General features: G+C 36.2%; 1 protein-coding gene across 3 annotated transcripts; it reads right to left on the bottom strand.

Annotated features, from left to right (window-relative positions):
* Positions 1–13040: 13040 nt before the first annotated feature.
* AFTPH (aftiphilin) lies at positions 13041–114679 on the bottom strand. 3 transcript variants are annotated; one of them, XM_044663385.1, is made up of 11 exons: positions 114502–114679; positions 79779–81718; positions 46445–46596; positions 44113–44239; positions 43440–43496; positions 39581–39703; positions 29721–29781; positions 28074–28157; positions 24627–24750; positions 24436–24438; positions 13041–14210 (listed from the first exon to the last, which is right to left on the bottom strand). In XM_044663385.1, exons 2-11 carry the CDS (start codon positions 81684–81686, stop codon positions 14066–14068), a joined length of 2784 nt encoding a protein of 927 aa, XP_044519320.1. In that variant the 5' UTR covers positions 81687–81718; positions 114502–114679; the 3' UTR covers positions 13041–14065. The 3 variants fall into 3 exon arrangements, with proteins under 3 accessions (XP_044519320.1, XP_044519319.1, XP_044519321.1); XM_044663384.1 differs by lacking the exon at positions 24436–24438; XM_044663386.1 differs by lacking the exons at positions 24436–24438; positions 28074–28157.
* Positions 114680–134724: the final 20045 nt, after the last annotated feature.

Here is a 134724-nt window from a genome sequence, read left to right as displayed (position 1 = left end):
TCTGTGTATTGGCTCCTACGTGGAAGAGTGGTAAGGGTGGGCAATGGGGGTCAAGTGACTTGCCCAGGGTCACACAGCTGGGAAGTGTCTGAGGCCAGATTTGAACCCAGGACCTCCCGTCTCTAGGCCTGACTCCCAATCCACTGAGCTACACAGCTGCCCCCTCAGTTTTTACTTTTGATGCAACTTTTTCCAAATTCCTTTTCCACTGTTCTCTGACCAAGTTTAAAAAGCGACACTTTTGTATAGATTTTGTTGTTGTTATTGAAAATGTGTTTTGAAACAAATGAACAAAAATATTTTCTGAAATAACTGAATAAAAGGCATAGAATTAGCAATCCTTAAAAAAAAAAAGTCCACACTCTTCTCAGGCCTGACTGAAGCTCTCCTTTCTGTCATTTCTCATGGAACAATAATAATCCATTACATTCTCATATCATAATTTGTTGTATCCTTCCATGAATGATGAGCATCACCTTAGTTTCAATCTTTGTTCTTATAAAACGCTGCTATAAATATTTTTGTACATATAAACTTTCTCCTTTTTCTTTGATCTATTTGGGAATAGAAGCAGGAGTGTGTGGGACAGCTCAGCCTGATGGTTAAATTTTCCCTGTGAGTGTTTATACTTCCGTAATGAGAATACAACAAAACAAAGTTTGATTGATTTAATATTTTGTTGATTGTGTAGAATTAAGAACATATTAGTAAGGGGCAACTGGGTAGCTCAGTTGCTACCTAGGAGACCTTTCTAGGAGAAACCCGCTGCCCGGATCCCCATTTCGGACCGTGTTTTCTTCTCTTTCCCCGGATGTTCTAAGACGGGCCACGCCTGCCCACGGTCTCTTGCTTTGACCCACCGTGTCTTGCCACAGTTGCAACCTGCGAGGGTTTCATGTAGTCACTTGACTTTGAGTTGCTTTAAAAAGAAAAAGAACAGTTTGGGGCGAGTCCCAGAGAAGGCAGGAGAGGAAGAGATGGAAATGGAGCTTTCTGGATCATCTGCCTGAAGATTTTTCTTTCCAAACGTCTGAAATGGCCAACAGCTTATACAATAAAGAGGGCTCGGCGAGAGCGCGTTAGGGAGGCGGCCACGGCCCTCCTCCCAGGCCCACGCAGCGTGGAACCCACGTCTGTGCCGCCTCTCCGGGAAGGCCGGACAGAAGGATGCCGGAAGGGGCTTGGGAAAGAGGATCTACGCCAGCCTTCTCGATTCGGAATCTCGGAGGGCGGACGGACTTGTCCAAGGCCACAGGGGCCGTCGGAAACAGCCGGGATCCCAAAGGAGCCTTTTTTTTGGACCCTTTTTCACTCTCCCACATTGAGCCCCCAAATGGGATTAAATATCGTGGATGATGGAGCAAACAAGGAAGAGGGCGGCCTCCCGCTGGCCATTCCGGGGGTGATGGGGAAACGGGTTCGATGTGTTTTTGGAAAAGGTTTTATTTTGAAAAGATCCTCAACGTTGGCCTGCGATGTTCTTTTGAGCAAATTAATGAACAATTCCCACCCATATCAATGTTCCGGTTGCCAGGGAAACTCGGGGAAAATGGCAAGGAAACATCCTAAGGGCTCAAAAAGATGGTTTCTGTGACAGAATCCTTAACCAGGGGGGCGAGATGGCTCTCCTGCCTCCTCCCACGAGGCCAAAATATCCATGACAGCAAAAGCTGCCTGGCCGGGGAGCCCGATTCTGTTGTTGCTGAACATTTTCAGTAAATAAGAAGCAGGCAGTGCCTGTGCAAGATTTGGGCGGCATACTTGCTCAGTAAATTGACCAGATTTATGGTCCTGGGCCCAGGAAGGGGAGTTTGGCCACAGACAGGAAAAATTCCGCCAAGATTTCAATGCTTAGAGAAACACTACCCCAACACAGGCTGAGTAGAATTGGAGAAATACACATCTTTTGACATGCAAAAAAGGGTAAAAGCAAAGAAATTCTGCTGGGAAAAAAGCAAGCCAGTGGCCAGGAAGAAAGCTGATCCCTGGCTGGGCGGCTTTCTCCCCAGGGTACACCCGTGGGTCACTTTCCATCTTAGTCCCTGAAACTGGGGACTGTCCATCTGACAACATCAGCCAGGCAGCTTTCCGAGCAGCTGTGGCCATTCCACAGAACACGTGGTCACCCAACCTCTTCTAGCCTATTTAAGAGATCAATGACAACACAGTAAACTTTGGACCTCCCGGACCTCCACAGCTACAGTCTTCATGAACATTCTTTGGCTGTCTGATGGGCGTCGGAGCCATGCTAGGAGAAGTGGACGGGAATCTAGAACCTGCAAGCCAAGAAGCATCTGAGAAATCCTGAAAGCACGTTTTCTTCCTCTGGGTCTAGTCCAGAGAAAGTCCTTCTCCAAAGTGCTTCCCGGTCAGGCCAGACGTGGTGTCCTGGCTGCTCTGATGATGGATTGAGTTCAGGAGCTCTGAGCTGCAGTGGCTAAGGTCAATTGAGTATTGCCTGTTCTAGATCTAGTTGCAAAATGGCGAGCTTCTAGGAGTAGAGGCCCATTGGATCTCTGAGGAGGGTGAATGGGCCCTGGTTGGAAAAACAGAGCACGTTAAAGTTTCCATGCCAGTCAGTAAAGAAATGGAGCTTGTGAGCTGCTGCCACACTTCCAGCCTGGATGAAATAAGGAGCCAGGCTCTCCTTTGCCTTCCCCCCGAAAATGGTCTTCTTGGGTCTTCTTGGCTCTCATACTACGTCAGAACTGAACCAGAATTGGGACCGAGAGCTCTCCTGTGATACATTGTTTTGAAAAATAGCCATTTTTCACAAACGTGTCATGTTAATGTGTTTATTGTTATTTTAAAATGAATTGAAAAATATCTTCTATGGGCGTTGGGAGAACCAACAGTTTAACACTTTGAGAAATGTTTCAGTGAAAGGGAAACCAGTATAGTGTTTTAGGGTTTCTTCAGAGGGATAACTGAGTCTGTTGTGGTCAATGATTGGATGGGAAATCCAATGGGAAATCTCAATGGGAAAATAGAGATAATCAACAGCTTTAGTTAAGCTCCTTGAAGGTCTGGAACTGAATGGGACCTCAGGGATTACTGAATCCAGTGGTTCTCAAGGTATGGTCCTTTGGGGATCCTCTAGGGGGTCTTTGAGGTCAAAATTATTTTCATAATAATACTAAGATGTTATTTACCTATTAAAATATTCTTCCTTTTTCCAACTACATGTCTGTATCAGGCTATATTTTCTTCAATACTTCAACCAAAAACAACATATCACAATAGATTGAATTCCGAAGTAGATATGAGTCCACCTGTCTTCTATTAAACCAGATATTAAAGACATTTGCAAAAAAGATATTTTTAAAACAGGTCACTTTTCACTACTAGGTGGCCCTTGAGTCTTAATTAAAAAATAAAAAGACAAAAGAAAATGAAGTTTTATATACTGGCTAACTTAGTTTGTGGAATTCATTATCTCTGCTGGTGGGACAGATTATTAACAAATAGATTCCCCAAAAGTTTAGATAAATTTGTGGAAGACAAACATCCATTTGGGTAATTTCTAGTTTGAGAAAGAAAGGCATATATATATGTTATATATATACATATATAATATATATGTATATATATATATATATATCCCATTTAACTAAAATTTCTCTGGGTTCTACACCACCAGAGAGAGAATATCAATTAATCACTTCAATTGTCTCAGACTAACAATGGACCTTAAAGGAGTTTAGGTGGAGGTGGCTAATCCCATCAGATGTTAAGTGTCTCTTTTGTCCCAATGGTTTCTCCCCTTAGGCCAGAGCCCAGCCCTTGGCTGGGTCTTTCCCTTTTGTGCCCATAGTAAAGCATCAACCCCTCACTGTTATTCCTGCCTGGAACTCCTCATTTTCCTTTGTTGCCATTGTAAAGTCAATCAACTGTCCCTCCCATCCTCAGTCCCCATGTTCCCCTTGAAAGGTAAGCTTCCTACTTTAATGGCTCCTAGGAATTGCCCAATCTAGCATGGTTGCCTTTCCCAGGGATCAGGGACCAGAGCATCCAGAGTTCAATCCTCAGAGTCTGTGTAGGCATGTGGCACGCAGCCTAATTCAGCCATGTACTCCTTTCCTTAATTAAAGAGTGGCTTTTCTCACTTTTAAGAGTTCTGTATTTTTTTCCAAGTCAACACTGTGTGCCAGGGACTATGCTTGTGGATTAAAGTACAAAGAACAAAACAGTCCCTTACAAGGAAGAAGCTTACATTCTAATAGAGGAGAGAAGGATGTATAAGAATATATATGTATAAGAATGTATATTCACTATGAAGCAAATACATATAGATATATACAAAATTAGATATAGAATAATTTTGGAGGGATCAGAAAGGGTTTCTATGTATAAATTGGCATTTGAGCTATATTGTAAAGGAAGAGGAGAGAAAGATTTTGAGAGGGAGAGAGAGGAAAGAGGAGAGGAAAGGAGAGAAGAAAGAGACAAAGAGAAGAGGGAGGGAGGGAGAGAGAGAGAGAGAGGAAAGAGTAGAGAGAGGAAGAGATAAGAGACAGAGGAGAAAAGAGACAAAGAGAAGAGGGAGAGAGAAGAGAGAGGAGAGCCGACAAAGACGAGGGAGGGAGAGAGGAAGGCAAGAGATTGACAAAGATAGAGAAGAAGGAAGAGGGAGGGAAGGAGTTAGGGGGGAGACAGAGACTGTGAGGTGGTGGTGAGAAGGGAGAGCATTCCCAGCATTTGCAAAATCAAAGGAATGGGGGAGATGGAGTTTAGTGTGAAAGAAACAGAGGGAAAGGCCAATTTGGCTGAAGCATAGTGTCAGAAGGGGAGTAATAGATCTGACTGGGCTGGAGAGACAGGTTGGGGCCATGTGAAAAGCTTTAAAAGTAAAACAGTTTACATTTTTTACTAGAGTAGGAGTTCTGGGATCCATGGATGGATTTCAGGGAATCTGTGATCTTAGATGGGAAAAACAATTATATCTTTATTGCAATGTGCTTGGGTTTCCTTTTGAATCCTGAATGTTTTCTCTTCTGCATTTAAATACATCATTGTGAGGAGTCCATAGGCTTCATTGGAGGCCCGAAAGGATTCAGGCCTACACAAAAGGGAAGAACCCTTGTCCCAGAGAAAAGAGAAAGCAACTGGAGTTGATTGTGTAGGGAAGTCCCATGGTCAGGTTTTTGATCCAGGAGAATGACTTTGGCAGGAGTCTGTAAGAGAAGCCAGAGGGATGAGAAACTTGTGGTAAGGAGACCAACTAAGTTATTGCAATAATCAGGATGACTGGCTTCGATGGTCTGAACTTAAGTGGTAGTTGTGTGAATGGAAAGAAGTAATGTGAGAATAGTTGTGATTCTAGAAATAGCAAGATTTGGCAACTGATTAGATATGTGGGGCTGATGGAGGGGGAGGAATCCAGGAAAATCTTGAAATGACTAATCTGAAACACTTGAAGGATGGTGGATGCCTTCCTTTGACAAAATAAGGAAGTCTGGAAGAAAGGAGGGTTTGGGGGGAAATGAGTTCACTTTTAGATATGTGGTCTTCAAGAAGTCTCAGGGAGAGCTCAATAACAGAAAAATGTATTGAGAGTATCCTCTGCCCCGGAAAAATCCTCCAAACAGATCCAAAACTCTTAGCAGACCACATTCTGGTGGAGAAACCCCACCTAATTGACAGTGTGTTATTTGCCCAGCTCAGGTCAGAATAGGGAGACAGAGAGATCTTTGGACACTGGGCAAAGAGTTTGGCCAGAAGTGCACAGAGAATAATACTCCGGCATTCAGGAAGAGATGTGCACCAGGGCAAGAGGAAGTCTCAGATCCACACGGGACAACTTTGTGCAGGGTGCAGAAACAGGTGCCAACTGGCAGCTTTGTTTCCCACTACATGGTTCTGGGTCACAGATCCAGGGCACACTGAGAAGAGGGAATGTTCTGTGGAAAGGACCAGTCATAGGGAGCTCAGAAGCAGGTAGAAGAGATGTCCAGTTTCTAGCCCAGAGAAATAATCAGGGCAGGCAGGGAAGACCAAAAGGGAGCTCACAATTCTGCCACTCTGAACCAAAAGTTTTTGAGCTGGCTGATAGGGGTGGAGTCCAGCAGCAGCCTACTGATGCTCAGATGCAGACCCAGGTCAGAGCCTTGGCCTTGCAAGAGCTCAGATCAAGGGGGGTGGTGGGTGGGTGTAACATCAGACTTTGAACTGAATCAGATCACTTTGGAGGAACTGAAAGCTTACAATTCCCCAGCCTGGACTGTCCCTCTGATCATGAAATAACATAATACATGATACCTCAAGAAAGCGGCAACAGGACTAGCCTAGCCCTAACATCAAGTCTCTAGTCAGGAAGTAGACTGAAAGAATAAGCAAACAAACAAAAAATAATCTCACTATAATGGGCTATTATGGTGACAGGGACACTCAAGACACAAAACCAGAAGAAAATGACTTCAAACATCTACAAGCAAAACATAAGGGAAAAATATGGCTTGGAACAAATTCAACTAGAATTCCTGGTAGAAATGAAGCAAGAATTAAAGAAAAGAATAAAAAATATTTCTGAATATAAAATGAGAACACGAGAAAAAACTGGAAAAGAAATGAGAGGTATGGAAGAAAGTTTGGAAAGGGAATTAACACCAGAGGTACAAAACCTTGCCCAAGCAACAAATTCCCTGAAAATAAGAATGGATCAAATACATAAAAAAGCCAGTCACTTCATGAGGCAACACAAGTACTATTAAAAATAAAAAAAAAAAAAGATATAGCATCTCAAAGGAAAAACAACTGACTTGGAAAACAGATCAAAGAGAAGAAAATTAAGAATTTTTGGACTACCTAAATGCCAAAAAAGAAAACCTAGACCGATTTTGAGAAATTCTTAAAGAAAACTGCCCAGATTTCATAGAAACAAGAGACAAAGTGGAAATAGATAGAAAGAATCTACTAGTCATCTCCTAAAAGAAACCTCAAAATGGAAACTCCTAGGAACATCACAGCCAAAATCCAGAGCTCCCAGGTAGAGAAAAAAAATATTGCAAGCAGCCAAAAAGAATGAATTCATGTACCAAGGAGCCATAGTCGGAATCAAATAAACATAATTTAGCAGCTTCCATTCTTAAGGAGAGGAGAACCTAGAATACAATATTCCAGAAGGTAAAGGATATGGACTTATAGCCGAGAATAACTTGCCCAGCCAAACTGAGTATAATGATACAAGGGGAAAAAATGAGTATTTAACAAAATAGAGGATTTCCAAATATTCCTGATAAAAAGACTAGTGCTGCATAGAAATGTTAAAAGTTCAAACCTACGAGTTAAAAGAACTATACAAAGGTCAACAGGAATGAGTAATCATAAGTGACTAAATAAGGATTAACTGCTTGTACACCAATATGCGATGATACCTATGTCCCCATCATCATCAGGGGTCAGAGAGGGAGTCCAATTGGACTAGTGGTTCTATTTTATGATTCTATTTTGTATTGATGCTCTTAAGAGAATGGAAGGAAAGAGGAATATGTTACCAAAGGTGGGAGGAAAGGAAGGTTAGGAAAACTTTTCTCAAATAATTAGGGTACGCAAGTGGACATCTATACAGACAAGGAGAAGGGGATGGGGAGGGAGCAGTTGACATTTTTACCCCACTCTTATCTGGTCAGGTCAGAGGAAAAAATAAGCACAATTACACAATTTAGTACAGAAATACATGTCTTCGACTGGGAAATAGGAGGGAAAAGGGAGAAAGAGGAAGAGGAGAATTAGAGAGAATGTAGTTTAAGGAAGGAACTGGAAGCAAATTCTAATGAAGGATGTACAAAATTATACATAGCTTTAATGTGAGGTGGCAAAGAATGGGAATCTGAGAGGGTGCTTATAAATTGGGGAATAATTGAACAAGTTATGGCACATAAATGTGATGGAAAACTATTGTGCTGTAAGAAACGAAGGGGGTACTTTCAGAGGAACCTGTGAAGACCTGTATGAACTGATTCGATGCAAAATAAATAGAACCAGGAGGACAATTTATACATGAAAACAACATGGTAAAGATAAACAGCTTCAGTGTAATGACTAACCACAATTCTAGTGGAATAATGATGAAATATGCTACTCACCTCCAGGCAGAGGTGGACTCCAACTGCAAAATGAGACATATCTTTTTGGACATGGACAATATGGAAATCTGTTTTGCTAGACTTCATATCGTTTCAGGGGTCTTATTTTCTTTTTGTTCTAAATTGGGGGTGTGTGTAGAGGGGTTAGGTAGGAAGATGAGGTTTTTTGCTTAATAAAAAAATGTATATACAAATTTTAAAAAATAACATTTTTGTTAAAAAAGACTCCAGGACATCCATTTTGAAATGTCCAATAGGAGATTAATAATGTGAGATTGAAGCTAGCTAAATGAGTCAACAATGTGATGTGGCTGTCAAAGAAGCCAATGATATCATAGGCTCCTTTAAAAAACATCCAAAATGTCCAGAACGAGAGAAGTGATTCTCCTATCGTACTCCACGCTCATTGAAAAAATGTGGTGCAGGGGGGGATATTCCTGAATTTGGAGTTGGAGAGTCTGGGTTTGAACATCCATATTAGCTGGGGGTCCGCTGGCAGATTATAATCTCACTAGGCTTAAAAATGAGCAGTTTAGACAAGATGGAAAAGTCTCTAATCCTATGAATATAAAGGCTAACTTGGAAAGTTAGCCTTTGAAAGATATTTTGAGGGTTATTGATAGAAGGTGAAGGAGGGAGGGTGACTGGCTGGGAAACCATATATGGGTGTTCAGGCAGGAAGACAAGTCAGCAGGGATGTGATTCTGTCTTCCAATAGTTAAAGGACAGACCCAGGCACTGAGGATAAGATTGGATTTATCCAGTGTGGATATACAGCAGAATGAGGTCCAATGGTTCAGTTCTGTATCAGAGACACAGAAGATGCCACCCAACCAAAGAAGGAATTGCCTAAAAATGAGAGCTGTTAGAAATAAGGTAGGGTCCCTTGCTGGGTGTTGAGCTCTGCATTATTGGGTAGCCTTTCAAGTAGTGGCTTGATGATCAGATGCCCGGTAGAAAAATTGTACTGACTGGAAGCCTGGACTAGGTAATGACTGAGGTTTCTTCCGAAGCTGAGATTCTATGATTCTCTTTAATCTAATTCCTCCATGAGAAAGGGAAAAGAAACTAGTATTTATTGTGTCTTCTCCTGGCCCCAAGTGTTTTTATCTCATTTGATCTTCATAACAAGTGTGGGAAGTAGGTACTATTACCATTCTGCTTTAGCTGGGGAAACTGTGGCAGATTATGTGACTTACCCAGAGTCACAAAGCTAATAAGCGCCTTGAGGGTAGATTTGCAGTCAGGACTTCCTCTTAGGTCCAGTATTCAATCTAATGCCCCACTTGGGTCCCTAAATTTTACAGATGAATAGCAGCAGCCCAAGAAAATGGAAGTTCCACTATACTACATATAGGACCCTATCATCAGCTTTTTTAACGGTATTTCTCCAAGTGTTGCTTCAGTCAATGAACACGTATTTATGAAGCCTCTAATATGTCGAAGCAGCTCCGTGGCACCCAGAGCGCTGGCTCTAGAGTCAGGAAGACTCCTTCTGGAGTTCAAACGTGACCTCAGATACTTAGTGGCCATGGGATCCCAGGCAGGTCCCTCAACCCTGTTGCACCACTCCAATCTCTGCCAAGAAAATCCCAAAGGGAGTCAGGAATTCAAGGAAAGAGAACCGCGTCTTGCTTATGTTCTCACGGAGGAGACGAGAGCTGGGGAGATGGAGAGAGACTTCATGTCCAAGATGGTGCCTGAGCTGCATCTTCTCTTCTTAAATGATGTATCTACGAGTAGGATTTCAGTCGTGTCAGAAAGGTGTCCTGCCTCGAATATACACCCACGGGTGGGCGGTGGCCATCCGAGGAGCACCTTACAAGGAGAGAGGGCTCGGCGGAGGCGTATGCCACGCTGCCATGCTCGTGGGAGGGAGGGCTGGGACGAAGGCAGGGGGAGGGGGAAACACAGGATGGGGCCAGGTTGTGTTGGATTTTAAAAGCTAAATAGCATGTATAAGCCAGATCAAATGACTCATCATCAAGGGGAGGGGGAGTGGGGGAGATCATTTGGATCCTATAATCTCAGATAATGTATGCTGAAAATGGCTATTACATGTAATTGGGAAAATAAAATATCAAAAAAAAAAAAAGGCAATAAAGCTAAGTAGATGAGTATCTTTTATCCTAAAGGCAACAGGAAGCCACCAGAATTGACTGAGTAGGGAAGCCTCTTGGTTAGATCTTTGCTGAAGTAAACTGAATGGGCTACAGTAGGGTGGAGAAGGAACTGGAGTGATCACCAGAAGGCTGCTGCAACAATCTAGGAAGAGGGGATAAAAGTCTGGGCCCAAGTAGTTAGGTGAGTGGAAACACAGCATGATTTTCTCCCAAAGTCTCAAAAAATCTGAGGGCATTTGGCGGGGAATATGGTGTTTTAAGTTATGAAATTCTACAAAATAACTCGTGAAAAAATATACCAAAAGAGTGAAAATTCTGCCTGGACCACTGTAGCCTACTTCGCTGATCACCTACCATTTACTTCCCTCTGCCGTGTAATTAATTCTGGCCGGCAGGGCCATGAACAGGAGACACTGAAGGTGTCATAAATAGCATAGAGAACTCCTACGGAGAACTGTCCAGGGAGAGGCCGTACTTGGGGGGCCGAGGACTATGGCGGAAAGAAGGCTGGATCTGGGCTCAGGGTGAGACCCGGGTCCAACTGTACCTGTGTGTCCCGGACAAGTCACCGCAGGATCTGTAAAGCAGAGACAGCTGTAGCTGGCACCTATCCCCGAGAAAAGCCATCTAAAATGTGTTGCCAACATGAAGCCACCATCATGACCTGTCAGAGGCAGAGACCGAAGCACGGAATCCAATGACCTGGGCGGTTGGAATCCCAACTTCTCATCATGACCGGAATTGCCCCAAACCATTCTAGCGGTGGAGCACCAGTGGTAAAGGGGTGGGCCTCGGGGCACCTGCTTGGCCGCTTCTCTAGTGCTGAATCCAGGCCTTCTGGCTGGCTGGGATGGCTCCCTGCCCCCACTGCCGGGTCCTCTGGTTGTGCTAAGGAAACAAACGAGTAGCTGCCACTGCGGGCAGTTGTGAGGCTGGCTATGGAGATCAGCATGCAGCTGGCAGCCTCTCCCTCCCCTCCCCACGAGCTTCCTGGGTGCCAGGATGATGAAAAGAGCCTAATATGTCAAGTCTCCAAACATACTTTCCTAGACAACAGACGGTGCTCTTTAACACAATTATACCCCTAATGTGGCTCAGGGATACACATTTTCAGTTGTGCAAACTAAAAGCACGGCGATGACTAAATGTTAAGGTGCTTCATTTAAAAAGGAAAGAAAGAAAAAGCAGACACAGTCAGAAAGTCCTGAGATAAAGCACGCATTGTAGGAACCATCACAGTGGTGGCCATTCCACATCAAAGGAGGCACATTTAACCTTTCCTAATTGGCAGAAGCAATGTAATGTGGTGGAAGTCACAATAATGACAAGTATAGCACTTTGAAGGGTTAGGAAGTACCTTTTCCAGCATAACCTGTGCATTAGGTAGCGAGGCAAGCAGCAGACTTGGGTATAAGAAAGATCTTGGGTTCAAATTCTGCCTTGGCTATTTCTTAGCTGTCACTTATGTCTGAGCTAGGTTTTTCATCTATAAAAATGGACTAATTATATCTGTAGTGCCTATACCATGGGGTTGTTGTGACATCCAATGATCATTTTGCTTTATATAAATGGCCAATGTCCCGCATAAATGTTAATTAAGTGACAGAATTATGATTCCCATTTAACAGGTGAAGAAGCCAATGCCAAGAGGGGCTCAGTGACCTTCCTGTGGTCTTATCGTTAGTAAAAGGCTAAACTGAGCCTTGCTTAGGGATCTTCTAAGTTCAACATTTTGAATTATACTCTATGGCTTTGGATTTGAATCCAGAAGGCGCAGAGTCAAGCCTCACAGGCACCCCCCTTCTCACTATGATCCCTCCATGTCCCACCACCTCTCAGATTCCAGTCGCTTTATAGAATGGAGGTGACAAATGTTGACATTACTTACCTCACAGGTTCCCCTGGGGATGAAAGATGATATTATATACCAGAATAAAGTGTTACAGAAATGTCAATTCCCAGAACACAATCATAGAACTCTAGAGCTGAAAGAGATTCACTCCTCTTACCAACTCAGCTTTCCACTGCTGACTTCTGCTTTTCACAAAGCTCTCCAAAGAGACCAGGATTATGGTAGAGCTGGTTATCTTTAGTCTGGGTAGGAGAGACCCTAAATTTGAAAGGATACTACTTATCAACTGGTACTTATCAAAGGGCTGTGGAAACAGGAAAAAAAGTATGTGGAAGTCTAAGCTTATGACCCTTTTCATGGAAGAGATATATAAAGTAAAGCAGTCATGCCACCAAGAGATTCTCATTAATTATAACTTTATCACATAGTAGGAGCAACAAAAGTGGGCGATACACCATAGTTAAATAATTACAAATTTATTTTCTGATTGAACTATTAGATGTGAATATATGACCCAAGTCATAAGGCTCAGACCAAGTCTTATTTATGGTAATCAGATGGAAGATGGTTTGGTTGCTTCTTCCGCAAAAGAGCCATTTCATAAGATTTTTCAAGTTTTGCTACAGTTCAGTGTGGCATTTTAACACATTAAATTTTAAAATATTCCTTTTTTTTTTAATAGTTAAGAATAGGTTCCTACTACATAGCTACAACATGAACAGGCTTTGATGAATAAATGATCTGTTAGTGTTCTGTCATATGGTCACATGCCAGCACAGGTCAGCTGGGATCTAATTCTCATGGGCCAGAATCAATTCTTTTCTAGCCTTTAGATAGTAGAGGAATCACCATTTCTGAAGGCTGCTTGGTACAGAAACTAAACAACTTTATCAAAGCATCCCTTGAAGTTCCTTATTCTTCTTCTTAATCACAAAATAGAACTGATAGCGACCTTCTCTCTACAAAGAACACCAGACTACACATCTTTTAAATTATTTTATTTCTTTATAAGCTAAAAGGAAATTTACACACTTAAATTTCAAAAGACCTGGGGCATGCATATTAACCTTGTTAGAGGTTCTTCTACATCTCTCTTTTTTTCCATAGGAATTTCCCCAAACATTTACAACCCATAGTCTTTACTGTATATACAGCCTAAACCATAGCAATCTATGATTATGTCATTTTACACTGTGCAAAATCCTCAAACAAAATAGTGGTATAATAGAACAAAAAAAAATCAGTAACAGGTAAGTTTCATTGCAAGACATTCATGTAATTTTGGTCCTTCTCCAAATCAAACTGATTAAAGCAGACACAATATTTTTCTAATCCAATCCCTCCCAATCAAGTTTTGACAATGATCCATCCCTATTAACAGAATACCAACTGATGAAAGTACCTTATAAAAGGCTGTACAGCTATATGCCAGATGGGAAAGGTGAAAAAAACATAGCTTCAAATCTTCAGCAACAGCCTTAAAAAAAAAAAAAAGATCTGAACCAAACCCACCACATACAAAAAAAATAAAATAAAACCTTTTAAAGCTCATTTGTAATAGCAAAAGTAATTCAATGTGTTAGGCAAATTAAGAAGACATTCAATGCAATCTGAAAAACACCTGAAGGGGATTTCACAGACAGTGAAGATTTGAGTTTTTAATTTTTTTTTTCATTTTAAAAGTTTTGTAAGAAGGACACCACCAGTGTATTTCACAAAGACATAAATGTATACACCCCAGCAACACAAAAAGAATAGATCTTCAAAAATGTTCACCCCCGATTATTTACATTTTTCTAATATAAATTTAGGACTTCAGTATGTAAATAAATATACATTACTATGTATATCTTTCTAGTGCTGCTTACCAACAAATCAGCTGAACTTGAAATCTGTTTTTTTGTTTTTGTTTTTATTTTTTAAATTAAAGCCAGTATGCTTTTGGCGGTGGGAAGGGAAAGGAAGGAAGCAAAAATCAATAGAAACCGTCCCATTCACATTCCTCATCAGTCAGCCTTCTCGTGGCAGCTTGCTGAAGGTGTTAACGTAGCTGGGAACATCAACACCTTGGCGTGCATGAAGGTCAAGTCGGGAAGGCCAGCAATCACCTTGGCAGCCTCTTCACTCAGACGCTCTTCTCTTTTAGGCTTCCTGTTGACAGAAGAAGAAGGGCATGTTAATCATTTCTTTGTCAATGGGGAAAATCTATTCCATATTATGAACCAGCAACCCACCAAGGACCTAAGTATTTGCTACTCCCACTAGTCACTGATGTTCTCTTTTCATCTCTAACTCTGACTTGTATTTGCTCAATACAAGGCAGCTTTTCAAGATATTTCCTTTGTCAAATGCTACTGCAAGGACAATTATGTTTCTACCTAAGTACACATTTTTTTCATTTTTGAAAACAGTTAACAACTTTGCTTAGTTGTCTCTACAATTCAAAAATGTTACTAAAGGAGGACAATAAACCCATGGTCACAGGTCCACTTTGCCTAACACAGGGCTTTCTTTACTCTCTAAGAAGTAGGGGCAGGTAGGTGGCTCTGTAGATAGCCAGATCTAGAGATAAAGAATTCCTAGGTTCAAATCTGGTCTCAAGATGCTTTGCGAGCTGTGTGACCCTGGGCAAGTCACAACTCTAATTGCCTAGTCCATACCACTCCTCTGCCTTGGAACCAATATTTAGTAAGGGTTTAAAAAAAAAAAAGAAGGAAAAAAAGAAAATGTAAAAATTAAAATAACAGTATAAAATGTATCTGGCCTGAATCCTAGCAAGAAATTTCAACCTTGGGCTCTATTGGTTCTCATCAGGGAATTCCAGAAAAAGAGAAAGCCCTTTATGTAAAAACACCCAGACTTTGCCCCTCTGGGATTCAGATAGAGAGCCCATTAGCAGCAGCACAGAGGATGAATTCTCCTGTTGAGGATGCTCAGAGAGAGGGGGAGAAAGAGCAGAGGGAGAGAGTTAGTCTCTAAGGTAACTGGGGATGAAACCATACAGAGTTTCAAAGGTTATGATCAACAGTACCAACTGCTCCAGGAGATTGTGGGGTGGGGTGGGGCTGGGGGAGGCAGTGGAGGCATATAGACAAAGGACTGCTGCTTCCCCAGCACCACTGGAAATGCTATGTAATCTTTAAAAGTAACTCAGGAAGAGTCCATTATTGTAATCCAATCTGTAGGGTATTTCAAGATACTATTAAAAAATATTTACAGGGGCAGCTGGGTAGCTCAGTGGATTGAGAGCCAGGCCTAGAGACAGGAGGTCCTGGGTTCAAATCCGGCCTCAGACACTTCCCAGCTGTGTGACCCTGGGCAAGTCACTTGACCCCCATTGCCTACCCTTACCACTCTTCCACCTATAAGTCAAATACACAGAAGTTAAGGGTTTAAAAAAAAAATGTAAAAAAAAATATTTACAGCCAAATCCTCATTTTTCTACTTACAAAGTTTCTGATTTTAATTAAATGATAATTTTTCTTTGGGTGAAAAAGAAGTTTGGGAGCCAAGCTAATAATTAGTTAATGTCTAACCTATTTCTTTTTACCAAGTAATTTCTTTTATTATTTCTTCCTTGAACCTAGGGAAGAGGAAGAGATGAGGGTAGAAGTAGATATAAAACAAAACTACTGTAGGCCACTACTTTACTCCTAAACCGTATTCTCCTTAATCCAAGATGCAATCAAAAGGCTGGTAGGGTGCCAAGAAAAGTCAACACCAGATTATTAGGGCCAAGAGGTGAAACAAAAGTTCAAGGTTTCTATTTGAACTGCCATCAGACACTGGAAATTCTATCGGTAGATAAACTACTGAACCAAGTGTCTACAGCAGTGTGAAAAGAACGAGACATAGCCAAGGCTTTGCAGATTAAAATATAATTGAATAGACTGCTTCATCTGGAGGGAGAGAAAGAGGAAAAGGGGCTGAGGGGAAGGAGAAAGGATATTTTTGCTTCAGAATCACCACCCACGATGGCTGGAGATTACCCTAGGGTTTTCTTAAAATGACTTCACTTTTTAACAATTATCTAGGGGTGACTGGAAGTATTTTAAGAGACTAAATAAAAGCAAATGGCTTATAGTGTGTGTATTTAATTTGTAATCATTTTTCACACTGACATGATACAAGGATATGTGGAGACTGAAAGAAAAGAACATTTGAAACTTGAAAACAAAGTTGCATTGTTGACTTTTTTCAGTCTTTGGCACTATGCGGGTGCTGACCTAATTCTGGTCTTATCAATTCAGGTTCTCCAGGTACGACACTTCTAAAATCTCTAGCTAAGATCTATCCTCAGGTTTTATTTTATTTTACTTTTTGAGGATAGAAGTCTTTTTTGTTATTTGAAACTTTAAAAGTTTTCTTAATAATAAAAATTTTAAGTATTTTATTCTAAAGTAATTTAATCATAAACTCTTGGGTTTTGTTATTTTTCTGTCCTTAAAAGGTACACCTGTGGAAAATAATAAATGGAAGATCATTATGCCAATGAAAAAATATAAATTAACACATATTTTGTTGCTCTCAAAGTGAGGAAAACAAGGCGTTTATGTGAAACAAACACCCTGTAGACAATGCAATAAATCTTTTCACCTAAAATTAATGCCATGTATGCTTAATCTCACTGTAGTCCTCTCAAGGAGTTGATATTTAATAAATGATAGTTGCCAATGATAGTTATGATATACTGTTATAATTCTAAAACCATTATACCTCTTCTGGAATAACTTCTGACTCAAAACATAAAATGAGAAGTATGTGTATGTGTACACACACACACACACACACACACACACACACACAGTTATCCCTTCCACATGGTGACTTTCCCCATTGTGGCTTCACTCTACTGTGGGTCAGCATAAGAAATTAAATGGGAATTTTTTGCAAGTTTTATGGGAGCCATAGTTGACATGCAAAGTCCTGAAGAAGATACAGAAAAAGTTTAGAAACTCAGAAATGCATAAAATATATGTATACTACTGGATAATATCAACACACTTTATCTTTTAATACCATAGTTATACACAATTTCTTTTTAAAAATTAAAACAGGTAAAAGTTAAAGGTTTTGAAAAGAATGTGAATGTCAGCACACAACAAAGGTTAGAAATATAGATATCTTGAAAGGTTTAGTGGTTTAGTAACTACTAAATGTATATAAGGGACCTTAAAACACCCCATAAAAGGAAAAGAAAAAATTCATACTTCTCTAGTACATAGGGAGGGCCAATAAATTTTATGCAGTTTTTCCAGATTGCAAGGGTGACGTGTCCTTGACCGCCATGAGGTGGAGGGGATATCTGTATTAATTCCACAGCTAAACTATAATGCAAATAGACTACTAAAACCAAGACCAGAGAATAATAAAGCCACTTAATTTTTAGATATTTAAAATAAAAAAACTAGTTGACTCAAAAGAGGAAAAACTCTTTAAATATAAGTTACTCTCTACAACAAATGCAACATTTAGTTTAAAAGTCTAGTTAAGTGGGTATGAGATGGAAGAATTCCAATAGTGTGGGGCAAGAATGTACAGTGAAATGAACCCAATCAGTTATCCTTTTTAAGTCACTGACTAATCACCAATATTTCATCAACACAAGTAAGGGAAGAAAGGTTTAAAGATTTTTGGGGACCCCCTAACCCCAAATATAAGATAGGATGGCATTCTACATCTTTCAGGTCAGTAGTAGCCTTTGAATGATGGTTCCTGCTCAACAAACTGTGGCTGATAATCTTGCTCTCAAGTGAACAGAAACAGAAAATCAGAATAATCAACACTATGCCAATGAGAACATTTTTCCTGTAAAAAAGGCATTTACCTGATCTCCATTAAATAACTATTTCTTGCTTAGTACCATGGGATTGTAAAGAATCTGAGTGATAAGAAAGCAGGCTATATTGTGAGCGTTTGGGTACAGTGCCCTTACAATCTGGAAAATCCATGTAAAACTTGAGACATAAAGAACAATAGAATCAAGAAAAGAACAGGGTAAAACAAGTTTCTATCTCAAGACAAATTAAGAGTTGGCAGGAAAGGTCTCTCTCACTGAAGTGAGAGGCGTACAGTCCAGCATAGGCTGCATCCAAGAGCTCTCACTTCACAGATGATAAGGAGTAAGAAAACTGGTAGGGATATTATAAGGGACCTTTTGTAGGTACTGGGAGCATTACTCTCTTGTATTGCTCATATGTAGTGCCAGGGCAAGGAGGATCCCTAAAACAAAACAGTAGAGCATGTGGCTGCAGGGGCTTATGGATCCTGGTTGCAATACCAGGAAGAAAGAGAGTGCTTGTGGTCATTCACAGACCACTGGCCAGGAGAGCAGTGACCACAGCCCTCCTTAGGTCTTACCAACTTGAAAGTATTGAAAACTTATAGATCCCAAAAACTAGCTGTGAAAGCAGCCACACACACTAAAAATACGTGAAGCTTGAGACAATGTTCCATCCATCCTAGGAACAGAGCCCAACTTTAACATAGTTACAAGTCAAGAAATAAGCTGGAAAAATAAGCAAACAGAAAAAGAACATGACCCTAAAAGTTCCTATTGCTATCAAGGGCAGATCATAACAAACTCAAAAGGAGACAACGAATCAAAGCAGTTACGTGAAAAGTCTCAAAGAAAAATGGGAATTGGTTTCAGGTTCTGTAAAAGCAAAAAAAGGATTTATAAAATCAAATAAGAGGAGTAGAGGAAAAATTGGGAAAAGAAATGAGAGTGATGCATGAAAATCATGAAAAAAGAGTCAAGAACTTGGTAAAGGAAGCCCCAAAGCTTAAGAGGTGTGAAAGAACTTTTACAGTGGAAGGGAAAATAAGGGGAGGGCAGGCAAAACATGAATCTTACTCTAATAGAGTGGCTCAAAGAAGGACTATAATCCACACTCAGCTGGGTATAGAAATCTATTTTATCCTACAAGTAGAAAGGAAGTATGGTAAGACAAGAGGTAGAGGGGATGCTGGCTGATAGAAAGGAGGGTAGATCAGAAGCAAAACATTTTTTTTTTTTTAACCCTTGTACTTCGGTGTATTGTCTCATAGGTGGAACGAAGCAAAACATTTTTGAGGAGGGTTAGTAAAAGAAAAGAGAGAAAAGGATAAATAGGGGGAAAAAGTAAGATGGAAGGAAAAACACAGTAATTATCAGTGTAATTATGAAGGGGATGAACTTACTTATAAAATGGAAGTAAATAGCAGAGAGGATTAAAAACCAGAATCCTATAGTTTGTGGTTTACAAGAAACATGCTTTCAACAAAGATACATACACAGAGAGTAACATAAAGGGGTGGAGCAGAATCTAATGTGCTTTAACAGAAATAAAAAGGGAGGGGTAGCATTCATGATATGAGACAAAAACAAAAGAAAAAATAGATCTAATTAAAATAAATAAGTGTAGGAAACTACATTTTGCTAAAAGGTACAACAGACAATGAAGTAATGTCAATACTAAACATGTAAGCACCAAATAATATAACATCCATTTTTAAAAATAAAAGTTAAATGAAATATAGGAGGAAATGTGAGTAAAACTATACTAATGGGGGAACTCAACTTCCCCCTTCAGAACTAGAGAAATCTAAATAAAAGAGAATTTAAGGAGATGAATAGAATTTTAGAAAAGTTAGCTGTGATAAGACCTCTGGAGAAAACTGAATGGGAATAGAAAGGAATATACCTTTTTCTTAGTGGTATATGGCACCCACACAAAAACCAAACATATATATTATGGCACAAAAATTTCACAACCAAATGTAGAAAAATTAAATGCATCCTTTTCAAATCATAATGCAATAAAAATCACATTCAATAAAGGCTCTGAAAACAGATTAAAAATTATTTAGAAATTTAAAAATCTAAGCTTAAAGAATGAGTGGGTCAAAGAAACAATATTTTCATTAGAGAATAACAATGTGGTTACATACCAAAATTTATAGGATACAGCCAAAGCAGTATTTAGAGAAAAATATATATGTGTAAACTCTTAAATCAAAAAAATTCAGTAAGGGAAGATCAATAAATTGGGCATGCTACTAAAAAAACTAACAGAAAATCCAGAAAAAGAACAGATTAAAAATGCCCAAACAAACATCAAATTGGAAATCCTGAAAATCAAAGGAGAAATTAATAAAAATGAAAGAAAGAAAACCACTGACTCTCAATCCACTGAGCTACCCAGCTGCCCCACTCCATATCATTCTTGATGAAAAAATGCAAATGAAAACAATTCTTAGACACCACCCCCATATACCTAGCAAATTGGCTACTATGACAGAAAAGCAAAATGACAAACGTTGCAGGAGACATATTAAAAATTAGAGTTCTGAACTAGTCCAATCATTCTGGAAAACAATTTGGAACTATACTCAAAGTGCTACCTTTGACACAGCTATACCACTACTAGATCTGTATCCCAGAGATAAAAAAAAAAAAGAATGAAAGCAAAAGAAAAGAATCTAAATGTACAAAAATATTTAGAGCAGTTCTTTTTGTGATGGTAAAGAACTTGGAAATTGAGGGGATGCCCATCAATTAGAGAATGATTGGACAAACTATGGTATATAATTGTGATGGAATACTATGTGCTATAAGAAACGAAGAGCAAGATGCTTTCAGGAAAATCCGGAAAGACTTACATGGACTGATGCAAAGTGAAATGAGCATTATCAAGAAACACGGTACATAGTACCAGGAATACTGTACAATGATCAACTGTGAATGACCTAGTTATTCAAAGCAACAAAGTGATCTAAGTCAATCCCAAAGGACTCATGATGAAATATGAGAAAGAACAGATGGAGTCTGAATGAAGATAGGAGCAAACTTAAAAAAAAAAAAAACAAAAAACCAAAAACCTTTCTTTTTTGTGTGCATGTGTCTATTTTTTTGGTCTTCATTTTCTTTCATGTGACTAGCATGGAAATGTTTTGCATGACTGCACATGTATCAAGTTGCTTGCCTTCTCAAGGAAGGAGGAAGAGATGGAAGGAGACAATTTGAAACTCAAAATTAAAAAAATGCTAAACTTGTTTTACATGTAATTTGAAAGAAATAAAGTGAAAAAAAATGATAAAGTTCTTGAGAGTTCCAATTTTCTTTTCATATCAAATGGATATTATGTATAGCATAATTCATTATTTTCTCTAACAACTTGTTTAAGCTGATGCTACTAAGACAAAACATTAAATGCTTTATAAATATTCTTTAAATGCCTAACAGGGATCTTGCTAGTAATTGTACACGAAAACTTTAAAAACTTTTAAGCACTCTACTGTGAGTTTTTGAAAATGTATTAAAAAAAAAAAAGATACACTTACAAAGTAATTCCTAGCAATAACATCGAAATATTCATACTTCCTCCTTTTTCAGAAAAATAAATTGAATTAAACTATAAAAACTCCCAAAGTAGTGTTTTCTTCTTTTTCTTTCTTCAAAAATATTTCAAAACCATTAGGTGCAGTTGCTGAGTCAATCTGTGGATCATTTGTAATTTTAAAAATTATAGGAAAAAAATAGGAGCTATCTTTGATGAAGGTTGAGAATTTTGGTCAATTTTTTCATAACAAGAACACTAGAATAAATGAACTCTGCCTTCTTTTCCATTACATATGAAAAAAGAATTGACTTGCCCATACATATACACCATGGACTATAGAAGCATGCTCACAATCACTTTCTCCTTTTAGTTTAGAGTTAAGGCTTAGGCTATTCCTTCTAAAAATCTTAACTAGGTGAAGATAGTCTATTTTATAGGAAAATTGATTCTGTGTGGAATAAAAGTTTGCATATAGACTTTGGAGTCATGTATCTAATGTCTCTTTAGGAATAAGGTCTCTAATATTCATTTGTAATTTCTGAATGTCATTTTAATTGAGGCCAATGAAACCTTTCAAAATCTCTAAGCTTATTGTCAATGAATCTCTCATTAATATTTTTCCCTCTTTTCCAAATCCACCCTACTTACTGAAGTAGTCCTCTAGGCGTACTTAATTAAATCTGACACTTAATTGTAGGATTTAATAGTAGAAGTCTGTGGGAGGCTGTAAAGAAAATTTAAATTCCCTACTTGGCTTCTGAATAAAAATGACTATATTTACATAATTAAAGTTTCTAATGCTATTTCATTAAAGTTAGTTATTTTTTCTTTCTGTCTTTCAATCTCAAGGATGACCAATAACCAGAGGAGGGTTTGTGTATAAGTAAAAATTTAAGGTGTAAAATTACACAAGAACCTTTCCTTAATGACCAAACAGGCTATTTTTTCATTATTGACTTAAAACAAAAATGTCTTCTTGTAAGCATCATTTGTTCTAGTCAATATATAAAACTACCCGTGTACCTGAAGGTAGGCTGTCTTTGCTGTATGAGAGACACAGTGTTTATGGAGCTGGACTTGAAAGTAGGAAGACTAAGGTTCAAATCTTGCCTTAGGAACTTTTGAGCTGTGTGATGCTTGGGAAAGTCACCTAAACTTTCTGCTTGAGTTTCCTCATTGTAAAATGAAGGGGTTGAATTTTATGTACTCTAATGTCAATTTCAATCTTTTAAGCCTATAATTCTGTTTTTTAAACTTAAAAGAGGGATGATATAACACCTCTAATAGCTATGTTACAAGGTTGTACTAAGGCTCAAATGTGAAGAAATTTATTATTTTGCAACACTTAAAATACTATAAAAATGTCAGTTATTATTATTAATTTAATCTACCTTTAGAAAATGAGGAAGTTGGATACTGTCACTTTGCATTCTGTTGCTATAGTGGGCACGAATTTACCCTGAACAATCTACATTTTCTTGCCCAGTTTCTCCCTAGGCATAGTGGCTTGAGGGTACTTACATTTACTTTTGCTGGACATTTACATTTTCAACTTTCGGTTACTTATAAAATTTGCAACCAATAATTTAATTCTTCAAAACTAAAAATACTGGGCTTCCAAGGTTTGGGAGTTTTTTGTTTTTAAAAGCAAGAAATAAAAGACACACTAAAGAACTCAATGCAGCTGTAAAAATTACTATAGGAAACACCATAAAACTTTTTGTCAATTCAATCCTAAAACATCTTAAAAAAAAGGGGGAAAATATGAGAAGAAGTTCTTAAAGTGATACGGTTTGGAAAGTTTTCTAGTATATGATATTGTTCAACAGTTATTTTGAAGAGCTAAAATTAGGCAAGTCAACCATGAGGTTTAGAGCTCCTCCTAATGGTTCAAAGAATAAACTGTCATTGCTGGCAATTTCACAACTTTCCAAAGTCATATCATAATAGGACAAAATAATATCAAACTAAATTTCCAATAATAGAAGGAATTATTTGGACAAAATGGAACTTAAAAAATATTCTAAAAGCCTTAAAAAATCCAACTTAATTTATAGTTTCACTTAATATAGAGCTTTATTAATTCTATATGTTACCTTAAAGATTCTGCCAAAGAACACAAGTATGACAAAAATGGTTGCTAGTTTAATAGCAGAGAATCTGAGGGAAAACAATGTGTAGATGAAAAATTTAACCTGGCCAGAGTTATAAGTGAGTCTTTGGTAGATATTGACAGCCATGCCTATAAACTTAAAATGATTATATATATTATAAGTGGAGTTCTGATTGGCACTGTGATATTTCATGCAAAAATTTGGAGACAAGGAAGAAAGTTCTGGGGGCAATTTTGTGATGAATTAAAAGTCAAATGAAAAAAGTTTGCTGTAAATGATAAATCTGGGATTTGATATGCAGGTAGAGGGTGTTCCTTCAAAAATGAGCACTGATACTTGATAAGAAGGTTACATAGGAAATGAAAGGTAAACATTTCCCTTTTAATAATATTGAGGAATCACTAATCTTTTGTAGCACAGTCAATATAAGAATTAAACATGATTAATCCTAAAGTAGTACTTTAATGTCTTTTAGCAAATACTCTTCTAGTATCCTACTTTTTCTAAAACCCATGACCTTCAGAGTTTTCATGAAGTCAACTGACAAAAGATTCCTTTCCCAAAACCAAATGGGTTTCAAAATAGCTTATTATAGAAGTATCTAGGAAAGCTGGCTATTACTTGTTACAGTCTGGTAAAAGGGATATAAGGGCAAAGTTCTGGTGAATTTGGAAGCAGGTAAATAGTTATGGAAAAGTATAGTTTAACATACGTTATTTTGTTAGATGGGTATAGGAGATGAAAGGGTACTTAATACCAAAATCAGGAGATTTCAATACTGAAAAATCTAAAAGAAGCCTACAAATATTAGTCAGATAAACACCTGATTATAATCTTTCATTCTCTTATGAAAAGATAAATATTATAATTTAACTAGAATACAAGCTACTTGAAGGGATTTATTCAATATTCCTAACTCAGAATTTGGTACAGTATCACCTGCTAGATAGCCTCCATACAAAGTGGATCTTAAAACAGTAATTTGGTTTATTAAGACAATGGACACCTAACAAGTCTTTTCATTACAGGGTTGCTTTGTTTAACATGGAATCTAAATAAGTGGTTAATACTTAGGATTTGAAATTAACAATCTTTATCTTCAAGAAGCTTAGGTTGTTATTGCAGTTTACCTGGTAGATGTGCTTGTCTTCTCTACTGTGGACATGAGTCTTGCAAATGCATCAGTCACTTTTATGCTTGAGTTGGCGGTTTCCAATTTTGAAGTTGTCAACTCATACAACTCTGGATCCACACCTTATAGTATAAAATGACAGTCAGTGATGGTAGGATGCAAATGTGTCAATCAGCCACAATCCAAGATGCAAAAGGATTAATTCTGTAAACATCTGAGTAATTTAAAGTCACCACATATTATTTTCAAAATAAGGTACTATTACATTCTCATTATAACTTTCATTCTTAATGCAAGAAAATATGCTTTTGTATAGATTTGGGTGAAAAAGATTTTATTAGAATAGTTTAAAAATACAGACTGGTAAGGTAAGTGAAAAACTGCAAATTCTGATTTAATTAAAATCATAAAAAGATGTTCCCAAATTTTAAATGTCCTATATGTGATTTAAGATACACAATCCTAGCTTTAGCTAGGATTCTCTTAAATTTTTTTTTTGGGGGGGATGGGGAGAGGTGGGGAAGGACAGAAAGAAGTCAAACCCCAACAGCACTGGATCTAGGAACTAAAAATTCATTTAGATCATAGTAAGCTGAAATGAAGCTCAGGGAGACTTTTTTTTTAGTTGTTTTACAGAGCTATTCCATATTTTCTCTCCCAAAAGAATGTGAGCTCCTTGAGGACAAGAGTATAGTGCCCTGGCATTGCCTCAGCTGTAAATTGTGCTAATAATATTTGAAACTATGATTAAATGATAATAAAAGATATCTTTTTCTTGAGACAATCTGAAGATGTTTTTCACCTTCTTACTCATAAACCTCTGTGTTAATATGACATGCATTTTGTATTCTCAGATTCTAAGTAAAACTCTTCTTACTGGAAAATATAATGGAAAACCAGAAATTAGATTGTAGTAAGTCTACTTTTTAATAGACTGGCAGAATTTTAGAAATAGATCTCAGATGTTCACAGAATCCAAACAAGCAAAAGCAGCAAGCCCCACAATTTCCACTTCCAATAGGGGAGGAAGGTATAGAAAATGCAAGAACTCTCACAAGTTCTTGGGAATCCCATTAAGGTATATGGCATATTATTTCAAAATACATTAATAGACCTATTATTTTTAGAGTTCTGTATTTACTTAGTGTGACAGAATGTTAAAATTATGGATTTAAGAGACAAGTTGGAAAGAGAAATTTTTTTCTTTTTAAAGGTTAAATTCTGAGGTTACTTTGGAATCTAAGTTAATGTCTGTTCTATGGAAAAATTATATCCCAACTGGCAAGATAAAGGTGCGAAAAGAAAGCTTGGCTAGTTTTGACAAGTAACACTGGCTGTTTTACTTTCAAAACAGTAAAACGGGAGATTAAAAAAAAATAGTAATGGTTACTTCTTAAAACACAGCAGAACTATAGTATAGATGTAAAAGGAGAATAATTTGTGGTTTCAACAGAACCTTAATGAGGTTTGGTTATACAACCCAAGTTAGCCAACCAAATTCTATGCCAACCTCCTAAATAAGTTTTACACACAAAATAATAATTGCAAGCTAAGACAAAATGACTTTCCCAGAAACAAGTCAGAAAAAAATGCAAGCAAGTGGTGAAATGACCTACCAAGGAAGGTATAACTATTGCTTGATGACAAGTTTTGAAAAAATTCCAACAGAAATAAGCCAAAATAATACTTGGAGTAATCAAATTCATATAGTAGCTAGCATAGTTATAAGAATACTGTAAGAAGTATAAAAAACAGGTAAAAAGTAATATATACTATGGTTAACAGTGCTAAAATGCACTTGCCTCTCCAGCTTGTTCTTTTGGCTCAGAGCACTTGACATTAAGCTGGGTTATCAGGGCAATTCTTCGTCTCTTTATGAATTCCTGTAATTTGTGCTCTTATGGAGGACTGGATGATTTTTAAATGAGAGTTTGGGTTATAATTAAATTTAAAAGAGATTGTTAGGAATTCAAAAGAAAAAAGTAGTGAGCTAATTTAAATTATAACATGAAATTGTGAGAAAATGAAGCTAATGGAACTAATTTCATCCCAGGGAAGTTGGTGCAGCTTTCCCTGGTAATCAGCAAAACTAAATGCATTGGTGTCAGTTCATCAGATGTCCTCCGTGACTAACTTACTCATATTGGCAAGTCTACTGAACCAATGCATTTAGAAGGAATTCAAATGAATGACAAATCATTTGGAAACAAACACTGTATTCATTTTCACAAGCTTGCAAAATCTTAAAATGAAAACAGTAATCAATCACCTGGATTCCAGGGTATGGTCATTGTACCAATTGGCAGCAAAAAGGTTCCATTAAAGAGTGAGCAGATTTTGGAGGAAATCCCCTGGGAAAAACCATAGGGTCACACCTCAGCCACTCCTCTCAGGACCTCCCTGATTCCTAGAACTTTACCTTGACTGGGGAGACGGGGGACGGGAGACATGGGAGTTATCAATTCTTAAGAATCTCTTGCAAAGCAGGACAAAATAATATGCCTAGGGGCATATTATAGTAACTAAGAAAGAAAGGGGTATCTACTAAAGGATCAATGGTAACTCTTTACTGACATATATGGATATATATCACCCCAACAGCTGCCCTGTTGACCAGTTGACAGGACAGCTAGATCACAAGTTGAGGTAACAAGAACTCAATGAAAATTATCTTAAAGAAAATGTAAACATAAAAATCTAATTACAATGTTCATCTTTTATTTGGTTAGAAAATGACAAGATACATTAGTCCTTTGGTCAATGGACTGAACTTCAGCAGGGCTGAACATTCCTTTTACAGGCATTTTGCAGGATATTTTCTTGGTTTTTAGCTTTTCATGTCTTTCTACTATTTTGTGACAACTTTTCTTCAGAGGTAATAGAATACCTACTCCTTAAGAAATAACTACATAAAAACTATAATAGAGATGTATGTGTCATCTATATGATTAAACAATGAGCTCCAATATTTTGGAACCTAATTCTATAATAGCAGCACCAAAGTATATGTAATTATCTGAATGCCAGAATTTACAATAATACTGTAATCACAGGCACTACAATGTAAAAGATACATATGTGATTGTGCTTGGATTCTTTAAAAATGGTTTTATAGAATGTGCTTTTAAATTAACAAAGTTTCACATCTTTCATAAGTGAGGTTGGAAAAATCTTTAACATACTGAGTCACTATGATTAATTTTTCATTCCTAAAAGCTACCTTCAGCCTTATAACAATATTTTGCCCTTAAAACATACTTCAAATTAAGTTACTAGCTTAGTACTGCAAAATAACTAACAGCAGACAGATGAAAGAAAAAAAGTATTAAGACACCACAGAAGAATATGATAAAATTATTTTCCTTGCTTATAGGAAAGTCAAGTGCCATGATCATGCTATTAGTAACGAGTTAGATCACAGTTGTGGTTTTAACACTCTGCTGACCTGGGATGGTGGTGCTGCTGCTAGAGCTACTGTCATCCACGGGCCCAAAGAAATCAAGGTTCAGGAGAGTGGAACCTCCACTAGCTTGGAATTCAGTGACCATGGTGGTAGGCAGCCATACAGAAGGTAAGCCAAGGGAGGAGGGGTTATGTGTAAAAAGGGGTAAGACACACACTTGAACATGCAAGTTATAATTAGTACTCATTATACAATTTAAAAATCAACATTAAAACAATGCTTACAGAATTAGTTTGTTATATCTAAAGACAGTAACAACTTAATAACTCAATATATTTTTTCTCATGTACAATGCAAGTAATTAAACACTAGTAATTTTGTAGTTAGAAAGAAAAGATTTATTTCAATTTAAAAAAGTGGAACCATATCAGAAAGATCTGGATAAGTCTGCCTGTTAAAGGGAAACAATACTGTAATTTCAGTCCATCAGAAATTCATCATTGTACACGCCCAAACCAGCCTTCCAAGTTAGTAATGCTGGTTTATAATTAGTGACTTAAAAAATCTGACAATTTTATTTGCCAGTTTCAGGTTATGGATCAATAACAGTGGCTTAATTTAAATATTCTAAGTGGTCCTAGATGCCACAAATTGCCCTACCTTGTTAATATACAACTTCATTGTTGTACTGTTCCCCTTTAACTCTGAAACAGTAATCAGAAATGAGATACATTTTTAAAGAAGTTGTTTGTTAAAAGAAAGCATGATAATTTGACTGAAGTAATAAGACACTAGACAAGAGCAAAAAGGTCCATCCAGGCTTTCCTTCATCACTAAGGTATCCAATCTCCTATAGTGGAAATATCCTTGAATCACTACTATCCTATCAAAAGGGACCATGAAAGAGTGATACAAAAAAGGTTTTGTCTAATGTTCAAACAATTATAATGAGGAATCATATTTTTACTGGAACCTAAGTTTTTCTCAAATGAACAAACAAACAAACAATTCAACCAACTTTTTATGTTTTTACCTACTTTCAACCCTCTAAATTTCAGGGCTAACTTGCTTTACTTGCCAGCATTTTTAAAAGTCATAAGTGATCGTTGACAAAATTTGAGCACTGGCATCCATTACCTACTAAGAATTCTGAACACTGAAATGAACTGAATTTAGAAAACAACCATTAAATAACATTTTTCATTTTTAACATTGGTGTTCTATAAAATATGAATATATCTGAAAACTTGAGTCAAAAAATATGTATCTTTTGCAAACTGCTTTTGGCTAAACAATTGTGCTTTGAAACACCTTTTTTCACTGTATTTTGCATCCAACCCCTCCCCACCAATAAAATGATGCTTGTCAGGAAAATATTTTTCCCAACTCATATTTCAAGCTAAAATACTATTTAGCTACTTAAGAGAATGTCCAGAATCATCTAAGCTTTAAAGTTCTATTGAAAGTAAAATTTTATCTAGTTCTTACTAAGTACATTTTGAATTATGTAATGAATATTAATGGCTGCTTTTCTAGGGGGAACTACCAATCAGAAGGAAAGCCTGAATTTCCAAAGATAAGAATAAGAAATTATGTCTTTAAAAAAAAATCAGCAGAGAGAAGTTTGTCTGAACTTTGTAGCTTTCTTAACTCTAGCTCTTGTGCTAGAGGCTCTACGGAGAGACGTACCATCTAAAGGGTTAGTAAGGCCACTGCTACTCCAGTCAAACTGGACAGGTGGTAGAGATTCCTAGAGTTGGAAACCAAAAAATAAAAATTTGTCAATCCAGATTATAGCAATGTAAGATTTTGAAAATAAAGTTTGTTTTATCAAAATAATAAGGTAATAGCGTAAAAAAGATTAGAATACTTCATAAAACTTCATTTTACTAAATGGTGAATTATGGATTGATCTTAAGTCATATTATAATCTTCTAAACCAAGCTTTAAACTTCTTTTTAACGAGCAACAAAAGGATAAAAATTTCTAGTAAAGGATTTCTTTTCATTAAATGTTAAATTTAGTCAGTACCTATGAATGATGCTTAACAAATATATGCTGTAAAATCTTAAAACATTGTCCAAGAATCAGTTACTAAAAACTTTTTACATATTGGGAGTCAAGAGATCAAGGCCATAGTCCCATTCTACTAGTAAGGAGCTGTATGACCCATGTAAGCCATTCAACCTCTACCACCCCTTGTTTCTTCACCTTTTGAATGAGTTGTTTAAAAGATAATTTTTCTACTTCAAGTTTCATATTTTCATTTTTCCCAAAGGGAAGAGAATTTTGATAATTGACAAAAACTATAAGATAAAGGTTTAAAACCATGGAACTACAAAGTTTTTTAAAAAGTACTTAAATTTTTATTCATCTTTTTTCATCCCTTTTAGTGGGAGAAAGAAACCTAAAAGGGTTACTTATTGTACAATCATCTTTCCTTCTCAAAAATGTGGGGCATCAGTCAAACTAATTCTAATATGTGATTTTAAGGAAGCTAAATTTACTTTGTGAATTTAGAACATTCTTACTCTATAAAAATTAAATAAGATTCTGCCCCCCAAACAGAAAAAGTTAAGTATCAAATTTTGGCATTTATAGTTTTAAGTGACGTATATCAAAGACAACAACATTTAGAACTAAAGGTTTCCCCCCAAAATTTCCTTAATAATCTATGTTTTAAAATTTTTCAACTTCCCCAAAAATACCCCTAACTAAATTGTGAGAATGTAACAACGAGAAAGCAGAGAAATATAAACAGAAATGAGACACAAACAACAAAAAGGTACTATGAAAATAAACCTGAAATAAAAAAAAAATTTGGAGGTTAATTGAGTCTGAAGTTTATAATGAGTTATTCCACCAGGTTTCTCACTTAAGTGAGAACAAATTTCTTAGTGAGAGAAAATTTTCTAGTAATGTTTTAATAACAACACCTATCGTTTATATAGTACTTTAAAGGTCTGTAAAGCACTTTAAAAACATCCTATTTGATCATTATAACAATCAGGAGGTGAGGTACTAATATCATCTCCATTTAACAGATGAGAAAATTGAGGCAGACAGAGGTTAAATAAGTTACTTAGGGTCACATGACTAGTAAGTGTTTGAGACTGGATCTAAATTTAGGTGTTCCTAACTTCAGGTTAACACTCTATCCACTGGACCACTTAGCTGCCTCATAGAATAAATACTGAGACTCTAAAGTTCTTCTAGGACAGGGGCCAGGCACTGTAATTAGTAGTATATACTACTGCAGTGTATATATATGGGAGTGTGTGTGTACATGTATGTATGTGCACACATGTACATAATTAAGGACTTTTTCATAACGTTTTGCTAACAAATATCAAATCTGTGTTCCCAGTTATTATTATATTACTATACAATTTCTTATTATATATGTCAATCAACAGTGCTTAAAAAAATCACTAGGCAACAACGTTAAATAAAATGAAAAAAGTATTGCCACTGAAAATTCTGTAATTTTGTAAAGCTTACTTTTCTATTATGTTATTAGTTTTTACAATATCTTTAAGTATTCTAAAAACAAAATTAAAACATTCAACAAACTTCCTATTATTTGGACATGGAATTTAGACTTGTTACATGCATCTCATTCAATTTAAAGATTAGTTTTTAAAATTAATAGTCACATTCAGTATTGTATAGTGGGTCAAACACATCATCTAGAGAGTTGGGATGGTGTAGTGCAAAGGCCACTGGATTTGGCAGGAGTTATAATGAAGGCCAAGTCCTAGGTACTTGCTTCTGACATTTATTAGCAGCATGAATACAAGTAAATTTTAAAACTTCCTGAGCTTCAATTTCCTCATCTGCAAAATGGGGACATAAATACTTGCACGATTTACAGAACTTTTGAAAGGAAAGCATTCTGCTTAAAATACCATTGTGTTACTATCGGAATTAAAAGTTTAAAAAGTCATGAGTAATCAGCAAAGGGATTCCTTAGCAATTATTTTGATAGTAAAGTGCTGGAGAAATTATAGTTAAAGCAACAGAAGAAGGAAGCACTAGGGAAAAAAATTTAAGGAATGTAGCACAGTTAATGCTCTGAATCATTTGTAAGAATGATGTATTTGTTTATAGTCAAAGTATTCATAAGATGGTGGTCAGGAGACATGGATTTCAGCCATAGTTTTATCACTAACAATCTATAATCTCTTGTATGAATTAGGGTAACAATGTGATAGAGACTTAAAGGCAAAAACAGTTGACTGTAAAAATGGGTTTTATAAAAATAGGGCAGACTATAACTTATCACTGTATGAAATGTGGGTTTCACCATAATCTTCAATCTTATTTACAGTAAGAGGTACGTGGGTAATAGGACTACCAGTGCTGTCCTTAATGTAAAGTATCATAATTTTTAAAAACCAAAGAAAACACGAGAAATCATTCCTAGCTTGTATGTACACACTGTCTTCTCAAATGCAATTGATTAGGCACCAAAAAGTTATGTCTTAGAAAAAAAATTGACTGAAAAACTGTTGTTGATTTTTATTAGATTCAGTCTAAGATTGGTTGTGAGTTATAGGGATTTAAGCCAATATGGAATGTCTCAGTGGAGGAAATAAATAAAGCTACCAAAATCTGAATGAAAAAGATGCTTCATCTCAGAAGATTAAGATGATTATGGATACAGCTGAAAAGACCTAAAGTTCATTGAGGCAAACATTTTAATTCATTTTATAAATAAGAAACCTGAAGCCTAGAGAGGTAATGCCCAGGATCACATAGTTTGTTTTTAAGTGTGACCCATGGCACATTGAGGTAGGATCCAAACCTATGACTTCTTGACTCAACACCCAGTACTCTCTTCATTAAACCATACTGCCTCCCCAAATCAGATTCATTCATGCTGATAGAAACCAAAACATGAATGGGAAGGTCTAGTGTCTATAGATCATACATATTTCTTTATGTGTATGGAGGAAAGCAGTTCCTTCCTTAAAATTCTTCAGGTCTAGTATGGTATTTTGTCAGACTGAAAACCAGGTGGGCTAATGTTCATATGCAAGAAACCTTATTAGTGTGTTCATTATCTAGGATTACATTTATACTAGTCAATCATTACAACTTGTTTAAAATGTGATATTCCTAGTTGATAAAATTCACTTTGGAATAGAAATAATGTATTTGAATTTCTCAGGTAAGTCTGAATTTTACATCTATATTTTCTACAAATCCTAGTCATTTCTCTCCACACAAAAACAGTTTGAAATTCAAGACTCTTATAAATGATCGTATTCCTCATTAGTTCCCAAAGTCCTTAATTAATGGATTTGTTAATTCCATACTTACATATCAAAGTATATAAAAAAGAAAATACACTGTATGATATAAGTCTTGGAAAAACATCTAAGTTATATATGTCCATATGTAAAAATGAAATAACTTTTGGACGAATAGGAAAAGAAAAAATTTCCCAAGGTTTTTACAAAGCACAGTAGGATTTTTTAAAATTAAAGTTCATTTCCTAAATACCAAATTTGACCCAGACTATTCAAAATGAACCAGGAAATCAAAAGAACAAAAAATCTGCAAGTCTAGGCTGAAAATGGATGAGGAAGAAAATGTGACATTACTGGAGAAACTAGCACCAACTGCTATGCTAAAAAGAGCCTTAAAAAATCCCCAAGAAAACAAAGGTTCTCTAATTAGGAAAGTAGCAGATGAATACTTACATCCTACCTCAAAAGATCAGTTACTGAATGAATGTTGAGAATCGATAGGTCATTTACTCCACATTTCCACTTCCAGTTAGATCACAGCTGCATCAGTGACTATAAAGTAATGAGACTGATCCTGCACGCAAACACCAGTCTCATTACTTTATAGTGACATCCTGTATCTTAGAGAACTCCAGCCATGAAAAGCTCATCATTTCTTTTGGAAGTCTTTTCTACTGTTTTTAAGGGCCTGTGGAGGAAGGCTTCCTGATGTCTAGTTGTTTAGGTATAATTTTTTGTGAATTTAAAAGATAGGATTAAATGTCTCAGTTTTATCTTTAATAGGCATATTATTTTAAGTTTTATTTATAGGAATTATTTGCTAATTCTTTACTTATTTTTATTTTTCATCTTTACATCTCTTAAATTTATATCATATATAGAGTAGCAGCAATATTTTATAATCTTATAACTTAAAAAAATGCTTTTGATCCATACTAGTCCCCAGTTTTTTTTCCCCAACCATGTTTGGATAAGCACTGAAGAGTAAGAAGACTTGCTGTTCAGGTAATATCTGGTTCTACCACATATTTACTTATTAGCCTTGTAGCTATAGGTAAAGCACCTGATCATCCTAGCTCTAATATTACTCTTAATCTCTACCTCATTGGATTTCTTGTGAGAATTGAGCAAATCTAAGATGCTTCATAGCCATAAATGCAAGACATCAAAGCTATAATTTATTGTTAGTTGTCCTTGCTTCATGACTTACTACTACTTCTGTGACTCTGGAAAGCCATTTAATTTTTCGGAGTTCACATCCTCATCTATTTAGAATTAGCTCTCTGTCTTTGACAAGGCTGCTGTGATAATTAGATAATGCTAAATATAAACATCTTTATAAAACCATAAAGTTCTATATATTTGTTAAATATTATCAATCAGCTGAATTAAGAAACATAATCTATCTTTATGTAATCTTTCTACCTATACAGATTCCTGAGTTTTATCTCATTTATTTCTGCTTAAGTTGCTATAAAATATATTAATTTGATAGGATTAAAAATTCTTTTATGATGTTTATATAGTACTTTTTAATTTATGAGGCCCTTTTGTATACATTACTTTCTTTATTCCTTATAGTTACCCCATGAGGCTGGTAATCACAAGTAATACTATCTCCATTTTACAGATGAAGAAACTGAGGCTTAAAGAAATTTAAAAGCTTGTTCAAAGTTATATAAGAAAAAAAAAATTCAGAGCTGTTTCTGAATCCAGTGAGTGTTTTTGAAATATTGGATATTGTATTAGGTTGATAATTTATACTTACTATGAAAAAGGTTTTTTTTTCACTATATTGTTTCTCAAAATAGCAGACTGCAGACAAGACACTTAGGTCATGAAAATGAATATAATATACGATTCTTTCATAGATAAAAACATTCCCTAAGTGAGATTTATGATCACTTAAAACAGTTTGGGTAAAAGCAAGGTTCCCTCTGCTCCCCATTATTTGACAAAGTTCTAGAAACACTATTTGTGGGGGAAAAAGACATGAGGAAAAACCCTAAGCATAAATATTGACAATAAGATGACAAAAATGATCCCTATCTGTAAATAATATGGATTAGATAGCTCCAGATTCAGTGATAAGATTGAGATGATTACAAAATTCAATAAAGTAGTAGGATAGAAAATAAATTAAAAAAAAAATTGGCACTACTAACAAATACCGAGAGAAAAAAATAAGAGAAATTTCATCCAAAATAACTACAAAATGCATAAATTATCTGTGAAGTAATCTACAAAGGTACACATGAGGTGCAAAACACTTTTTGCCAAAATAAAGGAAAACAAATAATTGCAAAGATATTCAGTGCTCATGGCTTGGTCATGCTCATCTAAAAAAATTTTAAACTAAATTAAAAGATTCATACTAAAAGACAAAACAACAATAAAATTAATTATGAACAACAAAAGGTCTAAAATCTCAAGGAAAATAATGAAAAAAATATGAATGAAAGTAGCACAGCATTACCAGAGTTTAAATTATTAAAATTACAAAACAGAAATCATCAAAAACTCTTTAGTATTGTTTTAAAAACAGATAAGCAGATCTTGTCTAAAGAACTAACTAGGAGTAGCTAGAAATTAAAAAAAAAAAAAAATCCAGTAGCCTAAGGTTTGCTAAATCCAAGGAAAAAAGAGATTGAGGGAAGATTCTCTATTTGACAAGAACTCTTGAGAAAATTGTGATCAATTTCAGAGAAAATTAGGTTTCTTTAAGCTAGTATATGTATATGTACTAAAACTCTGGGAAATTGTATATAAGACCCAATGCCATTCCTCATAGATAAGTAAAGGATATGTAAAGAGCTATCAACAACCATGTGAAAACATGTTCCAAATCACTAATAATAAAAGAAATGTGAATTAAATCAACTCTGCCTTGGAAAAAGTGACAAAAAAATGGCAATAAGTATATGTTGGAGGGTTGTGGATTGAAAGGCTTACTAATAGGTAGTGGAACTGTGAATTTGTCTAACCACTCTGCAAAACAATTCAGTATTATGTGAATAAACTAAATAAAACACTCATATCCTTTGACTTGGTGATCCTATCAGTGGGCATATAACCCAAAAAGGACAGTAAACAAATGTACTAGTATATATACAACAAAATATTCATAACAGCATTTTTTTATGTGTTAGTAAAGAACTAGAAACAAACTGGGTGACAGTTAAATGAAGAGTGGCCTGTCAAATGACCACCTATGATATGGGAATATGGTGATATTATGCATTAAGAATTACAAATATGAGGAATTTAAGAGAAATATGGTAAGATATGTATGAAATGAAGCAGAACTAAAAGAATAGGTACAATGATGACGATACCATAAATAAAAGGTACAAATTAAAGGCAGCCAAGCTAAGTTACAATCTTGGCCACAGAGAACCTTCTTTTTTTGGTAAAGAAGTGGGGGAACTATAGAAAAGGAGAGAATGTTGCTTTCATATTTGATGCAATTACTGTATTTGCTATTTTTGCTTAACCATTCTTTGTTACAAAGTAGGATTCGATGAAAGTGGGGAATTCTATATCTAGAAACAACTATGATAAATATAAAAAAAGTAAACTCATAAATATATATACATATATATATATAAAATCTACACCATCCCACTAAAAAAAGATTCAGTATTAACTATCTACAAAGGAAAAGTCAAGTGGATGAAGAAATGTCTATTGTTTAGATTATGATATGCCGTTGTACAGAAAATCCCCTCAAAACGAGGGAACCCATCAATAAATACACCTTGGAGACTCATAACACATGGACAATGAACCAAGACCAGAACTGAATAGGAGGAGAGAGGGCTAAACTGCTCTGGGGAAATGGCACAGTACTTTTAAGGTCCCAAGTTTAATCTCAATATCCTTCCAATAATGCTGTATCACTATAAATCATAGAATAACATTATCAGAAAGATTAAAGTTGCAGGTTACTTAAGGGGCAACACTGATACATAATATGGATACACAGTAGGTATCAGTAGATGGCAATATGTTACCATTGCAAAACTGTACTGAAGAAATGGCATAAAGCATATCCTCAGAAATATGAATAACAAGAAAAAAGAGGTAGGTTTGTCATATAGTAAGTATGAAGCTTAGTGGATAGAGAAGGTGCATGGTCCAAGTGATAGTCTTGAAATATGAAAAGATCTAGAGAAAAAGCATCCAGTATGATGGGTGGATCCCCTGTGGAGGAAATGAACATGACAATGATTTTACATTATGATGAGAAAACATGGATGGGTTTCGTTTTGCACAGTTGAAGAGAGCTTCCACATTGATGATATAGTTCCAGTATTAATGTGTTCTTCTTCTAGCTTTTTAAGTTTAGAGCAGTCAGTCATGCTGTTTAAGCAAAATAGTACAAAGACTGAATATGTGTATGTACATATGCATGCATACAGACTAGATTTCACACAAGGGCAGAAGGGTATCTTTAATAAATATTTACCCAGTTATCACTGTACGAGATGCTGAGAGTCAGAAAATTCTGATGAGAATTTAAAGTTGATGAAAAATGTAAATCACTTCTCTGAGTTACATGTGAACAAAGATAATTTTGTTTTTATGTATTCCTGATACCTAGCATAGTTCACTGCATACAGCTAACATTTAGGATTAAAAACTCAGTATGTAGCAAAGTCAATCTGTATTTAATAATATGCATCATAGTTATTGTAGTTCAAGATAATTAAGCATATCTATCATTAAATAAGAAAGTAGACAAAACAAGCATTTCTAGGGTCAGCTAGAGGAAGAGATGGTTGTGAGAAGAAATAAAATCGTGGTCCCCAGCGCCCTTTTCTGTCAAAGGGTAAATCGGTCTTGCTTCCCTCTCCCTCAGCATTTCTGCTCTGAGGAATGGGTAATGCCCTGCCTTAAAGCTAAGACAGTCTCAGACCCCTAGTCTCATTTTCAAGGACTGGTCAGCTGCTAGGGCTCCCCTCTCCTCCCCCTGCCAGCTATCTCTCTTCAATTTAGCTCTCTGGGAAGAAAAGAAAATGAACGATACTGAGGAGCTGATTTAGAGACTCAGCAAAAGAAAAGTTTCTAGAGACTTTTGTGTTATATTTTCACCCTAGGGAAATAGGATGGGGTAGTGGAGAGCAAGAAGGCCAAAAGGGGGTACTGACCCCTGGGGAGAAGACAAAGAAGGCATTACAGACAAATCAGTCCTGCTCTCAAGTTCTGCCCAGTCAGGCTTCACTTTTGCCTTGTTGCCTCAAGTGCTAAGACAAGTGAGAAGGAGAAGCTGGGAACACAAGATGGCCTAAATAGTTTTGCTTAGACAGTTCCCATACTACCAACCAGGAGCTATGGATCTATTGTGGTGGATGCCCTGAGTTACATACAACATACATGCACATGCATCACAGGGAACCCCACCTACTGTAAAAGTGAAATTTGGGAGATACATATGTAAAACTAATTTAGCCTTCATAACTCTCAATGCCTATGAGGCTAAGAGATGGCAAAGACAAGATGTGGTTTTCCAAACCAGGAAGTGAAAGCTGGGAACATATCAGAATCTTAAAACCATAACAGGAATTAGAAAAAAACAAACTGCGTCAATCTGGATCCTTGGAGAGAAACTAACATACACAGAAAGGCTTACCCTATGCTCTCCTCTCTAATGGGACATGGTATTGTAATATTATTTATAAAGAAAGTAAATTTAGGTGTGTTGATACAAAGAACAGAAAAAAACAAGCCAGATAAAATTTTGCTATGAAAGTCCATGTGTAAAACAATTTCAATAAGCTGTTTGGCTTAGTTTAGGAAATAAGCTTAGCTTAAAAAAGATAACATTTAAAAGAGTTTTTAATTCAAAAAGAATACCAAAACCATGGCTTATGTAAATGTAAATAATATAATAGCTTTGTAAACCTTAAATGAATTATTTCTGATACTTTTAATGCTCCCTAAAATATAATATTTCACACTACTCAGAAAAAGTACTTTGAGTATGTCAGGATTTAGGATCATAGAACTTTAGAGTGAAACAGATCTTAGAAAGGATCACACGTTTCACTATATAAATTAGGAAACTGAGGTTAGGAGCGCAAATCACTACTTTTCAATTACAACCTTACTTTAGAAAACAAAATACTCCACCTCCCTCTCCCCAAGCCTCTTTGGTTTTTCACTGAATTACACAAAATAAAATTCCTAAATAAATATTAACAAATAAAGCCTTTAAAAATGATACAAACTCACTTATACATATAATAAAGAAGAAAAAGGTCAAAGTACAGTGCTCCTCCCCTCCCTTTTTACCTGTAATTGATCAGATGTACATCCACTCATTTCTGGTGATATAAGGGGAGCTTGGCCAATTGAAGCTATTTTCTCTGCAGCAGATAGTGGTTTCAATGGTTCCTTTGTGGGTTCTAACATACCCTAAAAAAATTATTGTAGTAATCAGCAAAAACTATGTAAAAGGCTAGAAGATGCTAAATACAGGATTAAACAATAAAACACAGAAGGGAAAACAGGACAATCAGAGAATACTTCCACAAAAAGGAAATTGTACTAATAAAAATTGTTTTTAGAAATCCTTTTTAGCAACTATATCCACAAATTTTGCTTTTGTCTTACATAGACATATTTTCAAAGCATCATCATCGATTAGGATAAATCATTTCACAGGCACTTAATATTTTCCCCTTCTGTCAATATCTACAAGAAATAATGATGGAATAAATGATATCACTGTAAGCTAAAAACAGAGCAAAACCAGAATAGGAGGGCTCACAATGATATACTCTATTTGGGTTCTCAGGAATTCAACACACAATATTCTCAAAGTATAATGTTCTACACTTTAAAGTTCTTTTAGGATATAATAATTTCCCCCAATGTTCTTAGAACAAGCTTCTCAATAAGAATGTTTAAAATATTCAAGGGTGAATTAATCAATCCATCTTCTATTACCACAACTTTTGCACAGGCTATCCCTCAATTCCTGGAATGTATTCCCTTCAATACCTCCAGCTCCTAGAATCCCTACCTTCTTTTCAAAGCTAGCTTGAGTGTCATATCCTAGATAAAAAGCCTTTCCTGACTCTTCCTTCACAACTTCCTATATTTATTTTATATGTTATATATATGTAGTTGTCTTCTCCATTAGCATGGAAACTCCTTGAGGACAAGGGATGTTTCATTCTTGTCTTTGTGTCCAGAAGACCTGGCACAAAGTGGCATTAATAAATTACTATTAATTGATATAGTGAATGTGCTAGTTAGAGACCTTAGACCTTCAATACAGCTATGTGGGAAAAGTGGATGTACATATAGAATTCATATGCAAATAGTATGTTGTATAAGCATCTACATACCACCAAAAATGTAGTTTAATTAAAGATCCTGAGAATTTAAACATATTGCATAAGTCATAAAATAAGAACTAGATTAGAGCCAAGTCCTAATTAAAGCAAATAATGAATCTCATTAAGTGGCTGCATTCCTTAAATTCATACAACATATTTCTAATAGGTCAGAATCAATTGCCATATTTTACATAATTATAACTTTAAATAGTGTGAAAAAGAATGCATGTGACCACTTCACGATGCATAATTCACACTAATCCAGATCTAAGCTGTATATTTGGAGATTAGGCATAGAATAGGCATGGCAACTGGCAGCCAACCTGCTCTCTGGTGATGAACCTCTCTCTTTAGTAGTCCAGAATAGACCCAAGACAGGCACACGGTTCATTTTCTAGGCCCATGTATAAAGCCTTTCTAAATCAGAAGATTCACCAGACCTTTTGCTATTCCTTTTAGAACCCAGAGCCATTTCCACAGAGAGGCAAAATAATAGTAACTTAGGAAAATGCCAGTTCAAACTGTCTCTAACATAAAAACCTCAAGCTACTAAACCACTAATAAAAGATACTGTACATTTCCATATAAGCTATCAGGAAGGTTTATCCCTTAAGTGTGGCATAAGGAAAGGCAACTAATAAAGATTTAGAAGTTTAATCCTTGTCAAAAGTGGCTATGGAATTAACAGCCAGGGATATTTTAAAAGAAAGTTTATGCCTTATATGATTATGTGCTACTTGTTCTTTAAAAGACTATTTAAATTACCAATTATATCTCCTAATGAACTACTACAGCCTTAAAAACCCAATGTTCATTTATTAAATAACATTTAAGTTCTATTTTCCCATTTGATTAATACTCTCAAAGAGCAAATCAATAAATATTTAGGGGAGTGGCCTATCATATTTAAGGTCCCTGGCAAGGTGCTCTGAAACTGAAATTCAGAAATAAGTCTTCTTTTCCCCTCCTAGCATCAGGACTTCACATAGAAATTGGAAGAGACTGAGAAATGGCACAGAGAAATGTTGATACTGAATTCTGCTATGTGTTTTACTTTGTACAGAAAAAGAGTATGTCATTACATAAAAAATACTACTACTATTAAGCTTTCTATTAATTCCTGGGAGGAAAAAAGAGAAGCAGATAAATCTTACTAAAACCAGAACTCCTCTATGCCTCTTTCCATTCAAAATAAAACACCTGAGAAAACTAATAAAGCTATGCATAAGCATTAAAATGCTTTCACAAATATACACAAATTAAAACCTCTCATATAGTAAGTTCACAGTTCCTAAAATCAGAGTAATGATAGATTCAGTGTTCTTAAGAAAATTTAAATGTATCATAAGCATCTATATTGAAACAACTGAAAATAAAAACAATCAAATTTGCCAGGAATAACAAGTTTGACTATATTATTTGATCTTCTCTTAAGGCAATATAATATTCCTTCAGGAGAAGAAAAAAACTTAAGTATAATAAAATTCATATGACATCAACAGTGATACCAAATGTAAAAAATATCAGATTGTTCCATCCTCTAATATTAATTCATTTCAGGAAGATCTTTAAAGTGTAGTACCTACAAAAAGATATATTGAGTTTCCTTAGTCTTTGTTCATTAGCAAAATTATCTACATTTGTGTGTATATATGTAAACACACTATACATACACACATGCACACACACATATAAATAAAATAGCAAGCCAATGTCTATTGTGAACTCATATAATCATGGTTTTAAGGATTGTCATTTAAGTTTTATAATTCTATGAATAAGTTCAATTCAGAACACCTTAAAGGATTCCCTTGCCCTTTCTTTAAGCAGACCACAGAATTTTTCCTCTAGTTTAAGTTATTGGTGAGAGGGTTTACAAAACATTTTGTGTTTTACACACAGAATTGTTTTGGTCACCAATAATTCACAGGCACATCAATAAACACAGCAAACTTAAAAGTATTATTTCACAAAAAAAGAATTCCTCCTGAATTTTCCTGGACTACCTGGCATATCTGGAAAAAACAAAAAAACACAAAATTCAACCAATTTAAAGAAACTGATCAATTTATAAACGTGTTTAATAAGAAATCCATTATAACTATAACTTCACTACAAAATAGTTGTGGTTCCTTTATATAATTTTAATAAGAACACTAGTTTCTTAATGCTAGGCTTTTACGTTACTGTAAAGATTCAATGGTAAATTAACTAAATGCAGCATTGTATAAGATTTAAACCCAAAGTTGTTTTATTTAAACTTTCGGGTGCACTTTATTAATTCAGTCTTTTGAAGGAATAAATACTCCTTCAAATAAGAAGTACATTATAAAATAATATGCATTTATAAAAAAAACCACATGTTTATATTAAAAAAGATATCCCAAGTGCCATCTTAATAAAGAGACCGGAATGGACTTTAAGATTAAAAGTGTCTACCAGGAGCAGCCAGGTAACATCGTGGATAGAGTGCCAAGCTTGGAATCAAGAGAACCTGAGTTTAAATCTGGTCTCAAGAGACTCCTTAGCTCTGTGACCCTAGGCAAGTCACTTAACCCCCAATTACCTTGCCTCTCTTCTGTCTTAGGATTCTAAGACAGAAAATAAAGAGTTTAAAAGAAAAAATAAATGTGTCTGCCATTTGCTTCATGAAAGAAAGGAACTGTTAAAGATACTTCTGAATTTAGCAGAAAGGATTTTTTTTCATATTTCCCCAATTTCCACTATTAATTTATTTCAAAAATTGGGGATACCCAAGTTAAGTATAGTAAAGACTGAAGATCCTATGAGGACATTCCTATACTCACCAGTCCTGCTGCATACATGGGCACTATAACAGGTTGCTTCTTATTGCCTGTGAAGAGCTACATGTGGGAGAGAAATAACACACATTTAGAGACTACTCTACCATACCCTTAAAAAATCCCTCTAATTTTCCAAAGTATTCAGTTGTCACCTATATGTTATACATTTTGAATTATAGTAATAAATTTTAATGTGATTAAAAAACTGTTTTAAATAATAGAATTTTAATATGCTAATGTCTAAATTGAAAAAAGTAACAGTTCCTTAGTTAAAAAAAAAAAAAAAAAAGCAAAAACCCTCCCAAAACAATAGTCACAATTTAAACTGTAAATATTTATTATATATTAATGTGTCTTCTTGAGAAACTACTTCCTTACAACTTACAAAAAATATCCGGGGCAGCCTAGATGGCTCACTGGATAGAGTGCCAGACCTAGAGGGAGGTCCTAGGTTTAAATCTGGCCTTAGACACATCTTAGTTGTGTTACAGGGCAAATTGCTTAATCCCAGCTTCCTAGTCCTTACTATTCTTCTGCCTTGGAACTGATACTCAAGTTATTGATTGTAAGACAGAAGATAAAGTGGGGGGGGGGGGGACGGGGAGAAAGGGAAGAGAAGAATCAAGAGTAAGGGTTTAAAAATACATTCAACAGATAAGGCACTTTTCAAACTCACAATATTTCGTGTGTCGATTCCCAAGGAGCATAAAAGTTTCTTGTTACTATGGGAGCCACCCCACTGGTATCTCAGGCCATATGCATCATGGATATCCTGTAGCTCTGTCCACACATCCAGCAGTTCCCTATAATAGTCATGACCATTTGAAAATCATCAGGATGAAGATGAGTTGACTCAGCAACTTTTACCATATATAGTTTGGTGGATACACTATAAATTTCCTTTAAACTTGTGCCTATACATGAGTATTCTAGGGAACTAAAATCACTAGTGTTCTTAAAACAATTATTAATCAGACTTAAAATTGGGAAATAGTGCCCACAACAGACAGAATACAATCTACTTACACTTCATCAATTTATAGAATTTTATAGAAAGTATAATACAATACTTGAAATAAAACTCTTATTTAGGCATTGCCTAAAGTATGTGAAACCATTATATGAATGAAGAGGAAAGTTAACAACTGTTTGTTGGTTACAAATGTAGTCATTATTAACTTGAGCTGGTTAATATGCAAATATATCATATGTATGTATCAAATTTTGTTTAGTGGAAGAGACTAATAATAAGTCTTGGAGTTAGAAAGACTTGGGATCAAATCCTACTTCTGACACCTATGTGACCCTGGAAAAGTCTCTTAATCTCTGAGTGCCTCCTGGCAACTCTTTAAGATTGAAAGGTATAGAAAAGCGGGGTGGGGAAATGGCACACAGTTTCCATCCAGAGAATTTTCTGCACTTATAAAATTACAAGTCCAGATCTGAACATCTTTAACATGGCTGAGATAGAAATTTAGCAAAAATGTTAAAAAAAATTATGACCCTCCCCCCTTACAATCTTACTTTTCTAACCCTATCTTGACTGAAACTGCTCTCCAATAATCTGCTAACAGGGAAATCCAATGACTGTTTACCACTTTTGACTCCTTCGACTCTCCTCTTCAAGTATTCGCTACCCTGCCCTGCCACTTTTGGAGCCCCTTCCTGGTTAACTTCATACCTCATTCCTTTGTTATTTATCATTCGTATTCTTCACATGTCCTCTAATTGTGTGGGTACATCCAAGATTTAAAAACCAGGTTGCTTCTCTCCTCTGGTCAATAGCTCATCAGTTCCTATGGGTTCTATAATTTCTGTACAGATAATTCTTAAATCTAAATACCAATTCTCTCTCTCTACTATATTTCAGTTCTATATTTCCAACTACCTACTAGATATCTACATTTGGGATATTCCATAGGCATCTCATTCAAATTTCCCAATTTATCCAGGACATATACATCCTTCCCATCAACCCACACTCATAATCTGAGTCATCCTTGTCCTTTTGCTCTCCCTCACTTTCTTTATCCATCTAGATACTAAGTTTTTCATATCCTGCTTCCACAATTTTCCTACCTTTTCCCTAGGGGTATTTGGTGATATAGAGGGCAGTGTGCTAAGTCTGGAGTCATGAAGTCTAGGGTTTGACTCTAGCATCAGACACTAGTTGGGTGACACTGGGCAAGTCACTTTGCCTTAAGTTGCCTCAACCATAAAATGAAGATAATGATAGCATCTACTAAGAGTTGTTGTGAAGAACAAATAAGAAAATATTTATAAAATTGCTTAGCATGGTGCCTGCCATATAGTAGATATAGATAGTACAAAAGTGCTTATTCCTTTCTCTTCCCTTTCTCAACTTTCCGACTCTACCCTAACTCAAATCCTGATTGATTTTTTTCTTGGAATACTACAGATTCCTGATTGGCATCCTTCCCCTTTCTAATTCATCCTCTAGCCAACAGCCAAAATTATCTTTCTAAAACTCAAGTCTGACGGTGTTTCTCCTCTGCTCAAGAATTTTCTGAACTTCCCTACTCCCTTTAGGAAAAAAACAAAACAAAACTCCTTGACACCTAAGGCTAGGTTTAGCCTATTTTTCCTATTTGTTTTACATTACTCCTCTTCATGCACTCCAACAAACTAAGTTACTTTTTCTTTCCCATCAATGTTTTTGTCTCCTAGCTCTATGCCCTTGTTTCCTATGCTCCAGGACTGTAACACACTTCCTCACTTCTCTTAGAATTCTAGTTGAGCCACTACCTCCTCTATAAAGGTTTTCCTGATGGGCTCAGTTGGTAGCATTTTCTTTCTCCTTAAATTACTATTTCCTTTGTATATAGTTTGTATTTACTTAGATGTGTACATACTGTATCACACTAGGAGAATGTATGTTTTTTGAGGACGGGGACTATTTCTGTTTGTCTTTCTTTTGTATCACTAGCACAGTTTCTTTGCATGTAGTAAATACTTGTTGAAGTGAATTAAAATTGTAAGCTACTCACCAATTTTCACCCAAAGTCTCTCTTGTTCTGATCTGCGTACTGCTTGCTTCTAGCAAATGTTCTAAGGAAGTAACTCCTTCTTTAGTTTCAGGGACAGGTAAGGAAGGAAAACAGGCTTCAAATATTCTTTCAAGGCGGTTTAGCAATGCTATCTGCATCAAAACAAAATTCCCACCCCCCCAAAAAAATTACTTTCATTTTTCTGAAGTATTTATCTCAGTTTCAGAGTGAGGGAGAGGGAAAGGGAGAAGGGGGGTAGAGAGGGAAGGAGGGAGGGAGGGGGAGAGAGAAAGAAAGGGAAATGGAGAGGGAGAGGGAGAGGGAGAGAGGAGAGATGACAGGCAATTTTCAGCACAAGAAATTTCAAATGATAGGAACACAATTCCCAATCACGCAAGCAAAAAACAGCAATAGAATTTGTATATGCTTTGTCTAAATGAATGTTGGCTAAAAGGGACCTTGGGTCAATTCAGTTCAATTTACTCATTTTGCCCATAAGGAAACTGAGAGCTGTCCAAAGTCATACAGGTAGCAGAATTGGGATCTGAATTCAGGTTCTCTGACTCCAGATCCAAGGAGAGCTCTTTCCTCTATACTGTACTTTGAAAAAGTGTTGGGAATTTTTTATAGCTGAAATAAGAGCCAGTAGGCACTAAAGAGTCTTCCATTTCAATTTTGATGACCTAGTTCCAAACTTGGCTCTGCTTATTAGTTATATGACCTTTAGAAAGTAACTTACATTCTCTGGGACCCAGTTTTATGAGTAAAACGAGGGGGTTGAATATGATGATCTTTAAGATCCCTTATGGTTCTGGCACCCATTAAATAATATCAAAATAATTTGGAACTTTTTCATCTAATATATGCTCCTTCAAAGCCAGAGCCTGGGGCATGCTGCTGATTTCCAATCATGACCAGAATTTGGCTTTCACCCTTGTGAAACTGTGCGCTGATTGGGGAGTATTCACTTTATCATGCCTGGTCTCAAGTTTGGGCAACTTCCTAACCTCTCAAGTCTTGCTCTAAGAACAGCAATCAAATCAATACTACAAAATTCCTGGAAAGTACATGTTGATTATTCATCCTATGATTCTGATCACCACACAAGATATCCCTGTCCAAAACACTACTTGAAGGTCTATCTTTGCTATTTTTTACTTATTAGAATATGAGCTCCTTGATGTTGGTAATTGTCTTTCTTGCTTGTATTTGTATTCCTAGTCAATCAATAAATATTTATTGAGCACCTTCTAGGTATCAAGCAATCCCTGTGTTGAGTGCCAAGAATTAAAAAAAAAACAGCAAAAGTAGTTCCTGCATCTCAAGGAACTCACAGTCTAATGGGTGAGATAATATATAAATACCCATGTACAAATAAGACATATACAGAATAAAAAGGAAATAATTAACAAAAGGAAATCACCAGAATTAAGGGGAAGGGCAAAAGATTTTCTGTAGAAGATGGGATTTCAGGGAGAACATGAAGGAATTCAGGTGATAAAGATGAGAAGAGCATTCCAGGCTTGGCAAAATGGCTAGTGAAATTGCTGTTAGGAGATGGATTATCTTGTGTAAGCAACAATAAGAGTACAGGTGATAAGAACTCAATGGAATTTATCTAATGGTGGTGGTGGTGGGGTGACATGGTCAGATTTACACTTTAGGAAGATCATTTTGAGAGCTAGGTGGAAGACAACTGGAATAGAGAGACTTGTGGCAGGTATATGATCCAGCAGGCTATTACAACAGTCCAGGCATGAGATGATAAGGGCTTGCATCAATTTAGCTCAGAGGATAGAAAAGACTATATATAGGATACATAACAACAAGGTAAACTTGATGGGCCTTGGTAAAAGATTAGATATGGGGAGAAGAGGAGGAGGTTAGAGAATAAGGAGTCAAGGATGACACAGAGATAGCAAACCAGCACCCTAATCATTAACAGAGAAATCAGGAAGAGGATAGAGTTAGTGGGGGGAAAATAGTGAGTTTAATTTTAGATGTAATGAATTTAAGATGCCTACAGGGCATCCACTTTGAGATGTCTAACATGCAGTTGGAAATGTGCAACTGGAGGTTAGCAGAGAGGTTAAGTGTAGGTAAGTTGGTTTGAGAATCTTTGGCACATAGTTGCTAATTGATTGCATGAGAACTGATGAGATCATCAAGTGAGGTAGTATGAGGGGAAGGGTGGTCAATTGGGGGAACTAAGCAGAGCCCCATAATGCACCTGTGATTAGTAGGCATGACCTGAATGAAGATCCAGCAAATAAGGAGATAGGCAAGAGAACCAGGAGACTGTAGGATATTAAAAACCTATGGAAAGCAAAGAAATGAGTATGTTTTACAAAACTGTCAAAAGCTGCAAAGAGGTTGAGAAGGATGGGGACTGAGAAACATCAATTCAATATATATGGAGAGAGGGAGAGAAAGAAAAGAAGAGAGAGAGAATAAATGCCATTCAAGAGATTGTCAGTAACTTTGAGGAGGGCAATTTTTATTGAATAAGAAATTTAGAAGCCAGACTGTAGAGAATTTAAAAATGAGTGAGAGAAAAGGAAGTGGAAGTAGCTATTATAAGATGGTTTTCTCAAGGAATTCACAAAAGAGAGGAGAAATATGGAACAATAAATAGCAGGGATGGATGAATCAAGTGAGGCTGTTTTTTTTTTTTTTTTTTTTTTTTTAAAGGAAGGCAGACTGCCACGTGCAGCGCCTCATTTGGATGTGTCTGGAGTCTTGGAAGCTTGACTACCCTACGTTCTCCTACAAATGGACCTTGGGAGCTTGTTCTAGCAGGGGAGCGCAGCTACTCGTATACCCTTGACCGAAGAACGGTACGCCTCTATCGGGGAAGGTCGTCCTCTTCGACCGAGCGCGCAGCTTCGGGAGGGACGCACATGGAGCGGTGAGGGAGGAAGGGGACACCCGCCTAGCCAGCCAGATCAGCCGAATCAACCCTGGCGATCAATGGGGTGACAGATGTCGCAGCCAGATCGCCCTCACATCCATGGTTTTTTTTTTTTTTAATGAGGAAGACATGGGTATGTTTTGTAGGCAGTCAACAGACAGGGATAAATTGAAGATAAAATGAGAAATCAGGAATGATAATACAGGGGGCCATTGGGGATGGGATGGAGTGGGATTGTAACAACTTTTAATAAGAGCTTTTTTATTCATTCATTCATTCATATGCATGAGGTCTGTAAATGTTAAGGATACATCCAATACCAGGAGAAGAGATAGTAGTAGAAATTGAAGAAAATGCTTTAATCTTCCAAAACAGAAGTATCTGCAGGCCATGGTATAAAACTGAAAGTATTCTGAGCCACATTAAAATGTAATTGGAAAACGTTTGACAAAATAAAAAAAGATACAGTATAATGTTATTTATAGTTTTCTAAGTCAATATGCAGGATCCATTTTGATTTCACTTTGACACCACTGCTCCTTATACATGCTAATTATATGAAAGCTCTTGTAATATAATCTACTAGATGATTTTTAAAGTCCTTTATAGCTCTAAATCTTCTACTCTTATGATCCCTTAAAAACAAAAGATTCATGCATTATTCTAGTTGCCTATATTTACCTTCAATATTATTTATCTTACTGTACAGTTGTAATGGAATAGAGAGAATATAGATAATACCAAAAAATCTAAATTATAGTTTAGAAACCATTATGTATTAATGGGTGACCTCAAGCAAGTTCATTTGATTTCTTTGCCTAAAGAGCCTTCTGGGAATATTTTTTGCATTATCTATCATATAGGTTATTTTAAAGAAATAATATACAAAGAGTACTTTGTGAACCATAGAGAGTGATGTAAATGTCAACTAATAGTACTATTCTTCTGCCATGGCAAATTCCTAAGTAGATAACTACATTTCTTCCCTAATGAAACTGACTCATGTTCTCTAGTACCTATTTACTAAGATTAATTGGGTAAATTTCCTAGCATCTTACCTAAATTTATTAGTCAATTTAAATATCTATTTAGTTTCAGATGATTAACACAGATTATTTTAATGCTACTAGTTTTAGCTTACATGTAACTGCTTTGATCTCAATTGTACATAATAATATACTCAGCTCCAAATTAGAATTATTTTGTCTGAAAATAGTAGTCATGAACTTCTATGTAATATTACTTCATAATGAATCTGAGCATTACCTTATGCTATGTCTTCAATAGTTCTGTTAAGAGTGACTTTTTCATGGCTTTATCCTTTAAGATAATATCTTTAATATTTCAATAGGGGAAATAATCTTCCTTCAAATGGAGAAAACTAAAATAAAGAATGGGCTCAAGATCCCAGGACTCGTACAACTTGAGTATGTCAAGAGGGATAGGCATTTACTCTCTTCAACAGAGGGACATGATGCTACCTCTAAAGGGATCAAATAACCTGTCTAATTGGAAATATGATGCAACCTTTACTTCTCCTGGGCAAAATAAAGTAAACAAAAATCATATACATATGGCTCCCCAAATTATATTTTTGCAAATTAGAACTAGATCTCTTTCTACTATTCTAATATGTTAGTTCCCTCTTCAAACCAAGTGGAATGGAAAGCTGAGCATTAGTAGAATAAATGTTAGAATATATGGCTCAAGATTAAGAAACAAAAAAGTCCAATAGCTTAGAGATAACTCAGAAACGGTTTGCCTGTACATAAACATTTATTATAAGTACATTAAGTACCTCCTGTGTGCCAGGTATTGTGGTAGGTAATGGGGATACAAGTATTAAGAATTTTAAAAATCTCTCTCACAAAGAGATAGCATGCATATAAAATTAGTAAAAAAAAAACCACATGAAATACTAAAATACAAGGTAGCTAGGGAGGGAAGCACTAGCAGAGTTGGGGTGGGGGGAGAATAAGAATTAAGGAAAGTTAATTTGGCAGCAATATGCAGGATGGACTAAAATGGTGAGAGATTTAAGACAGGAAGCCTTATGAGAGGAAGGGCTAAGGTGTTGGAAAGAAGAGGTCTGACACAAGAACTGTAAAGTTCTTGAACATCAAATGACATCACTGAGAAAATGAAACATTAAATGTTGACATGTCAGTGATGGAAGAAATTTGAAAATGAATTATTTATATGAACACAGGCCACTGATTTGTTAGAACAAAAGTAAAAAACACCAAATGAATGTCATAAAAATGACACTATGGACAATTATAAAAACTCAAGCCTAACCAATACAATCAAGTTTTAGATATTAAAAAAAGGAATGGATAAAGGAAAAGTTAATCTGTCAGAAAACTTTTAGAAATCTCAACTAAGCCAGATTGTCCTACATGTATTTATACATAAAAGGAGAACAAAAGATAAAAATTGTAATTTTGTTTATATAACCTCTTTCCATGATCTATAACAGTGTAGTTACTCCATTTGTAATCTTAACACTTCAATCCCTAATGTGCTAAATGAAAAAATGGAGATGGCTTAAAAGTAGAGAGGAGCAGTTGTATTGGACCAAGTACAAGAAAGAAATATGAGATAAAGCTAGCAATTTGGAATGCAATGAGACATCCTAACAAATTATCATTCAACTTTTGCTAAAAACTTCAAATAAGAGTAAACTCTTTAACTCCAAAAAAACTATATTCCGCTTTTGAGAACAGGTCTAATTATTAGAAAAGTTTTCCCTCATGTTGAACTGAAATCTGTCTGGCTGCAATTTTAATATGTTAGTCTTAATTCTGCCCTTCAGTGCCAAACGGAATAAATAAAATCCATTATCTACATAACAGCTATTCAAATATTTGAAGGCAATAATTACGTGTGCTTTAAGTCTTCTCTTTTCCAGGTAAAACACATCTTTCTCCTTCAAATGATTCTCTATGACATAGTTTCTATGCTTTTTACAATCCTTGATGAGCCTTTTTTTTTTTTAAAATCAGTGCCTTTCTTAAAATTCATTATTTCCTATTCCAGTGGCTAGAGAAAAAATAAGCCGGGACTCTTTTCTTTTTATAGACCGAAGTGATTCAAAAGGTAATAGAAGCAAGAGGGACTTAAAGTAGGTTGCAATGTATTATCAAGAATGACTGTATACAAGAACTAGCACAAAAGAGAACACTTAGGAAATGTATTATAGAAAAAAAAGTGCTTTGCAAAACAAGAGAACAACATTGGGAACCATGCAATGTTAAAAGAACTAACAGCCTCTAGCACAGCAGGTAGGTTCTTTTGGGTAAACCTACTGGAGATAGTAAATGAGTTGAAAAAATATATGAATGAATTATGATTGGCACTGTTGGAAGAATTAACAACACCAGTAATATCAAAGATGAGTTGAAGAGTTTACTAAATAAATACCATGTGCATCACACATAGCCAAGTTAGCACCCACAACAGGTTTTTTTGGGTATTAATTACCATTAGCAGGCCTTTCTCCTCTGAAATGCCTTTAGCCAAAAACTGGAGAGACAAGCTATAAAGACCTTAGAATAATCTTTTCCGTATGAAGATTCCTCTCCCCTTCAGATTTAAAACACACACACACACACACACACACACACACACACACACACACATATGGTCTTAGCAGCAGAGTTTGCTTTTTAATGATCAGTATAGCTAAGTACTGAGAAGTTCATCACCAGAAGGATGTCCATTTAGTGATAATTTCTTGGATAATCTGTGAAACAAAGAAAAACTACAAAATCATTCTTAGTTCTATGAAGCCCTTTTCTACAGTGATAGTAAAAATGTGGATTAAAAATGTGGGGTAGGAGGCTTCTTTAATCCTGAACATCTTTCACAAAGGATGATGAAGATTACAGAGAAAGCTTCTTACTAGTATAAGGAAATTCTGAGTGAGGAATCTGTTTATCAATGAATCTTTGCAATTTCACTAATGCCTAAATTGCCTAGAGCACTGAGAGAAAAAGTTTTTTGCCACCCAACTTATTCTGTGTTACGTTTTCTTAACTATAAGATTGGCTCTTTATCCACTCTTACCACGGTGCCCTCCTTTACACACTGTGTGTACGTACACACACACACACACACACACACACACACACACGCACGCATCCACTCTTACCACGGTGCCCTCCTTTACACACTGTGTGTACGTACACACACACACACACACACACACACACACACACACACGCACGCACACGCACGCACACATGCACGCACATCTTTTACCACACCAAAGCCTTCAGCATAGATGTGGTTTGAGGGGAGAATTTTCTTGGTAGGTTTAGGGATTTTGGGGGTGGGGCATGGGAACATGAAAATTATTAAATAATTTAAAATAAATAAAACCTGCAAAGTATGGAAAGTAGTCATAAGACAAATTTGTATAGAGATTTGAAAACAAGTCATAAAGATAAAGTAAAAGTTATGTAAAAAACCTCAGAGAATCTCTTATAGTAGAGTAACATTCAATTTGGATTTACTCTGTATTTTTTAAAAGTGTAATTTGTAAACTTTTGCCAAAATAGCTTCCAGAACAGAGTCAGGCAACCTAGCTGCCATATACTTACTCTCAACAAAAACCTAAAGATAATACTAGAACAAATACCAATCAAGAAATCTAATGAGAAATGACTTCTTCCACCCCAAAAATGCATAAAAAATCAACCAGAAGTCCAGAGGAAGCAGGAACGGCCATGGCAGAAAGCAACCAACATGGCAGCCTCTCAGTATGAACAAAGTTGTGAGAGATACTTGTCTCCTGAAACAAAAGGTTCCCTAAAAAGAAAGCTCCAGCAGGGTCAGAAACCCACAGCCTGAAACTGGTCAGAAACCCTGGAAACTATCAGGAGCAACAATACAGTATTAACAGGACACCTCAGGCCCAGGGATTCCAAGGCCCTAGTACTTTAAACATTTAGACATTACATTGACCTGAAGACCTAGTGTTTTTAACCTCAAAAATTCAGGGGGAACCAACCAATCCTGAGATGTAGTGGTTGGCATAGAAAACCAGGTAACTCAGGTTAGGATCAAACATCCTACTCAAAAGTATAGCAGTGGTTGTTGAAGCTTGGCCCTGGCAGAAAGCCTTAATTCAGAACTAAGGAAAGACAAATAAATAGAAGAGAGCAATCACTATAAAAATTTAAAATAAAAAGTCAAAAAATCCAGCTGAAAAGAAGAATATACATGAATGCAAGCAGAGACTAAAAAAAAGTTTTTTCCCCACAAAGACTATATAAATACCTAGAAAAAATGGGACAAGATTTAAAGTTGGAATAAAAGCTCTACAGGAAAGAGAATAAATTGCTTGAAACATAAAGCCATAAGCCATCGCCAAATAACAGATTCTTTGAAAATCTAAACAGGACCTCCCCCCCTCCCCCAGCAATAATTCCATGAGGCAGCAACAAATATTAGGGGAAAAAAATTTGATTTTTTTTAAATATAAGAAAATGAAAGGTCTCTGATATAAAAAAATAACTAACCTAAAAATAGGCCAAGAAGAGATTGTGTAAGAATCAGGTTCCTAAAAACAATCATTTTTTCAAAGATTGATATTATATTTCTAGAAATCATAAATGAAAACTATCCAGTGAAGATGGAAAAAACCCACATATCAACTTCTAAAAGAAATTCCAAAAGGACAAGTCTCAAAAATGCATTAATTTGCTTTAAAAAGGGCCTTTAACAAAATGGACAAAAGGAAGGATACTTCAGATGGAAACACTGCCAGCACATACACAAAGAGGTTTGTTAGGAAAAAAAATGATATAATTGAATAGCATGAACATAGTTATGTTAAATATAAAATAGGATGAGATGTCAGAATGCCTAAATCTATGGTAAAGAATACTGTTACTAAACATGCAAGCAAAATAAAACGAAAAGGCAATTTGCATCAGCTTTTTGTAGTCTACAAACAATTGCAAGGAAGTATTACAACAGAAATGAAACATCTTTTAGCTGCATAAGTAGAAGACTGCAATAAAAAATGCACTCCTCTTAGCAGAGAAGCCATTCAGACAAAAGTTTCAAGTTTATTTAAAGCTGTGAAAGGAAATGGAAATGAAGTAGATAGTGTAAAAAACTTTTTGTGAGCACTGGTTGGTTCTGTTGCTTTAAAAATTGAGTTCAAATGATCCATGTGGAATTGCTTGTCAGCTCAGGGAGGGGGAAGGGAAAGAGGGAAAGGAAAGAGCATAAATCACGTATCCATGGAAAAATATTCTAAATAAATAATTTTTTTTAAACCCTTGTACTTTGGTGTATTGTCTCATAGGTGGAAGATTGGTAAGGGTGGGCAATGGGGGTCAAGTGACTTGCCCAGGGTCACACAGTTGGGAAGTGGCTGAAGCCGGGTTTGAACCTAGGGCCTCCTGTCTCTAGGCCTGACTCACTCCACTGAGCTACCCAGCTGCCCCTAAATAAGTAATTTTTTAAGAGTTGCGTTCAATTCTGTAATGTTAAAATTACCGAAGTCCCAGGGCAGATGAGGATATGGCAACTAAATATCCTGATGTTCTGAAGAAAATAAATGAACACTGATTAACAAAATTTGAAGGTGGATGAAACAAGCTTTTTCTGGAAAAGGATTTCTACTGGAATTTATATTTCTTATACTTTGCATTTCAACCTGGTATTAAAGAGTCTAAGAAGCACCTATTACTTTTACTAGTGGTTAATACAGAAGGTGATTTAAAATTAAAACCAAAACTTATTTATCAGTCTCAAAATCCTGCTGGCCTGAAAGGCTCCAATCATGAATTACTTATAGTTCTCTGGTGATCAAATAAGAAAGTATGGGTATCTAAAGCTACTTTCAGAGATGGATATTCAATTATTTTAACTCAACAGTTGAAATATTTCAAGGACAACAATGTCACATTTAAAAGTATTACTGATTTTAAGATAATGCCCAACTCAAAAACTATACTTGGTTCACTGTGTGAGAAAGCAAGCATGCAAACATACCGAGATGTGGATAAAGCTCTCTGCACCCACCAGTATATAAATGATTTAAAGAAAGCAAAAATAGTTCAGTTTATATTGCTAAAAATTTTAAGAACAATGATAGTTTTCTCATATTGTTAGCATAGGCTTATCTTTAAGGGGGATAATCAGTAATGTTTTAATTTTGCTTTCTATAACTACTCTATTAGTTTGGAATAGATTTTAATTAAATTTTTTAGATTCTTTGCTATATTACATTAATAAATGGATTTTAAAACTGAGTTTAAATTTTTTTAATTGCATATTTCCATTAGGCTGGAATCAATGACCACACTTTACATAATGATAACTGTGAATATTATAAATTTGAATAATGTGATCATTTCATGGGGTTCCATTCACATTAATTTGGATTTTGCAGTAATGACTAGAATTCTAGAGCAAAAAGCTATATATAATATAGATGGATATTATACACACACACACACACACACACACACACACACACACACACATAGATAGATAGATAGATAGCTTAGTTGTGTTAGATAGATAGTTATAGGTTCAGTACACATGATCATCAGATGTTCTTAGCAAGATAACACAGAGTATATGCACTGGTTAAGAGCCAAGCACAGTGCTCTGCAAGTGCCAGACTCTCTTTTGTTTCTATCAGTATCAAATATCTATAAAGCCTAAGTGGATGATCTGTGCTTACATAGAAAATAGGATGGTTGTCAGTAGGGTTCCCATTTGTCTAACTATTCTGAGAAAGGGGACTAGCTAAAAGTGGCAGTTTTTGCTCTCAGAATAGCTCATGAGGCAAGTATACTGCCAAGAGGTAGCTCAAAGTGCATTTCCACATATATTTATCAGTTACTTTCTCTGGCTACCAAGGAATCTGGCCAGTATCACAGTTTCCTTTAAGATTTTGAGGATTATCTTTACTCATTCATCATTTGTTAAAAGTAGCAAAGCACTCTACAAGGTGTTGAGTAGATACAAAGATAACTGGGCCTGCCCTATAGATCTTAAAATCTTGTAGTGGGATGTACATAACATGTACACAACAGTAATGGTACTGAATAAAATGAGAGAAGATAAAAGTGTACAAAGTGTTAAATGATAAGAAAAAAAGATCATTTGTGACTAGGGAGGAAAAAATGAGGGAAGATTTTATTAGTAGAAGGACCAGTGGGTTGATCCTTCCAAGTATGTTGTTGTTTTTCAGGGTTTGTGACCCGCTCCTGGACAGTATGATTCATGGGGTTTTCTAGACAAAGACACGGGAGTGGTTTGACAATTCTTCCTCCAATGGATTAAGACAAATAGAGGTTAAATGACTTGTCCAGAATAATAAACTAAAAAGTGTTTGAAGCCACATTTGAACTCAGGGCTTCCTGACTCCAGGCTCAGTGTCCTATTCTCTGAGTTATCTACTTGTCCCTTCCAGGTTTAGAAAAATTAACAATGGCATACATGCACAAGGTGCAGCTAATAGCTGAGTTTGGCTACGATGTGACATACATGTGGATGAGAGAAGAGAAAAGAAGAGAATCCAGCTTAAGAACGGTTTGGAATGCCAATGTTGTAATCTAAATCATTTAGTTGTAATAAGAAGAGTAAATTTTTGAGACAAGAAACTCTTTCTTTTACACTATTTTTAAAATCATTATTGTCTTAGTTATAGTACACTATGGTATATGCATGGTATTAGACAGGTACTATGTGGCATTTATCTGGCCAAAGTCCACTCCTGACTCTCTGGATTTCTCTGTCATGCCATAGCAGCCTTCTCATCCTGGACATTCACTCTGCCCTTGAGGTCCCTTATTCTAATTGGCTGGTTCTTCCTACCACCTCCTTTTTGGCCTCCACTCCTGATTCTCTATACTATTCTCCACCAGTCTCCTGTGTGGGTACCTTCTCTCTCTTCTTCTCCTTTTCAGTTTCCATATATTGCCTTTCTCCATTAAATGTAAGTTCTTTGATGGCAAGGACTATCAGCTTATATTAACATTAAGTGGGTGGACATTCCTACTTCTTAGCACAGTATCTGGGCATAGAGTAAAAGCTTAATAAATGCTTGATTTGATATCTAGTCTATAGTAAATTACTTTAGTAATAAACTTATTATTTTCTCTACTATTTTTTCCTTGTCTTTCACATTGTCTTCCTTTAATTGGAGTGAATGCTGATTTTTAATTTATAAAATTATATTGTTTTTATCTTCCTGAGATTTCACTGTTGCCTGCTGTTGCAAAAACTGCCTGCAAATGCAAAAGAGCACTTAAATGCAACAAGGAATAGTGCCTGAATGTACCAATCCTGGTCCAATTTGCCAGCTCCCTATCTCTTTTTATTATTTGATCTTTGTCAGGTCTAATTCTTAAGGTGAAGGGAGTCCCCACTGTTTCATATTATCTCATCCTTCTTTCCACTAATAACACTTGAATGTAACTTTGATCTCTACAATGTACATATTGCCTCCAGTAACAATCTGCCTGACTCCAAGCTCAGCATTCTATGCAATAAGCCACACTGTTGCTCAAGATCTCAAATGGCATATCTTGCAATTTAGCCACATCTCATTCTTCAATTGTTGTCCATTTCCTCTCATAATTTACCAAGGGTTCACACAGCATGTGAAAGGTTTTACTCTATAAGGTTGTCCACTAACTTCATCAACTTCTATAACTGAGAATAAAATCTTCTGTTTATAGATATAGAAATTCTGTGAGGCATATATGTACAAATGGCACTTCCATTTTGTGGATTAACAACATTGAAGGAAAGATTCAGTGTCACACTCATGATGATACATCTTTACATGTAAGCATGGGAATAAATTATACCCAGGTCTCCAGATTCATGATCTTGTGTTTCTGTATTATAGTCCTTTTTATTTACATTATCTTAAAGAGACCCTTAAAATTCTTTTGACAAGCTTCAAGCTACTCTTCCAAACTTCTTAAGTACAAAGTGAATAACTCTTACCAGCCTTTGTTGATATTACAAGGTCCTGCACATAAGTTGAAGCCTAAAAAGCAATCTAAAAGCAAAAATAATTTCATCTTCCATTTAAGATGATACCATACATATACCTCAATACTGTGAAATATTGAGTAGTTTCCGGTAGAAATCCACAACTGTATTTTTATCAGTCCTCAATTGATAATGAAGGATAGCCAACTAATCTAAAGTAAAAGTAATCACAGATATTGACTGTTCTTTTGAGGAATATTTTTTTTTATCCTTTGATTTATTTTTCCTTAATATTTATCCTTAAATCCTTTGAATGTAAATCTTTTTTAAAAGTGCTACTGCAGGGACAGCTAGGTAGTACAGGGTAGAGTTCCAGGCCTGGAGTTGGGAATACTAAGGTTCAAATCTGGCCTCAGACACTTCCTAGCTGTGTGACCGTAGGCGAATCATATAATCGCCTTTTGTCTTAATGCTCTTTTGTCTTAAAATCAATACTTAGCAACAATATTTAATATTGCTTCTAAGACAGAAGAAAAGGGTTTTTGATTTTTTTAAAGTGCTATTGCATTGACTGCTTGAAATATAATAAAAGTAATCATGATCAAATTCTGAAAATATATTTCAAAAGGCATATATCATCCTTAAATGATTTGTAAATACCTAAAGAGGGCAAAAAGTCTTGCTTTGAGTGGTGAACTTTCAATCTCAAAAGCTGTCAATGTGTAAGTTAGGAAGTAGTAGGACAAATACTAAGAACCATGTTGTTTTTTTTCCCACGTCAGGCTCAAAGGAACTTGTCCAAACTTCCAAGTGTTAAGAAAGTTAGTTTTACTTTCTATACAGTTTCTCCCCTATGCTTCAACTAACTGAAGAGAAGAATTCTCAGTTTTCTATTGTAGGTTCCCTCTTAGGGCCTCAGGCCCTCAACCTAAGACCATGGAAAGGACATAAGTCGATGTTCCTTTGATTACAAAAGTAGAGATTTCAGTTTTTTAAGAAATTTAAGGTCTACACACACTTAAAATACAACCACAAGTCAGTTTTAAATCACGAAAGTTATACTTCAAATATGAAAGGTTTCTTCTTAGATTTTTCTTCCCATTAAAGTGAATTTTTTAAATCAATGGTTTCCCAAGTAAGTACCACACCATGACCACAAGGTGCATCTGATTTAGAGTGGGACTACAGGATGCATTCTACCCTCCACACAGGCTATCAGTAGGACTGTCTTCAACCTACCTATCTCACATATACTTCATCTATTATCCCTCACAACTTCCTTACTCTGACCAATGACACTCCATAGATGACCCATATTAGCATTCTGAGGAGCCAATAAGCTAGCTAGTTATAAGGCAATTTGCTGTAGTTGTGAAGGCAAAATTTCCTTCCCTCACCCCTATCAGTATCCTTATTCCCACTCCCACCACCCCCTCACCTTGGGATACAGTAAGTGACCTTCAGATTTTAGATTCTGTATTCTGGGACTCTTTTCCATTTTAGATGAAGCAGAATGAATTATGACCTGCATTACAATTCTCTTTATGTTCTCTTTTCCCCAAAACTCAACCTTCTTTTCAATCTGATTTCAAGGGCACCATCATGCTTTCAACCTCAGTGTCCACCTCAACATTTTACTCATCTTTCATATCTAATTAGTTGCTAAAATCTGTCTGTCTATCCAGACAATAACTCTTGCATCCATAACCATCTCTCTACTTATAGAACCACTAAATTAATTCAGACCCTCACTACTCTTCTCCTAAACTAGTAGTTCCCAAACTTTTTTGGCCTACCACCCCCTTTCCAGAAAAAATATTACTTAGCCCTCTGGAAATTAATTTTTTAAAAATTTTAATAGCAATTAATAGGAAAGATAAATGCACCTGTGGCCATCACCACCCCCCTGGATCGCTGCAGCACACACCAGGGGGCGGTAGCACCCATTTTGGGAATTACTGTCCTAAACTATTGTAATAGATCTCCCAGTTGGTCTGCTTAAGTCTTTTCTTTTTCTAATCCATCCTCTCCTCAGCTGTTGAAGTGATATTCTTAAAAGTGCAAGTCTAATAATAGCTGTCATTCAAATTCCAGTGACTTCCTATTTGGAATTACTTTTAAATTCTTTTGAACTTTTCATTTTTTATAAATTTTATAATGTGTATTATTTTTAGTATATCAGTATATATATTTTATAAGAAATAAACATATTGAAAGATTCTCAAAAATTTTTACCATCAAAGACGTTTGTAGACCACTGATCTAAATAATTACAAGGCAGGCTAATGCTTAAGTGATAGAAGTGATAGTTGTCAAGTAACTATACCAAAGTTCTTTGAAGAAATTTAAAAAATAGTGTGTTGAAAAACAGGAGCTTAGAGAAAATGCTTGATGTGCTGCCTTCAAATTTTAAAACACTGAAACATTAGAATGAAATTACAAGTAATTTTTTAAAAATGGAAACGACAGCTATATTTCACAAACACTTGTTTCCCACACTATATTCTCAAGGGGTATATTCAAAAAGATGAATGAATTTTTAATTCTGAGAGGCTCTCACTTTTCAAAACAATCATTTGAAGGTTATTATCATGGTACTAGTTGCATTCAAATGAGAATGAATGGGAATTTCTTCAAGTAAATCTTTTCAGGTTGAATATAGGCCAAGCAAAGACTGTTTTGTAGCCTGAGGACAATCCTACTTGGTTACAAAGTGATTAAATTTTTTTTTTGGCGGTGGGAATCCATAAGGACAGAATTTCAAAGCATATCTTCCCTTTCTGCAGAGACAGTGGTAAAGGAAGCTAAGATTCATATTTCTTAGTCTGCAGATCTAAATTTTAAAAATAACAGCTTTTAATTATTATAATTATAATATAAATATTATAAAATATTAATAAATAAGAATGTTTTTTAAAGTTTGCAAAGCACTTTACAAATGTTATTTCATTCATGAAACCCTGGGAGGTAGGTTCTATTATTTTCACCATTTTATAGGTAAGGAAATTGAGGCAGAGAGAAGTTTAGGAAATTGTCCAGTGTCTCGCAGCTAATAAGGGTCTGAGACCAGACTAAGCCTAGTGCTCTATCCACCATACTACTTAACTGCTTCATATATTTAACTGTTGGTACTCTATACATACATAATCTTGTGGATCAAATGAGGTAATACATGTAAAGCACATTGCAAACTGTAAAGAATTTAAGCTATTAAAGGTAAAAAACTGCACTCTTAACACTTTTGGAATGTCCTGTATGTTAGCTATCATCCCTATCATCATCATCATCATCATCATCATCATCATCATCATCATCATCATCATCATCATCATCATCATTTAAACTTTATCTAACAGCCAATAAGTTGATATAGTACTGGAGAAACTGCCTCAGGTTCTCCTCAGTGAGACAAATAAGTTGTAGAGTTGGTTTCATCTTGCATCCAAAAGGAACAAGAAACGTTTTATGAGACATGGTCATTTTGCTTTGAGATTTTTCAAGTTGAATTTCGACAAAGGCCATCATGAACATAGATAATTACTCCAGCCTACAACACTAACATTTCATACAGAGGAGGAATTTTTGAGCAGACATTCCAAATTAAATCATCTTATACCTCAATATGAGAGGCTGCATGGCATAGTGGACAGAGATGGCCTCAGAGCTAGGAAACTTTGGGCTTAAGTCCCTGAACTGACACATTGACTATTCGACTTTGGGCCAAATCACATTTTTGGTGCTTTAATTTGCAAAGAAGTTTCAGAACTGGATTGGTAGAAAGAATGTGGTTACTCGGAATTTCCCTGTACCAGTGAAATTGAATCTAGTGTCCTAACAGAGATAGAGGATAGTATCCCTTGATACTAATTTCAATGCAAATGTGGGTCTAGGGAAGGACAATGAAAATTCTGTTGAACAACCTGGGCTTCTTTACTACTCAGAAACCTCATTTCTATACATTAGAATTTTTTTCTTTTCTAAAAATAGTCAGATGGTACTATGTGTAGTTGGTAAGTGCTAAACAACTTGGGGAGAAGTGAAATTGACTATCTAAATAGATATGAATGACTTAGTAATCATTTAAGTCTTGAGTACATTCAGATTACTGACTGGTTAGAGTAAAGGTCCAAGAGAATTCCAACTTGGAAAAAAAGGACAAAGAGAAGATGATATTACATGTACCTTCCCACAGTTACATAGAGTAGCTTCAATGTAAGGGGGTAGTAAGAAGGAGGAGTGGACAAAAGGAAAGATTTTTATCATTATTTTTCAGGGAAGTTCAACTGATGCAAAAATCTCAACTCTGTCATGTAGAGAGGTATAGTGATGAAGGGCAACACCAATTTAGAGTATGAGTACATACATATATTATGGAGGAGGAAGATGAAAGTTTATAAATAGTTTCTGAATCACAAAACCCTGAAAAGCAACTGAGAGAAAAATAAGTCTGCCAAAACTTGGGATACAATCTGGTTAAGTCAAATAATTATATTTGAAGATGAAAAACAGAAGGAAGATACAAACAGACTTAAAATGGAACAGATCTGCCAATGTTTTTAAAGTGATACATTCTCATCAGAAGCTCTAGTACAATAACATTTCGCACCTACTCCAGGTACCTGATGTACTCTGTGAATGAATAGCACTAGTATATGCTAAGATTAAGTAAAGAACAGCAGGCCATGCCAAAATATATTTAAAAGAAATCTTGGAGAAGAAAATTTTTTACTTAAAAAATTTTCAATTAGTAATTATTAATTTTTCTTCCTTTTATTCTCCTCTCTTCATTGAGGTAAGAAAAGTCTCATTTTGTACTCATTTTAACCTCCGTTAGGAGGTAGGTAGGTAGCATGCATCAATATCTATTCTCTGTCATTACTATTGTAAAAGAAAATTCTGAATTCCTTTCTTCTAATTTAACTGGGGACTTGGAGGTCCTTTTACCATAGAGATGTGTAAAGATATACCAGCCCACAGAAAAAGGAAGTAGAAACCAGAGAGACAGGAAGTGAGGTAAGAAGGGGATATAAAAGAGCGAGGACTGAGAGAAGCTTTTTGGGTTGGGAGATAGTTGGTAGTTGGGAGATTTAATATGTGAGAGAGAGTGAGAGAGAGAGAAAAAGAGAGAGAGAGAGAGAGAGAGAAAGAGAGAGAGAGAGAGAGAGTGTGTGTGTGTGTGTATTGATTCTGCCCCATAAGCTGAGCTGAAGGGTAATCAGCTGAACTTTCTCTAATGGCAGTTATAGGGTAGCTAGTTAGGTATTAGGGAATTTCTTTCTCTACCTCTTTCCTATATTTCTTTTTTTTTTTTTTTTACTATATTCTTTTACTGTCTCTATTTTAATAAAACTAAATTGTTAAATGTTAAAAATTGCTGGAAGTTTTCTTTTCTCTGGCTTAAAGGGATAATATTAATTTGCAATTCTACTAGATTCTCATTAAAACTTAAGTTATTAAAAGCTGCTCTCTTATTTTGTCAAAACTCCCAATTTAACCCTTATACTATGTTAAAGTTCTTGTCGAAGAGTTTTGTAAGCATTCTTTTAAAAAAAGTTAATTGTATTTTTCTCAACTAACAAAAATCTATCTTTTCCCCTTCCCATTACCTTATCCCACCCCCATCTCCCACTGAAAAAGAAAAAAATTTTGTGACAAATATACACAGTTTTGCAAAACAAATTTCTGCATTCGAAAAATGTGATTTATCAACATGTACCCTGAGGGAGGTGCCAATTTTAAAGGCAATCAGAAACTAACCTTTAAGTTATCAAAGAAGAAAAGAGTACATTGACTGGAAGAGAGGAGGAAACCTTCATTCTCAACAGCTCAGCCTTTACAAAACATCAAAAGAATCACTAACACTAGAGATGGACCTGATCAATGGAAATGAATTCTTCCTTCCTCCACCCTAAATTTCATATAGCAATGGATAGGAGAAATCTTGATTGTATAATTTAAGAGAGGTGTTCTTACCTCTTTTTTGTATCATTTACCACCCCACCAGCCCTACCTTTGGTAGTTCAGATGAAGCCCATGGATCCCTTCTGAAGGGTTCCAGGTATGAGTGAATTATGAAAGTATTAAAAATGTATTCAAAAGCTGACTCTAATGAGCAAAGTGCTCATGTACCAGACTTATGGATATATTTCTAATATTTCACATGACTGATTTCCAGATCCTTGAATTGAACTGGGGCTCAAATCCTGTGGTATTCAAAGCCCTCCCCAGGTCTGCAGAGAAGGCTGGCTAGCAATTTCTATAGCTTCTTTGTAATGACAAAGGCACTCACTTAGCATTTGTATGAGATGGGGCCAGTGTACAGAAGAAAGAAGGACTTTCAAATGAACTTCTGGTCTGGCCATTGGCAACTCCACAGTCTTAGGAAGAAGGTCTTTTATCTTGTGGTAGATTTACCAATAAGATGCTGATTTTTCTGCTAGGTCCCCAGTTTGATTAACAATCCCACATCCCCCATTCCTAGAAACCTCAATAAAATCCAGTTCACCTGTCTGACTCCAGAGAGACAACATCAGAGCAGGGCTGGACAAGCTGGACATTATTCTGAAGAATCCTGTGTCTCTGTGTCTCTTTTCTCTCTTTATGTCTTCCCTACCTTAATCTTTAAACCCTTCCACCCATATTCCCTCAGTCCCCAGCTTCCCTTTCAGGTGCTCAATCCATGCAAGAATATCTTGTAGCTGCTGGTCGGTTACACCTTCTCAGAATAATGTTTCTATATGCAAAAATAAAATGCATAATATTACACGCCAATCATATTTAAATACAGTTGTCAAAATACTAAAAAACAAATCTAGTTCCTGAACTCCCTGAAATATATCCCAAGGAATCTATGAACCCTATGTTAAGAATTACTGGTCTAAGGCTAACTTATCTGATGCAATATACTATGCTACTTTTTCTCCAAAGAAACTAACTTTTTAAACTTCTAATTCTTTTTTTTTTTTTTTAAACCCTTACCTTCCATCTTGGAGTCAATACTGTGTATTGGCTCCAAGGCAGAAGAGTGGTAAGAGTAGGCAATGGGAGTCAAGTGACTTGCCCAGGGTCACACAGCTAGGAAGTGTCTGAGGTCAGATTTGAACCTAGGACCTCCAGTCTCTAGGCCTGGCTCTCAATCCACTGAGCTACCCAGCTGCCCCCCTTCTAATTCTTTTTTAATACAACCTATTTCATAGCTCTCAAATAATTTATAATTTACTAATATTTGTTATTAAATGTTATTAAATAATTAGTTACATATTAGGTAGCTGAAGGGTGGGCAATTTACAAATGACCTAAATTACTTCTTAAAGGAAACAATGCTATTAAATTTAATTTTCTTAAAATGTATATGGATAATGATAAACATTTCTAAGACTACAAGTCCACCTCCAAAATGGATAAGGCATTTGCTAGGATAACATAACAAGTGAGGAGCAGAGTCAAGATTAGGATCCAAGTCTCTCAGTACAGTACTCTTTCTATAATCTGATAAAATTACCAAATACACTAAGAATGGTACCCAGAACATTATCACTTTATTCTTCTACTCCATAAAGACAGTTTAGTGCTAGGGTTAGGACTGAACCTATTCAATGACAACAACCCCAGGGTTTGAAGGTACCTCTTTCTAGGATGTAAGATGATTATAGGATATTTTGGCCTGAAAATGGATAATCTGGGTAACAGACTAAATAAACTAGATCAGTGGTGGTGAACCGTTATCAGTTTGAGTGCCAGAGGGCAAATTCAAGCTGTCTGTGAGCCCCTGCATTACCAGAGAGAGCAGATGGAGGAAGTGCTTGCTTTGGGTGGCTAGACAGAGTGGTGAGACATGCAAAAATGTCCTCTGGGGCTCGGAAGAGGGGGACCAAAGCAGCTCCCAAGTGCCAAGAAGCACCCTGAGTGCCAACTCTGCAAATGTGCCACGTCTTCACCAATGCTGAACTAGGTTATTCTAGAACTTTTCAAGTTCTCGCAGACCCTTCTCACAAAGATCTGTACAAAAACAGGCCTGGATCCAGAATAAAAGAGGTAGGAACCAACTGTTGTATATACTTAGTGCTACAGAGAAAAAATGAGTTACCTAAACATCATTTTATAAATATTAAATATAATAAAACCAGAAGAAATCAACTCATGATTCTTTTTTCTTATAGGTCTATGTGAATTGGCAGTGGCAAGCCACTTGAATTTAAGTGTTCTAAGGTGCTGAAATACTTTTTTTACTTGTGTGATACATGAACTTTAGTGTTGTTTAAAAGTGAACTTTAACTATACTTTTTTGACTGATGCGTTTTATCTAAAATGTCCTTAAGCTAGCATTAATTTTTATTTAGTCCTTGGGTAACTGAAATATTAGAAAAAAACATATTTACTTGATAGGATTATAGATTTAGAACTAGAAATAACCCTAGAGGAGATCTAGTTTCATATTGTTATTTTAAAGCTAAGTACATTAAATCTAACCAAAACGTTCTCTCTTTTATGGTCTTTCTTCTTTTCCTCACCTGCATTTATTGTTTGTTTTAAATTCCGGGAAGTGCTATTTGGAAGTGTCTAGCAGACTCCCTATGGGCACATGGCGGCTTTGAGACTATATTACCCATGATTCCAATGGGTCTTAGGGCGTGGGGATGTCAAAGGTTCCCACAATTCAGAGGAAGGCCTAGAGAAAGCCCTTTTGGTCTTCCTGAAGAGCTGGCTGGTGAGTGGGAGAGAGAATGGGCTCCGGCGGCAAAATTAAAAGATAGGTGCGGTCATGTATATATATTTTACCAACATGGCCATGGTTTTAATTAAACTACTAATTTCTCTTATTATATCAGTCTTTATCTTTTTTTTTTTTTTTTTTTTTAATTTTAAACCCTTAACTTCTGTGTATTGACTTATAGGTGGAAGATTGGTAAGGGTAGGCAATGGGGGTCAAGTGACTTGCCCAGGGTCACACAGCTGGGAAGTGTCTGAGGCCGGGTTTGAACCTAGGACCTCCTGTCTCTAGGCCTGGCTCTCAATCCACTGAGCTACCCAGCTGCCCCAGTCTTTATCATTTTTAATCTTAACAATTTATAGAGGAGGTTTACTCAACAGGAAGGCTCCACATTCCAATGAAATCAAAGATATATATATATATACACACACACATACACACACACACACACACACACACATTTACAAGCACACACATCTATATGTGCTTCTATGTGAATAGATACATTCTATATATTCATGTAGCTGGGGAGGGAAAATTAAAGAAATCTACATGAATGAGTTGGCATATGAGTTGGGCATGTAATGGAAGAATTTCACAAGTTGAATCAGGGTTAATAGGGATAGCGTGAGGTAGAAAAGAAGGCTATTCCAAGCCTAAGAGATAGTAGTCCTAAGGTGCTGAGTATATGAGAAGAAATAGGGGAATGGTGGGTAGTTCAATTTATAATCACCTAGAGCAATATTGGTTGCCGACTTTGGTTTCAAAACATTGTGTATTCAATTATCTCAAGAGCTGGGAATCATAATAAAATTTGGACTTAAAAAAAACCCAAAACATTAATATAAGATTTGTCTGACTTCATATAAGCAGATGGCTTCATACTGGGCTTAGGGAGTCTCTTTCCTTAAGAGTCCTAAAGAAGAAGTTCTTACCACCAAGATTTGGTTGGCTGGGTAGGAAAGATTCCATTTTTTTTCCCTGAAAGAAATGATTTTATGTGTTTCTAACATCTCTGGGTTAGAATATATTTTTCCCATGGAATTTCAGTTATACAGTTTAATAGGCTTTTGTGGGCTAATTTAGGAACCTAACCAACATATAGGATATTTTTTAGTATTCTATTCTTATTCCCAAAGAACTGACCTTTAAGACGTAAGTTATTTGTAAATTAAGGATCTTCCTGAATATGCCACAACTTTGCTTTCTTAAAAGTGGAAAAATACCATTGGGAAGTTAGGAATCATGTTTATGTTCAATACAATGCTCCTTATACTGTTAAGTGTGTATGGAAATATGTGCTGATTTAAGATTAAGATTTCATACTATTGTAAGATAAATTAATAAGATGAATACTTGGGGGCAGCTGAGTAGCTCAGTAAATTGAGAGCCAGGCCTAGAGACAGGAAGGAGATCCTAGGTTCAAATCTAGCCTCAGACACTTCCTAGCTGTGTGACCCTGGGCAAGTCATGTAACCCCCATTGCTTAAGCCCTTACCCCTTGTCTGTCTTGGAACCAATACATAGTATTGATTCTAAGATGGAAGGTAAGGGTTTAAAAAAAAAAAAAGATTTCATACCTGAAAGTACAAGTTTACATTATAATAATGGGCATGTGCCAAAGCTTTTTTAAAGCAGAGATCTTTTTTAAGCAGTAAATTCAACAAAGGCAGCTGCTGCTTCTTCCCATCTGGCTTCATTCTGGGAAAATAATTACTCTCTCTCAAGTTAAGATGAGGTTTTTAACACTAAGTTGTAAAGTCTTTGAGATAATAAAAATGCCCTTTAATTTAAACAAATACATACAAATATTAAAATATGTATTGAATATTAAATTATAAGACAAAGTGCAAGACTAAAGACATTTTAGGTAAAACATATTAGTCAAAAAAGTATAATAGAAGTTAACTTTTAAGCAAAAGTAGAGCCTATGTATCTCATATAAATAAAAAGAGAAGAAAAGTATTTTAGAACCTCAGGACACTTAAATTCAAGTGCCCTGCCACTGTTAATTCATATAGAGATGGCAATTAAAAATATATCTACATATTTATCTGAACACTATAGTTACAACAATGGAAGCCTGATAGAGAAAGTATAAGGATAATTAGGGACAGTCTGAAAGGATGGTGGAGGACAACTAACACTAAAAATTAATTTGGGAAAAGAAAAGTATGTAAGTGAACAGAATGACAAGTTCAGGGAAAAGGAAAAATTGTACAGAAGTCCAATTAGATTGCAACAGAGATTTGTCAAGGACAATAATTTAATATAAAATAACTAAGATTGGAAAGTGTGATAATGAGATTAAATCTACCTTGCCCATTCTCAAACTTAATCACCAAAAGTGTAAACAACTCCGCTTAACTCACAAGTTGGGAGGTCTATGACTCAAGAGTGCTAGAGTGAGTGACGATCAGAATTTACTGACTGCCTCCTGGGCAGTCCTAAGAAAAACATCTGTTGTGATTGGACACGTAAACTAAGAGGAAGGCACAGGAAGTGATGCAAAAGAAGCCCCTTTAAAAGAGAGTTCATACCCCAAAGAGATCATAGATAAACAGACTTGTACAAAAATATTTATAGCCACACTTTTTGTGGTGACAAAAAACTGGAAAACAAGGGTATGCCCTTCATTTGGGGAATGGCTGAACAAATTGTGGTATATGCTGGTGATGGAATACTACTGTGCTCAAAGGAATAATAAACTGGAGGAATTCCATGTGAACTGGAAAGACCTCCAGGAATTGATGCAGAGTGAAAGGAGCAGAGCCAGAAGAACATTGTACACAGAGACTGATACACTGGGGTAAAATTGAATGAAATAGACTTCTGTATTGGCAGCAATGCAATGACCCAGGACAATTCTAAGGGATTTATGGAAAAGAACGCTACGCACATTCAAAGAACTGCAGGAGTGGAAACACAGAAGTAAAACAACTGCTTGAACACAAGGGCTGATGTGGACATGGTTGGGGATGTAGACACTAAATGACCACACCAATGCAACTATCAATAATATGTAAATAAGTCTTGACTGATAACACATGTTAAAACCAGTGGAAATGTGCATTGGATATGGGGGGGGGTTTGAAGTGGGGGGTGAAGGGGAAAGTAAAAACAGGAATCATGTAACCATGGAAAATTTTTCTAAAAAAATAAAATATTTAAATTAAAAAAAAAAAAAAAAAAAGAGTTCAGTGAGTTCAGTTGAGTCTCTTCTCCTTCATGTCTTGGACCTGAAGGAACTCTTCTTGTTTGTGACTTGGACCCGGAGGAGCACTGGACCTGGGACCCTGAGACCTTGGTAAAACTGTTCTTAAAGCTTTCCCTTAGAATTACAAGCAGTGAGTGTAAAGACTAAATCTTCTTGGACTTCTCTAAAGGAACTACTCTTTAAAAAGAGATTCTGAGACTGAAGCTTTTGTTTCATTCATCCCCCCTCTTCAGGCATTGGCCTGAAGACTAGTTAGATCTGCTTGGGCTAAAGGAGGGACTGGAGCAAATTATTTAGTATGTCAGATTAATTATCTTACCTTATCCTCTCTCTATTTTCTTACTTTCTCTCTCTCTTTTCATTTGTAAATAAACTTCCATAAAAGTCATTTTGATTTGAGGTTATTCTTTAATTGGGGATTGATAATTATTCAATTCCCTTGCTATCAAACCTTTTAATATTCACCCAACCCAAACCCCTTTTTACCCCTTACAAAAAGGAGGTGAGAAACACTGTGGATAGCTTTAAATGCAGAGGAAATCATATTTTATCTTAGAGTCCATGGGGAGTCTATTCAAGGTTTTGAGTAGAGGGAGAGGGTGAAAGAAGATAAGAGAGACAGTTCTCTAGTTTAGGAATATCAATTTAGAAGCTGAATTTGAGAACAATTAAAATATTACTATAGAATGTATTGGACAAGATGGCAGAGAAGGAACAGGGATCCATGTGATTTCTACCAAACTGCCCACTAAAAAGCTATGATAATACCTCAAAATGAATTCTGGAGCAGCATAACCAAAACAACTTGGAAGGCCAGCATGATGCATCTCGTGCACTAGGATGGAGGTGGCTCACAGGGTATCAGGGGAGGCCCCATTGAGGCAATTGGCCTTGGGCACAACTGAAGCAGCAACCAAAGCTTCCTGAACTCTAATTCACAGATGGTAAGGAGGGTTGGAGAACTGCTCAGAAGGAGATTGCAGGGATCCTTGTGCTTGCTGGCTTTGGGTGCAAGACTCTCACTGCACTGTCCATATGTATAACCAGGTTATAGTCCTGGGACCCAAAAGCAGGGTGAGGAGGAGCATACACCAGCACCTGCTCCCCCCTGGGCACAGTTCCAAGGGATCAAAAGATTGCTTGGGGTTACTCACAGACCAGAACACAGGCTAGGAGAATATTAAACACATCTCTCCTTACATCATATCACCTTGGAAGAACTGAAAGCAGATAAGATTCCCCAGAATCAGCTCTGAAGGCAACTGACTTGGAAATAAATCCAGGAGAGATATTCTAAAAATTATTGGACTACATGAAAGCCATGATTAAAAAAAAAACCTTAGATCGCAACTTTCAAGAAATTATCAAAGGTCATTTTTATTATATTGGATTGGTCTACTCATGAGCAATGAATGTTTCTCCAGTTGTTTAGATCTGTCTTTATTTGTGTGAAAAGTGATCTGTAATTGTGTTCTGAGTTTGTCTCTGCAGGTAGACTCACAAGTATTTTATACTGTCTCTGTTACTTTCAATGTAATTTCTTTTACTGTTTCTGCTGTGTTTTGGTGGCATTATATAGAAATATTTATGATTAATGTGGGTTTGTTATATATCCTCTAACTTTGCTAAAGTTGTTGATTGTGTAAACTAATTTTTTAGCTGATTCTCTAAGATTTTCAAAATACATCATGTTATCTGTAAAGTGTGATAGTTTTGCTTCCTCATTACCTAATTTCTTCATCTTATTTTTCTTGTTAGATTGTGAATTGCTAGTATTTCTAGTAAAATGTTGAATAAAAGAAATTATCAAAGGAAGTTGCTCTGAAATTCTAGAACCAAAGAGAACAAAATGGAAATTGAAAGAATACACTGATAACCTCCTGAAAGAGATCCCAGAAAGGATAATTTCCATGAATATTATAGTCAAATTCCAAAACTTCCAGGTCAAAGAGAAAATATTGCAAGCAGCTAAAAAAAAAGTAACAACTAAAATTTCATGGAGCCAGAGTCAGAATAACACAAGACTTAGAAGCTTCTTCATTAAAGGATCAGAGGAACTAGAATATGGTATTTCAGAGAGCAAGCGAGCTAGGACTTCAACCAAGAATGACTTACCCAGCAAAATGGAGCATAATCTTTCAGGGGAAAAAATGGGTATTCAATGAAACAGAGTAATTTCAAGCATTAATGATGAAAAGACCAGAGCTGAATGGAAAATCTGACTCTCAAATACAAGAACCAAGAGAAACATATAAGGGTAAACAGGAAAGAGGAATCAAAAGATATTTAATTAAGGTTAAATTGTGTACATCACTATATGTGGAGATGATTCTTTATAACACCAAAAAACTTTGTCATTATTAGGATAGTTAGGAGTATGTATAGACAGAGGGCAAGGGTGCGAGTTGAATATGATGGGATGCTATAAAAAATAAAAAAAGATTAAGGTATGATAAAGAGGAATGCATTAGGAGGAGGAAGGGAAAAATAGAATGGAATTAATTATTGCACATAAAAGAGGCATGACAATGGGGGAGATGGGGAGGAGAGTATGGGAACCTTACTCTCATTAGAACTGGTTCAGTGAGGGAAGAACATACATATTAATTGGATATAGAGAAAGCTATCTTACCCTTCAGGAAAGTAGGAGGCAAAGAGGAATAGGACTAACAGAAAAGAAGGCAAACTGTGGGACGGGGAGGTCAGAAACTAAACAGGGATAAACAGGATGGAAAGTAATACACAGTAATCATCATGGTGTAAAAAAATTTTTAAAGTCTTTCTAATAAAGGCCTCATTTCTCAAATACACAGAAAAATGAAATGAAAATATAAGAATACAAATCATTCCCCAATTGATAAATGGTCAAAAGATACAAAAACAGACCGTTTTTTGATGAAGTAATTAAAGGTCTCTATAACAAAAATCCTCTAAATCACTATTAATTAGAGGGATAAAAATTAAAACAACTCTGAGGTACCACCCCACACCTATCAGACTGGCTATTATGACAGAAAAGGAAAATGACAAAACTTGGAAGGGATATAGGAAAGGTTGGTCAAGAATGCCCTTCTGGGAGAGCTATAAAATGATTTCAATTATTCAAGAGAGCAATCTGGCCCTATGCTCAAAGGGCTATAAAACAGTACATACCCTTTGACCAAGCAATACCTTTAACAAGGTTTGTATTCCAAAGAGATTTTTAAAAAGGGAGGAAGAACTTATATGAACAAAAATGTTTAAAGCAGCTGTTTTTTAGGGGGGCAAAGAATTAGAAGGTGAGGAGATGCCCATCAAGTGGGGAAATGGCTGAATAAGTTATAATATCTGATTGTAATGGAATACTATTGTGTTGTAAGAAATGACAAGCAGGAGGAGCTCAGAAAAACCTGGAAAGACATGAATTTAAGTAGAGTGAAATAAGCAGAACCAGGAGAACATTGTACAATGACAGGAATACATTATAATGAACAATTGTGAATAATAGCTCTTCTCAGCAATACAATCCAAAACTATCCCAAAGAGACTCATGATTTAAAAAAAAAAAAAAAAGCTATCTACTCCCAGGAAAAAAAAAGAACTGAATCTGAAACCAGACCAAAGCAAATTTTTTTTACTTTCTTAATTTTTTTTCTATCTGAATTTCCTTCCATTAAAGGACTAATATGGAAAAATGTTTTACATGATTGCACATGTATTATACGAAATTGCTTACCATCTCGAGGTGGGAGGGGGAAGGGAGGATAGGAGTCTGAGAATTTGAGACTCAATATTCTTTGAAAAATGTTGGAAATTGTTTTTTTTTAAATAACCCTTACCTTCTGTCTTGGAGTCAATACAGTGTATTGGCTCCAAGGAAGAAGAGTGGTAAGGGCTAGGCAATGGGGGTGACTTGCCTACAGTCACCCAGCTGGGAAGTGTCTGAGGCCAGATTTGAACCTAGGACCTCCTGGCTCTCAATCCAGGCCTCTCAAAGCCAGGCCTGGCTCTCAATCCACTGAGCTACCCAGCTGCCCCTGGAAATTGTTTTTACATATAATTGGTGAAAAAATAAAATAAAATTTAATACCTTAAAAAATTAAAATCAGCAGCACCATTATGAGATAGTAAGTCATGGTTAAAAAAAATACTACTGTATATTTATAGAGGGGGCAGCTGGGTGGCTCAGTGGATTGAGAGCCAGGCCTAGAGACTGGAGGTCCTAGGTTCAAGTCTGGCCTCAGACACTTCCAGCTGTGTGACCTTGGGCAAGTCACTTGACCCCTATCGCCCACCCTTACCACTCCTGGGCTAAGGACGGTCCCTAGCCCGGATTAAAAAGGAGGAGGGTTGGGCATGGGGCTAGCAACCCCACCCTGTAAAAACTACATCTGCTAAAGAAACTGCAACCTAAAGTAGGGGCAGCTGGGCTGGCTCAGTGGATTGAGAGCCAGGCCTAGAGATGAAAGGTCCTAGGTTCAAATCCAGGCTCAGACACTGCCCAGCTGGGTGACCCTGAGCGACCCATTGCCTACTGGTTGTGGCCCTATGCTCCTAGAATGGAGTCCCAGGGTAAAAAAAAAAAAAATTATAGAGAAAAAAATATTTTGAAAGGCTTTAGAAATCTGATCAATGCAATCACAAATGATGAATTCAAAAGAATGGAAGATGAAACATGCCACTTTGACAAGATCCCGACTTCCTGAATGGGCTGGCAGAAGCACCTGCATGGCATAGTTACATGCCTGAAGATCAGAACTCATGATCCATACTGCCCAATCAGAGCCAAGTAATCATCATCTTGAAGGCTTTCTTTTTGGCATGAGTCCCTTCCTGAACACAAACTGTCTTTAGCTGGCCTGACTATATGGTTTGCTAGGTGCCCTTGCAAGGCTTGTAAATGGGCCAAGGCTGGTTAGGAATCTGGGAACTGATGGAAGTGCTGCGCAGCCAGGAGACTATGGTAGTTAAGGGCAACTTGGCAATATTTTTCTTTCTCTAGTTCTCTCTCTTTACTAATATATAACTATAATTTAATATAAAGCCTCCAAGATTAATTTTAATTATTACAGAAAATTTGTGGGTGATAAGGAAGAAGCTAATGGCTATGAAAAGGTTAAATATGAGAGAAACAAAAGTGATGACGAAGAGGAAAGGTTCCCAGAGGAGCTAAGAAGGAATAAGATTAAGAATTTAAGTAGGAAACTTGGCAAGAAGTCTTACCTCTTCATCAGTAAATAGGGAGAGAATGTAAGAATGATTGAAAGTAGAGTTTCAGGGTGTGGAGAGAGGGAGAAGAGGCAGTTTCATACGAATGGTTTTATTTCTCAGTAAAGTAGCATGTAAGATTCTCTGCTGAAAAGGGGGGAAAAAGACGTGGTGTAGAAAGCTGAAAGGAATTGAGCCTGGTTTGGAATAGCTATGTGGAAAATATAATCAGAGAACAAAACAGGAAAGAATAAACACTTCAGCTTTGTAGTGAAGGCCCAGTTAATGAAAACATAATCAGCAGGGAACCTGGTTGGTAGTAGTAGGACATTTCTCCACAGTACTCCACCCGGAGGCAGGAATGGAAAAGCAGCTCATGGGCATTAAGACAAGAAAGGAAGAGTTTCAAAAGTAACTGCTAGTGTATAACTGAAATATTTGTTAATAGGTTCAAGACTGAAGGGGTGGAGTGATGCTCTGGGAGAAGAAGGAAGAAGGAATAAAGAAACTGGAGGTCTCACTTGGTGAGGATAAGGAACAGAAAGAGTAAGGCAATACAGGAGATGAAGGAAAAGAAGTTACAGAAAAATAGTGAAATGTCAGGACCCTGGGTAATGAAGATAGAACAAATGTGTGTGGCTGAAGCAAAGTCAAGATGGGGTTATTTGAGCTTAAGAAACTGATGAATTTGGAGATAAGGCATTTAAGTGGACATCAACATGAATGTTGAAATTTGCAGGGATGAGAGCAGGGGCTAAGCTGGAAAGAAAGACTGTTACTTGGGTACTGAACTTGGGAAAATCTATTAGAGATTAACAGGCTGAGACAAGAAGTTACCCTTGAGGTTATATATAGGGAGAATCTATAGTCTGCTCATCTCTAAATGCAGCTCAATACTAATTCTCCTTTTGTTCATCATCAAAGGCAATTTGACAAAGAGGATTGAACTTTTCAGTGAAGATACAAAGTGATGATACAAAAGTACAGCCTGGGCTTGGGAGCAAGGAACAAGTTTCTACTCCTTTGCCTGTCTTTGTAACCCTGGCACTTAGGACAGTGCCTCCAACTTAGTGCTTACAATACATACTTGTTCACTGACTGACTCCTACTCTTCCTGGCCCAATGCTTAAAAGAGCATATGAAGCTTGCCCAGCACTAGTGTCTAGGGATAGACTGTCTTCTGGGAAGAGTTAGCTTAAGAAGATGAAAAGAACCTTAACCTCTTTATCTTTTATCTAGGATAAAGAGAAGCCTGTGTTTAAGAGGGAGGATTCCAGAGGGCACAAAGGAACAGAAGGGCAGAGGAGGATATGAACTATGTAGGGGTAAGGCTAAAGCAGATAGGTATGAATATATAGAGAGAAACAGAGGAGAGAATTTCCATTTTGGCCTGAGGTTAAGTGGAGCCCCAGATGGGAATCTGTTTTTATAGAAAGGTGAATGACCAGATAATAGGGTGCAGCCACTATCTAGTGTCCTATGATGTCTAAGTACTGTTAGTGTTGAACTCTCATCGATTCATATATGAACCTTGTCTAAAAAGAGACCTAGCTTTTTTATTAAGGGTTATTGGTTTAATATTTCTCCATTTGATCAAGGGATGAAGATTGGCTGTACTTTTTGCATGCATGGTTGTAGCATTGACCATCATGCTTGGTGCCCTAGACCTTTCTAACATTGTTGGACCATTTAGAGTTGTAATAAGTTCTTTTAGCACTCTTATCTCTCCGGCTGGAATTGTCAGTCCTGCCAAAGTCTATCTGTTGCTTGAATCTACATGTGTGAACTACATGACCAGATTTCCCACACAAATAACACCTTGGAGAATAGGATTTGGGCTTGGAGACAGTAGCAGGTTGCCTGGACTGACTACGCCCCCTGCTGGCCAAAATCTCATAGCTCCTCAACTTCCACGGCTAAAGAAGGATAAGGTGATGATTATGTCCTTGGAGACTAGGCTAAATTCAGGCTATACAGCCCAAAGCTCCTTTCTCTCACTGAAACCTATATTTTGAGGAAGGGTCCAAACCAGCCATTTTATTCCCAGTTCCTCAACCTCTACTTTTCAGTTCTTTTTTGTGTGTCATTTCCTTCTTTAGAATTTAAGCTCCTTAAGGACAGAGATTATCTTTCTTTTTCCATATATGTATACATCCATAGAGTCTGCTTACATAGTAAGCACTTAAATACTAGTTGGGACAGTTAGGTGGCTTAGTGGATAGCTGGGCCTTGAGAGAGGAGGTCCTGGGTTTAAATCTAACCCCAGACATTTCCTAACTGTGACCCTGACAAGTCTCTTAACCCCAAATGCCTAGCCTTTACTGCTCTTCTGTCTTGGAACTAACAGTATTGGTTCTAAGAGAGAATGTAAGGGCTAAATAAAACAAATTAACAAACAAATAAATAAGTGTTTTTTGACTTCCTGAGCCTCAAAAACAGTAGGTTTCAACCCATTTCACGTCACACAGACACTTAGTTCCTATTTATTGTCTTAGAAGCAAAGGCCTCACTATAATATCTTAGCTACAATGAGATTTGGGATCAAGGTTGTTAAGAGTATTGTTCAGAACAGTTTCTCTGATCCCTTATGTGTCTAGAGGCTAAGGCCTTATATAGTAGAAAATTCCTTTCAGAGCAAGCACTTTTCTAGCCTCAAGAGATGAGTGGCTGAGATCTGTGAGGCCCTTAGGGATGATACTATGTACTTACAAAAAAAAAAAAATTCAAAGTAAAATTTGATAAGGAAAAAAAGAACCAGACCAAGGAAATCAGAGGAAAAAATACTGCTAGTTCTATTTTTCTCTGTCTAGTTCACTAAGCCCTTGTAGTTCTAACTTCCATTCACCCAAGTTCTCAAAAAAAAAAAAAAAAAAAAAAAGCTCCTATTATTTTTCTGCTTCACCTAGGGAACTTTTAACAAATATTACTTTTGGGCTTCTAAATTTCACCAAACTTTAAAAGCCAAATTTAATTTGTCTTTTTAAAAGCAGTAGGATTAAGAATTGGAGGTCTCAATGGACTGGGCTATCTCATGTAGTTTTGGAAAGTTTTAAATGCATTTCTACAGGAATAGTCATTTAATATTGCAAACTGAAATGTAAACACACAGTATGTTCTGTAATCATAGAAATTCACTGTTCAAATGTAGGCTAGCACAATTTTCAATCAAACAAGAAGTTTAGTAGAAAATGTAATGAATCTACAAATCTATCAAGAAATATTTATCAAAAGAACATCTTCAACATATCTGCTAAAAACATCTTTTGAACATCTGGATTGCATGCTTCCAAAGCAATTTATGTACTAAAAAACAGGGAAAAATGTAATAAATTACCTGAACTGAAGATGCTGATTCATGTGAATGGTCACTAACAGCTGTTCCTTGAGAAGATGCCAGAGGGACAGTGTGAGTCTTTTGGGTCACTGGACTAACAATACTTTCACCTGTCCTATGTGATTGGCAGGCCTCTTTTCTATGGGGAGATTCCACAGTCTGCTCATCTCCAAATGCAGCCCAAGAGTAACTCTCCTTTTGTTCATCATCAAAGGCATTCCAATCTGTAGCTTGGTTAGGACCAGCTGAACTAAAATCTGCAAAATCATCAGGGTCTGGAAAAGCACTGCATTCATCTTGAATTTTTGGCTCCAAATCAAGATTCTCAACTTGAGTATAACAACCATTTTTTAGCTTTGAAGGAGGATCAATTCCTGACACAGAAGACTTTCTTGCAATTTCATAACCTTCTGATATGATATTGGAAGTCTGTTTCAGTTCTACTTGGGAAAATGTTATTTCCTCTTGACAAGTAGCAGCATCTGTATCCCCCAAATCACCAAAATCATCACCTGGTTCACTAAAATGTAGAAACTGTTCTGAAGACTCTTCGAAAGTTATGTCACTCATTGAATCTTGAGTACCACTAACAAAAGGTGGTGTTGCACCACTGACTGTGCCAAAATCACCAAAATCATCTTCATTCGTATCACTGCAAGATACAAAATCATTACTACTATCACCATTTTTTAAATCTGTAGAATCATCCAAAACATTTTCTTCTGTCAGATCAATGCTGGTGCTTTGGATGTCTGTAAATTTAACAGTTTCTTCTTTGGAAGGATAACTAATGTTGTCATTGGTTTCAGAAGTTTTAATACTGTCCATACACAAAGCTGAACATTTAAAAGTTAAGAAATCAAGTTTTTCATCAGTTTCACACTGTCCTCTCCTGCTAACCATTTCTGCATTATCAGTTGTGTCTATTGAATTCAAGGCTGATTGCGTGTTAGCATTTGATTCAATTTGTTCCAGTGTTGAAGGGTCATATTTTTCATTAGTTACTACACTGATTTCTGAAATGCAAACTTGATTCTCTTGACCAAGAGTCTTTTCTTCATTTTCACAGCTTCTATCCAAAGATGCTTGTTTAACAGAACTTCCTTCATGGATTCTGTTTATTTTATTGTTTTCCTGAATAGTTAGTGCTTCTCTGACATTTAAAACTTCACATCTTGTTTCTTCCAGTTGTACCCTTTCCTTTTTGGAAAATGTGGCAAAATCTGCAAAATCCTCAGCAGGACTAGCTATGGAGTCTAAATGAAGCTTAGTGCTTTGACTCTTTAGTCTCTTTGAATCAATGATATCGAAGTCTTCCTTTCCCTGAGGATTTACAGTGTCCAGTGCTGCAAACCCATTTGTTAGAATCTCTATACATGTGGGTTTCTCACCATTACAGCTTTCTATTTGTTTGTTATGACTAACTACTTTCATATCAGTTCTAAAACTGTCAGAAGAGAAGTTTTCAGATGTTCCAACATTATCTCTCTGTTCTATTACTTCGTTTAAATCTCCTGTACTTCCAATATTATCAATTAAAGTATCAGAAGTTCTGGACTGAATTATTTCTTTGCTGGTGGTAGAAGGTAAAACATCAGACTGTTCTTTCATGAGACTAGGAAGTTCAGCAATGCTGTCTTTACCATTACCATTTTTAATGGGCATAAAGCTTGTAAAGCTATCAACATTTTCTGAGAAACCATGAATCGGCATAAAATGATTTGAAGGTATAAATTCTTCCTTGGAATTAGTAAACTCTGGTGCGTCAAAATCAACAAATCCTACACCAGAAGGGCTGACTTCAGAAAACCCACCAAATTCTCCAAATTCATCTTCATCATCATCATCAGCTCCATTGTCTAATGGTGGTGGAGATGAGGAGTACATTCGAATGATATCTGGTTCCATTGTTCAACTGCTTTTAGAAGATTAATTTATACCTGCCAAAAAAAAAGAAAAGAAAAAGAAAAGGAAAGGTTTTTTTTTGTTCTAACTAGATTTTTAAATTCTCAAAATTTTAAAAAGTGATGCAAAATAATGTTTTTTTTTAGCTTCTATTTAAGGGTTAACAGATTAAAAAGCTGTATCACATAGTTTTAATTTCTAGTTTGGTTTAATCACCGTTATCAAAAAATAAAAGATTTCATTAGAATAGCATGTAAATCTATACATGGGAATATTGTTCAATAATATTACAATGTATTTGTCAAAATTTATTTTTGGTCTTGTTCTAAAAAAGCAACCAATCACTAGATAGCCTCAGGCTTACAGCCTTTGAAAAATAGAAAAAGAAAAAAATCATTGAAATTCCTTAACTATTTCTGGTATTTGGGATACTAGCTACCATGGGGAATAAAAGAGGAGGAATATTAATTTTGAGGAAAATGGAATAGTTACTTTATTTCAACCATTTTTGAATTTTTAAAAATCATGATAAATTTAGTACTTCTACTGGTTCTTAAAAGTTAACAGTAACATTTTCCACTGAAGAAAAAGAATAAAGGCAGTTTAACTCAGCAAAAGTTTAAATAACAAAATAATGCAGATTCCCTGGCATGTCCCTCAGTTACACTTAAAGCTTCCTTCTAAAATGTCTCAAAACCAATTATATTAACACTTCCTATTACTTTATTTGATTATTCAGATAAAGCTAGTTTTGGGAAGGAAATGTGCAATAGGATAAGATAAAATTCTAGAAAAGAAAATTATGAGATTTACTTGGTTGCATTTGGAGTTTCAGTATTAAATATTAATACAAAAGAAGAAACACAATATTAACTACCAAAAAACAACTATTTTTTAAATTAAAAGAATTTAATAAAAATTACAGGCTTCTTAATATTTCACAATTCAGAAAATTCAATCTGTAAATTTGAGAAATGCTAAATGCTGATTTTTAAGAGGCCTTGTCCCCAGAAGATGTTATTAATTAAATCATCACTATATAACTATAGAAATGGTTAACCCAATCACAAACAAGTTTTTTAAAGCACCTTCACTATGTTAGAACTGGAGACTGAAATATAAAATCTAGACAGTCCCTGACCTCAAGGAGTTGATATTCAACCATCTGCCGCCAAATCTTATGTATATATAAATTTTAACCTTCAAATTATAAAACACTAAGTAAAGATTAAAGAGGAAGTTCCTTGTTACTGATTCCAGACAAGGTGCTCCAAGTCAGCTATGTTGGCCTACTGTACAACAAGCAGAAGTACCAGATAGTATGGTACAGTGGAAAGAATAATGGATTGGAATCAGAGGACTTGGGTTCAAGTTCTGATTTTGCCACTTGTTACTTCTATTGTCTTAGGCAAGTAATTCTATATCTCCAGCTAAGTTTTCTCATTTATAAAATGATGGGCCTGAACTAAATGACACTCAAAGGCTCTTTTAAGCTCTAAATGTATATTTCTGTGCTTTAATGTCTGTGTGGGGCAGGTTGTTATTAACAATATATAATGTCATTTAAGAATTATTTCTCTGAAACAAACGGAGATTAGAAATAGATCAACTATGTCATAAACATACATGTGTAACTATTTTACTTCTTGGTTATAAAAGGGAAATCTTATTACATTGTAATATCAAAGAACTTATTTTTTATGTACCTTGTAGCTGTACAAAGGTATTAACCCATTAGAAAAATTCAGTCTGCTGGTATGAAAAGAATATATTTAAGAATCAGAAAATTAATTCCTTTTTAAGGCTATAAGCACATATCAAATAAGTCCTAGCAATAAAAGCACATTTAAAATAAGGTCTACTTTACCACTTCTCTTCATAAACTGTACAACCCTGCTCATCTTTTAAAAATAATTTTTTAATATCTTTTGTTTTTTTATCATAAGTTCCATTAGTATCTCTCCTCCTTCTAGAGAACCATTCCATAAAATGTGTATTTTTTAAATACCAAAAAAGGAAGGGGGGAAAAATCAGTATCTTATTAACATATAAAAAAAAAGTCTAAAAATATTTGAAACATAACACACTTGTGGACCTCCCACCTTGCCAAAGGTAGTGTCTTCTCATAACTCTTTTTGCAAAACAATTTTGGGGCAATTCAATTAGTATGGCACTGAAAAAGTAGATTAATTTAGGTAGGATTGTCATTTTTATAACATTGGTATGATCAACACATGAACAATTAATATTTTTCCAGTTGTGTAGATTTGACTATTTTTGTGAAAAGTGTTTTGTACTTGTGTTCATATAATTCCTGAGTTTATCTAGGCAGGCAGCCACCATTTTGTATTATTTACAGTTAATTTAAATGGAATTTCTTTTTCTATCTTTGTTGCTGGGTTTTGTTGGTAGTATTAAAGAAATTCAGATGATTTATGTAGATTTAGTATATAAACTACGATTTTGCTGAAGTTGTTAATCATTTCAACTAGTTTTCTAGTTGAATCTTTAGGATTCTCTAAGTATATCATCATATCATCTGCAAAGGTGATTGTTTTACTTCTCCATTGCCTTTTATTTCTTTTTCATCTCTTACTGCTATAGCTAGCATTTCTAGTACAATACTGAGTAAGAGTGGTGATAATGAGCAGCCAAGGCTCATCACCCCTGATCTTATTGGGAAGGCTTCTAACATCCCCACTGCAGATGATATTTGCTGATGGTTTTAGATACGAACATTTATCATTTTAAGGAATACTCCATTAATTTCCATGCTCACTAGTGTTTTTAACAGGAATGGATGTTGTCATGCCTCTTTTTTCAAGCCATACTTCTTCAAAATCTTGCAGATATCATTTTCTTGGTAGTTACTCTTTCTCTTTACATTGTTGTAATCATTGGGTATATTGTCTTCTTTGGCTCCACTTATTTCACCCTGCACCAATGCAGATTTCCCCATTTCTCTGTATCACATTCATCATTTCTTTCAGCATAATAATACTATATTACATTCATGTGCCACAATTTACTTAGACATTCCTCAGTTGATGGGCATCTACTCTTGTTTAAAATTTGTTGCTATAACAAAAGGTACTGCTATAAATATTTTGGAATTTATGGGGACTTTTTCCTTATCCATGGTCTCCTTAGGTTATAAATCTAATGAAATTTTTGAGTCAAAGAGTATGGAAATTTTAGTCACTTTATTTGCATAATTCCAAACTGCTTTCCAAAACGGATGTATGGAGTCACAGTTCCATCAACAAGAGCTTCATACAGAAGCTGCTAGTGGCTCAGTGGATTGAAAGCCAATCCCTAGAGACTGACTTCAAATCTGGCTTCAAATACTTCCTCCATGACCATAAGTAAATCACTTAACTGGCATACTGATTCTAAGATGGAAGGAAAGGGTTTAAAAAAAAATTACTTCCTGCAATCCCTCTAACACTACTTCCTTATTTGTGATCTTTGCCAATTTACAGGTTTAGAGATAGAAACTCAGGGTTATTTTGTTTTGCATTTCTTTTAATAGTTGTTAATAGTTGGTAATTTTTCTTTTGAGAATTGTTTCTTTATATCCGCTGACCTTTTATCTATTGGGGGATGGCTTTTGGTTTTATATTTCTATATATTTATTACTTGCAAAGATTTTCTCCCATTACTTAATTTTTTTGTATAATAGCTTTTTAATCTTATATAATGAATCTATTTTATTGCCTATAATTGCCTCTCTTATTTAAGAATAAATCTCTTAACCATAGCTATGAAAAGTGTATGCTCTCTTTTTTATTTTTTTTTTGTAGTATGATCTTTAATATTAGGTTTATGTATCCTAAATTTAGAGGGACAAATTGTGGAATATGGTATAAGGTGTTGATCTAAATCTAATTTCTGCCAGACTGCTTTTCAATTTTCTTAGCAGTTTTTATCAAACAGGGAGCTCTTTTTTAGTAACTTGTATTTATTGGTTTATCGAATACTAAGTTCTATTATTTTTGATTTCCTTTTATCTAGTCTGTTCCATTGATCAACCACTCTATTTTTTAACCAATTACCATAAGGTTTTATAATTGCTCCTTTATAATATAGTTTGAGGTGCTATAGTGCTATTTCCCTTTCTTCCCTACCTCTTTTCATTGTTCCATTTGATAGTCTAGATCAGTGATGGAGAACATATGGCATACACGCCAAACAAACAAACAAGTAAATGAATGAATGCATGAATGAATGAATGAATAAATGAAAAAATAAATAAATGAAAAGAGCACAGAGAGCTGTGCTCACCCACCAAAATTTGTTACCAGAAAGCCAGAGGGACTCAAGAGTGGAGCTGTTCTCCTCCCTCTCTCCATTCATCTGAGGACATTCCTCACTTCACTGACCCCTCTGCCCAGCAGTCAATGGGAGCGCTTCCTCCCTCCCCTGACTAGGGTAAGGTGCTGGGGGAGGTGGCTCAAATACTGCATGAGGGTGTGACACAGATGGCAGCCTGTTGAGTCTGTGGTGAAAGTGATTCCTGTGGTGAGGTTGGAGAGGAGCTAGGTTTGAGGGGAGCATATCTCACAGCGTGGCACACAGCTGGAGGTGAACAGAGCACTGGGGCTACTCTCCTCCCCCTCTCCACATGTACCTCTCATCACCTAGCCCCCCTGCCCTGCAGCCCAATGGGAGCACGTCCTCTCTCCCCTGTCTAGGGTAAGTGGGGTGGGGTGAGGTGAAGGGGCAGGGCATTGGGTCTCTGGGGGAGTGGGGTGGGGCACTATACTCTCGCTAAAAGTTTCACCATCACTGGTCTAGATCTTTTATTTTTCCAAAAGGATTTTCTTATTTTGTTATTATTTTATCAAGTTCTATAAAGTATCCACCTAGGCTAATTTGATAGAGCATAAAAACTTTAAACTAATTGTGGTACTATTTTTTGTATTATGCTGAGACAAACCAGTTATGAATTAACTAGCTAATTAAGTTGATCTTACTTCTTTAAGGAGTACTTTGTAATTTATACAAATTTATATTTGAGTACTCTGGTAGATTGATTCCCAGATTTTATGCATTCTCTGTAGTTATATGGATTAGGATTTCCCTTTCAGTTGCTGCCTCTTAGATTTTGTTATTATTACATAAAAACACTGTTGATCTTTGAAGGTTTATTCTGTAGCCAACAATTTTGCTAAAGCTAATACTTCTTTCTTTTTTAGAAAAATCTTTACCTTCCATCTTAGAATCAATTCTGTGTATTGGTTCCAAGGCAGAAAAGCAGTAAGGGATAGGCAATGGGGGTTAAATGACTTACCCAGGGTCATACAACCTGGAAGTATCTCAGGCCAGAGAAGAACCCAGGATCTCCTTCTGTCTCTAGATATGGCTCTCAATTCATTGAGCCACCCACCTGCCCCCTATAGCTATTCTTTCTTTCTTTCTTTTTTTTAAACCCTTAACTTCTGTGTATTGGTTCCAAGGCAGAAGAGTGGTAAGGGTAGGCAATGGGGGTCAAGTGACTTGCCCAGGGTCACACAGCTGGGAAGTGTCTGAGGTCGGATTTGAACCTAGGACCTCTCTAGGCCTGACTCTCAATCCACTGAGCTACCCAGCTGCCCCCTTAAAGCTATTATTTCAATAAGTATTTTTGTTAATTCCCAAGGATTTAAAAAGTAAACCATCATATTGAATAGGGATACTTTTATCTCCTCTTTAACTATCTTTATGCCTTTAATTTATTTACATCGTCTTACTACTAATGTTAGCATTTTCAGAAATACATCAAATAAGAGTGGGCATCCTTGCTTTATTCCCAAATTTATTGTGAAAGTTCTATATGTAATGATACTTCTTTTCAGTCTTAACTGCTTTTTGTGATATATATATATATATATATATATACATATATATATATATTTTTAAACCCTTGTACTTCGGTGTATTGTCTCATAGGTGGAAGATTGGTAAGGGTGGGCAATGGGGGTCAAGTGATTTGCCCAGGGTCACACAGCTGGGAAGTGGCTGAGGCCGGGTTTGAACCTAGGACCTCCTGTCTCTAGGCCTGACTCTCACTCCACTGAGCTACCCAGCTGCCCCNAACTAGGAAGTGTCTGAAGCTAGATTGAACCCAGCATCTCCCATCTCTAGGCCTGGCTCTCTATCCACTGAGTCATCTAGCTGCCCTACCCCCTTCATCATTTCTTACAGCACAATAGTATTTCATCACAATTATGTGCCATGACTTGTTCAACCATTCCTTAATTGATGGGCATTCTTCAATGTCAACTTTGTCATCACAAAAAGAGCTGCTATAAATATTTTTGTACATATAGGTCTTTTTCCTTTTTTCTTTTATATCTTCCAAATATAGACCTAGAATGGTATTGGTGGACCAAAGAGTATGCAATTTTTAACACTTTGAGCGTAGTTCTAAATTGTTTTCCAGAATCAACCAATCAATAAACATTTATTAAGCTCTTACAGTATACTAGGTACTGTGCTAAGCAATGGATTTCTTTGATACTCTTGACCTTTTATTCTTCAAGATGAATTATTATTTTTTCTAGCTCTAGAAAGTAATTTTTTCTTTAAATGACTGTATTATTTTAAGCAGTATTGCCATTTTTATTCTATTGGCTTAGCCTACTTATGAACCATTAATATTTCTCCAGGTCTTTATGTGAAGAGTATTTTATAATTATGTGCATAAAGTTCCTGGGTTTGTTTTGGCAGGTAGATTCCCAAATATTATACTGACTTCTTGCTGAGTTTTTTGTTGGTAATATAGAGAAATATGGATGATTTACTTGGGTTTATTTTATGTCCTGCAACTTTGCTGAAGTTATTTGTTTCAACTAGTTTTTTAGTTGATTTTCTAAGGTTTTCTAGACATGTCATCATATCATCTGCAAAAAAGTGATAATTTTGTTTCCTCATTGCCTAGTCTTATTCCTTCAATTTCTTTCATTTTTGTCTTGCCATAACTAGCATAGAAATGCATAGAAATACTAGAAAGTGTGATATTGAAAAAATGATGATAATAGACTACCTTGCTTCACCCTGATCTAATTAGAAAGGCTTCTAGTTTATTCCCATTACAAATAATGATCTTGGCTTTATGATATAAAACATTTTCTTTTTGAAATAATTAATCTGACTGAGATTAGCTTTTACCTACATTGGGGAATCTCAGTGGTAAATTTAGGATAAATGGAAGCATAGAATATATATTCATTACTACCCTTATAGTTTAACTTTACCCTTCATGACTTGAATTTGCTAAAATGTTTTTATTTTTACATATTTGATATCCTTCACAATTATTGGGAAAATATATCATAAACTCTTTTAAGTTAGAGACTGTCTCTTTCATATTTATGACCCCAGTACTTAGAACCATCTCTGGTACCTGGTTGGTATTTAAAAAATATTTATTGACTGACTTTTAAACATTTTAGTACATTTGAAACTTAGAGCTAATAATGAAACAGTTGTGAATATAACTTAGTATGTTTGGATTGATAGACTAGGTACAACAAAGATTATCCACGAACTAGGGAATCCAGAGAGCTGGTTTTGTACCTTTTCCCTGAATGGGGAAAATTGTAGAGTTAATGAGCAGCATCGATGCTCTGAGGTCTATTACTGTATGATCTCTCTAGAAACCAAATTCTCCTCAGGTAGTAAACATGCTATCATGATAAGATCTTTGTTATATATTATACCATATATATATATTTTTAAACCCTTGTACTTCGGTGTATTGTCTCATAGGTGGAAGATTGGTAAGGGTGGGCAATGGGGGTCAAGTGATTTGCCCAGGGTCACACAGCTGGGAAGTGGCTGAGGCCGGGTTTGAACCTAGGACCTCCTGTCTCTAGGCCTGACTCTCACTCCACTGAGCTACCCAGCTGCCCCCTGTGATATATTTTTAAAAGGTACTTCTATACCTATATTTGTAGATTTGGGGGATAAATGCATATTCTACTTTGTCAAAAGCTTTTCCCTTTAAGATCTATTAAGGTAATCATGTAATTTTTTGGTTTTTTTTTTTATGTGGTTAATTATGCTGTTTTCATAATGAACTACCATCCTTGAATTCTTGGTACAAATCCAAGCTGATTTCTGATGAATGATTTCTTCAATGAACTGTTTTAATTTGACAGAAATTTTATTTAAAAATTTAAAAATGATATTACTATCTTGTGACCCTAGACAAGTTACTCAACTTCTGACTCAGTTTCCTCCACTATAAAATGGGTGTAATGTTGGCATCCACCTCCTAGGGTTGTTGTGAAAATTAAACAAGGGAATTGTAAAGCACTTAGCAAAGGGTCTGGCACATAGCAGGTTTTATATAAATGCATATTTTCTTCCCTTCTCTGTCTCCTCTACTTTATTCTTCTTTACCTCTCTGTACTCTCTTATCTTAGGCATTTTCTCTCCTGTTTTTCTTTTCTCCTTTGGATTATGAACTAAACATCAAACATTTCAATATCCAAAAGAACAGAAAAGATGATTACATATTACCTACAAAATTAAACAATCACACAAGAGTTCAACAAAACTGCAAATTTACTCCCTCTCAAGTTCTACTGTGCTCACTTCTGTATGTTTTTCAGGTTTTAATCAATTTTCTTTTATTGCTTCACTATTCCTGTCTATCAATTCCATCTTCACAACTGTTACTCAAAGAACTATAGATCTAAGCTCTAGTCCTATAGCTGCAACTGGACACAGACATTTCAAACTCAAAACATTCAAAAGAGAATTCATTATTTCCTACCTCCAATCATCCCCCAAACTCCTTTCCTTCTTCCTGATTTCACTATTTCTGTTGAGGGCATCACTACTGTTTCAATTACCCAGATTTGGAAACCTCAGTCTTCCTCTCTCTCACCCCTCATATCCAATCTATTTCCCAGTTTTGTTGATTCAACTTCTATAATATAGCTTGCTTCTAAATTCTCTCTCTTTATTCTAAGAAATAAAGCTCACATGCCAAAATAGCCACCAAAAAAAATTCTCTCTCCACTAAAACAGCAACCCCCAATATCAGGTTCTAATGACCTGGACTACTGCTCTTCCTTCTTCAATTTGTCCTCTATAAAGCTAACAAATTGGTATTCCTAAAGTTAGTACAAGATTAGATAAGAAAAATTTGTCTCAATTTTCAAAAAAGGGAAGAGAACAGAGTTTGCAAAATATAGCCCAGCAAGACTGACTTTGACTCCTGGGAAAACTCTAGAAAGGATCATTACAGATATGGTTGTTGAATATCAAGAAAGATAAATGGTGATTACAAAGAACCAGCACAGTTTCATCAAGAACAGGTCTGGCTAGACTAATCTCATGTTGTTTTTTTTTTTGTTTGTTTTGTTTTTTGGGGGGTAATGGGCTCTCTAAACTAGTAGGTATGGGGAAATGCTGTGGATGGAGTGTAGCTAGAACTTAGTAAAGCTTTTGATAAAATATTGTATTGTGTTCTTATGGAGAAGTTGGAGATATTCATAACTAGATGGATGGCTAGACTCCAATAAGTCATTCATAGTTCAATGTAAACATGGAAGGATGTCTCCAGTAGAGCTCCCAAAGGAATGTGTATTTGGCCCATTACTATTTAACATTTTTATCAATTACTTGAATAAAGGCACAGGTGGCATACTTGTCAAGTTTGCATTTGACACAAACCTAGCAGAGATAGCTAACAAAGTAGAAGAAAGAATTGGGATCTAAAAGCATCATGATAGCAGATCATTGGCTTGGATTTAATTAGATAAATTCAATCAAGAAAAACAAAGTCTGGCACTGGGATATAAAAAAATCAACTTCAAAATTGCAAATGGGAATAGGGAGTATGGCTGGGGATATCAATTGTCCTGAAAGAGCTAAATGTTTTAGTGGACTACAAGGTTCAATGTAAGTTATTAGGGTGATACGGCAGCCAAAAAAGCTAATTCAGTACTGGGCTGTAGTAAGACTACCAAGTAAAAAGGTTATGATAGTCCCTTTGTGCTCTGCCCATTAGTTCTTATCTTTTCTTTTCAGTTCCAGGCACCACAGTTTAATGATATTGATAAGCTTGAGAGTATCCAAGAGTGCAACAAAGATGGTAAAGGACATCTTATGTTCATGCCATAGAAAGATTTGGCTGAAGGAAACCAGGATATTTAGTCTTAGGAAGAGAAGGTTTAGAGGGATCATAATATCCATCTTCAGTATTTAAAAGGCTGTCATGAAGGAGGAATTAGATTTTGTTTGAAGGAAATCATTGAGTGGACTGGGTCACAAGGACAGAATGGCAGCTGGAAAAGGGCAGCAATAGAGTTAAGAGATCAGGAGACTGGGCAGGGTGGATGTTCCCTGCACTGCCCCCTAGGCAGTCCAAACCACAGTTGTCTCCCGAAATGTGATGTGTGAGAGTTAGTAGGAGAAAGTTTGACAAACTGAGGCAAGAGCGGGTTTTGGCCTTTTCTCGTCTGTGTTTGTTGCTGCTTGGACTTCCCTGTGAATGTAGCTAGGGGGCCCTAATGGCAGCCATGAAATAGCAAGCTAAAAGGAGCAGCAAGGAAAGTAAATCAATCTCTCTCTCTCTCTCTCTCTCTCTCTCTCTCTCTCTCTCTCTCTCTCTCTCTCTCTCCTATTTTTGCTATATCTCTCTCTCTCCTATTTCTCCATCTTTTGATTTAATAAAATTATTAATTTATGTCCAGTCTCATAACTTTTCCTCTTACAATTTGATCAGTTTCATCCCAGAGACCAGAATGAGATATAGTGAGCAGAAGTTGCAAGAAGTCAATTAGCCTTGATATCAGAGGAAAATTTTTTAACAATGTGAGTTGTTAAAAAGTGGAATTGGTGGGGTGGGGCAGCTGGGTAGCTCAGTGTATAGAGAGCCAGGTCTAGAGATGGGAGGTCCTAGGTTCAAATTTGACTTCAGACACTTCCTAGCTGCGTGACCCTGGACCCATTGCCTAGTCCTTACCACTCTTCTGCCTTGGAACCAATACATAGTATTAATTCTAAGACTGAAGTTAAGGGTTTAAAAAAAAAAAGTAGAATAGGCTATTCCCTGGAGGTCTTCAAGGATAGACTGGATAACCACTTGCTGGGTATGTTGGTAGGAATTTTTTGGGTACTTGATTTCAACTAAACGGAGGCAGGTTTTTTCCCAACTCTTGAATTCTCTGATTACGTGAAAATAAAATATGAACTATAGTACTTCCTTCCTTAAGAGGTTCCAATGACATTCTAGCAAAGAGATCACAGCAATATATCGCAAGGATCCTTCACTATGACCAGACCATATCAGTAATAAAACTAACAGAAATCACATGATTACCTTAAGAAATACAGAAAAAGCTTTTGACAAAATATAACATCCATTCCCATTAAAAATATTAGAAAGTATAGGAATATATAGGCCTTTCTTTAAAATGAAAATTATCTATCTAAAACCATCAGCAAATACCATCTGCAATGGGGATAAGTTAGAAACCTTCCCAATAAGATCAGAGATCACATGAAGCAAGGATAACCCTCATTACCAATATTTTTAATATTATACTAGAAATGCTAGCTTTAGCAATTAGAGAAGAAAAAGAAATTGAAGGAATTAAAGTAAGCATTAAGGAAGGTAAACTATCACTCTTTGCAGATGATATGATGGTGTACTTGGAGAATCAACTAACAAACTAGTTAAAATAATTAATTTTAGCAGTTAACATACAAAATAAACTCACATAAATCATTAGCATTTCTATATATTTCCAACAAAGTCCAGCAGCAAGAAAAAATTGCATTTAAAGTAACTCTAGACAATATAAAATACTTGAGAATCTACTTGCCAAGACAAAGAAATTCTATGAACTCAATTGCAAAAAAATGTTCATACAAGTCAGATCTAAACAACTGGAAAAATAATAATTTCTCATGGGTAGGTGGAATTAATATAATAAAAATGACAATTCTACCTAAAGTTATATACTTATTCAATGTCATGCCTATCAGACTACCAAATAATTATTTTAAAGAACTAGAAAAAATAATAAAATTCAATTAGAAGAACAAAAGTTCAAGAATATCAAGGGAATTAATGAAAAAAATGTGAAAGAAGGTGGGCTAGCAGTACCAGATTTAAAATTATACTATAATAAAGCAGTAATTATCAAAGCAATTTGGTACTGGCTAAGAAACAGAGTAGGACAATGGAATAGATTAGACACAATATACAAGAATATAGCATCTAGTGTTTGATAAAATCCAAATCCCAGCTTTTGCGATAAAAACTCACTATCTGATAAAAACTGCTGAGAAAACTGGAAAACTGTATGGCAGAAACTAAGTATAAACCAATATCTCACATCCTATACCAAGAACGGGCCAAAATGGGTATATGATTTAGACATAAAGGATGATACCATAAGTAAATTAAGGGAACACAGAATAGTTTAGGTCAATGGAAAAGGGAAGAATTTATTACTGAACAAGATATAGAGAATATTACAAGATGTAAAAGGAATAATTTTGACTATATTAAATTTTAAAAGTTTTTGTACAAACAAAATCAATGTAACCAAGATTAGAAGGGAAGCAACAAACAGAGGGGAAAAATAACAAATTTCTCTGATAACAGTCTCATTTCTCAAATATATAGAAAGCTAAAGTGTAAGAATGTAAGTCACTTCCCAATTGACAAATGGTCAAAGGCTATGAACAAGGAGTTTTCAGATGAAGAAATCAAAACTATCAATAATCATATAAAAATGTTCTAGATCAGTCTTGATGAGAGAAATGCAAATTAAAACAACTCTGAGGTACTACTTCACACCTATTGGATTAGTCAATATGACAGTAAAGTGACAAATGTTGGAGGGGACATGGCAAAATTGGGACACTAATGTCCCAATTGGTGAAGTTGTGAAATGATCCAACCAATGCAGGGGTTTGGGGGGGTGTGTGTAATTTGGAACTATGCCTGAAGTGTAAAATTCTGCATATACTTTGATCCTCTACTTGGTCTATATCCCAAAGAAATTTTTTTAAAAGGGGAAAGGTCTTACTTATAAAACAACAACAACAATAACAACAAAAAAAAACAAAAACAAAAACAGGTATAAGCAGCCCTCTTCGTTGTGGCAGAGAATTGGAAATTGAGAGAATGTCCATCAATGGGAGAATGGTAGAACAAAGTGTGATTTATGATGGTGACAGAATACTAGTGAGCTGTAAAAAATGATGAATAAGATGATTTCACAAAAAGTTGGAAAGACCTACATGAACTGATACAGAGTGAAATAAGGAGAATAATGTACATAGTAACAGTAATATTAAGTGATGATAAATTGTGAAAGATTTAGCTACTCTTAGCAATAGAATGATTCAAGTCATCTCAGAAGAACTTATGACAAAGAATGCTATCCATACTTCCAGAGAAAGAACTGTTGGAGCTGTAATGCAGATCAAAGCATATTATTTTTCACTTTAGTTTATTTGTGTTTTTATTTTGGAGTTTCAATGAACAATATGGAAATATGTTTTGCATGATAATACATGAATAACCCAGATCAAATGTTTACCATCTCTGGGAGTGAGAAAGAATGGAAGGAAGGGAGAAAATTTGAATTTTATAGCTAAAATTGTAGAAAATTTTTAGTATAATTGGTAAAAATAAAAAATAAAAAGCAGCAGCTCCAGTGACTTCCTTTTTTCTCTAGGATTAAAATAGGAACCCTTCAATTTGGCATTTTAAAGGCTTTAACAATCTTGCACTGGCCTACCCTTCTAGTTTTCACTGCTTGTTAATACTCCTTTCCTTCACATACTCTATGTATATACCTAACTCACTCCTTCCCACACTCTTTGGGCAAACTGGCCTCTATTCCTCATACACAGCACTTTGATACTCATCTCCATACATTACACTGACCTTCTCCCATGCTTTTAATGTATTATCTAATTCAGAATGAGGTTTGATCCTCAGATGATCCCTTTTGGATCCAGCCCTCAGTTGCTAATGCCTCCTTGTTCTGGCCCTGGTGTAACTGCCTTGTGTTTACTTTGTATTTATCCTGTATATACTTAAAATGTACATGATGTCTCTTCTGATAGAATGTAAGCTCCCTGAGAAGAAGAATTCAGAATAGGGCTAAGATGGCAGAGTAGAAAGAAGCAGTACAGAACATCTCACCCTCACAATTCTTCCAAACAGATCTAGAAAACACACCAGACTGAATCCTGATGGGAAAATCCAGAAAAAAATCACAATGAGTCATTTTTTTAGCCCAAGTCAACAGGGGGAAATAAAGAGGGACCCTGGGGATGGGGGTCTCTCCAAAAGCATCAAACGTAGAACCTTCCAGGGTAGGAAGGGAATGTTTAGAACAAGAAGTCCAAAACCCTTATCAGGACATCTGTGGATCCATAATGGGGTACCTCATTGTAGATAAATGCCAACTGGCAGCTTTGTTGTCCATAAACCAATTCTGGATCAAAGATCCACAGTGGTCTGATGAGGAAACCTGCAACCAGGGTTGGCATTCCCAAGCAGGGAGGCCCTGGATAGTATACTAAAAAAGGAGCAAGTTCAGAAGTAAGCAACATCAGCAGCAAGGAGGTGCCTCTGAAGCCTACAAAGGAATAACCATGGTAAGAATTTCGGGTCAAGGAGAAGTATATAGCTATGTAACTCTGAAACTGGCTGATTAAGTTTCTGTCTTTGAATTCCTGTGTTTGAACTTCACTGGCTAATTTAAGTCCAGTTGAATTTATTATTACTTGGACGCAAACCCAGGTCAGAAAATTACAATGCTTAGATCAAGATGGCAGCAAATACCCTAGAACAGACCACTGTGGAAATACTAAACGTTTACAGGATCCTATCTCTATCTCCTCAGAAGGCAGCAACAAGATCAGCACAGCTCTTTTCAGAAACACACAAAGGCCGGCCCCTAGCATCAAGTTCAAAGTCAGAAAGTAGGTGGGAAGAATGAGCAAACAAAAAAAAAGAATTCCACCATAAGAAGTTATTATAATAATAGCAATGTTCAAGGCACAAATATAAGAGAATGATTCCAGAACACCTACAAGCAAAGCCTTAAAGAAAAAAACATCATGTGCACAACTTCAACAAGAATTCCTGGAAGAAATGAATCAAAAAAAGGGGGCGGGGGCAAAAATGTTTTTGTCAACAAAATGAGAGAGGGAAATTTTAAAAGAAATGAGAATTACAGAAGAAAGAATTGGAAAGGTAGAAAACTTTGCCTAAACAACATCAAACTTCCTGAAAAATAGAATGGATCAAATAGAAGTTAATGATTACACAGGACAAAGATAAATAGTAAAACAAAGACAAAAGCAAAAACAATTCATCTGGAAAACAGACTGAGGAAAATATTTAAGAATCATCTGGTTACCTGGATGCTATGATCAAAATAAAAGCCACATATTTCAAGAAATCTTAAAAGAAAATTGCCCAGATCTCTTAAAAACAGAGGACAAAATGGAAATAGAAAGAATCTGCTGGAAACCTCTTAAAATAAACTCCAAAATTAAAACTCTTAGAAACATTATGGCCAAAATCCATAGCTTTCATGTCAAAGAAAAAATGCCAGCAGCCAGAAAGAAAGAATTCAAGAGCTAAGACCTAAACAAGATCACACACAATTTAAAATAATTATAAAGAAGCAGAAAACTTGGAATACATTATTAGAGTAGCCAATGAATATAAGGGTAACATTCAAGAATAAGAACCAGTAAAACCAAATATGATTCTAAAGGAGAAAAAGAGGAAATTTAATGAAATAAAGGATTTCAAAGCATCCCTGATGAAAAAACCAGAGTTGTTTAGAAGCTGTGAAGTTCAAACACAGGAATTCAAAGACAGAGAAACAGAAAGTAAGTTTAAAAAAAAACAATGATAAACTAATTTGGGGAAATGATAGAGGTATCACCACTGAATCCTTTCATAAAGTGATAAAGAGGGAATCTGAGTAGACAGCCTGAGAATGGCTCTGTTATGTCTAGATAATCTTAAGAGAAGCCTGGAAAGAGAAAAAAAATGGAATAAAGTGGAGAGGTTGGGTATGTGTGTACAGTGTGTGTGTGTGGGGGCAAGGAGACAAAGGAAATTATCTCATAAAATCAGAGTATTCTCTCTCTCTCTCTCTCTCTCTCTCTCTCTCTCTCTCTCTCTCTCTCTCTCTGATTTGGGTCACTTAACAAGGAAATCACAGAAAGGGTAATGAATAAGAGGGTAGTTTAAGGTAAGGATTAGTCTTAAGCAAAATAAATTCTAAGGATGTACAAAATACAGCAGCTTAATCTGAGGGGTATAGACCCTGAGGGAATAGCTGAATAAGTTATGGTATGTAAATGTGATGGAGTATTATTGTGCTGTAAGAAATGATGAAGGACATGGTTTTGGAAAACTTAGATGAACTAATACAGAGTGAATAGAACCAGAACATTTTATACACTGAAAGCAATGAACACAAATAGCTTTAAAAGAATTAATAACCCTAATAAGTGTAATCACTAATAATGATTCCAGAGGGCTAATTATGAAATGTGATGACAAACTCCAGATAGAGAGATGAAGGAATTAAACTGTAGGAGGAGCAATAAACATAAAAATAAATATTTTTGGGCCTGGCCAATGTTTTAGATTGACTATCTGAAATTTGTTTTGCTTGACTTTTCACAGTTGTAACAGAAGCTTTGCTTTTCTTTTATTTTCAATGGTTGGGGGAGAAGGAAAATGAAAGGGAGAGAGAGAGAAAATGGATTTGCTGATTTTTTTTTAAATTATGTTTTTTAAAGAATAGGAATTAATATTTTGCTTTTGTATCTCTAGCACCTAGCACATATTAGTCAATTAAATTCTTACTGACTGAGTCTAGCCAAACTGGCTTTCTTATGCTGTTCTCCAAACAAGGAAGATTTTTTCTTCATCAAAACTACAAATGGTATTTACTGCTTTCTCACTTTCTTTTAGAATCTTCTGATTCCTTGAAAGCTCAATTCATGTGTATCCTGATTCTCTCAGTTTCTAATCCCAATCTTTCCCCTGGAAACTACTGTGTATATATTATCTCTTTGATTTTCTATGTACAAGTTGTTTCCTCTAACTGAATATAAGTTCCTTAAGATTTTTGGTTTTGTTTTTTAAAAAAAACCCTTACTTTCCCTCTTAGCATCAATTGTGTATTGGTAGGAAGGGCTACGAAATATGGGTTAAGTGACTTGTCCAGGGTCACAACTTGGAAGGTCACATTTGACCCCAGATCCTCCTGTTTCTCAGCCTGGCTCTCAATCCACTGAGCTACTCAGCTTCCCCCAAGTCTGAACAGATATACACAACCTCACTTTTTTTTCTTATCTTAAAAATTTTCTCTCTTAGATCTTGAAATTATTTCCCCTCACTTATATAGTATTAACTTATTTTCTGAAAAGAAAAATACTCAAAATATAAGACTACAATTATATGCTATGAAATACATATGCACACACAGATATACATACAGTATGACTTCAAAGACTACAAACATACTTTATTTTGAAGGCTACAATTAAATTATTCATCTTCCATTTGTCTTTACTTCTAATTTTTCCTATTTCAAAAAGACATTTAAATTCATAAAAACTGAAGACATGAAATCAACTTTGAAAAATATTCTTACACTAAAGAAAAAATTTCAGAACAATTAAAATAACTTCAGACTATTTCTTAAGACTTCTATATTGTTTATCCAATTATTCATTACACTCCTTAAAAAACCCTAAATATCATGAACTCATGTAAAAAACAACCAGCAAAATAAATCCCAGCAAGCAAAGCCGAAGTTTCCTGTTTCAATATTTATGTGCATGGCAATTAATATAATCAAACAGCTGACTGATAAGAGTAGAAAAACATGCTTTTTTTGGAATTCAAACATTAAAAATGTCTGTGATCGCATTCTTCCATTGATGCAACTCATCTACAGTTTATCTTTTAAGTTCTAGGGAAATGATGGCAAACCTTTTAGAGAACAAGTGTCCAAACTGCAACCCTCAATGCTGCATGTGAGCCCTTGCCTTACCCCAGACCAGGGAAGAAGGAAGCACTCCCACTGGGCTGTTGGGCAGAGGGGCAAGACATGTAAGAAATGTCCTCAGTTGTGTATGGAGAGGGGAAGGGAGCAGCCCCCTCCAGCATATGTGCCATAAGTTTGTCAACTCAGATTTTAGGGAGTTGCTGAAGACACATAGATATCAAGTATCTTGCCTGTCCCAAAGGCTACTGTCAGAGAAGGGATCTGAACTCAGGTATTCTTAACTCACGCACAGCCCTCTAGCCACTATACCAGTAATGTAGAACCAATAGCACACAGAGTTCTCTAAAGGCAGAGGGACTCGGGTGGAGCTGCTCCCTTCCCCTTCTCCACCATGCCTGATGACATTTTTTTCACATCTCCCTCCTCTCTGGGGTAAGGAGGGCAGGTCATAGGCAGCAGAGCTGAAAGGAAGTGGAAGCCAAAAACCCTACCCTCTCCCTATACTCACTGAGGACGTTCCTCACTTCTCCCACCCAGCAGCCCAATGGGAGTTCTTCCTCTTTCCCTTGTGTGGGGTAAGAGGGGGGAGGGCAGGCAGGCATGGTATAGTACAGTGATGGTGAACCATATTGCTTTGATAATCCAAGGACCTGTGTATGAATCCTGACTGCTGTTCTACTGTGTGAACTTGAATGAGTCACTTAACTTTTCTGGGGCCTCCGTTTCCTTGTCTAAAAAAGTGAAGGCAAAACTGGCCTCAGATATTTCCTAGCTGTTACCCTGGGCAAGTCACTTAACCCCCACTCCCTAGCTCCTACCACTCTTCTGTCTTGAAACCAGTCTTTCACACTGATTCCAACACGGAAGGTAAGAGTTTAAAATTTTTAAAAAGTAAAGGTATTGTCCTGGATGATCTTGATGGTTACTTTCAGCTATATGGGGTTCTATGATTCCATTATATTTATGCTTTAAGATATTATCAAAAAGCCAGGCAGCCATGTATTCTTTCCAGTTTTCTTAATTTTACTATCAAAAGGTTCCACTTGTACATCAGTGTCAACAAGCTGATAAAATAATTTGACACTACTTAAATTGAACGAAATAACATCTAGGCCAAGTGTAACCAAATAATTTGGTTTTTTTTGAGAGGGAAATGCAAAACTATTTTTAATAACCTGATTAGAGAGTTAAACAAAAAAATTATAATAAAGTTTTCCAGATATATTTATTTAAATTTTTCTTTTTTTACATTTTAGCCTACTAAAAATCCATAATCAGAGACATTTCTGGGGCTGATTTTGGATAACAAAAGCCAGACCATGAAATAATAAACAAAAAGCTTCCCTATTTATATAGATACCACATTTTAGGCTTTGATTATTTTTCCCTAGAGAGTATCTCAGTTTTCTGCCCTTTCATGGTCTTCCAACCTTCATCTGTTTCTGGCAGCATGGTGCAATAGCAAGAGCACTGGACTGAAAGTAAGGCGATCTTGGTTCTAGTCCCACCTCTGTTGCTGATCATGGGTGATCACTTACCTTTCTCAGCTTTTGGTTCCTTAATTGTAAAATGAAGATTATCTAAAGTCATCCCTTCAGGCTTCAACTTACCATGATTTTAAGCTTTCTGGTTATTCTCTGCTTTTTAAAGTCTCCATTTCCTTCACATTCCTCAAAATTTTTCCAATCTTTTTTTCTGTTCACTTTCTAATTTTTATCACTCCAACTATTTCAATATTTCATATGCCTTAACCAAATACATTTATTTTTTTTTGGATTAAAAATTCTTCCTAAAACAGACTGGTTCCTTGCTTCAATCATTCAGAAACATTTGAAATTAAGGGGGACAGATAGGTAGATTAGTGGATTGAGAGCCAGATCTGGAGACAGAAAGTCCTGAGTTCAAATCTAACCTCAGAATCTTACTAGCTGTGTAACCCTGGGAAATTCACTTTACCCCCATTTGCCTAGCCTTTATCCCTCTTCTCCCTTGGAATTGATACACAATACTGATTCCAAGATAGAAGTTAAGGGTTTTGAAAAAAAGAAAAAAGAAATTAAGGGTAACAGAAACTGAGATGACAATAACTATTAGCCAAGAAAGGATATTTTTTATGTACCTCTGTATCTGTATTTCATGGTGAACTGCAATGATCATAATTATAGATCTTTCATTGATAGGAATATTATAACAGAAGCCATAAAAAGCTAAACATGTAGTCAATGAAATGAAAATTATTTACAATTATTTTAAGAGGTTGAGTAATGTCATGGATAATTTTTAAAAGTTGCTTATATTTGATTTACCATATGCTAGATGAGTTTGGAGATATTTATTTTCTGAATTATGTTTTTGTTAAGGTAATAACAAAAAAAGTTTCCATTTCCTAAAAATCTGGCCTGTCATATTCCAGTTTGTGAAGGAAAACTATTTTTAAAAAATTGATACTTATCACTCAAGGAGTATATAAACGAATCTGCATATAAAGAATAATTATGTATGAAATTTCTAATAGCTTCAAATGACAGTTATGCTTACTTTTTAGGTATCTGGAAAAGTGCTATGGGAAAAGATCAGCTGATCTGGATCAGAGCACCTAGTTCGAATCCCAGCCCTGTCATTTACTATGTAAGATCTTGGATTTAACCATAACCCTTTAACCTCTGGGGGCCTCAGTTTTCTCATCAGTGAAAAAAAAAGGTTTTGGATGAGACATCTAAAAGGAGGTCATTTAGAATTGATACTATCAGTTCCCAGGCAGAAGAATGGTAAGGGCTAGGAAATGGGAATTAAGTGATTTGCATATAGCTAGGAAGTATATAAGACTACATTTGAAACTAGTCTCCAAGCCTGAAGCTCTATCCAGCAAACTTCCTAGCTGCCCCTAAAGTTGGTCACTTATGGCATCCTTGGACCTCTATTTTTCTATCTGTAAAGTAAGAAAGTTAAACTAGATTATCTCTAGGCTTTCTTCATATTCTAGATATTATGCACTAAAAAAAAAATTTAGGGAGGGAGAACAAGGGAGAGGAAAAAGCCCCTTAATTATATTTATAATTAATGATACTCTTATAAGCTTTTATATTAACTTTAAAATGTACATATATATGTAGATGTTTGGATAAACATAAATCTTCAAGAAATTGTATATTTTTCTAGAAGCCAGCAGTCTTTGTGGCACAAAAGGCAGAAATGTAATATTATAAACTTAGTTGGGTTGTTGTAAGTCCAAAATAAGAGATTATTTGTACTACCAATGCAGCTAGTTGACTTTTTATGGTGATTTTCACTTGGTTTAAGATTTTGCTTTTTGCTGGGAAAGGAAAATAGCTAAGAGTTAGAAGTCAAGAAATAAGTAACTTATTTTTTTAATGTTTATAATGCCAAGGAGTTTGTGAAGATGGTTTGAAGATCCAACCCACCCTTTTTTTATATTGGGGCATCGGGAACAACAATCAATGATACATTAGTGAAAGATAACTCCTTGTATGGAAACCACTTCCACAAATGCAGTCTGAATAATCTTAGCCTGGGACTGAGAGATGGAGTGATTTTCCATGATCATGTATATGGTCTCTATCCACAATACCAAGCTGACTCTACTTTGAAGATTATTATATAAAATTATGAAAAAGGATCTTCAAAATCCATAGTGATCACAAATACCTATCACCACAAAGTTGGAAAAAAATTTTCATTACAATAATGTTGTGAGCAATTATTTTTAATTTATAGCAGATCTTTTTTAAATAGCAGGCCATGATGTTTCTCCTGGTTTTTATATTATTAAACCATATGAAAAATGATTCTTAAGACACACTAAACTTCTATAGTATTTTTATACTAGATATTTTCAAAAGAGCTAACACCAGCTTCTTAGCAGACTTTAGAGGACAAATACTTATTCCACCCTCTATGAGCTCGTGTGAAAAAACTCAACAATTTAATTCAACAAATATTTATTGTCTCCTGTCTATGATAGTCTAACCAAAAAAAAAAAAAATTGACAAGAAAACTACTTTCAAGCTGAGAACATGTTAACAATACCAAAACAAATCAAGAATATGATAAGTAATTGTAACTTATCATTTACTGAACCAAAAAAGAGCTATGAGTTTTCAGTTCATAATAGCCTCTCTTATCTTTACAAGAATTCCCTTTCTTCTTGACCCTTTCCTTCTCCCTCAATGTCACTTTCTACAGCTGCTTTAACAAAGGATCTTACAGGATTACTTTCAAAAGTTAGTTTTTAAATCATCTAGAAATCAACATTGTGCAAGGTAAAAATATCTCTTGTGCTTTCCTTACACAGGTATATACAAGTAATTTAAAAATTAAAATTGCCGCCTTGTTTTAAAACAGAATAGTTACTATTTGATTTTCTTCAAATTTTCGAGTATCAGTGTATAAATTAATCAAGAAGGAATGTCACTTATAAGGATAACATAGATAAGAGATTTGGAGCTAGAAAGGACCTGAGAAACCCTCTATTTTTACAGATGAGGAAACTGACATCCAAGGAGGTTAACTCCTACCCATCTAAGATTACAGAGTTCTTCCTGGGTAGCAGAGGTAGGATTTTAACCCCATATATCCAATCAGTTGTCAAAATTTGCTATTTTTACTTCCACAACATGTCTTGATTCCTACCTTTTCTATCAATTACAACTGTGATCTATAAAAGACCCTATTACCTATTGCCTAGATTACTACAACAGACTCTCAACGAATCTCTTTGAGTCAAGTCTCTCAACCAAGACTGCAGTCCAGCCTATACACTGCTGCCAAAGTGATCTTCCTTTAGTGTAGATCTGATCATGTCCCTCCTCTATTCAATAAACTCTGGTGGCATCCTATTATCTCTAGGATGAAATATAAATTCCTCTGTTTAAAAGTCCTTCACAATCTTACCCTAACCTATTACCATTCCTTTTCCACATTCTGGAGTGTTACTTCTTTCTCTAAGCCTCTACATTTTGGCTGTCCTCATGCCTGTAATGCTCTGCTCCTCCCCTCTATTTCATGGAATCCTTCCTTCAAAGCTCAGCTTCAAGCACTCATTAGCTTCTACATGAATCATTTCCTGATTTCCCCCTCCAATTGCTAGGGCTCTCCTTTCCAAATAACTGAATGTTCGGCATCTTTGTATTTATTCTTTATATGCTTACATATACACTTACTGTCTACCCCATTAAAATGTTAAGATCCTTATAAATCAGTGGTTCCCAAACTTTTTGGGCCTACCACCTCCGTTCCAGAAAAAATATTACTTAGCCCCCTGGAAATTAATTTTTTTAAATTTTAATAGCAATTAACAGGAAAGATAAATGCACTTGTGGCCATCGCGCTACCCCCCACCCCCACCCCAGATTGCTGCAGCACCCACTTTGGGAATCACTGTTATAAATAAATTGTCACATACTTTGTATTTGTATATCCTAGGCATGATACCTGGCAAACAGTAGTTACTTAATAAAGGTTTGTTTTCTGACTGAATGGAGAGCCTAATTCCAAGCCAATATTCTTTTCAATGCATCACAGTCTCACTTTAATAAAAAACTCTAATGAAAACAAAGGCTTTCACAAACTGGTAAAATGATGTTAAAAGCTGACCAATGAAAATTGTTTCATGTACCTAAGATTTTAAAAAATATTGGCAAAATATCAGAGTAACCTTACAGTCAATAAATATTTATTAAGTGTTTACCCAGTCAGACACTGTGACATGCTGGAGATAACAAAGAAATGCAAAAACACGGTTCTGCTATTAATCTCAAGGAGCTTACATGGAATGTTAGAATAGGGAGACAACATTAAAATACTTATGTGCATTAAAAATACATATAGTATAAATGGGAGGTCATTTGGTGGGAATACATGTGGAGTGTAGTAGGACTGACAGTTGGAGGAAAGGGCCCTTGTGCAAAAGATGGGATCTGAGTTGAGTCTCAAAGGGAACCAGGGAAGCTAGGAGTTGGGAGGTAGAGGGAAAGAATTCCAGGAACCAGGGGCAGCAAGTGCTGAGGCAGAGAGGCAGGAGATACTCATGTGAGGAACAGCAAGTAGGCCAGTATATTTAAGTCACAAAGTGTAAAGAGGGAAGTAAAATGTAAGAAGTCTAGAAAGATAGGAAAGGCCCAGGTCATGAAGGACTTATACATGTCAAATAATTTCCTATTTGATTCAGCTGGCAGGGGTGATATGGCAGACACATACTTTTAAGAAAATCACTGGCAACTGAGATTAAAAGATAGGTTATATACTAGGGAGAGACTTGATAAAGAGAGGCCAGTGAGAAGGCTTTTGCAATAGTCCAGCTGAAAGGCAATGAATATCTTGTAATCAGATGATAATTGTGTGAATGGAGAAAAGAAATGAGAGAAAGATGAGAGTAGAAGAAAAGCACTATTTAAGAACAGACTGGATATATGGGATATGTGTGAGCATAGAGCTGAAGATGATAGCCAAGTTGAGAGTCTACGTGTTTGGGATGAAGGGGGTACCTTTGACAGTAATAGCAAAGTTTAGAAGAGGAAAGGAGATGTTGTGTGGTGGAGGAAGATAATGATTTCAGAATTGGATATGCTGATTATAAGTGGTCTCCAGAATAGCCAGTATAGTGATATAGGGCTGAAGCTTTGGAAAGAAGTTAGGGCTAAATATATAGATCTGAGAATTATCTGCAGAAAAGGAAAAATAGAGCCTATGGGAGTTGATGAGACCAATAAGCAAGGCAGAATGGGGGAAAAGAAAAAAGGATCTAGGACAGATGGATAGATCCTTAGGATACACCCGAAGTTAGTGAGTATGATCTAAAGATGAAGCAAAAGAGACTGAATAAGAGGGGTCAGACAGAAAGGAGGAAAACCTGAGGGAAGGAGTATCACAAAAGAAGAGATAAAGGAAAGTGACTACCCAGGTGAAGATACTCACTAGTGTCAGGGAGCTCAAGGAGGAACCCATGTGAGAAAACATGATTAGATTTAGTCATTAAAAGATCACTGTTACTTTGGAAAGGCCAGATGTCAGATTTCAAGGCTAAAGCACTGAACATGGAAAGCTTTCTCAGGGAGTTTACTGGAGAAAGAGGGGGAGACATAGGATGATAATAGCTGGTAGAAATAGTAGGGGCAAATAAGAGTTTTTAAGGCTAGAACACGCTCAGGTGAGTCTGTAGTAGTGCACTAGGAAAGAACCTAGTAAATATGCAGAAAATGATGAATATAAGACAGAGTGGAGATGATAGTGGGGGCCATTTGCTGGGGAAGTCGGGAGGGGATGGGCACATGTAGAGGAATCATTCATGGCAAGGAGAAGGGCCACATCTTTTTGGAAGATAGGGTGAAGACGAGTAGAGTCTGAGTGATACAGGAAGTGGGAAAAGGAGCTCGCATTGAATAAGGACTTTAGCAGGAAAAGGAAGGGGGAGAGAAGAATAAGGGAAAATGATGCTTTGACTAGAAATTTAAAAAAAATGAAGCCCTTTCTGAGACAGACCATAATTTTGATACTTGAGTTTCTAATTAGTATTTTTTGAGGAAAAATTAATGAATAATTCAATTCTAATATTTTTTAAAAGTCAGGTTAACTTGGCTTTAGTGACTAAACCAATTCCTGACCCTCCCTCTTCCCCCTAGTTTTTTGTTTTTTTTTTTTAAACCCTTAACTTCTGTGTATTGACTTATAGGTGGAAGAGTGGTAAGGGTAGGCAATGGGGGTCAAGTGACTTGCCCAGGGTCACACAGCTGGGAAGTGTCTGAGGCCAGATTTGAACCTAGGACCTCCCGTCTCTAGGCCTGGCTCTCAATCCACTGAGCTACCCAGCTGCCCCTTCCCCCTAGTTTTAAAACTAGTTACAAAAAACAAAAGCCTGCCTCCAGTGACAACCTTGGGGGGAAAATATCAATGCCTTTTGATTCTGAGTGTATTACTGCAACAAGAGTATCATGTCTGCATGTAGTTAGACCAACGACTGTGTGCAGATAATACATAATTAAGGAGAAAAAAGATAAAGAAGCCACTGTAAATAGAAAATTTTATCTAGCACTAAGTTAAAAACATCTAAAAAATGATATAATCATAAGGAAAAAGACAAATGATATTACTTTTTTCAAAAACACATAATCTCTTTAAGGTTTAAGTTTCATCAATTAACCAGCATTTATATAACACCCATAGTACAATGTAAATTAGATAACATAAACAATTTGGCAAGGGAATGGGCATTTATAAAGTACCTACTACTGTATGCCAGGCAATGTTATGCAACACAGATGCAATTATAACCTCTATTTTACAGTTAAGGAAACTGAGGCAAATAGAGTTGTTAAATGCTTTGCCCAGAATTAAGCAGCTAGTAAGTAGTTCTCATTTGAACTCAGGTCTTCTTGACTTCAGACCCAGAACTCTATGCCACTAGCTGCCTCTGGATTAGAAAAGATTTTCACGAGCATAAGCCATTGTATAATTGTTATATAATTCTAGATTGATAAAAGTGTTTCTTATTTGAGAGTAACTTTAGGATAAGAAACCTGCTACCCTCCCTGAAACAAGAAAGTGAACTGTTTGGAGAAGGTGCCATGGTGATGCCTCCAGAAACCTTGCACTGCACCAAAAGATCCGGAATGAACTTTGGGATGTAGTGAAATTGAGCCTTGGGGGGTTGAAACATTTATTTTTAATGTACACTCTTATGTCAAAGGGGATTGCCCCCTAATTGGCTTTTTGTCAATGTGTCTAGCAATCATTGGTTTTGTTCTCTTTCTATTTCCCTTTTGTCCCCAAATTATTGTAATTTCCCCTTAGAAAGTGCAATACTGTATGTACCTCTAGTTGAAGATCTTTAGAGATGTAAGTTGGTTATGTGTACTGATTCCATGGGGGGGTTGTGTAACTACTATTCCCAGCAGCCCACTCTCCTCACATCACATGCTGATATAGGGAGCATATATATTTTGTGTAGCCCTGTCTCTCAATCTCTCTTGCTTGGATTGGTTTGGTGGAGGTGGCGTGGGTGAGTGCCAGGAGAGTTTTGCTCACATGGTTTTAATTTTGTTAAATAATTAGGTTTTTTTACTTCCATTTCCCTTTTATTCCTTCTACTCCAAGTGATTAATAAACTTTATAAAACATAATTCTTGGAGTGTTGAATATTAATTTAAATCCTATACCATTCTTTGCAAAGGGTAACTACTGAACACCTTTAAAATATGCAAGACTTAGGAATGTCTTCCAACATTATATAAACAATATGAATAGCAGCTTATTTAATAACAGAAATGTCACCTGTGTAACCAGTGCTATTTTTGCTTAATTAAAAAACAAACAAACCGAACAACCACCACAAAAAAACAACCCAATTTTATGAAGGTATCAATGTTTTCCATCTGGCACTTTATTCCTCCAAATACAAAACAGTATCGGAGGTGCTTTCTGGTTCTCCAATAAATCTTCTGAATTTATAACACTGCCAGAGTTTATAAAAGGTCTTAATTTTCAGAAATAAAAGTCATCAAATTACTGCTATAGTTATCATAACTGAATTTCATCAGCTAACAGTAGTTGGAAAATCTTTATCATGTATTCAGCTCTGGGGAAGGAACATGTTTCCAAAGAATTAAATATGCATTGTGTAAGATGATCTACACATACATAAAAGAGTAAGCATTTAACCCATTTGGCCTAACTTATCTCTCAGTTTCACTTTTATAAATGGTTTTTCCAAATAACCTGAATGTTTCTCACAAATGCCTATAAAAATACCTTAAAATAATGATGAAAAGTTTTGTTAACCTCAGGATTATATTAGATTATTTGTTCCAAGTAAAAATAAGATGCCCAAGATGCCCATTTTTTTATTAGACAAATTCATCATATGCAGTTAATATAGCATATATCAATCATCAGCTATATTTGATAAAGATAAAAACCAAGATAAGGTTGCCCAAAAAGTGATATTCTCTGTTCAAATGTTCAGTTGACTGTGTAAAACACTTTAGCTACAGGGAGAAGATCTCTTTTCATTATCATAGAGCTTACTAGTTTAGGAAAAGAGAACTATATAAAAAACAGAAAGGAAAGAAAGATTAGGTAAAAAATTCAGGTTGTGTACTAATTTAAGTAAAGAATGCAGTAAAATTTATTTGATTATACAAACTATGCACATTATCAGCAAAATACAATATATTTTTGTTTAAAATTACTATATAAAATTTTAGAATTTACCTATTTTCTAAAAAAGTAAAGGATTATACTCTTTGCCCACAGCATCCCTACCTCAAAAATTGCAAGAACCTTCTTAAGAAAGAGGTAATTCATTCCTCTAATCTAGAAACAATAGTTTGAAACTCACTTTTCTGTACTTCTAGTGGTTTTAGAGTATCATAAAAATAAAATAAAATAAAGCTGTTTTGATTGCTCTTCAATTTCAATCTAGAGCTGCCATTAAAAAAAAAAAAAAAGACCAAAACTTTGAATTTGTTGTTTTAAAGTATATTTTTAAAAATTCTAATGAAAATCATATAGTAGATTTTTTTGGAAATTGCTTATGACAAAGTATTTAAATTACTATAATCTTCTGGCAATTGCTATTTTCTTTTTCATTACCACTCTCCTTGCCAGAAGTTACTGCATTTTCAAAGGACCTGAATGGAGATGGGGGTTGGAACTGTGATTTCAATGGTATAAGAAAACTCCCAGGTGATGAAAACTCTAAAGGCAACTTAGAAAATCACCTAGGGCACCGAGTGAATGAATTTATTTGCACAGGGTCACACATGAAGCACGTCAGAGGCAGGTTATGGAGGTTTCAAGTATGGTTCTCTATGCACTATACCAGTGATGGGCAAACTGCCCACGGGCCAGATGCTGCCTTCTGAAATGCTCTATCCAGCCATGAGACATTATTCCTAATCTGACAAATACAATGAGTAGGATATAATACAATGAAACTTCGAAAGAGTTGCCTTAGAAACAGACTGACAGATGAGCATTTCCTTTCCTTAGAGCCCCTCTTTAAAAATTTTGCCCATCACTGCACTATACCATTCTACTTCGATAATGTAAATGAAAACAATACGAAGTGAAAAACAAATTTAGCTTAACACTTAAAAAGATAGCTTTACAAACAGTGGTAGTAATCAGTTTATGAACTGATTATTCCCAAAAAGTTAATTTACAAATCAGTTGTTTACAATTTGGATAAAAGCAGTGAAAGTTGGCTTAGCCTAGGATAGGAGAAAATAAAGAGAACTTGGAGGTGAGAAGGGAAGCAACTAAGATGTAGCTTAGGGAGAAGGAGGTGACAAAGGAAGAACTAACTGGAACAGAGGCCTGGGGAGAAAGGTGCAGGTGAAGGCTCTGAAATGAACAGTAGTAATAGGAAAGGAAGTGGAGGAAGAACAAGAGAGAGGGGAACAGTGCTGAGTACAAAGGATGGATATGAATTTGGTTGAGGAGGGCAGAAGCAGGGGGAAACTACTGTGATAGAGGGTATTGTGGAGAGAATATTGATTCTGGATTCAAGGTACTAGCATTTATGTGATTCTTTTAGGTTTGCAAAACACTTTACAAATTGTATCTTATTTTATCTTCACAACAACCCTAGGATGGAGACGCTATTATGATCCCAATTTTACAGATGAAGAAACTAAGGGAAATAAGTTAAATATATTTTTAAAATACTTTAAATAACTTGTCCAACTAGCTGCCTGCCTCCTGTTAAAATCCTAGAGCTGTCATTTACTAGGTGTTGTGACTTTGAACAGATAATTTGCCTTCTGTGAGCCTCAGTTTTCTCATCTGTAAAGTGACAGGCTGAGCTAAATAACCTATTCCACTTTTTAATGTATTGTCTTAAAATGAAGTTAGCCTTCTCTCAACCACATTAGCCAGTGCTAGAAGAAAGGAGATAGAAACTTTGGGGTAGAGAAAAGAAAACCCTCAGAAGATTCAGGTCTTGTTAAAATTCTAATCTCAAATTACAAAAACATTCATTTACAAGTTTTAATGTGATATCAGGTATCTACCTCAAACTTTCAAACTAAGCAATTCTTTTAGTCATTTAAGAATTCTCCTTAACTGCTTTTTTCTTTGTACAAAATGATAAGTCTAATTATATAACAATTGTGAAGCTTCTATGAAACTTTTTTGGGATTAGGAAAGGAGATATTAACCAACAACCAAATATTATATAACTAATTACATCATAAATCAAATACATGGAATGAGTATGACATTTTAGGGTACATATAGAATACTGATAAATTCTTTACCTGATTGAATAAGAAGAAATATGTTTTTGCAAAGTTCTGCCTGGAAACTTATACAATGGGGAAGATTATAACTCTTTTTGTACTGGCCTACTTAATAAGAAAGAGAATGTAAAATACAAAATCACATTGATAACTTACTAACAGTAAACCTAACTGAATAATAAAGTTTTCAACTGTAATAACTTGTAATTTGTAATAGGGTTTAAAAAAACCCAACACAACCCTTCCCTTTCCTCTTAGAATCAATACTGTGTATTGGTTCCAAGGCAAAAGAGCAGTAAGGATTAGGTAATGGGAGCTATTTGACTTGCCCTGGGTCATTCGCCTAGTATAAGAGGCTTTTAAAGACCTAAACATTTGTTAAATTCTATCATAGGAATTTTTTTTAAGGTCTTGATGAGAGGCAGAACACTTTATATGGAGCTAGCAGCCAATCAGTTTTCTTATGGTATGTATATGGTACTAACATTGCTTAATATTTTTTTCCTGAATCAGTTTAAATATAAACTAAATAAATTCAAATTTTAAAAATAAAAAAGTCTGTGATAATATAAACATTGTTTACAATAATTCCTGAATGAAGGAAGAAATTCAGATTCTAAGAGTTAAGCTCCAAATTGTTCATTTTAGCAAATATGATTCATTTGATCCTGCAAAATACAATGTAATTATTGATAGTTTCTGCTACATTGTCAAAACTAAATAACCGCTTTATAATCATTTAAATAAATTGTACACGTCAAGAAATCAAACAATGCAACACTAAAATAGACATCAACTGTACTTACATGATCAAAAACTGAGCTAAAAGGAAAAAAGAAACTTATTTTCAAAACTCATCTTCCATGGATTCTACTGAAAATGTCTGACCTCAACAGTTTTTAGTTTTAGAAAACGTACTCATGTACTATATGGAGAAAATGATTCAATTTAACATACATGCTCTTCCATAAATTTGAAATACAGAGTTGTAATGGCTGGGCACCTTATCTACATATAATACAAAAGTATTTTTTGCAGCTTATACATAGTCCAATATTTCTGTGGATCAACTGTTAAATAAACATTCAGGAAAATGATGTTTTAATTACTATAGTTAAATGTTGATGAGATGCCATGAACATTTCGGCAAAAATTAAATTGAAATAAGTCTACTGCTACTGGCAAAAAATATAGATTTGGACTCAGAGGACCTGGGTTCAAATTTCAGCTGTCACTTATTACCTGTGAGACCTTGGATAAGTCAGTCTTTGAGTTTATTTCCTCATTTGTAAAATAAGGAGGTTGGACTAAACTGCCCCTTTAGTTCTTTCCAATTCTAAATCTATGATCTCTATGACAAAAGACAGCATTTTAAATTAGCAAAGTATGCAAAATGTTGACACATTCTACTAGCCAAGTCAGCATTTCAATGTCGTCAAGAAGGTTTATATTCAAGTTTAAAAGGGCAATTTCAAAACTACAATTAAGTTTTATTTTCAAAGGTAAACCCTATCCTTTAAAAAAAAAAGGTTCAAAAGTTAAGAAAGCTGGATGTCGGAGAGGATAAGCTTAAACCTTAGGTAAAGTTCAAAAGCTTAATTCGACTTGACTTCCCTATAGGAGGGAACAAACAAAACAAAACAAAAAAATGCAAGCCAACTTGAACGCTGCTTCCGTTTGCAAACCACCCAGTGAAACAGGACGAGTTATATAGTCCTTTTTTTCCCCCTCGGCCGAAATTGGAGGCTCAACGAGAACAAACAAGCTCCGATCAAAACCACAAGCCAGATGTTTTCAGTTCTAACAAGGGGGTACTCCACCAGAACTTAGGACCACCCTCAGAGGCATTTAAACCAATCCCTTATTCAAGCGAGGCCATCCTACCTCCCAATCTACTGAGGTCGGTAAATTAAGCGTCATCGGAGGCACTAGAGATTACTTTGAGGGTGGCAGGCAGAAGAGGAAGCAGAGAAGGGCAGGTGGCTGGACCAGCCCCCGGGAAACGGCCTCGAGCGAGGGGGCCGTGTTTACACCTGTCACGAGGAAGGGGCAAAGGGTGAGGAAGAAAAAGCAAAGCCCCAAACTTCACAACTGTGTTTGCTTCCCCCCCACATCCCCGAGGGAACAGAAGAGAAAGAAATCACTACAGGTAGAGGGGTCGGGACCAGGAGAGGGGCGAGGAATATGATCAGGTGAGAACGGGGCCCACCCGAGGAGGGAGAGAGGCTACCCCTAGCTGGGGCCGGAGAACCGGGAGAGGCTGGGTGTCAGGGCGGCGGCCGGAGCCCCGCAGCAGGATGCAGGGAGGGAAGTGGCCCCGGAGGACCGACTCACTCGCAGGCCCGCAGTCTCTTCCTTCCCCGCACCCCTCGGGCAGGAGCCCCTAGCCGCCGCAGCAGCTGTGGCCACTGCCACCGCCTCTCGTCACCCCCGCCCCCAGCCCCGGTCAGTCGCGGAGCGGCCGCGGAGGCGGCGCAGCGGGAGCTACCGGCACCACAGCAGCCCAGTCCACGGAGGGGAGGAGACCCCGGCGCAGCGGCCGCTTCTTACCTGGCTCCTCCAGGGCGGCCGCGATGGGCATGGCTCGGGGCCCGAGGAGGAACTGGCTCCTCCGGGGCGGAGCGGAGTGGGCGAGTGGGGAGGGCAAGCTTTCCACCGCCCTCTCAACGGAGCGGCGCCATTGACACCCACCCGGACTTTCAGTGCTGCCGCGGTACCTCCATCCCGCTACCCTCCGCCCGCCGCCGCCACTGCCACCGCCGCCTCCGCCTCCTCCTCCACGGAGATTCCCCCCGCCCACTTCACACATTCTCCCATCATGCAGCGGGGGAACCGCCGTCGCGGCCACGTCATTTCCGGGCGCAAGGTGGCTGGGTCTGGGCCGGGCGGGTTATGCGAGGAGGGACCCCTGGAGGGGAACCGGTGTCACAGACGCTGCTGTCGAGTGCGGAGCCTTGCCCGCCATTTTGAGTGCGGGCAAAATTGCCCTTTTCTTGGTGCGGGGCAAGCCGCAGAGGTAAGTGGAGAAAAGGTCTTCTTCCTTCATCCTCGCCCCAGTGGTGCCCGAGGCCGACGAACGGTTCGGACGGTTAATAGCAAGTAACGGCTAAAGCAGCCTCGATCCTGAACCTCTTCTCCTCGGCCGTCGCTGTTTTTGGGTAACACTGATTGGAAAGGGGTCATAATCTTGCACGGCCAACTCTCTGGAGGACCTTAGAAATCTCCATTCCTCGGGAGTTTCTTTCTCCCCTCCTACAGTTCTCTTCCCTCTTGGTCCTGAGGCTAACCCTAGTCCCCTCCCCCACTTCTCCCCTGGGCTTTCCCCAACCTTAGCCACTGTCCCGTTCAGCTGCTGCTCCTCCAAAGGGGGTAGACAGATTTAGGAGTCCCGGGGTTTTAACGGCAAAAGGGGAAGTTTATTATTGCCAGTCTAGCCAAATGCCATAGGAAGAGGACAAGGGGTTGGAGAGGCATAGTTTTAAACTTTAAGGGCAGTGTGAAGCTGATGCTTTTTTGGGTTTAGGAGAATAATCTAGGCAGCGACTTCACCCAAAGATATAAATTGCGTGGATTAGTGACGGAAACATTAGTGAGGAGGGAAAACGACTCAATGAAAAGGGTTAAAAAGCAGGTTGTATTCTTTATTTAAACCTATTCTAATAGAAGGATCATAAAATACTGCTGCACTCTCAACGCCTATCTTTTCTTCTGAGTACCCAGTTCCTTCAACAGAATTAGTTACCTGGATATATACATGGATTATTGTAATAATGAAAAATAATCCTTCTTGTCTTAACGTTTAAATCACATTTAGTTGTGCTCATTACAGTGTGTGATCTATCTGTTTCAACGAGTGTAAATTAATCTGAATAATTTAAGGTATTTTCAAAATTTCAAAATAGAGCACTTAAAACAGCAGAGGCAATGAGAAAAAATGCCACTGCATTACCCAAGTCTGTTCTTTGGTGTGAGAGAAAAGGCAGCACAATAGTAGCCCATCATAATTTATACCCTCATCTTCAATTTAGTCACACTGACTTAGAGAGGTAAAAAAAGAATATTTGTCCCTGGCAACCTAGGCCTTGTAAGACAGGAAGAGATTACATCACTATAAATTGATGGACAAACAAATTTATTTTCCCGTTACCAGTATAACAAGAAAAATCATTATATCCTATGTAATTTATTCCTATTGTATTTTGCCCCCTGCTGGTTCAGACAGTATATATTCTTGCATATAACATATTTTACTATACAGAAAGGAAACTTGAAAGATTAGGGAAGAAACAAAGTAGATTGCAAAAAGGTAGTATGTGCATTAATTTAGAAGTTGTACTAAATGGTAGTGTTCTGAATAGAGCATATGTAAAAGAAATACTAATGTGGATTAAAGTATCATCTAATTATCCTCTTTCATCAGAAGAGGTTGCCATCCAGAGAAAGGAATAAGTATCATGGATTCAGATCATCCAAAGTTTCATTTTGGGAAAAATTTTGTTCTTGAACTTACCTAGTATGTTTATGACTACAAAATGAAGATTTTTAAAAAGTATGTGATTCTTTTGAACTGGAGGAAGTCCATGTGAACTGGTCCGACCTCCAGGAATTGATGCAGAGCAAAAGGAGCAGAGCCAGGAGAACTTTGTAAACAGAGACTGTATGTAATGTACTTCTCTACTGGCAACAATGCAGTGATCCAGGACAATTCTGAGGGACTTATGAGAAAGAACACTATCCACGTCCAGAGAAAGAACTGTGGGAGTAAAAACACAGAAGAAAACAATTTCTCGATCACATAGTTCAATGGGGATATGATTGGGGATATAGACTCTAAATGATCATATTAATAATATGGAAATAGCCTTTGAACAATGATACATGTAAAACCCAGTGGAATTGCTCATTGGCTATGGGAGAGGGGAGGGAAAGAACATGTATCATGTAACCATGGAAAATATTCTAAATTAATTAAAAATAAAAACAAAAAAAAGTATATGATTCTTTTATTCTAACCTTTGGAATTTCTGAACCCCTCCTTCAGGAATCTTGTTTTATGTAAGGTAATAGTTCAGAAGCTGCTAAGAGTAATGGAAGCGGGATTCTGATGATCAGGTTTTTGCCTCTGACAGGTAGACCCCTGGCTTTGTGACTCTAGGCAAGGGGCTTAACCTCTTTGTATCCCTAGGCATCTCCTTAAGATCATAAATTACACAATGGTTACCAGTCTTCAATCATGAAAGGAGTTTTCTGACCATGAAATTAGAAGTCCAACCCTCCCTTCCCATAATAGTTAAAGATATTTCTAACTGAATATGAAAGTCAAATAGATATGTAGTTAGCTGACATGTATAAGCAAATAGCATTTAGAAATATCATTAATGGTGATATATTTAATCATGAAGGCTTTAATCCTTTTAAAAATGTACATCTAAAGCAAGAGTCTTTTACTCCTTTTTTCTGTCATAGTCACCTTTGGCAGTCTGTTGAAGACTATAGGCCCCTTCTCAGAATAACGGTTTAAAATGCTTAAGCTTAGAATGGTGACTAATTATATTGAAATATAAGTATCAAAATTTAAGGTTAAAAAAAATTCATAGAATCCATATTAGAAATATCCGTAAATGATCTGAAATTTTTGCTAAATGATTAAAATATATTTATGATTTGGGAAATGACTGAACAAATTGTGTCATGAATATAATAGAATGTTATTGTGCCACAAGAAATGGCATATGAAGGATAAAAATAAATATTGTATGATATGTGAAGTGGTAACAAAATAAAATCAGAATAACATACATATACTAACTGCAAATATATTTTAAAAAGATTAAAATCTGAAAAATCTAAGTTCCAAATTCAATATAGGTTAATATATTTTATATACTGTTAAAGTTAATACAATTTAATATACTGGAAAAAAAAAACAAACTTACATAAATCAATCAGTAAAATTTAAGTTCCTTCGGTGTGCCAGATAATGCATTAGGACTGGAGAGACCAAAAAAAAAAAAAAGACAATCCCTGCCCTGAAGAAACTTCTAATCTAATGGAGGGAAAAAAACATGCAAATATATACAAAGCAAGCTCTATACAAAATAAATAGGAAATCATTCACAGAGAGAATATATTATAAGAGAATTTGGGGAAGGCTTCCTCTAAAAGATTATAGTAATAAATTGATTGCATTTTTCCATAGAAATATAAAGTCTTAGCAATGGAAGAAACTTTGTACAAAAAGTTTCTTATGTTTACAAAAGAAATAAAAAATGGTTAGTGTCATGCAGTGAATTCGACTTAAAGTCATGAGTCCTGTAAACATTTTTTTAATGTATAATTAAAATAAATTATCTCTTATAGTGTTTTTTTAATAAAATAAGATTCTAATTCATAATGCAATTTTCTTTTTTTAAGGCAATCCTATTTCAGAAGCAGTTTTTAAAACTGACTAATGAAGGGGGCAACTGGGTGGCTTAGTGGACCGAGAGAGTCAGGTCTAGAGACAGAAGATCCTAGGTTCAAATCTGGTCTCAGACACTTCCTAGCTGTGTGACCCTGGGTAAGTCATTTAACCCCCATTGCCTAGCCCTTACCACTCTTCTGCCTTGGAACCAATACACAGTATTGATTCTAAGAAGGAAGGTAAGGGTTTAAAAAAATGATTAGTGAAGGTTTTGTAAGTTCAGTTTGCTTAATAATAATAAAATCTTGTATTCATAAAGCAATTCTACTTCTAAATGATTTTATGTATATTATAGTGCTTGATCATACTGCCCCAGTAAAGCAAATACTATTCCTATTTTACTGTGGTTACAAGGAACAGAAAATCAGATCTAGTTTCAAATCCTGGCTCTAACATTTACTGCCTGTGTGACCTTAAGCAAATCATTTAAGCATTCTAAGCCACAAGTTTCAGTTAGAAACATCTCATAAGATTGTTGTGAGGAAACAACTGAACAACATTTTTTGAGAAAGGAATTTGTTAAGACACCTAATATGGACTATGCTAATATTACTACTTTGCAAATATTATCTCATTTGATTCTCACAATAATCATGTAAGTAGGGTAGGTACTATCAAGATCTCCATTTTACAATTGAAAAAACCAAGGCAGTCAAAGGTCTTGGCCAGGGTCATAAAGCTAGGAGGTCTGTGAACTTAGTTCTTCCTGATTCCAAATTCGGTATTCTATCCACTGCGCCACCTGGTTTCCTAGAAGTAAAAGAACCTCTCAACTTCAACAGAGTCAATAGACGTTAAGGACCCAAGTTGTTCGATTGTTTCCTGTGTTCACTGTGCTGAGTGCTAGGGATATAAACAGTAGTATATGATAGTCCCTGCCTTCAAAGAGCTTATAATCTAATGAAGAAACAGAAAAAAGAAGTTGGAAAGGAGAGAGGGGAAAGAAGTTATCTGGCTAGGGAGCAGGGGAGGAGGACATGATGAATTCATGCAGCTGGGGTAGAAAATGCTCTGAGGAGGTATGAGTTTCTGAGTTGATTTCACTCACAGTGTTAAGTTTCTGGAAATGATGAAAGGCTTGGCCCATAGTAGTAGGTGGTTAATAAATGTTTATTGATTGATCATTTAAACAATACCCTATTTTCCTAAAGTCTTCCCTAGACCCTTTCATCTCTACAACGGTGATCCTCTATCTCTTCTCTCTTTCAAATTCCTAGAAAGGTCATATATACTTACTGCCTTGCTTCTCAAGCCATTGCAGTCTAGTTTCTGACTGGACCACTACCAAACTGCTTTCTTTTAGGTTACCATTGATTTTTTTTAACTGCAAAATCTAGTGGCCTTTTCTCAAATCTGCCATCATTGTACTTGACTTCTCTGAAACATTTGTCATCAAACATAACTTCCTCCTAGACAGTCTTTCCTCCCTTGGTCTCCATGACACTGTTCTCTCTTGGTGGTCTTCCTATCTGTTGACCTATTTCCTTTGCTGGATCATTATCTTGATTCTGTACCCTCTCTCAATTAGCTCATCAACTCCCAAATGTTCAATAATTTGTTCAATAATCATTTATATTGCTGATGCCTCTCACATGTATGTAGTTCTGATATTCTCAACTCTCCATTATTACCCATTGACTGCTGGACTTCAAACTCAACACAGAATCCCAAAATTCAGCATAATTAAAATGGAATACATTCTATTTCCTTCCAAACTTACCTCTCCTCTGAATATCTCTCTTTCACCTAAGTACATGGCCATCATCCAGTCACCCAGTCTCATAGCTTTGACTTTTCTTCTTCATTCTCTATATCCGTTCTGCTGCCAAATCTCATCAATTCCGCCTCTATATTTTTTCAAATCTGTAGCCTTCTCTCCACTTAACATAGATACCACTATTTTTCCAGGCCCCTTATCACCTCTTTGTAGGTCTGGACTATTGTAGTAACTTCCCAATCTTGCTTTCAGACTTTTCACTACCCTCTACACACCAGCCAAATTGAAATTCGCCAGCATAAATCAATAGGATCATAGATCTAGACTTGAAAAGACTATAGATGAGGAAGCTGAGATCTAGAGAGGTTAAATGACTTGCCTAGAGTCATACAAATAATAAGTGGAAGTTAGCATTTGAACTCTTATATAGGCACTTCAGGCTCAGTACTCTTCACTGTACCATCCTGCCTCCATATAACTAGAAATTTACCTAAAAATTCTCTGTGGCTCTATCTTGCCTCTAGAATAAAATACATATTCATCTTGGCATTCAGTGCCCTTCACAATCTTAACTATACCTTCCTTTACCAGGCTTACTTTATATCATTCCCCTTCACATACTTTTGGTTCCAGGCAAAATAACCTATTTGTTCCTTTTTGTCCCCAGTTATAATGCTGAACTTTCTTATCACTATGTCTTTGCACATATTTCCTCCATTGCCTAGAAAGCACTCAGTTCTCACTACTCCCTTTTAGAGGCACCTGTTTTCCTTTAAAGCAAAGCTTAGATGACCTAGATTTCCTTTTCTTTCTCAGTTGGTAGTGCTGTTTTCTCTCTATTTTAAATGTACTTTGTATTTACTTATTTGTGTACATGTATCTTCCAATTGAAGTAATTTATTTGAAGGCAGGGACAGGTTTTTGTTTTTTTTCTTTCTATATCTACATCTTAGAACAATATGTAGGTACTTAATAAATGTTTGTTGAATTGAATTAAAAAATAAGCTAAAAAAGGTTTTGCAAATCTCAAAACACTATAAATGTAAGCTAATATAAAGACACTTATAATAATTGCCCATTTTTAAGCCTGGAGGCAATAAATACCCCCTAAAATCTTTGTGTTTCACTCTTATACAGTATAATTATGGGCATTTTCCAGAAGAAAAGCTGTAAGTTCAGTCACAATCACTCTGACTTCCCAGCTAGGAAAATTTATACCTATTATCCAGCTAATCCCTCTTTTGAATGAGGCAAAATTAAGAGTACTCGCAACAAAACATCAAATTATATAACAGTGTCTATGGATTGATAGGCATTGGAAGGAGAAATTGGGAAAAGACATTTTCTTAGGACTTCATTCCTTAAGTAAGTGAGGACACTTGTATCAGTTCGGTCTTTTGATCCCGAGATACTTCTCTGATTGTCTGATACAGCTGAATCTTCTCTTTCTCCTTTCTTTGGTTACCCTGTTTGCCAGTTCTTAACTCAGCTATTGACTTAATCCCTTCCTCTCCTCTACTGGACCCTCTTGTTCTCTGTTTCTGATAACATTTTTAGGGTATGACCAAGTCTCACAAAGGAGCCAATAGGTGGCATAGTGGATAGAGTGTCTTTCCTGGAATAAGGAATACCTGAGTTCAAATCTAGCCTCAGACATTTACTAACTGTGTGATCCTGGGCAAGTCAGCTAACCCAATTTGCCTCAGTTTCCTCATCTGTAAAATGAGCTGGAGAAGGAAATGGCAAACCCACTCCAGTATCTTTGCCAAGAAAATCCCTAATAAAATCATAAAGAGTTGAATATGACTGAAACAAGTTAACAACAAAGTCTTATCTGCAATAGCTTTGCTTGATTCAAGGAGGTATGTAGGCCCTATTCATACTCAGTTCTGATAGATTGATTCAATCAAGAAGTGTTTTTACTTAATGAAATTTAATTCCTTTGAATGGATAATCAGTGCTCTTTCTCTTTCCCCCTCCCCCCCAATACTAATATGATTTTTGTAGATGTTGAAACTGAGTCAGAGAGGTAAGATTATTTGTTAAAGTTAAAGAGCTAGTTAGTAATTAACTACTGGAACCATGCTGGGTTGTTTCCTGTCCAGTGCCTTTTCTACTTTATTTGGTTGTTTCTCTGTAGTATGCTAATACAACACTATAGTTCCTCTAACATTCTCTTCTGCTAAGTCAAAATTTTTGTCTTGTAATAATTTTCCAAATTGTCTAAATATGTGTAATTGTTCATATCCTGGGATTTGTATTTTATCATCTTTAAGAAATACATGTATCCTATTGCTGTATCCTAAAAATATTGTGTTTATAGGCTTTTTGTGTTAGAATTTAATCCAATTCATTTACAGATGAGGAAACTACAAATAAAATGTAAAATTACTGACTTCAGATCCCAGAGAAGCAGAGCGAAGACTAGCAGTCAGATTCCTTGACCAGTGTGCTTCAACTGTACTGGTTCAGTCTTGTTCTTTTACTGAATGAACCAGTCCTATTTAGGATTCTAAGAAAATTGTTTTTGGTCAGTTGTCTCTATGCTTACTTACCTGATTTCACTCAGCTATCAGTGACTTCATGAAGTAGAAAATGAGGAAGCATTAACTATTTGCAGATGAAAATGATGGCATAATTTAAATGGGATCATTCAGTTATTTTGAAAAGTTTATTTTTTTTTAAGGAAAGATCAACTCACTAGCAAAAATTAGTTTTGTAATAAGAATACATTTTTCCTTTTTTTTTTTTTGTGGAGGATCATAAAGCTTTAAAACTATTCCAGTTACTATTTGTTAGTCATTGCCTTTTGCCTTCATTGGATTCATGTGTCAAGTTTATTGCTTATATATTGAAATTTACTGTATCATGTAAAGTTACATCCCGGGCAAGTGTTCAAGATTTCATCCTACTGCAAAAAATTTCCTAGAGGTTTATAACATTGAAGGAGTGAGTTCTAAGGATGGAGCTTCCGGAGACAGGGATTCAAATTTCTTGATTCTGTCATAAAATGTTTGTACTTTCTTTAAATTGTTAAAAAAGGTACTCACAAATAAAGTCCTATTCCTAGGGGACTAACTTTGATTCCTTTTTTTTTAATACTTTTATTAATGATTTTAGATTATAATTAGATTATAATTCTTTTATTAATTTATTATGTTAGAATGGCCATTAGAATACTAGTGATGATAATAGTAATTGACATTCACATAGTTCTTTAAAAAATTCTTTAAAATGCTTTATATTCTTTAAAGTTGAGCCTTGTAACCACACTTCGCTTGTCACTTATGCATGGTCATGTGTTTAGTATCAAAGATATAATTTGAACCACCACTGAAAGCTCTACATTTAGGCTAACTTTATTAGAAGATTAGAATCAAGGGAAACCTACTTCAAAGGTCCAATCCATATTAGAGATATTTGTTTAAGTGAAATCAACATTTTTTCTCACAGGAAAAATTAAATTGTTGATAGCCTCCTAGGGGTTTTAGGTTTTAGCCTTTCTATGATTCCTCTATAAATTATGTAAGTGGACCCATGATTTCCATAGTATAGGGAATATCCCCTCACATTGGAAGATTATACCCCTGCCCAAAACCCCACACACATACTCAAAAATGGGGGAAATTCCAATATATCCCATGCCCTCCCCAGAATTAACTTCAAGACACCAAATTCATCCTGGTATATTAGTAGCCTATTAAGAGAACACAGGTATGCTTTACTTTACAAAACAGATAAAAAAATAAATACTACCTTCTAACTTAGAATTGATTCTAAGTATTGGTTCCAAGACAGAAGAACAGTAAGGGCTAGGCGATTGGGGTTAAGTGACTTGACCGGGGTCACATGGCTAGGAAATGAATGAGGTCAAATTTAAACCCAGGGCCTCCTGTCTCCAAGCCTGGCTCTCTCCACATAGACACCTAGCTGCCTACAAAATGTATTTTTTTAAAGTTATATTTAAATCAAATCTTGAAAAAAGAAGTCAGTCTTTAAATGTTCTAAATCCTTTAAGGAAATTTATTCTTATTAAATCATGGATGGGTAGACTTGTGATTTCATTGATATAGGGAATTCAGCCAGTCATTAACATTTAGTGCTTACCATGTTCCAATAACTCCAATAAGTGATGGAAATACAAAGAAAGGCAAAAGAAAGCCCCTGCTCTTAAGGAGCTTATACTCTATTGGAGTAGAAAATGCAAAGAACCATGTACAAACAAGCTACAGGATAAATTGGAGATAATCAACAGAGGAAAGGACCAGAAAAGACTTCCTGCAGAAGGTAAGATGTTAACTGGAACTTTTAAAAAGCCTAGGAAAGCTAGGAGGTGGAGATAAGGAGGGAGAAGAATTCCAGGCATGAGGGACACTCATTGAAAATGCTTGAAGTTGGGCTTTGTGGTGTCTTATGCAAAGAACTGCAAGGAAATCGGTGTAACTGATTCATAGAATTCAAGGAAGGGTGTTAAGAGAAAAGAAGACTCAAAAAGAAGAGAAGGGGACAATGAAGGGCTTTGAACAGCAAAAAGAAGGCTTTTATATTTGAACCTGGAGGTGATAGGGAGCCACTGTAATTTGAGTAGTAGGGTGAAATGGTCAAACCTTTTCTTTAGGTTTTCTTTCTTACTTTGCCAGCTTAGTGGAGGATGGACTGGAGTGGGAAGAGACTTGTGTCAAGGGAGACCAACTAGCTGGCTATTTGCAATAGTTTAGACATGAAGAGAAACTTTTAGAACATGATTTTCTTGAGTGGACTTTTGTACTTCTTATTTCATTTGGCCAGTTCTGCTTTTTAAAAGATTTTTCTTGTCTTTGGATTTTTGTGCTTCTTTTATCAATTGGCCTAGTCTATTTTTTAAGGTAGTAATTTTTTCAGCATTTTTTTTTGTGCTTCCTTCGTCAAGCTATTGACTCTTTTTCCATGGTTTTCCTGTATCTCTCACATTTCTTTCCCCAGTTTTTCTTCTTCCTCTCTTATTTGATTTTTAAAATTCTTTTTGAGCTCCTCCATTAATTCTTTTTGGGGTTGAGAGCAATTCATATATTTCTTAGAGGCTGTGGATGCAGCCGTGTTGACTTTATTGTCTGATTTTGTGCTTTGGTTTTCCCTCTCACAAAATTAATTTTCTATGTTGTTTCTTTTTTGTTGTTGTTTGCTCATTTTCCTACCTTTTTTTCACCTTTTAATTTAAAAAACTGTTAAAGTTGGGTTCTTAATCTGGTGAAGTAAACACTTATTCTAAGGTTCAGGTTCTTTGTGCAGCTGTCTTCAGAGCTGGCTATGGGAAATCTTACTAGCTTTCAGTTCTTCCAAGGTGATATGTTATAATAAAGAGAGGTGTGTTTAATACTCTCCTGGCCTGTGCTATGGTCTATGAGTAACCTCAATCACTTTTTTGCCTCTGGGAACTGTGACCAGGGTCCCCCATTCCCCTGTGGCTGCAAGCACTGGTGTATATGAATGCTCCTCCTCACATTGAGATCACACCCTACACTGTGACCTGGTTCTGCAAATGGACAATGCAACAAGAAGTCTTGCACCCAGATCCAGGGAGGTGAGGGAACTTGCTTCTGTAGACAGTAATGTGTAATGGAAGGGTTCTATAGATATTCTATTTGGAATAGAAATTTACCCTTACCATGTGAAGAAGAGAGATAACTAGCCAAGGTGTTTTCTTACTCTTTGCTGACTGCATTTAAATGAAATACTGTAAAGTCTGTGGATGGAGAGAGGCCTCAGACCTTAATCTCCCAACCTGGACCCAGACATATATGTGAATACAGGACTCTGTTGTTTACCATTTTGTGTTTATTCTTTCCTTCTTTTAAGTGAGAGAGTATTGGAAAAGCCTACAACCTTGTAAGCTTCAAAAAATTGAAAGAGTGAACTGCACAAGACCAGTGGCAGGAGTCTAAGTGGAGTTTGCTACCAATCAAGACTCCCGTAGATCTATGAGAATTGGGAGCCAAGCCCAGCAGTAGCTGAGACACTGACTCATCCAGGGGTTAAGCTAAATTCAGAAATGAAGTTGATGAGGAAAATGCATTGTAGGAAGTGCTTTAAGTTTGAGTCCATTCTCCCCAGGAAGCCCATGTTGGTAGAGAAGAGAGTGTACCTTTTAGTTGTTTTTGGAGGTGGAGCTCTTTCTTCAGTAAGTAGTTCAGACACCATTCTCTGCATGAAGAAGATCCTGATGCTTCCAATTGCTAAGACCCTTTCTACTGAAATCACTTTGTTTTAAGATTTTGTATATATTAGTATTTTATCTTTGTATTTTTGCTATATGTATTTTTATATGTACTTGTCTCCTATATTAGACTGTTAAAAGATTAGGTCTAGTGGTTTTGAAGCCATCATGACAATTTTTCCTTTAAGCTAATAGAACATACTTATGGGAAAATACTGATAACATTTTTTTTTAAGGTTAGTACAACTGTGTTCCTCAAATAACATTTTATCTACTACCAGCTTCTTTTTTTTCCTTGATTACAAATCCTCAAAATAATATTTTTGCCCTGACTTATGTGATATGCAAATTAGCCAGTTTAAGGGAAACTATCCAGAAATCCAAGAACTCCTCTCTAAAGGACACATCTTCTCTAGCAGGAACATACCTTCCTGATGAATGGATTCATTTCTCTGGGCTCCCTAGCTCAGCACTACTCATATGTGAGTTATATTCTGTGTTAGTGTGTATGCCTAAATTGTGTGTCTGATACCCTTTTCCTCTCTCCTCTTCCCCCTCTTCCCATTGCTTGCAATAAAGCTTGGCATTGAAATGATTTCCATTGTTTTCTATGTTATTCTCAGCCCTGGAACTCATTAAGAGATTGTTTTTCCTGACCTCTCTGGCTAGCCCATGGGCCCTTTCTTAGACATAAACTGGGTACCTAGACAAGGGCTTAACCCTTTGACTATTATACCTACTCTGGTGGAGCAGGACCTTGTGAACCTAGTTGTAGAAAGCAAGGGTCAATAAGCAAACCATATGTCCTTCCAAGAGAGACTCCCTCTTGCCAGACAGAACTGTCAAAAAAACAATTGGGGAGCATCTAGGTAGCTCAGTGGATTGAGAGCCAGGCCTAGAGATGGAAGGTCCTGGGTTCAAATCTGACCTCAGACACTTCCCAGCTATATGACCCTGGGGAAGTCACTTAACCCCCATGGCCTGGCCCTTACCATTCTTCTGTCTTGAAGCGAATACATAGTATTGATACTAAGATGGATGATAAGGATTTAAAAAAAAAAAAAAACAAAAAATAAGAATAGGAGCTGGTATTTTGAAAAAAAAAACATAAAATAAAGTACTGGTTAATCTAATTTTAAAAAAGAAGAGAATCAAATTAATAGTATCAAAGATGAAAAGAGATCTCACCTCTAATGAAGAGGAAATTAAGGTAGTTATTAACTATTTTGCTCAATTTTATGGCAATAAATATGACAATCTAGGTGAAATGGGTGACTATTTACAAAAATATAAATTGACTAGATTAACAAACATGGAAATAGAATACTTAAACAATTCCATCTCAGAAAAAAATCCAACAAGCCATCAAGGAACTTCTTAAGAAAAAATCCCCAGGGCCAGATGAATTCACAAGTGAATTCTATCAACCATTTAAAGAACAACTAATCCCAATACTATGCAAATTATTTGACAAAATAAGCAAAGAAGGAATTTTACCAAATTCCATTTATGACATGATTCCAAAGCTAGGTAGACCAAAAACAGAGAAAGAAAACTACAGATGAATCTCCTTGATGAACATAAATGCCAAAATCTTAAATAGAATACTAGCAAAAAGACTCCAGCAAGTCATCATGAGGACTATTCACTATGATCAGATGAAATTTGTACCAGGAATGCAAGGTGTAAGTTCTTAATTTCTTCAATTTCTTTCTCTTTCCTAGCCTGCTTTAGTTGTCTTTTGAAGTCAGCTATCACTGAGTCCTTTTCTGAATCTGTGTGTCTGGCTGTCCTGACTTCCTTTTGCTTCGAGTCATGTATATAAGATGAATGCTGCCTGATGTCTTCTAGTGGCAATGATTCCCACTGAGGACAGTTCTGCCTGAAATAGTTCTGGCCCGGCAATGAAGCACCCTCCTGATATGATCAATTGTTTCTGGGGCCTGCACATCTCTGAGGCCTAATATTGACTCGGCTGCCTCAATTACCCTGTCAAGGAAGCTGCTAGGGTGTTCTTCCTCCCCCTGCCTCAGTTTCTCAAATTTTGCCTCAAATTTGGTCTTTTGGCATGTAGCCACATCGCCTCCAGTAAATCTGTCCTGCATTGGACCAGATATCTCATATTAGCGTGTGATATCAACTCTAGGTCATGGTGGACCGTGAGCCATGCAGTGAAATTGGGGTTTGAGTGAGTTTCTGCCAAAAATTTCCCTTTTTCAGAAGGTGAATAAAACTCCCCCAAAAGAAACTCCATGTCATCAAAACTCGGGTTAAAAATGTGAAGACACTCTTCATTTCTTTTATGCTCTTGAAAGGGAGAGGAAGAACTTGGGGAAACGTCTCCTGAGTACTTCTAAATCATTAGGGGTAAAGGCCTTATAAGATTTGACATGGACAATACCCTCCCCAGGTTGCAGGATGGTTCTGTCAACTATTGGGAGTACAGATACAGTGGTCTCAGTGCTTGGTTCTTTAGCCAGAGTTTGGGTATCCTTAACAGCTTATGGTTTCTTGCTTGAGGTGGTAGCACCTAAATATTTTGTTTCTACAATCTCCAAATTGGAGAATTGTATGCTCATCCAATTCTTTCCCTTCCCTGATTTGTTTGAGGACTTGGAATAATAGCTTCATGTGTTCTACCATTTCTAGGGAGACAGAGTCAGGTTTTGCATTAGAAACAGAGCCAAAAAGCAGCCAAAGATGTGAGAGGACCCTCTTCAGGACTATCGAGAATTGCACAATAACAAAAATCAGAGCCATAGCCATAGGTATAAAACATAAATTCTGCCATTTGGCACACCATTTGTAATAGTCATACAGTTCTAGTATCTGGTGTATAAATTGAGACACTTTGTGAAACCAAAAATCAATTGCTCCCTGCATAACCAACCAGAGAAGCATGGAGAAGCTGGAGACTATAAACAACATCCTAGCAAAGCCCATTTTTAGTATCCTTACTATAGGTGATTAGCCTAACTGTGCTCACCAACTGTAATAAGGTGAATAACTGTAGCTAATAATGTGGGCTGGTAATAGGGAGCTGGTGGAACAAGTGACTCACCTGGGGCCTGGGAGCCTGTAACTACAGTAGCAAGAGATTTGGGGCTGTCAGTGATGTGTAGCCTGAGCTGTGATGCCCAGTCAGTCTCCCTGCTGCCTATAGGCTCCTTTAAGGTGGAGAGTGAGGGGCCCCTCCCTGCTGGAGTAACTTCCTTCCTGTTGGGTGGAAGCAGAACTCAACAGGAAGTGGAGCTTGCACACTTCCTGGATACAATGAAGGCTTGCCCAGTACTTCCTTTAAAGTCAGCTGGTTGATATTCTCCCCTCTCCTCAGTCCCTTAGCATAGAGTGATGTTATAGTAATTACAGAAACTCTCAGTTGCAGGCTAAGGATTTTATTTTAACTTGAAGGGGAAAACTGAGGTAAAAGGGTTTAGGGTCTTGAGAAGCTGTTGCTAGGGGTACCTGGCAAGTTTTGGCTATGGACCTAGAAGGTAAGGTTAGGCTGAGGGAACCAGCCCTCAGCCAGAGATAATTTAACACTTCCCTGATGTTGTTTGGTCCACTAGCTAGACAGATATAGTTGATGAATTGTTTTAGGAGTGTCCCTGTTGCTAGGCTACTCTAAGCTAAATCCTGCCCTCCAACTTCCCTTCAACCTCCCTTCAACCTCCCGGAGTCCCCAAGGGGAAGACAGGGGTAGCTGGGTGTCTGGGTGAGGTCAAGGAAATCAGAACCCCCCAGGTTGGTTTTGCAGAGGTTTTTATAGTCCCAGCTCAACTGTCAGTTCCTGGGACTGGCACCTGCTGGGCCAGAGTTCCATTCTCCTAACTGACAGGATTGCCTAGGGTAATATTGCCAATGCAAGAAATCTTGCATAAATCCTGCATTACAAAGGATGATTTAATATTAGGAAAACTATCCACATAATTAACTATATCAATAATCAAACCAACTGAAATCACATGATTATCTCAATAGTTGCAGAAAAAGCCTTTGACAAAATACAACACCCATTCCTATTGAAAATACTAGAAAGTATAGGAATAGAGGGGCCATTCCTCAAAATAATAAATAGTATATATTTAAAACCATCAGCAAGTATCATCTGCAATGGGGACAAGTTAGAAGCCTTCCCAGTAAGATCAGGAGTGAAGCAACGGTGTACATTATCACCTATTATTTAATATTGTTCTAGAAACACCTGCAAAAGCAATTAGAGAAGAAAAAGAAACTGAAGGGATTAAAGTAGGCAAGGAGGAAACTAGACTATCACTCTTTGCAGATGATATGATGGTATACTTAAAGAATCCCAGAAAATCAACTAAAAGACTAGTGGAAATAATTAACAACTTTCACAAAGTTGCAGGGTACAAGATAAACCCACATAAATCATCAGCATTTCTGTGTATTTCCAACAAAACTCAGCAGCAGGTGTTAGAGAAATTCCATTTAAAATCACTTTAGACATTATAAAATATTTAGGACTCTATCTGCCAAGACAAACACAGGAATTATGTGAGCATAACTACAAAACACTTTTCATATAATTAAAACTAGATCTAAATAATTGAGAAAATATTAATTGCTCCTGGGCAGGATGAGCTAATATAATAAAAATGACAATCCTGCCCAAATTAATCTACTTATTCAGTGCTATGCCCATCAAACTACCAAAAAACTTTTTTTTAGAATTAGAAAAAATTATAACAATTTATCTGGAAGAACAAAAGATCAAGGATATCGAGGGAAATATTGAAAAAAAAATGTGAAGGATGAGGTCCTAGCAGTACCAGATCTTAAACTGTACTAATAAAGCAGAGGTCATCAAAACAATATGGTAGGGGCAGCTGGGTAGCTCAGTGGATTGAGAGCCAGGTCTAGAGATAAGAGGTCCTGGGTTCAAATTTGGATTCAGACACTTCCCAGCTGTGTGACCCTGGGCAAGTCACTTAACCCCCATTGCCTAGCCCTTACCACTTTTCTGTGTTAGAACCAATACATAGTATTAGTTCTAAGGCAGAAGGTAAACCAAACAATATGGTATTAGCTAAGAGACAGAAGGGTGGATCAATGGAATAGACTAGAGGTAAATGACCTCAGCAAGCTAATAAACCCAAAGACCCCAGTTTTTGGGACAAGAACTGACTATTTGACAAAAACTGCTGGGAAAATTGGAAAACAGTATGGAAAAAATTAGGTTTAGATCAACATCTTATACCCTATACCAAGATAAATTCAAAATGGGTAAATGGCTTAAACATAAAGAGTGAAATCATAAGTAAATTAGGTGAACATAGAATAGTATACCTGTCAGATCTTGGGAAAGGAAGGATCAAGCAAGAGTTAGAGAACATTGCAAAATATAAAATGAATGACTTTGATTATATTAGATTAAAAAGGTTTTGTACAAGCAAAACCTATGCAACCAAAATTAGAAGGAAAACAACAAACTGGGAGGACATTTTATAACAAAACTTTCTGACAAACGTTTAATTTCCCAAATATATAAGGAACTGTCAAATTTACAAAAAAATCAAGCCATTCCCCAATTGACAAATGGTCAAGGGACATGAATAGGCAGTTTTTACATGATGAAATCAAAACTATCAATAAGCACATGAAAAAGTGTTCTAAATCTCTCATAATTAGAGAAATGCAAATTAAAACAACTCTGAGCAACCAACCTTACACCTAGCAGACTGGCCAATATGGCAGCAAAGGAAAGTGACAAAATGGAGGAGATGTGGCAAAATTGGGAAACTAATACACTGCTGGTGGAGTTATGAATTGGTCCAACCATTCTGTAGGGCGATTTGGAACTATACCCAAAGGGCTTTAAAAGACTGCCTGCCCTTTGATCTAGCCATACCACTGCTGAGTTTGTACCCCAAAGAGATAATGAGGAAAAATATGTGTAAAAATATTTATAACCATGCTCTTTGTGGTTAAAACTTGTAAATGATTAGGTATCCATTGATACCTAATCAAAACTTGTAAAACTTGTAAATGATTAGGTATCCATTGACTGGGGAATGACTGAACAAATTGTGGTATCTGATGGTGATGGAATACTATTGTACTGAAAGAAATAAAGAACTGGAGGAATTCCATGTGAACTGGAATGACCTCCAGGAATTGATGCAGAGTGAAAGGAGCAGAACCAGGAGAATATTGTACACAGAGACTGACACACTGTGGCATAATTGAATGTAATAGACTTCTCTACTAGTAGAAACGCAATGACCCAGGACAATTCTGAGGGACTTATGAGAAAGAGCGCTATCCACATCCAGAGAAAGAATTGTGGTGACAGAAAAGTAGAAGGAAAAACATGATTGCTCACATAGTTCAATAGGGATATGATTAGGGTTTTGATGTTAAAAGATCACTCAACTGCAAATATGAATAACATGGAAATAGGTTTTGAACAGTGATACATGTATAACCCAGTGGAATTGCTTGTCAGCTCTGGGAGGGGGGAGTGAAGGAAGTGGGGAATCATGAATCATGTAACCATGGAAAAATATTCTAAAGAAAAAAAAACTGCAACAGTTGGCATGATGAGCAGGGTTAAAACAAAGTAAACTCATTTTGAATAGGTTTTTTTTTCTTCATATAATACTAATAATTCTTCATATAGTACTAACACTGTATCTGGTCGAGGCAGTTTCATATTGACAGACAAGCTAAACCAAACATAGGATAACTGACAGATCTCAAACCTGTTGATAAGGTAGGGAAATGTCTATCCCAAGACTTCCTGCAGCAGAATGGGCAAATGAGAACTATTCTTCAAATAACCGTGAAGATTGTTGAAGCAGGCACTCTAGAGCACTTAGAGCTTGGGCCTTAATCAAAGATGCCAAGGTCATCCACTACATCTTGGGTCATCACCAGTCTTTTATCTTGCTCCTGGACTTCAATGACCAGAAGAGAAGTGAGCCTGACCACCTCGTGCTACTCTGCCCACTTAAATCAAATTCACTCTCAAGTCAAGACATCACTCTGTAATGTCACTGGTCCTCTTTGAAAATGATTGTATCTGGCACCTCTTATGTACTTAATAAATATTTGTTGATTACTTAAAACCTATTCTTGCCAAATCTCAGTAAATATTTCTTGGTAAAAGCCAATTGATGCTTATTAGTAAAAATGAAACTGATACTAAGAGTATACCAGATTGGACACTTTAGTCAATAGCAAGAGAATGGCACTTCACCCCCTCAGGTATACCCCTAGCATCCTGAGAGGAATAAATATAGCTAACTGTGTTGTGGGGGTCCCATTCATCACTTTGAGTATAAATGGAAATGAAGATACCAGAGCTTTTAAAATTTACACATTCATGACAGACTCATATGTGTGTGTATTGTATCTTAGTTCAGTTTTAAATCCAATCTAACAAGGGAAGGGAAAGTGTTTTCAGTTTGAAAAAAAACCTCCTACAGAATATAAGATATGAGTTGAGCCTTGAAGGAAGCTAGAGGAACTAAGTAGCAGAGGTGAGGAGGTAGAACAGAGTGGGATGATAGAATATCATGCTTGAGGGATTGCAAGTTGGCCAGTGTCACTGATTGTAGAGTGCATGGAGAGGAGTTAAGTATAAGACTAGAGAGGAAAACAGAACCAGGATGAAGTAGAAAGAAGAAATACTATTAGCCTCCCACTTCCTCCCCACAACCCCAATTCCTCCAAACAAATGTAGAAAACACCAGATGGAATCCTAATAAAATCTAAGAGAAGATTTCAGTGAACTATTTTTCCAGCCCAATCCTGGATAGACACAGAGAAGTTCACAGAAATTGGAGACAGGATCTGGCCAGGAAAGACCATGCAGAACATTCCAGCACAGCAAGAGGCTGTATACCAAGGGGGAAAGTCCCAGAGAGCATAGAGGGGCCTAAATTTGTCCAAAGTTCATATAGGTGAAACTATATCTCTTACTTCCCAGTTCTGGGAATGCAGATTCAGGGATTAGTATGTAAGGGTAGTTTTCCAGGATGTGTACTGAGCAAAGAACAAGTTCAGAAGCAAGCTACACCTGTGTGGCTTGGACCATAGAAGTGAAGCAAGCTCTTAGTTCCAACTTCCAAACCAGTCTGAATCCTTCAGTGGAATTACCAGGGCAAGAATAACAGGTAGCACTATTACTCTAAACCAGAAGAGATTTTTAGCTGCCTGATAATGATTGAATCCAGCAGTAGTCTACTGGAAACTCTACAGTACATAGATGTGTTGTTCAGACCCAAACCCAGGTCAGGAACTTGCAGAGCTCAGACTGGAAGGGCAGAAGTCAGATTTTACCCTAAATCAGACAGAGCACTGAAAGCTTGCATATCCCCAGATTGAGTCCCCGAGATCTTAGAATAATGCAACAATCACTATACCTCCAAGAAA

Source organism: Gracilinanus agilis, chromosome 2 (assembly GCF_016433145.1).
Source record: "Gracilinanus agilis isolate LMUSP501 chromosome 2, AgileGrace, whole genome shotgun sequence".
Lineage (NCBI taxonomy): Eukaryota > Metazoa > Chordata > Mammalia > Didelphimorphia > Didelphidae > Gracilinanus > Gracilinanus agilis.
Note: the sequence above shows the minus strand (reverse complement) of the source record. Positions and strands in the feature narration are given on the sequence as shown.

Coding starts and splice junctions, on each gene's coding strand:
- AFTPH (XM_044663385.1), bottom strand. CDS start 81,686: ATGGAACCAGATATCATTCGAATGTACTCCTCATCTCCACCACCATTA. Junction 46,597..79,778: donor AATCAGCATCTTCAGTTCAG/GTAATTTATTAC, acceptor GTTTTGATGCAG/ATAGCATTGCTAAACCGCCT. Junction 28,158..29,720: donor CCTTACTAACCCTTTAGATG/GTACGTCTCTCC, acceptor CTGAATTCCAAG/CTAGTGGAGGTTCCACTCTC.